Source organism: Vulpes lagopus, chromosome 6 (genome assembly GCF_018345385.1).
Source record: "Vulpes lagopus strain Blue_001 chromosome 6, ASM1834538v1, whole genome shotgun sequence".
Classification (NCBI taxonomy): Eukaryota; Metazoa; Chordata; class Mammalia; order Carnivora; family Canidae; genus Vulpes; species Vulpes lagopus.
Genome location: NC_054829.1, coordinates 48,864,134 through 49,008,312, shown reverse-complemented (window position 1 = coordinate 49,008,312; position 144,179 = coordinate 48,864,134). Strand labels below are relative to the sequence as shown.

Below are 144,179 nucleotides of genomic sequence, written 5' to 3'. Positions count from 1 at the left end.
AAAAGAAAATTAATACCTTTTATCTAAGTACCTGGTTTTTCAGGGTTTCTCTAACATACATGTCTCTTTGTCCTCACCCCATGAATGGTTGGTTCATGTTTTGTCCTTATATTGGAGAGACGTATCTTCTTTTATCTACCATTGGTAGTATTCCATTTGATCTTTGGGTGTCTGCCACTTGCCCTACTGCATCCGATGCTCATTTCTTCACTGAATGGCATTCAGTGATAAGAACATAGTGCCTGCCTCATTCTGACCTCAGACTTCTCCCAGCCTTCTTGTCATTGAAGAACTTTCTTGTTCTTTTCTGAGGCCATAAAGAAAGTCTGAATCTCCTCTACACCATTCACACTGGGAAACCATACGGTATTATTCTTCATTCTCTCTTTACCTGAATATACCATGTTGATCTTTATATTCCCTTGTAGATTCCCTGATATGCACTCTGAGGCATTTTCATCCAATAGTAGTTAAGGCAAGATTAAAAAAATAAGCTTTTTATACCATGGAATTCCTAAAGTATATGAAGGTTATTTTTCCCTTTCAGTCATGAGAGAGGACAGGGAAGTTTCCCTCATGAACATACATATCCCTATCTTCCAACTCTACCATCTTTTTCCTTCCTCTCTGTAGGACCCTTTCTATTCTCCCTGGGCCTAAGCCTCCCACCAGGCCAGAGGGAAGTTGACTATCCTTCCAAAGGAAAAAATGAAAGTCATTTGAATCTTGCATTCTCCTTTACTCTTTGCTTTATAGAAAAACTGCTGTGGTCTGAATTCTCCAAGCTAGAGCTTAATAATTTAAAGCCTAGGTCTTCCCAAAAAAATCTTTTTTCTTTCAAATGCCTGACACTTCTTTTTCCCTGGCTTCTGCCCTTTCCCTGAAGGTATGCTCAGCTTCGATAAGTGTAGAACCTTAGAGTAGCAAGAATTACAGGAAATCAGAAACAAGTTGAATATAAGATAATACTTCAAAATATGACTTACAGCTTAGTATAGCCCAACCCTCTATAAATAGGTCAGCAAGGAGGTAGGACCAGGTCCTGCCTGTTACAGGGGGCTCAAGGAAGCAAAATGTTATTAGCCAAGTTCAAAGTTCGAGAGCAGATCCAAAGAAGTGAGGGTTAGGGGCTTCAGGGGGAATTCATGAAAGGTGCCTTGAAGGAAGGGAAGAAAAAAAAAAAAAAAACCACAGAAAAGTGGTAACTAGGAGATTGAACAAGCAAGTATCCCAGCGTGCAACCAAAGTGGCAAAGAAAATAAGACCAGCCAAACATGTGGCTAAGTAGTCGGAGGGCTAACCAGGAAGAATACAATAAGATAGAGGAAGGAATAATAATATTATTAGTGAGAGCTAAATGGAATAGTTCTTAGTAAAACGTGGGTGATTATGTCCTTTCTCAGGAAACCAGAGAGAACTAGGAAAACTAGATTTGAAGTCTTCCTTTTCCAAGTTCAATCTGATGCAACTACTCCCAGATATTTGTGGGAAGCCTGGGATCTCCTGGAAAAGAATAGAAGCAGGGATAGCTCTGTCCTCTGTTCTCCATGTATCTAATAACATTATCGCTCTACTTAGCAAAAGCCCGGGATAGAGGAAACCTTTCATATTCCCTTTCACACTCTTTTCCTTACTCTCCCATAACCAGAAGAGAAGAATTTCCCTCTTTTTCCCATCTAACCCTCCTTAAGTGAAACTCACAGCAGCAGCTTTCAAACTTCCTTTTCTTGCCATTTATTTACCTCAACCCACAATAATAAATATATTTTATATCCTGACTCAGTACACACACACACACATGCAGAACACCTTTTTTCCTCATAGTACAATTCCCCTTTGCAGCAACACATTTTGATATGTTCTATTCTATTTAATTCCTTTCTTTTCTGTATTATTTTATTTTTAAAAAGTATGATCCAATCATACTAAATTTATTCTATAACTCTTTAATGTGCAACGCGGCATATTTAGTGCAAATTGCCTGTCTTTTTGACATGCTGAAATGTTGCTTAAAAATGTTGTTAAAGGGGATCCCTGGGTGGCGCTGTGGTTTAGCGCCTGTCTTTGGCCCAGAGCGCGATCCTGGAGACCCGAGATCGAATCCCACATCGGGCTCCCGGTGCATGGAGCCTGCTTCTCCCTCTGCCTGTGTCTCTGCCTCTCTCTCTCTCTCTCTCTCTCAGTGTGACTATCATAAATAAATAAAAAAAATTTTTAAAAAATGTTGTTAAAGATGATAATAAAAAGTTTCTCTTTCTAATGAAAAATTCTGAAAAGAGCATATATCCTATCTCTCATGTCCTGAAACAAAAAATTTATTGGTTAGCCTTTGGAAAAGGGATCATTGTTAAAGATACATATTTTGAATGATATACTTCTTTACCTGTTTTGTATTCTTTCTTTTTCATTTCTTTTATTGGTAATAAGTAATCATCCTTAGCAGGAATTTTTAAAGATTTTATTTAGGGATGCCTGTGTGGCTCAGTGGTTGAGTGTCTGCCTTTGGCTCAGGGTGTCTGGGGATTGAATCTTGCATCAGGCTCCCTGTGAGGAGCCCGTTTCTCCCTCTGTCCATGCCTCTGCCTATCTCTCTGTGTCTCTCATGAATAAATAAATAAAACCATTTTTAAATAAATAATAAATAAAATATTTATTTATTTATTTATCTATCTATTTATTTATTTATTTGAGAGAGAGAGAGAGAGTGAGCAGCAGACTGAATGAGGGGAGGGGCAGAGGGAGAAGGAGAAAGTATTTCATGTGGACTCTGGGCTGAGTTCAGAGCCTGACTTGAGGCTCAATCCCAGGACCCTAAGATCATGACCTGAGCTGAAATCAAGAGTCAGACACTTAACCTTCTAAGCAACGCAGATGCCCCTTTAGCAACATTTTTAATGACTGAACAATAATCCCAAAGTGTAAATGCAATGGAATCATCTAACCAAGCTCCCTTGGTTGAGCATTTGGTTTGTTTCAAAAGCTTACATTCTAATAGAGTGAGACAGATAATAACCAATAATCAGACAAACAAACCAACCACATGGAAATTGCAGATTGCAAGAAGTACTTTTTGAAAAGGTGATGTAAAACTATTAATACTCTATTAAGAGTATGAAAAGATTGGGGATTATATTATATATATCATCAGAAAATGGATTTTGAGAGTGACCTGATACAAGTAGAGATCTACAGACACAGGGAAAAACAAGGATTCGAGGAGTCTAATGCATTGAGGGAATAGGAAGATAGCTTTCTGAGAAGTAGTTAGAGACCAACTATGGAGAACTCATGAAGAAGGTTTTATTCTCCATGCAGGGGAAAGTCTCTAGACGACACAGAGAAACAAAGAGAAGATGGAGAGAAAGAGATTGAGAAAGAGAGAAGAGAAAGAGAACTATCCCAAGACAGAAAAAAGCCTGTAGTCAACAAGTATACTGGGTATGATTATGGATGAATGAATCAGTTTGGGTACTGGCCATATAAAACTTATTGTCAACTTCAGAGTTTATGTTTTTAGTTTCTTTTGTTTGTTTGTTTCAAGTTTTTATTTAAATTCTAGTTACTGGGGATCCCTAGGTGGCTCAGCAGTTTAGCGCCTACCATTGGCTCAGGGCATCTGGAGTCCCGGATCAAGTCCAGCATCAGGCTCCCTGCATGGAGCCTGCTTCTCCCTCTGCATGTGTCTCTGCCTCTCTCTCTCTCTCTCTCTCTGTGTGTGTGTGTGTGTGTGTTTCTCATGGATAAATAAATAAATAAAATCTTTTGAAAATAAATAAATTCTAGTTACTTAACTATAGTGTTATATTAATTTCAGTAGTAGAATTTTGATAGTTTGTTTTCTTCAATTTTCTTGAGTTTATTAGTTAGTGAAACAATCTGCCAATAGTGATAATTTTTATTGATTTTTCTTCAGTAGTCATGAGTCCTCATTCCTTTTTTGTGTGATTTCATTAACAGGAACTTGTGTCATAAAACTGAAAAAAAATAGTGATAATATATTTCAGATTTTAACTGGAATGCTTCCAGTGTTTCATAGTTCAGAATGCTATTGACTTGGTTTCAAATGGATATACAATTCCTAGTTTAATAAAAAGGTTTGTGCTATTGTTTCTAGCTCTAGGTTTGATTTTTCCAGGCTGTCTCCCCACTAACTCACCCAATGTACATGACTAATGAATTTAAGCAAATGCCTTTTTGGTATAAGTTATAATTATTTTTTTAATAATTTTAAACTTAGGCTTCTTGTAATGATCTATTAATTAGGGTTCTCCTGAGAAGCAGAACATACACACACACACACACACACACAAAATATCTAAGCCATTTAAACTTAATACATTCAGTCTTTGAAATCACAATAAAGGTAGAAACCTATCATTATTCAGTTCATAGATGAGGAAACTGAGGCACAGAGGGCTTATTATATTGAAATATCTTTGTGTATCAGGAAGGAACCCACACTTGTGATACTGTATTAAGACTTTAATAAGGTACTAGAGTTACTAATAATTTTATTTAGAATTTTCTCATATTTATATTCTCATTTGAAACTTGTTTGAAATTTCCTTTTTAGGTTCACTGGGAATTTATAATTTTTATGAGCTTCAGAATATCATAGAAATTATTACACAAAGATTCAAAAAGCTCACCTGCTAGTCCTCTGGACCTGCGTATTTTTGAAGGGAACTCCCTGTTAGTCTGTTCAATTTGTGGCATCATAGTAAGTCATTTCTTTTTGAATTTTTACTAAAATATAATTTTATGAGTAGCACAGTTTTAAAGTTTAGTAAATAGCTCTTCTAAATCTATGCTTATATGACTTTTTTATTCTTAAAACTTGTACTTTTCTTTGTGTGTATGTGTATCCTTGTATATGTTTTGTGAGTTCTCGAGTTTTCACCTTTTTTTTTGGTCCCTTCAGTCTACTAGCTTTCAGATTTGTCAATCATATCATTGTATGCTTTATAATTAAGTAAGTCTTGTGTTAGTTTTCATCTGTCCTTATTCCTATGTCTCAAATTAGTTAGGATGACTTTGGCATATCAGTTTTAGCTTCTTAGACTGAAGAATTGGTTTATCTATGTTTATTCTTACCTATTTACTGATGAGAGTATTTAGATTTATACCTTTTGTCCTGAGTATAGAATTTGCTGTTTCATTCTGTTTTTGACATACCATGTTGTCTCTTTCGTTAGTTTCAATGTAGATTGCAATAATTATAGTCTTGAAATATTGGTTGACTAAAGAGCTGCCAAGGAAAAATTTTTAAATATTTGCCTGAGATTAATTATCTGCCATGTTAATTATTGCATAATAAGACAATGTGAACTATACAATTTCTACTTTGTTATGTTTGTTGAAATTTTCCTTGTGGCCATTTAGAAGATCTTTCCTAAGTAAATATTTTATGGACTCTGAAAATAACTGTGTAATCTTAAATGTAAGACACAAAGTTTTTACATTTAAATATATAGAACCAAACTTCTCAATTAGATTATTTACATGTTCTATATTTTAATAATATTTTGATGCCTGTTGCACCAATGTATTTTGTCATTCATTACTGTAGAGGAGAGGTCTGTGGTGAACTTGATTTTTTATTAGCTATAGACATTTGCTTTCCCTCCTTAGGTGGTTTCAGTGTTTTTACTTTATGTTCGTGATTCATTTATTTTATCAGAATGTATCTGGATAAGGATTTTTTTCCCAGAAATTATACCTTGTATGTAGTAAGTCCTTTCTCACCTCTGAACTATTTTCTCTTATTTATGTCTTCTCTGTTTAGACTGGTTATATTGTTTGGGGAGCAACTTCTCTTGGCTTTATCTTTATTTTCTTTTTTCTCTCCATATACATTCATTTTGATATATGTATATTACATGAGTATTCACTTTCTTTCATCAAATCTGTCATTTTTCTCTGTGTCCTGGGAAGACTTCCCATGCTTCTGGTCCACATCACTGCTTTGATTTTCCACAGCAGTGGATATCCAGACCAGGGTCAAATGGAAATTTTACCTTTATCACTAATTTATAATTGTCCTTAAAGCCCTCTGATAACTCATTTGTAGCTTTCTTTTCTTCATCCTACGTTCTCATGTCTTTACCTGACACTGAGACTCTAAGCCTTTTCGTATAAGTAATTGTAATTTTCTTTTAGATCTTGCAATGAATTGTCAGAGATGTCCTCATCTTTGCACTATTCCCTTTCTCTTTTGCTGCAGTAATTTTTTATTAGCCCAATGATGATTATTTTTCTTAAATGAGTTTAGATCCATCAGGATGTAATTTTCTTAACAGAAGATAGGGATTGTCTTAGGTCCTTTCTACTTGAGTAATGGTGGAATTCTCATCTGAGAGTGATAGCAAAGGACATACTACTGGAGTAGGCCATGCAATTCCCCACTACTTTAAGGATTTTTCTCCTACCTGCGTAATCTGCTGCTGTGATTCTAAACCAAAAAAATAGGTAAAGATTATAAGTCCCAACAAGATTTTTTAATATTTGTCCTCTCTTCAGTGCTTGCTTGCAGTAGCTATACTTTCCAAATGCATGTATTGTGGTGCTTTGTCTCCAAATAGCTCCTGAAATGTGCCATTTAGTTAGGGAACAGATAAAGCATCTTTCTTAGTTCTTTTTTTTTCTTTCTTTCAGTCAGTCTCTTAACTTACATGAAGAATTAAATCCACAGTAAGTTTCTTACTTTCTTTCATTTCCCCCCCTCAACTACTTCTATTTATATTTTAAGTATGCCAGTTTCTCCCAGATTCTAGCCTGAGGTTAAGTGTCTGCTTTACTTACTTATTAATTTTTGTCTTTTTCTGCATGTTTTCCCATAGGAAGGAAGCTGTATTAGTGCCTATTAGCCAAATGTTATTTAAATGGGGATTATCACATTTAATTTTCTAAACTTATTTCACTTAAAGTTATTTTCTGTACTTCCATTTTGTAGGCAACCTAGAATGAGTTGGTATCATTCTTCATAATGTTACTTGGTAGTCATAAAGAGTTTTCCTTGGTTTTTACTCCTCAGGTGATTTTGAATTCTGTTAATTAAACTATTCTTATTGCTTACAAGAGACCTATAAAGAGAATGATGGAATCACAAGTGAAATCCTTTAGAATACAAATCTGACTCTTGAGCAACAGAAATGAAATGGAGGTAGAGTCAGTCCATGTCATCAGCTTTGAAAGTGGGAGAATTCTTGTTTCAAATTCTTGAAGAAAATACTCAGAACCATAAAGACATGCAAAATCCCTGTACTTAATATGCTCTGAATTTCTATTTTATTTTTTATCAGCTTTGTATTAAAGAAAAGGAATCAAAACCACAAAGCATGAATTAAAAGTTATTGGATGGGTAGTGATATTCATTCATTCCAAATGTTTGTTAAACCTATATATAGGAAAGTGTAATATTTGTGTAAGGCTCTGGCCTTAGGCTCTTGGTCCACTCTGGAGGTCACCTGCTGTTATAAGGAAGAATTCATTGAAGGAATGAATGGCTTCCCGCTTCAAACACCTCAGGCTGAAGACTTTCTATTGCTGTAGAAACACATTAGTTCTGCCAAGGAGCAGGTCAGAGATGTGGGGGAGTTAATGACCATAGAAGCAGCCTCCCAACAATAAAGGATGTTTGGTGGTAGAGAAATACCTCGGCTTCTTCGCTCTTTGGTGGGAAAATTCTCTCAGTGAATAGTTAGTGAGTCTGAGTTCTAATTGTCCACATCAGGGCCCATTCATGAATGCATTTCTTATTGACTTTCTTTCCTTTCTAATCTCAGTTTCCTAAAAGTGCTTCCTAGTACTGCTTTTAGGGGAACCCCACCCAAAAAAGGGAGGAAAGTCCAAAAAGCATATGTGATAGCAAATAAATACTAGGGGGAGGCATCAATCAAAGCATAAAGCATTTTACCAAATGTTTATTCCAAGTCATTGTTTTTAAAAATGTTTTATTTTTCTCTTTCCAAGCCATTGTTTTACACAATTACAGTAGTATTAATCTTCCATGTAAAAGCTTCTTACCAGGAAGTCAACAACAGTTGCTGAATCAGCTACCTGCCTTTTGTCATTTAAAAGTTTTTATTTTGGGACACCTAGAGCCTCAGTCAGTTAGGTGTCCAACTCTTAACCTCAGCTCAGGGCTTGATCTCAGGGTCAGGAGTTCCAGAACTGCATTGGACCCTCTGCTGAGCATGGAGCCTATTTAAAATTTAAAAGTAAATAAATAAATAAATAAATAAATAAATAAATAAACAAACAATCTTTTTATTTTGAAAATTACACTACTTTAAAATTCTAAATGTAGAGTAGAAATACATATTCCATCATCCAATTTTTTTAGTCTTTATCTTAATAACAATTAAATATATTTAAGATGTACAACATGATGATTTCATATACATGTATATAATGAAATGATTACTGCGCTCAAACTAATAAAATATCATCTCCTCATAGTTATCATTATTTTTGGTAATGAGAGCACCTATAACTACTCCCTAAGCATATTTATAGTATTCAGTAGAGTTTTATTAAACTATAATCATCATACACTACATTAGATCTCTAGACTTCTTCACCTTACATAATCACTGAAACCTTGTATCCTTTAACAAACATCTCTTCATTTCTCCTCCACTCCTAGCCCCTACTAACCACTGTTCTTCCTATTCTCTGCTTTCACAGATTCAACTTGTATAGATTCCACATTTAAGTGAAGCAAATATAAATTCCACATATCCAGTTCTTTTTTTTCTTTCAGTGTCTGGCTTTTTCCACTTCACATAGTGTCCTCCAGATTCACCCATGTTGTTTCAAAAGGTAGCATCTCCTTTTTGGTAAGCCTGAATAATATTTTTATCCATTCATCTGTTGATAAACATTTAGGTTGTGATATTTGTTGGGTATTGGGAATAATGCTGCAACTGTCACCCAATTTCAATACCAATATTTACCAGGCTTGATTTACATATCTTATCCTATTTGTTTTTTAAAATGTTCATGAAGTTGCAGTATACATACAGAAAACTGCACATATTGTAAGCATATAGCAGAATGAATTTTCTCAAATTGAACACACTTGTGGAACCAGTGCCCAGATAAAATAGATAGAACTAGCACTCCCCAATTCCCCCTCCCAACTTACACCTTCCTTTTCAGTTACTACTCAGACTAACAAAGATACACACCCCTCTGCCTTGCGTGAGTCTTTTAAACAAGTAACACACATCCTGTCATTTTAACTTCATATCATTCCTGCTTTATTGTATATTATTAAATCTAATCTAAAGATGTACCTGCTTCCCACCCCACCAAGTTTTACATATAAACATAATAAAATTTTTCCAAAAATGTTGTCCGAGTATGCGTTCCTCAATTAGAAATGAACTAAAACCTGGATTTAGTGAATTGAAGGGAGATATATAAGTGAGTAAAAAAAATATGTTTTCACTCTATGAGTTTGAACTAAGTGGGGAAGTAGTGTCTTATATTCAAAGGTCATACAATAAATTCAGAGACTTTTTAAGAGTCCCTACCTCTTCCCACCTTGAACTGGATTATTTTGCTATTTTCATTAATAATTTCTAATATTGAAGTATTACATTCTAGCTTTAACCTAGGTTTGCAAGTAATTGTTTTATTTGGATTTAAGTCATAATCTATGTTGACAGTTTTATTTTAGGATGACTAGAGGCATTTCAGAATGATAATTTCTTTTTTATTAGGATACATCTGTTGATTAAAAAACTAGTTTTGAATTTATGAAGAGCTCAAAGTAATTAATTTTAACAGTAACATAATGCACTACATTTCTGTAGCAGTCATTCTCTTCAAGAAAGTATTTCCATATTCACCCGGTACTCTCTTATGGAAAAATGTCAAAAAGAAATAAGTATTACAGCATCTGACTCAGTGTACTATCTTTTCTGATCAAATATAGACTTCTTTCCTGTTAATACAGATATGAAAAACTGATAGGAAACTGTATCAAGCTACTTATTGGCATTTCAGAATAATGCCCAACTTTTATGTTCCTTTTACATCTTGAATTAGTAATTTTTTAAAAGAAAAATTAAATTATAAATAAGAAATTGATAAAACATATCTGACTAATCATTACCCTTTTGGAAATTCTAGGCCCATAATAAAATTTTCATATTTTTCTTCCTTTAATTGTATGGAACAAATATATTTCCTCATTATTAAATTAATACCATTATCATTTTAGTTAATAAAATATTCAAGTAAACACAAAACATTGATTTCTTACACATTGTTAAAAATTAATAAGTACAAAGTACACAAGATTTATTAATTATTGAAAATAATTTATAGTAACTATTATTTTCATCTTAATGTTCAAACTATCTAAGGACTTCATTCTCAGAAACAGACTTCCAGCATACAGGATTGAAAATTCTTTCATTTACCTTGTTTATTCTGCAGATAACATATACTTGCCATTTATTTTTTAAACTTATCAAATATCTAAAGTATACACGTTTCTACCAAATTTACTTACTCACAGACATCCAATCTGTCCATCTAAATCAACCAAAGAAGAAAATATTTAAGAATATACATCTCCAGGGATGTTATACACAAAAAAGAGTGATATGGTAAAAGTCTCTAGCATTAATCTTCTAGCTCTCAAATAATGATTTTAACACTGGAATTATATATAAATGAAAAATAAAATTAATGTTTAAATGTTTTTGCTCTTTCTAAGAATCATTTTGTATGTCTACTTTGAGCCTGTTAAGTGATATTGCTGGAAAAAAAATAAGATAATTTTTTTTTTTTTAAAGTGATATTGCTGGGGTAGAAATTTGTTCCTGGCAATGGCAGTCTAGGTAATTTCAATCAGTACTTCCACTGACAGTGGAAGTGAAGTTGAAATGTGACTTTCTGCATATTGATATCTTTATCTATATCTATCTGTCTGTCTATGTAGACAACAGAGAACTAGCAGTACAGTGAGAATTCAAGGCCAAGAGCTGAGAAAAGATGGTAACCCAGTGTAGCCAAGTCCAACATTAGTATCCACTTTTCCTGAAGAATAACATATTCTTAAAAAGAAACTGAAAAGCTAAGCAAAATTTTCAACAAACTCAAGGACCAAGAAGGAAGGGGCAGAATTTGGGCCACCAAAAAATAGAGTCTGATAAAATACCAGGTTTGAACTGGAACCCCAAAAGACTGCAGGTTAGGAGTAAGGATGAAATCGAAATAGAACAGCCCTCACTAAATCACAGCTTTGACTCAACTCCAACACATATTGGATTAGGTGATCTAGAATTGCTAATGCACAGGCTGCATGCCAGAGACAACTATAAATCCTCTGGAGAAAGGCACTATCATCTTAAGTCTCAAATAAGTCTTATAAAGATATGAAGAATAAGACAAAGAGATAATTATGGGCCGAGCTGTGTCCCTGCAGATTCATATTTTGAAGTCCTAATCTCTAAGTACCTTGGAATATAAAAGTTTATAGATAGGTTCTGGTCTGTAAAGAGGTAATTAAGGTAAAATGCAGTTATTTGGATAGGCCCTAATCCAATATAATTTATCCTTATGAGAAAGAGAGATTAGGATGTAAACACATACAAAGGAAAGAGCATGTGAAGATGCCAGAGGAAGATGGTCATCCACCAGCCAGGAAGAGAGGCTTAGAAAGAAGCAAACCTGCCAACGTCTTAATCTTGGACTTCTAGACTGCATGACTATAAGGTGATATATTTCTGTTCTGTAAACCATCCAGTCTATGACATTTTCTTGTGATAGCCCTCACACACCCTTACAATGATCAAAGTCAATATAAGACAGAAATATCTACAGTATATCTAGAGTCTAGATAGTAGAGTTTCAGCCATTACTTAAAAAACAAGATTAAACTTAATATATTCAAAGAACTAAAATAAAAAAATTATTATGCTGAGCCAATTGAAAAATTCATAAACTGATACTAAGAACTCAGAGATGAATTTAATAACATATTTGATATAGACATGGAAAATCGAACTGGATGTAAGTTCAGAAAAAAAAATCTAGAATGAAGCATGAAAATGTAAGAAAGATGGACAATACAGAAAAAATCATATGAAACAAGTGAATAAGAAGAAAAAATATCTATACAAATATAACTGGATCCAAGGGGAAAGAAAAATAATAAATATTTGAGTATATAATAGCTGAGAACTTAAAAAACTGATGGTAATATAAAGCCTCAGATTAAAAAGAAGTAAAGAAAGTATACCTACACATAACAAGGTAAATGTGCTAAAAAAAAAAACAAAAACAAAAACAAAAACAAAAAGACAAACAAATGATAAAAGCATCCAGGAAAAAAAACAAAAAACAAAAACAAAGTACCCACAAAACAGTCACCATAAGATTGAAGCTAGATATCTGAAACAGAAAAAACAAAATTGAAGCCATACCATGAGGAAATAAGATCTTCAAAGTATCAAAAGTAGTTAACCATTCTATACACAGAGAAAATACTCTTCAAAAATGGAGAAATGAAGAGATCTTGATAATAAAAAAAATATTTACTCTTACAATAACACAAAATGCAAGATAAAACTGCACTAACTTTTCATATTTTACTTATGATAAATAAATAAATAAATAGATAAATAAATAAATAAATGCCAAACATTGATTGAAGTTTGAAAATGTTTTGTAAGCAAGACTTGTGGAATAGGTACTAACATGTACTACAAAATCACATCAAAAATATGGATGGAAATTAAATAATTTGGCAAAACTACTAATGCAGTTTTCCTTTATCAACAAATTCTTCTAGAGATCCATCTGAAATACCTACTGACAAAATATATAAAAAGATGTATGTACAAGAAACTCTACTGCAGTAATATTTGTAATAGTAGAATAGAAAAAAACTTAATATCCATTAACAGGGACTGATTGAATAAACTATTGTATTTGTCTGATATTTAGCTGAGGAGATTTTCAAGCTAAGTGTTGAAAATGTAGCCTCATTTATTTTAGCTGCTTCTAGTAAAATTTGAGGGAACACATAAGTTGAGAAAATGGTTAAACAAATAAAACCCAGAAGTGATAATTTGGAAAATTACGGGTCCTCCAAGGTAACAAAGGAAGTCAAAATTAAGAAATATGCTGTCAGGGAATACTCTAGAGTAAATACTAAGGATGTGACCCTAAAGTCCTCCTTTAAAACATCAGAGACATCAAAAGATCTCAATGACTGTGTATATACATCACACAACATGACTCTGAATGATAAGGGGTTCGACTCAAAGGTCCCCTCAATCACACTATGGCCTCTAGGAAACTTGAAGGCAATGTCCCTCAGCTATATTGGAAGAAGCAAAAATTGCGAAGGGATGCATATTTAAGAAACTGTTGCCTAATCCAAGGTTGTAAGGATTTCACCTATGTTTCCTTCTAAGATTTTTTATTTTGATCTCTTACATTTAAATCTTTATGTTGAGTTACTTTTTGTGGTGTTAGATAGGGATCCATATTAATTCTTTTCCATGTAGATATCCATTGTTTCTTCCTCATTTTCTAAAGAGTGGTGTTAGCATCCTTCTTGAAAATCAATTAACCAAATAAGTAAAGGTTTATTTCTATACTCTCAATTCTATTCTATTACCTATATATCTGTCTTTGTACCAGAATCACCATCTTTTTGTTTTTTAGCTTTGTGAATTTTGAAATTGTGTGACTGTTCTTTTTTTCAAGTATGTTTTAACTGCTTAGTGTCTCTTTAAGATTCACATGTTTTTTAGGATCAGTCTGTGCACTTCTTCAAAAAAAGCAATTGGGATTTTGGTAAGTGTTGCATTGAATCTGGAGATCAATTTGGGGGAATACTGTCAACTTACAATGTTATATTTCAGTCCAGGAATGTGGGGTATCTTTCCACCTGTTTATTTTTTCTTTAATTTCTTCCAATAATGCTTTATAGTTTTTGGTGTATGTCTTGCACTTCCTTGGTCAATTCTTTTCTCAGCATTTTATTCTTTTGATGCTATTGTAAATGGAACTGTTTTCTTAATTTCATTTTCAGATTGTTCAATTAAATTCTGTAGATAAAAAAATAAAAAAATAAAAATAAATAAAAAATAAATTGCGTAGATATACAGCTGACTTCTATATCTTGATCCTGTGTCCTGCCAGTTGTCTGAACTCGTCTGTTAGCTCTAAATTGTGTCTGTGTGCGTGTGTGTGTGTGTGTGTGTGTGTGAATTCTTAAGAATTTTCAATGTATAAGATCATGTTTAATGCAAACCAGGATTTTTCCCTCCCTTTACATCTAGATGTCTTTTATTTCATTTACTTCCCTGTTTTCTCTAGCTAGAACTTTTAGTACAATATGACTGGAAGTGGCAATAGCAGACATCCTTGTCCTCATCTTGGGAGGGAAGATTTCAATTTTTCACTGTTAAGTATGATGTTAGTATATGTTCTTGGGTGCCTTTTGTCCAATGAAAGAAGCATCCTACTACTCCTAGTTTGATGAATGTTTTTTTTTTTTATCATGATAAGATGTCACATTTTGAAAAATACTTTTCCTGCATATATTTAGATGATCATGTGGATTTGTCCTTCATTCTATTAGCATGGTTTTTTACAATGGTTTATTTTCATATATCCTAGTATTCCTAGGTAAATGCTGTTTGATTGTGATGTATACTCCTTTTAATATATTGCTGTAGGGATCCCTGGGTGGCACAGCGGTTTGGCGCCTGCCTTTGGCCCAGGGCACGATCCTGGAGACCCGGGATCGAATCCCACGTCGGGCTTCCGGTGCATGGAGCCTGCTTCTCTGCCTCTCTCTCTCTCTGTGTGTGACTATCATAAATAAACTTAAAAAAATATATTGCTGTATTTGGTTTTTGTATTTTATTGATGATTTTTGGATTATCATCATGAGAGGTATTTGTGGTTTTTTTCTTGTCTTCATCTGGCTTTGGTATCAGAGTGATATGGCCTGATAGAATGATTAGAAAGCGTTCTCTGTTTTGTTTTAAAAAAAAAATTGAAGAGTTTGAGAAATTTTAGTGTAAAGTCTTTAATCTTTATTATTTCCCTCCTTCTTCATGTTTTGAGTTTAGTTTGCCTTTCATTTTTCTAGTTTCTCAAAGTAGAACATTAGGTTATTAATTAGAGATCTTCTTTTTCAATGCATGTATTTAACCTCTAAATTTTCCTATGGGTACTGGCTTTAAAGAATTATATATGTTTTTGTTTGTTGTGTTTTGTTTCCTTTCGTATAAAAGTATTTTCTAATTTTCCTTTTGAGTTTTTTTGACTCATTGGTTTTTAGGAGTATGTTGTTTAATTTCCACAAATTTGTGATTTTTAAAAAACTCCTTTATCACTAATGTTTATTGTAATCCTCAGTTCAATTACTAAAGAAGATAACTAAAAATAGTAAAAAGAATGACAAGGAAATTGAAATGGTATATCAGAGGGCATTTAGCCAAAAGAAAGCAAAATAGGAATTGAAAAAATAAAAATATATAAATCTTATTGAAAACAAATAGCAAAATGACAGAAATAAGATTTTGTTTATCAGTAATTAGCTTAAATGTCTAGCAAACCCTCCAAATTAAAAGCAGATATGGGTTTTTAAAAAACTATCCAACTGTAGGCTGTCCACAAGTGACTGACTTTAGATACAAAGTCACAAAATAGGCTGAAAGTTAAAGGATTGAAAAAGATATTTCATTTGTGTGTGTTACACAAAAAAAACCCTAAAATTTCATAAAATATCATGTTGGCAGGGGAGAGAGATCAAATGATATCCACACAGAAGCTTACTTTCTGTACTTGATAATTACTGCAATGAGAGTCTTTGGGTTACTACTAACCTGGGATATATCTATTCTTCCTTTCTGAATCTATTATGAGAGATCTACTCACACAATTTACATTCAATTAACCTTGCCACCTGTGCCAGTCATTTAGTTTTTACTTCTCAGTTTCACATTCACCTTTCTTTGCTTTGCTTTGTGATCCTGGAGCTGGACCTTCTGGACATTTCTACTTTGCCAGTTGGCTTGATGTTAGACTTTTCCAATAGAGGGCACTGGAAGGCCATTGCAAGATCAGAGCAGGAGGAAGGGACTTCTTTTCCTTTAGTAGTGTGCTACATTCAACATGGCAGCCACTGAGTTGGTATGCAGGATCCTGGGATGATTCACCACAGCACCAGCTCTCATGGATTAGAAGTCCATGCCTTCTGGGAAGTTTTTCCATCCTATAGCAGCAACTTTCATTGCTTTTCTGAAACCCCCGTTCTGTAGGAAATTTCTCCTCCATCCTAAATACCACTGTGGTTCACCAGTCAAATCAGAAGCTAATGGTAGTTAGGGGAAATCTCAACTCTTAGCCCAAGTTTAACTCACCATAGACACATAGATGGTTAGCATATGAATCCTAAAGGAATTTTTCCGGTTCGTGAATATATAATTAGAATTATTTACAACTTTGCAACTGGCAGAATCTCTACATTAGCTTTGTGACCCATGGGTATATAGGCCACGATGAGAGTAAATCCTTGTGCCTTTCCCTTCCTACTCAGATATTAAACCAGAAACAGTACTACATCATTGAAAGAATTGCAAAGATCTGTACTGTCATCAAAGATTGTAAAGATGTAAAATGGTTATACTTATCACATTCTTACTTAATTTGACTATTTTACCTGTGCAAAAGTTGGATAGATCTTGGAGAATGAATTTGGTGGCTCTGTTTGTAGCCAATAATACAGCTATAGCATTTTGACTGGCCGAAATTGACACAGCTTTTGGGACTTGGTTTGCAAATATTGACCTGGCCAATCCATTTTTTTGTCATACAGAAAGTTATAAGGACCACTAGAAAGTTTCTTTTCTTTCTTTCTTTCTTTTTTTTTTTTAGGACCAACAATACATTCTCAGGGTCATACTTTATAGTGATGTCTACTCCTTTGCTTTTCGCCATAACATAGTCTGCAAAGATCTTAATCATGTTGGCATTCTATAAAATATCACATTGTTTCTATAAATTGGTATTATTCTGGTTGGCTTGGATAAGCTGGAAGTAGTAAATAATTTAGATGCCTTAATAAGACAAATATGAGTCAAAGCATCATAGACAAATGCCACAAAATTTCAGGAGCTTATCACCTCAGTGAAGTTTTTGGAAGACCAATGGCCTGGAACACAAGATTTATCCTTTAAGGTGAAACAAGGTTTACTTTATTTCATACAACCTACCACGGACACACACACACACACACACACAAAAGAGGCATGATGTTTGAATTAAAAAAACATATATTTGTGTGTTGTGCTTTAACCTATATACAAATTACCTGAAAATTTGCTCTTTCAGGCCCAAAGAAGGCTCTGAAACAAGTCCAGGTTTCAATTTTTTTTTTTAATTTTTATTTATTTATGATAGTCACAGAGAGAGAGAGAGAGGCAGAGACACAGGCGGAGGGAGAAGCAGGCTCCATGCACCGGGAGCCTCACGTGGGATTCGATCCCGGGTCTCCAGGATCGCGCCCTGGGCCAAAGGCAGGCGCCAAACCACTGCGCCACCCAGGGATCCCAAGTCCAGGTTTCAATGCAATCTGCTTTTCCCCTTGGGCCTTATAATCCTGGAGATCCAAAGATACTCAAATTATTTGTGGCAACTAACAATGCTGTATGGAGAATCTGGCAAAAATTCAGAGTATAATTGCAATATAAGCCTTAAGTATTTTGGACATTAACTCATGCATTTAGCAGATAACTATTCTCCTTATGAGAAACAACTTCTGACTTGCTACTTGGCTTTGGTAGAGATTTAATACTAACCGTGGGATAGCAGGTGACCATGGAGTCTGGGTTTTCAGTCATGAACTGTTGTTTTCTCATCTATAAAACTAAAGGCTGGGCATGAACAAAAACAATATATTATCAAGTGGAAATAGTATATAAGAGACTGGGCTTAAGTGGATCCCGAAGATACAAATGAGTTGTATGAGTAGGTGATTCAGACTTACTTGAAACAACTCCTACTGCAATCTACTCTTTCAATCCACTTTTTTGTCCCAATGAGGAGTTCTTTATGATTCATAGACTGAGAGGGGAAAAAAAGCTCTTTGTACTGTTTTGTAGATGATTCTGGACAATATGCTCATGTCACCTGGAAATGAACACTTAGGATTTACTGTCACCACAACAATGGCCCTGGAAGACTGTAGTGAAGTGTAACATCCCGCTAGACAGAATTCTAAACAATGTATTTTACTTTGCATAGACTGAGAGATAAGAAGAGGTATGTATTATATCATTGATACAATAGTTGTTAATGGTTGTTCATGGGTTGGCTGGATGAATACAAACTTTTAAGAAAAAAGAAGGAATGGTTGTTAAGAAGGAGCTTTTGGGTCAAGAAGTATGTGTGGAACTCTCTGAAATGGCATAGACTGTGAAGATATTTTATTTTACTTGTGGATGCCTATACAGGCAGACTCTTTGGAGGACACTCAAAATAATAAGGTAGACAAATGACTCACTCTATGAATGTCAGTAAACTCTTCCCCAGCTAACCCAGTGCTTACTCAATGGGCCCATGAACAAAGAGATCATGACAGTAGGGATGAAATATAAACTTTAACAACATGGGCTTCCTTTTACCAAGGTTAATATTGATAGTGCTACTTCTGAGTGCCCAATCTGCCCATTATACAGGATAACATTGAGTTTTCTATATGGCACCATTCACATAGGGAATCTACCACTTGGAAGTAGATTAATTACATTGTACCCTCACCATGAGAAAGCAGGAAAGATTTAACTTTACTGGTATAGAAATATATTCTGAATATGAATTTTCCTTCAACACCCATGATACTTCTAGTAGTACCATCTGCAGACTCACAGAGTACCTTAATCACTGTCATGAGATTTTACACAGCATTGATTCTGATCAAGAAACTAATTTCTCAGCATGAGCTACAATTGTCTTGTGGAATTAATTGGTCTTATTACTTACCCTCTCACCTAGACACAGTTGACCTAATACAAAGATGAAATGGCTTACTGAGGAGTCATTTATGGTGGCAGTTGTAAGATACCAGTTTAAAGTGACATAGTTTCATAGGATGTAGAATATACTTTGAGTTAAACACAATATTATATGGTTGTGTCTCCCCCATAGCCAGAGTACATGGCTCCAACAATCAAAGGTATGAAGGGGCTCTAATTATTTTACCTAGTAATCCAGTCACAGAATGTTTGCTTCCTATCCTGAAAACCTTGAAATCTTCTGGACTAGAGATCTTAGCTCCCAGAGAGAGTATATTTTCACCAGGGAACACAATAATGCTTCCATTCACTTTGAGGAGAAGACCGCACATTTTAAGGTTTTTCATATCACTGAGTGGAGTGATTGGATTGATCCTAATTATTAAAGAGAAACTAGTTGGCTGCCACACAACAGGGGACTTTCTCTGAGGGGACTTTCAATGCTTCTATGACCACGGGTAAATAAATGCTAATGGAAAATGACAGCACTGACTACAAACAACAAAAAGTCAAAACCATTAAGTACTCAGATCCTTCGGAGATGATGATTTGATGTACTTTACTAGGTAAAGCACCAAAACTCCCTGAGGTTGGAAAGGAAATTTAAAACATAGTTTTGGGAGAAGGAATTCATAGGTATTTCGTCATGGTCAATTATAGAAATAATATATATTTTGAAGACTTAAAAAGTTAACCTTCGATGAACTTTATAGAATGATAAAGAAGGAGAAAGTATATAGATAGGTAGATAAATAAATATGTAGATAGACAGATACTTAGGTATCTATCTTTATAAATCCTTAAGGTAAGTCCAACAGACCTATAAATGAATTTGAGAATTAATTAATATAACCAGGTCAAGACTCATAGAGAAGTCTCCAAAATTAGGAAGAGGACTCAGATACTAAGCAGCTTCCCAGATCCTGAAATACCTGCTATGTTTATTATATGTTTATTTTGGAAATTTTTTTTTACAGAAATATTGAACAAATTTTATTCAAATCTCTAAGGTATGGGCTCATTAGTCAAATAACAAAGTATGAAAAAATCGTTAGCCACACTTGTTATTAACATGAGTGTATATTAATTACTGCATAATATGGTTCCAGGATATCTGCTCTGATTACCAAAGAGAGTAATTAGATAATCAGTCAATTGAATAATATAATCCTGAATGATTTGAGGTAATGCATTTTGATACATTTTGGCTTTAGTGATACAGAATCAATATATTTTTGTAGTCAGCATAAAATGGTGACTTGTACACTTCTTACTTTTGACATATGTGACTATTTACCTGGTGTTGCCAGTATGAAATGTATTAGTATTGGAAATAATCAGAAAAGATAATACGGCATCAGAAAAAATATCACAATAGTAATAAGAGATTCTGTTACTCACTTATTGCAATGAGAATGTTTCCTATGAAGCATGCTTTCTAACTTACATTCTACTTTTTCCAACTTAATTTAAAATTTAGGAATTAAGGGGAAAAAAGTCCTTGGAGAAAACAGATACTTCGTGAAACCTGAAGAAAATAATGACTTGCTGGAGGAAGGTTAAAAAGCACTAACTGAAATACACCCACTGTGCACAGATTTAATGGGGCCTGGAGGGGGGAAAAGTCGTCTCTACTGACCACAAGACAACAGGTTCATACACATATATATGTCTACAAATAATAACTGCTACTATATGATGTGTACAGAAACAGGGTTTCCAATAGATAAGACACTAAAATAGCAATTAGTTATTAGAGACTCAGGTAAAAATCAGGAATCAAATATTCTTTGAATAGTAATAGGGAATTTATAATATTCTTATAACCTCCATCCACTCCCCCACTGTATTGTTTCATTCATTAATCATTTATTGAGCATGTCCTATTCGACAGTGAAAAAAAATGAGGGAGCAAAATATTACTTTTCTCACATATATTATAGTTAAGCAGAGAAGAAAACAAATTGAATAGACAACCATAGAAATAAAAATCAGACACAAAAAAGTAACCAAGGATTATTCAAGGATTACTCAAAGGTTACTGTGAGGTTCTAACAGTCTGCTTGTTTATTTTGGTGCTGGTTATAAGATGTGATCATTTGGTGAAAATTCAGTGACCTAAATACTTATGACTGGTGTACTTTTCGACAAATACTTGAAGATAAATGATAAGTAATAATGATAATAAAAATAATAATATTTTGGCTTTTGAAGGGAAAGGATACATAGCTTTCCAGAAAATTCTACTAATTTAATAATTAATTTACTGAATGTCTAAATAAACAAAGGTCTTTCATTATTGTTTTTGAGTTTATAGGACTTGCCAAAGGTTAGCTTCTTTTTAAGATCTTACTGCTGATCACTAGTTCATAATAGCTGTTGAGGTCTTTTCATCAAAGGACACTTGAAAATAAATAAAACCGTTGAGATTTGTAAAAAAAAAAATCTTCACCACAGTTTAGCAATAGCTCTGCTGGTACAATAAAGTACCTGTTAGAGAATATACTAATAATATTTGGAGAACAATGTGTAGCTATTAAAGGAAACATCTTGGATATACTCTGGTTTTGTATTAATACATAAAATTGGGTTAAACTGTGATTAAGCATGTGTATTAGTTAGGCTTCTTGGTTGCAGGCTAAGAAAACTTATCTTTAGTAACTCAAGCAGAAAATAAGTTGGAAGATTATTGGGTTGTTCAGCAAAACTGAAAAAGAAGGTAGGAAGTTCAGAAATTAGGTCAATACTAGTGGAAACTGGTAGCATAGGTCACGCTTAAGGTCTTGTCATGGAAATCATTGGTTAGGACATTACTACTGCCATATACCATTAAACTCTTCATACTAGCCCTTGAATTGAATTGTCACCAAAATGACTTCCACTTGAGACTTTATCTTTACCATCTTGAGATTTTGATTTACAATTTCTTTCTTTTTTCTTTTCTTTTCTTTTCCTTTCTCTTTTCTTTTTTTTTCTTTCTTTCTTTCTTTCTTTCTTTCTTTCTTTCTTTCTTTCTTTCTTTTTCTTTCTTCTTTCTTTCTCTTCCTTTCTTTTCTTTCTTTCTTTTTTGTTCACAATTTCAAGATTCAAACTCCCAGGTGGAAACATTTGATTGATCATAGTCCCTGCTTCTCATGAACACTAACATAAAATAGAAATACTGTCTAGCTGTTGCTTAATTAAAAAAAATCAACAAACTCACATTACAGGTAAAAAGAAAAACAACTGCTTACATGTATTTATTATTATTATTTTTTTAGTAGACTCTACCCCCAATGTGGGTCTTGAACTCACAACCCCTAGATCAAGAGTTGCAGATTCTAAGGAGCCAGCCAGGTGCCCCTCAGGTTTATTTTCAATACATATGAACTGTGTTCTCCAAGACTCTAGTTAAATAAAAGATACTAGTGGGCAGCAATTAAAATGATTGTCATAAGCAGTTATGTAAAATAGAGAGAATGATGACAAATAGGACTTTCTCTAAAACTTGTTGGATTGAATTTTGGGGTTAGTTTTCCTTAAAATTTTGTTGATCCACTACATATATTTCTCTTAAATAAAGTCTAAGCGAATTAGAAGCTAGAAAATGAAAGAGTCATATATACTACTTCCCTTCCCTTTGAATCTAAGCTGGCCTTTGACTTGTTTGAGGAATCAAATGAGATGGAAGTGACATTGTGTCAGTTCTGGACCTAGCTTTTAAAAATACCAGCTGCTTCAATTTCCATAATCTTATTTTAAAAAGAGAGAGAGAGAGAGAGAGAGAGAGAGAGGTAGAGACACAGGCAGAGGGAGAAGCAGACTCCCTGCAGGGAACCTGAAGAGGAACTTGATCCTGGGTCTCCAGGATCATGCCCTGGGCTGAAGGCAGCCACCAGGGCTGCCCCAATTTCCATAATCTTAGACCATATGAGAAGTCTGTTATCACTATACTGTTAGAAAGCCTAAGCTAGATATTTGAATAGTCCAAACAGGGAAAGAAAAATGAGTGGTCAACTGCAAACCATACAATCCTTTCCAGTTGAGGCACGAGACTTGAGAATGAAGAAACCATCTTTTGTGATCCAGCTCCATGAGATACCATATGGAACAGACTTACTGCACAGCTGAGCTTAGGTCAGATTGAAGAATCATAAGAAATAATAAATTGAGCTTTTTAAAATGAACTAAGTTTTGGGTTTGTTTATTCAGTATTAGATAACTGGGATAGAATGGTACCTAAAAGTAGGATACTGTCATGACAAAACCCTAAAACATATAGAATTAGTTTTGGCCTGAAAGGCAGCAAAGAAACTGGAGATTTGAAGGGAAGACATAACTGGAATGCAGGGAAACCTATGTTAGGTATTATTGAAACACCTGCTGAGACTGTCATCTCCAGTGATATGGAAAATAAAAATTGAGGCTGGTGAAGTTGTGGATCTGGATGCATATATTTCCAGGCAGAATTTTGCAAGTAAACCTGGCCACATTTAACTGCCTATGATAGCATATTACAGAAGAAAAATGACATAAAGAAGGTATACTTCAGTAGTCAAGGAGACTATGCAAGAATTTTCTGAGTTAAATCACCGTCTTCTCCAGACAGCAAAAGATTTTCAAATCAAAAATGAGTTTAGAACAAAGACCCAATCCAAGATGCTGCTAGTAAATCATGGAGTCAGGCAGCATCAGTTCCAAACTGAGAGTTAAGATCTCAGAAAAGTTTAAGGCAGTGCCTAGAATTAAAACCTCTTATCTAGAGAAAGGTATTTCTAACCATCTTAAGGTCACAGATCTTAACAGTATAGTCTCCAGCACCATATCTCACAAAATGAAGTGTAAAAGATCTTGCCTCAAAAAGATCTGAGTATAATTTTGATCTAGTGAAATAAAACCCACTAAGACTTATAGAATATCCACAGTGTTTTCAAGAGAATTTTATTGGTCAAATTGCCAACAAATGTGGACTGAAAGAGATAGAGGCAGAAAAAAAGGAAAATAATCTTTGGGCTTGAAAACTTCTATGGGCAGGAAGCAGATTGAGAAAGTTATTTAGCTGAAAGCACAAACCATTTCATATGCAAAAAGAAAAAAGTATCTCAGAGGGTTGGACCAACAACATGCAGGAAGAACTACAGAGCCACGCAAAACCTTGCAGAGAGCATACAGAGACCCCAGCCAAGGAAATACCTTGTATACTGACTCTGGAGCAGAGAAAACTTGGGAAATATTCCCTGCGGGATTTCAGAATTGCTATGGTCTAGTGAGACTGATATGAGTCATCTCCTTTCCCCTTCTTAAATGGGAGTTATCATAACTATTCAACATATGGCATCTTATGTTCACTTATACAGCAGATGGGACTTAGAAGATGTGATTAAAGATCATAAAGTGTGAATACTATCCTGGATTAATCAGGTCAGCCAAACTCTAAAAAGGATGCAAATAGTCAGAGCCAGAGTAAAGAGAATGTGACTATGGAAGCAGGGGTTTTGAGGGAGATTTGAGAGAGAGAAGAGAGTGGAAGGAGAGAAAGATTTGAATTAATCACATTGCTGGCTTAAAGATGGAGGGAAAGGCCACTAGCCAGTCAGTGCAGGTAGCTCTCAAAGCTGGAAAAAGCAAAGGGACAGATTCTTTCCTACAGCCTCCAGAAGGAAGACAGGCCACCCAACACCTTGATTTTATGAAACTGATGAAACTGTTTTTGGACTTCTGATCTCCAGAATGGTAAGATAATATATTTATGTTGTTTTAAACTGCTAAGTTTCTGGTAATTTGTTACAGAAGACATTGGAAACTAATACACTGTTTTACTACTGTATATTGGGTAAGGAGGAAAGCTAATTTATCTTACTTCATAGGTCTCTGATCCTGAAGAATTGCATTTATGTGTCTGCATTTGACATGGATAATAAGACGCTGGGTTGAGCATATCTGAGCCTGATGCCACAATGGACTGAGGTTTGGGAGGACTTAGAATGTCTTCTGTATGTACATACAAAGAATGCATTATGCATGTGGAGGATTATGAATTGTGTGGTCAGATGGACTACAGTAGATGTCCCCTGAAGACAGTTACCATTGATTCCTTCCCTCTCTGCATGTACATACTGCTCCTCACATCAGGAGATGGAGTTTGTTACCCTTCTCCTTGAATCTGGCCTGGTTTGACTAGTAGAATTCATGAAAAAGGAAGCTATCAGTTTCACATCTAGCCTTAAAGAGGACTGACAGCTTCTGCTTCCTCTTTTTTGGAAGTCAGCCCTAATGTGAAAAATCTTGCATGGAGACCATTATTATGTGAAGAAGTTAGGCATATTAGAGGCTCTATGATGAAAGAGAGAAGCCTTGTCAATACCTAGCTGTTGTGCCCCATCCTAAGTGGTAAAGCCATCTTGGATAAAAGTCAGACCATATGACTATGGACCAAAACAAACAAACAAACAAAATAATAATAATAATAATAATAATAATAATAATAATAATAATAAACAGATATACCCAGCCTTAGTTGCAGAATCATGAGAAATAATATATACATTGTTAGTATTTTAAGCTGTTAAGTTTTTTAAAAAAGATTTTATTTATTTATTCATGAGAGACACAGAGAGAGAGACAGAGAAATAGGCAGAGGAAGAAGCAGCCTCCCTAGTGAAAGCCAATGCAATACTCAATCCGGGGGCTCTGGTATCATGACTTGAGCCAAAGGCAGGTGCTTAACCCCTGAGCCAGCCAGGTACCTCAAGCTGTTAAGTTTTGTGTTGGTTTGCCAGGCTGCAATATACAATTGAGAGCTAATGTTAGCAGTAAAAAATGAATTCAGGGCTTTGTTTTCTGCATTTTTAACACTAATGAATCTAAAATTATCATTTTATGTTATTTAAACAGGAAAAGTTTTTAATAAAATGTGATTTGGTTAAAGGAAACCTTCTATGTTAGCAAAGATCCCATAGTATACCTGCTTCAATAAGACTGATTAGGTGTATTTGCCATATTTTTATTATTACTTAGAATATTTTTGATCTTCAACTGTTTTTTTCATTTTGTTTGCCCAAGATATTATGCTATGATTTTGCCACTTAACACCATAAAGTATCACTATATAATGAATAGCATATTAAGAATTTAAACTCTTAAAGATAGAATCAGTAATGCAAAAAGATTTTTCCCTCTCTAGACCCAATAATCCTGACTAATATTCAGGTAGGGTTCACTTGGTCCAAATATCTAGACAGAAATTTAGATCAGTTGATGGATAGATTAAAAAATAGATGGTAGATAGATACATAGGCAGAAAACCAACTAGATGGAAAAGTAAACATATAATACCTTATTACCTTGGGGCTTTGTTGTGCAAAGACAAAAGGACATGTTGATTCTTATCAAATCTGAAGACTAAAATAAACACTTTTTTACCAATACCCATTCACCATGAACTGTGAATACTATAATGTGATTATCAGTCATCAAGTCCTTTTTAATTTATTCTTAAGTAATATGACCAAGGAAATAGTTCCTGTTTTGTCTGTATAAGTTCTTTATTGCTGTGTAACAAATTCCTTAAAAGTTAGCAGCTTAATATATTTATTATCCCATACAGCTGCAGAAGTTCCAGTATTCTAAAGCAACTGAGCTGAGAGATTCTGGTTCAGGGTCTCTTATGAGGTTATAGTCAAGCTGTCAACTAGATAGGCATTCATCTCAAGACTTTACTAGGGTTGAAGGATCAGCTTTCAATCTCATTCACATGGTTATTGGCAGGCCTCAATTCAAACTGCCAGCTAGTATTGCCATAATTAACATAAAGGAAATTATGTTTGAATATGTAATAGGAAAATATAATCATAATATAAAGGAAAATCTCTCCTGATAAAGAGTTGTCAAACTCAGAGAGTTATCAAAGAATATATCCTAAACGTCTAAAACCTCAGTTGCAGACAGGTGAACACATAACATTTTATTTTGTATTACAGCACATTACCTATCTTCAGGGATATTACAGTATACCATGGATGTAGTTTGGGAAGGGTTTGAGGGGAGAAAGAAAGTCTACCATTTTTGAAAGTGGTAAATTATGAAAATTCTCATGGGTGTCTAATGTATATTAAATGTTTGCATTAAAAAAGCTATTTAGCTTTTGGGTGATATACACTTCAAATCTGTGATGCGTTTCCACTTTTATGTATTTGCGTGTGCCCAGTTCTGCTTGAGAATCTGTGATAGTTTTAAACCTCTTAGGGGAAAAAGAATGTCTTTTTGGCTTCTGAATGTTTTCTCTTCTTTCTATTGCCCTTAGAAGAAATTTCAATGATGGTGCAGAGGCCATGGTGTCGAGTCATTCTGTGATGATAGCTTGAAAACTTCAGAAAGTGTTTCAGAGATAATAAGCGCCACGGAGAATATCAGCAGTATCATTACACACGTTTCATAGGCAACCAAGCCTTCGAATTCTGAACAGTTTGCACTGAGAATATATTGTGTGACAATTTTTGCAGAAAGGTAGAGTGGATTCTTATATTATTGATGATGAGACAGTATATACAAAACTAAATTTCTTGCTAGCAAAACTATCTAAAATATGGGCAAGAGGCATTCTCTGCTTTTTATTTTTTGGCATGGTATTGACCTGAAAATGGAAAATGACAATTGTTTTATGGGCAATATACTCATAATTAGAGCTGCATGGAAAATTTTCACATCATCTACGAAATTATTTTTGCTGAAATTTTTCATTTTTTGCCCAGGGCCTTTCTGTTAATTTAATCATATATAAAAATAGTTTTTGTGTAAGAACAATTTTCCATATTCTCTTTTCTAAAATTATAATCTACTTTTCCCTAGAAAGGAATATAGAAAGCTTGTATGTGAATTAGAGAGAAAAATCAATCAATATACAGAGTTATCACCATTAATTCGCATTTGATTAGTCAATATTTTTGAACAGAGAAGCAAACTTGGGTCATTCAGGGAAGCTTTTAGCTCTCTTTAAGAGAAAACTCAATTAAACCTGGCCTAAAAAAAATAAGGACAATTAATTTAGGAATTAAATTAATACCTGTTGTTTCAGAGTTGTTGAATTCAGCACCTCTGAGAAGCTCTCGGCTTTACCTATCATAGTGACAATTGACAAGCTCATTCATGCCTCTCCGAGCATCTTGTCTTTCCAAATAGTGACCAAGGATGGCAAGAAGAAAGGGTGTGGGTTCTCTTTGACTAGCTATCTCTTTATTAGTGCAAAGGTTCTATTCAAGGTGAATAGCAAAGGCAGTTCCTCTAGGAGGATTGTCCCATGGCCCATTCCAATTCAGTGAAAGATCTTTAGATTAGTTACCTTCTTAAGTATGTGTCCAAAGTGAACTCTTCTCTCTGAGAGATATGTTTTCTTTATAAAATATGACACAAGAGAAAACATTTGACTTTTAAAAAATTTCCAATAGAGAGATAATTTAGATATATTTTAAACTTGGACATTTTAAATAATCTGATTAATATACTTTGTGGTTGGCTTATTATGCTTCAATCTGAATATTAGTGCAGTAACTATGCTGAGCCAAAGTTCGGGGTCTGTAATTATAAAGACTTAAGTTGCAGATAAGTGTATGACATTGGGAAAATAGCTTTCCTTCATTTATAACATGTGGATGATGGTAGTAACTACCTCATAGGGGTGTGTATGTGTGTGTGTGTGTGTGTGGAGAGAGAGAGAGAGAGAGAGAGAGAGAGAAATGGCATTAAATTAGAATATGTAAAAACTTCAAGAATGTTGTGTCACAGAGTAAATCTTCAATACATATAAATCACATACAAAGATTGTTGCTGCTGCTGCTGAAGACAATGATTCAATCTGTTATATCTCTGGCTCTGTACCTGTGCTACAGAGCTACATATGTGTCAAATGAACCACATGTCCATAATCATGTTAGCATGACGTAATGGAAAGAAGTTAAATGGAATGCTAAATATTCCATTCTTTTTCACTGTCATTCATTGAATATTCATAGTTTTCTAGCCACTATGCAAGCTCCTCCCTTAACTTCTTTCCTTAATTTCCAATCATTGTTTATTTTATGGAAGAGAAAATGGTTTCAGAAAGATTAAACAGCTCTCCAAATCACAGCCAGGGTATGGTAGGTCAGGGATTCAGGCACAGGTCTGCTCTCTTCCCAGTGGCTGCTTTTAAGCACTGCAGGATTTTGCTTCTCTTTCCCAATGCTTTCAGGATTTCTTTCTTTTTTTTTTTTTTTTACTAAACCCGTCCACATAATTAAGTTCTGAGCTATAAATGTTGCCCTTGGGTTTAGATGCCCTAGAGTTTTGTTTTCACTTTCCACTTTTGTCTAGTATTCTTCATTCTTCACAATTTCTCTCAGGATTACTTTCTTAATATACTTGTAAAGGGTTCTTATGAAAACTGCTGAAAACCATAAACTGGTTTCTTTGCATGCACATTGGCATTTGGACTAAATTTTCATTATATTTACTGAATTTTTTCTCTGTTGAAATAGTTAAGCTTTCTTGTAGAATATGCCTGCATATTGACCAAACAGTAATGAAATTATATTAATTAGGAAGTTAGTATTTGCTTCTCATATTATAATCGTAACTTTTGAGTGGATGGTATAAATGTTGGTAGTTCATGTTATGGGCTGAATTGTGTCCTAAAACTCATATGTTGCAGTGCTAACTGTTGATATCTCAGAATGTGATTGTAATTGGAGATAGGGCCTGGAAAGGAGTGATTAGGTTAAAATGAGGCTAGTAGGGTAGGCCCTAATCCAATCTGACTAGTGATATAAGAAGAAGAAATTTTGATACCCAAAGGAACACCAGTGATGTTTGCACAGAGAACAGACCACATGAGCACACAGCAAGAAGGCTATCATCTACTAGCCAAGAAGAGAGGGCTCCAGGAGAAACTAAACCTGCCAACATCTTGATCTGGGACTTCTAGCTTCTAGAACTGTGAGAAAATACATTTCTGTTGCTTAGTCTGTAGTATTTTATTATGGTGCACCTGGCTAACTGACAGAGTTTATTCATTTATTTATTCCAAAAATATTTACTGCGAATGTCCACTCTACTCCAGATATGTTCCTAGCTCCAGAAAATGGGATGTTGCAAAGCAGAGCCTCCTAAAATATATGTGAAATGTTTTTACCATGGAGGAAAGAACAGTATATAAGCCTGAAAGCTTGTTTTTCTCATTGATGTTGTTGGAGAAGATAATCAAAATCATGATGATGGCATTGTACCATGAAAATGATTTCCAGGTGAATTTTTGAGAAAGGTAAGTATTTTCTTTTCTAAGAGATTACAAAATTGTATATGCAACAACACAAGCCTTGTTAAGTTGATAACACTCATTTGTAAATATTTTTTTGTACATTGTAGCAGTGAAGTTCTTTTGCACTGGGATAGTTGAATGTTAAGAATGGCTTATAGAAATGAGTAATGACTTGCTCTCACCTATCTTCCTGACACCTAGACTATGTTTACTTCTGATTTACATGGAAGTTGAAATGCCTCATAAGAAAGTGGTATGTGTAGACTTATAAAGTGAATAGGTTGAGACATAGGAATGGAGGTCGGAGGCAAGATTGTGAGTTTTCAGAGAGAATTCTATCTTGGATTGTGTGAGGTACTGCACAATGAGGCAGCTTTAACAACATGGCCTGAGGCAGTCTTCACCTAGACTTTCTGGAAGCTGGTATATGCCATGGGTATAAGCTGCTGTGTGAAATTCTGAAAGAGCCATTTTCTTCAAGTCTGTATTTATTTGAGGCTTTCCTGTACAATAAAAATAAGGGAGACACAATAAAAATAAGGAGGACATTTCACAATAAAAATAAGGAGGACATTTCACTGTCTTTTTCAGGCAACAGAGATTATGCCATTGTCTTGGGCAAATCAGTAACAACCTGATCATTAGCCTGAATGGTGCTCTGAATCGTTACCTAAGTGAGAAACAGGAGACAGAGAAATAGGCTCTGCAGAGTATGAAGAACAACTCATTGGAGCTAGCCTTGGTCTTGATGATTTTATGATTCATTGGGTCTATAATCCAATGCTCTATAGATTCTAGAATGGGAGGGTCTCCTGGAAAGGGGCTGAAGTTGGCTGAACCAATGACAAGACTGATTTACTTTGTTTTCAAAGGAGGATGAGATCTTGGTATCAAAGTTGATGACACTGAGGCATATCCTCCAAAAATAGAGTGAGCTGATCAAATTGACTACTGAGAATCATTATTGGAACTTTTCATAAGCTGTTGGGCTTGAGGCCAAAACATAATTCTCATGTTGGACTATTTTTTTGCTATAATTTAGAGCTTCTCGGGGTGCCTGGGTGGCTCAGTCAGTTAATGGTCAGACTCTTGGTCTTGATTAAGGTGATGATCTCAGCGTTGTGAGACTGAGCCCCCTCATCAGGCTGGCTTGTGGTGGGTGTAGAGCCTGTTTAACTTTCTCTCTTTCTCTCCCTCTGTCCCCACCCCTGACTCACATTCATTGTCTCTCTTTCTCTCTAAAAAAAAATAGAGTTTCTCAAAAATTGTTTAGCACCTGATTTTGTGGGAATCCAAGCATCACAGCTAATCGTTGTCATACCTAATATTTTATAATTTAGGGCAAAAACTTCAATTTTTATAATTAAATTACAATTTTCAAAATTTGACTTCTTTTAGGGATTAGTTTTAAAAAACCCTCTAAAAGTAAAGACTATTCTATTCTTAGTTCCTTTACTGAATATCTAAATGACTTAATTTTGCTCAATCATCTTCCTCAGTCTTGTAAACAGGAAACAGAAACAAGCAAGAAGCAATAGTGAATGTGGTAAGATGACATCTCTTTTATAGTTCAGGTTCACTAACATGAAACGTATATGATCAATCAGCATTATACAAATATAAAATACATTATATAAACATAAAAAGCATTATTTGACTCACCACAATTCATAAACATTATTAATCTGGATTTTTTTAAAGGGTTAACTAATTTGCTTTGAAGCAGACTGTTTCTGTTGTTTTTTTTTTTTTGTATATACTTTAATTGGAGTTTGATTTGCCAACATATAGTGTAACACCCAGTGCTCATCCTATCAAGTGCCTCCCTCAGTGCCCGTCACCCAGTCACCCCATCCCCCCCACCCGCCTCCCCTTCCACTACCCCTTGTTCATTTCCCAGAGTTAGGAGTCTCTCATGTTCTGCCACCCTCTCTGATATTTCCCACTCATTTTCTCTACTTTCCTCCCTAATCCCCTTCACTATTCCTTATATTCCCCGTATGGTTGAAACCATATAATGTTTTTCCTAATCTGATGAACTTACTTCACTCAGCTTAATACCCTCCAGTTCTACACATGTCGAAGCAAATGGTGGTGGGTATTCATCATTTCTAATGGCTAAGTAATATTCCATTGTATACATAAGCCACATCTTCTTTATCTATTCATCTGTCAATGGGCACCGAGGCTGCTTCCACAGTTTGTCTATTGTGGACATTGCTGCTATAAACATTGGGGTGCAGGTGTCTCAGTCTATCACACCATCTGTATCTTTGGCGTAAATCTCCAGTAGTGAAATTGCTGGGTCATATGGTAGCTGTATTTTTAACTCTTTGAAGAATCTCCACACAGTTTTCCAGAGTGGCTGCACCAGTTCACATTCCCACCAACAGTGCAAGAGGGTTCCCCTTGCTCCACATCCTCTCCAACATTTGTTGTTTCTTGTCTTGTTAATTTTCACCATCCTCACTGGTGTGAGGTTGTATCTCATGGTAGTTTTGATTTGTATTTGATGGCAAGTGATGCGGAGCATTTTCTCATGTGCTTGTTGGCCATGTCCATGTCTTCCTCTGTGAGATTTCTGTTCATGTCTTTTGCCCATTTCATGATTGGATTGTTTGTTTCTTGGCTGTTAAGTTTAATAAGTTTTTTATAGATCTTGGATACTAGCCCTTTATCTGATAGGTCATTTGCAAATATATTCTGCCATTCTGTAGGTTGTCTTTTAGTTTTGTTGACTGTTTTGTTTGCTGTGCAGAAGTTTTTTATCTTGATGAAGTCCAAATAGTTCATTTTTGCTTTCGTTTCCCTTGCCTTTATAGATATATCTTGCAAGAAGCTGCTGTGGCCAAGTTCAAAAAGGGTGTTGCCTGTGTTCTCCTCTAGGATTTTGATGGATTCTTGTCTCACATTTAGATCTTTCATTTTGAGTTTATCTTTGTGTATGGTGTAAAAGAATGGTCTAGTTTCATTCTTTGCATGTGGCTGTCCAATTTTCCCAGCGCCATTTATTGAAGATATTGTCCTTTTTCCAGTGGGTAGTCTTTCCTGCTTTGTTGAATATTAGTTGTCCATAGAGTTGAGGGACATTTCTGGATTCTCCATTCTGTTCCATTGATCTATGTGTCTGTTTTTGTGCCAGTACCACACTGTCTTGAAGATCACAGCTTTGTAGTAAAACTTGAAATCTGGCATTGTGATGGCTCCAGATATGGTTTTCTTTTTCAATATTCCCCTGGCTATTTGAGGTCCTTTCTAATTCCATACAAATCTTAAGATTATTTGTTCCAACTTTCTAAAGAGAATCCCTGGTATTTTGATAAGGATTACGTTGAATGTGTAAATTGCCCTGGGTAGCATTGACATTTTCACAATATTAAATCTTCCAATCCATTAGCATGGAGTATTTTCCATCTCTTGTGTCTTCCTCAATTTCCTTCAGAAGTGTTCTAGTTTTTAGGGTATAGATCCTTTACCTCTTTGGTTAGGTTTATTCCTAGGTATCTTATGCTTTGGGGTGCAGTTGTAAATGGGATTGACTCCTTCATTTCTCTTTCTTAAGTCTCAGTATTTAGAAGTGCTAGTGATTCCTGGGCATTGATTTTGCATCCTGCCACACTGCCAAATTGTTGTATGACTTCTAGCAATCTTGGGGTGGAGTCTTTAGGGTTTTCTATGTACAGTATCATGCCATCTGCAAAGAGGGAGAGTTTGACTCCTTTGTTGCCAATTTGAATGTCTTTTATTTCTTTTGGTTGTCTTATTGCTGAGGCTAGGACTTCTAGTACTATGTTGAACAACAGTGGTGAGAGTGGACATCCCTGTCATGTTCCTGATCTTAAGGGAAAGGCTCCCAGTGTTTCCCCATTGAGAATGATATTTGCTGTGGGCTTTTTGTAGATGGCTTTTAAGATGCTGAGGAATGTTCCCTCTATCCCTACACTCTGAAGAGTTTTGATCAGGAATGGATGCTCTATCTTGTCAAATGCTTTCTCTGCATCTATTGAGAGGATCATATGATTCTTGTTTTTCTCTTGTTGATATGATCTATCACATTGATTGCTTTATGAGTGTTGAAACAACCAACATTGCATCCCAGGGGGAAATCCCACTTGGTCATGGTGAATAATCTTCTTAAGGTATTGTTGGATCCTATTGGCTAGTATCTTGTTGAGAATTTTTGCATCATTGTTCATGAGGGATATTGGTCTATAATTCTGCTTTGTGGTGAGGTCTTTGGTTTTGGAATTATGGTAATGCTGGCCTCATAGAATGAGTTTGGAAATATTCCATCCCTTTCTATCCTTCGGAACAGCTTTAGTAGAATAGGTATTGTTTCTTCTTTAAAAGTTTGATAGAATTCCCCTGGGAAGCCTTCAGGCCCTGGACTTTTGTGTCTTGGGAGGTTTTTGATGACTGCTCCCTGGTTATTTGTCCCTTCAGGTTTTTGATGACTGCTCCCTGGTTATTTGCCTGTTCAGGTTTTCTATTTCTTCCTGTTCACGTTTTGGTAGTTTGTGGTTTTCTAAAAATGCGTCCATTTCTTCTAGATTGCCTAATTTATTGGTGTATAGCTGCTCATAATATGTTTTTAAAATCGTTTATAGTTCCTTGGTATTGGTGGTGATCTCTCCTTTTTCATCTGTGATTTTATTGCATCTTTTCTCTTTTGTTTTTAATAAGGCTGGCTAGTGATTTATCTATCTTATTCTTTCAAAGAACCAACTCCTGGTTTTGTTGATCTGTTCTACAGTTCTTCTGCTCTCTATTTCATTGAGTTCTGCTCAAATCTTTATTAACTCTCTTCTGCTTGGTGTAGATTTTATTTGTTGTTCTTTCTCCAGCTCCTTTAGGTGCAAGATTAACTTGTGTGTTTGAGTTTTTTCCAATATTTTGAGGGATGCTTGTATTGTGATGTATTTCCCTGTAGGACTGCTTTTGCTGTATCCCAAAGATTTTGAATGGTTCTTTTTTCATTTTCATTAGTTTCAATGAATCCTTTTAATTCTTCTCTAATTACCTGGCTGATGCATTCATCTTTTAGCAGGATGGTCTTTAACCTCCAGGTGTTTGAATTTCTTCCAAATTTCTTCTTGTGACTGAGTTTTAGTTCCAAAGCACTATGGCCTGAAAATATGCAGGGGACAATCTCAATCTTTTGGTATCAGCTGAGACCTAATTTGTGACCCAGTATGTGGTCTATTCTGGAGAAAGTTCCATGTGCAATTGAGAAGAATGTGTATTTAGTTGCATTTGGATGCAAAGTTCTGTATATATCTGTGAAATCCATCTCGTCCAGTGTGTCATTTAAAGCCCTTGTTTCTTTGAAGAACTGTCATTTACAGAAAGTGCCGTGTTGAAGTCTCCCACTATTAGTGTTTTATTATCTAAGTATGTCTTTACTTTGGTTATTAATTGATTGATATACTTGGCAGCACCCACATTAGAGGCATAAATATTCATGATTGTTAGGTCTTCTTGTTGGATAGACCCTTTAAGTATGCTATAGCGTCCCTCTTGTTCTCTTACTACAGTCTTTGGGATAAAATTTAATTTATCGGATATGAGGATTGCTACCCCAGCTTTTTTGGAGGACCATTTGAATGGTAAATGGTTCTCTAACCTTTGATTTTCAGGCTAGAGGTGTCCTAGGTCTAAAATGAGTCTCTTGTAGACAGCAAACAGATGGGTCTTGCTTTTTTATCCAGTCTGAAACCCTGCATCTTTTGATTGGATCATTTAGCCCATTCATGCTCAGAGTAACTATTGAAAGATATGAATTTAGTGTAATCATAATACCTATTCAGCCCCTGTTTTTGTGGATTATTTCTTTGGGCTTCCTCTTTCTTTTACAGGGTCCCCCTCAATATTTCTTGCAGAGCTGGTTGGTGGTCACATATTCTTTCAGTTTCTGCCTATCTTGGAAGCTCTTTATCTCTCCTTCTATTCTGAATGAGAGCCTTGCTGGATATAGTATTCTTGGCTGCATGTTCTTCTCATTTAGTACCCTGAGTATATCCTTCCAGCCCTTTCTGGCCTGCCAGGGCTCTGTGGAGAGGTCTGCTGTTAATCTAATATTTCTCCCCATATAAGTTAGGGATCTCTTGTCTCTTGCTGCTTTAAGGATTTTCTCTTTATCTTTGGAATTTGCAAGTTTCACTATTAAATTTTGAGGTGTTGAATGGTTTTTATTGATTTTGGGGAGGGATCCTGTCTATCTCTTGGATCTGAATGTCTGTTTCTCTCCCCAAATTTGTGAAGTTCTCAGCTATAATTTGTTCAAATATGCTTTCTGGTCCTCTGTCCCTCTCAGTGCTCTCTGGAACCCCAATTATACATAGGTTTTTTTCCTTTTGAGGCTATCATTTATTTCCCTTAACCTTCCTCATGGTCTTTTCATTTTTTTCTCTCTTTTTTTTCCTCAGCCTCCTTCCTTGCCATCAGCTTGTCTTCTATGTCACTCACTCTTTCTTCTACCTCATTAACCCTCATTGTTAGGACCTCCTAACGATGGAGTATGGATTGAATCTCATTTAATGGATTTTCAATTTTGGCCTGATTAGATCTAAATTCTGCAGTCATGAAGTCTCTTGAATCCTTTATGCTTTTTTCCAGAGCCACCAGTAGCTTTATAAGTGTGCTTCTGAATTGGCTTTCTGACATCAGATTGTAATCCAGATTCTGTAACTCTGTGGCAGAGAGTACTATTTCTGGTTATTTCTTTTGTGGTGAGTTCTTCCTTTTAGTCATTTTGTCCAGTGCAGAGTGGCTGTATGAGCAGACTGAGTCAAGAATATCAACCACAAACTATGTAAATTTCACCCTAGATGATTCTGCAGAAGTCAGAGACCAGAAACTGAAAACAAAGATCAGAACAAAATAAAACAGACCACTAAAGTGAAAAACAAATTTTAAAACAAAGTAGTAAAATATAAAAGGCCAAGAATCCCAAAGAAGAGAAAAATGTAAAAGTAAAGAGGAATAAAGAGAAAAAAAAAGAAAAAAAGGAGAAGAAAAAAGGGGGGTACTGGGAGATGGTGGTCATGACGAAGTTGTAGTGAAGGGAGAATGTAATCTACCTAAGGAGTTCTAGAGGGTGATCCTCTTGGTTCTGAGTATATTAAGTTCTGTATGTTAGAAGATGCTCAGTCCCAAATTTATATAAACCAGAAATACTTGTAGAGGGCCCCAACATTGACCACCATAACATAAATGAGATAAAAGAAAGGATAGAATGGGAATGGGGAATCTCACAGAATGAACCAGCATGATATACCACTTGGTTCTGGGTGCATGCTGGTCATGTTTTAGAAAGTATTAACTTCTGCCATTGTAGAACACAGCGAGGCAGAGAAAACAACACAAAACAAGACAAAACAAAACAAATCTTGTATATCTCCAAAAATTAAGTTGAGTATGTTGAAGGGAATCTGGAAGTGGAAAATTTTTTTTTTAATTTTATTTATTTATGATAGGCACACAGTGAGAGAGAGAGAAGCAGAGACACAGGCAGAGGGAGAAGCAGGCTCCATGCACCGGGAGCCCGACGTGGGATTCGATCCCGGGTCTCCAGGATCGCGCCCCGGGCCAAAGGCAGGCGCCAAACCGCTGCGCCACCCAGGGATCCCTGGAAGTGGAAAATATATCTAGGACCTGTAATTGTAGAAATATGAAAGTCAAAAAGGAAGAACCTTAAAAATGAAGAGGTGGTAAAATATTGTAGTTAAGGTGGTAAAAGAGAAACAAATTAGGAATTTAGAGTCTGATATAAAAATGAGTTGTACTGGAAAAAGGAAGAAAAAAAGAAAAAAAATAGAAGGGGGTACCCTCTGGTTCTATATACTGTAAATCCCTCAACTTCCCCTGGAGCTTTCCAGTGCTGCTTGATCAAGAACTTGCTCTTCCCTTGTTCTTCCAGCTGATCTTCTGGGAGAGGGGTTGCTGTGCTAATTCTCAGGTGTGTCTGTCTTGTTAGAAGTGAAAAAACCCTTCCCTCTATAGGATTCTAGCTGTTCTCTCTTTAAATCTCAGGTGAAATTTGTATGTGTTCAGGATGGTTTGAAAGTTATCTAGGTAAGCTGGTGGATCCAGGTGAGTTGAGGACCCCTACTCCTCCACCATCTTGCCCCGCCTCCACAAGGCAGACTGTTTCTTAATGCAACGTTTTGGTCTCTTTATGTATAATGCATGTTTTTCATTTATTAATCTTTTGTATGTTCTAAATTTAAAAGTTGAAAAGAGTTTGTTTTTACAGTGCCATTTACTTTTCTAATATGAAGGGTTCAAATCATCCTATGTTTATGAGCCTCTTGTGCCTGCCAGTATTAATTCAACTACAACATGTTATCAGTCTATTACAGAAAGGTTAAACAGGTCAGTTACCTTTCACCTCTCCTGTCAATTCACATAAACATAAAAATCACCTTTTTAATTTTTTAATCTATCCCATTTATCTAAATCAAGTCAAATCAAGTGAACTTTAAACCATTTTCCCAATCGCTCTGTGTTTTATTAAACCTTGAATAGCTGTTAGCAGCCATTTTTATACTCACTCAAAACATGTAGTAATAAATAGAATGAACTTCATGATGTTAAAATTTTTAAAAGAACATTTTAAGGTTGCTCATTTAGGAGTACTGCACTGATAGTGGACAACGGATAGGTAAAAGGATGGGATCACATTTAAATGTGCAAAATAAAATGACTACACTTATCAGTTGTTAGATGTTAGTGGATAGGATAGACATAAGCGTTCACATTTCTGATAACTTAAAGAACTATGATTACGTGATTGCATCTTATTATTTTGGGAAAACTTACATAAAGTCAATATATGTAGTATTGTCATTAAGATTATGTAATAAATTTGGTTCTGTTATGGCTTAAATTGTGGTTATTCATTGATTATGTAAATTTTATAATATTCTCAGAGCTTAACTAGGGATGTAAGATAATCCTTTCATTCTGTGTTTGGTGGTAATTTAACCTTTAAGAAGGACACCTAGGTGACTCAGCTGTTGAGTGTCTGCCTTCAGCTCATTGTGTGATCCTGGGTCCGGGGATCGAGTCCTGCATCAGGCTCCCTGCAAGGAGCCTTCTTCTCCCTCTGACTATGTCTCTGCCTCTCTCTCTCTCTCTCTCTCTCATGAATAAATGAATGAAATCTTTAAAAAAATTCTTAAAATACATAGGCAGATAGCCTATTGTCTACTAAAAGCTTGGAGCAGTGGATTTTCAAATTTTTATTTCCTTAATAAAATGTCAAATTCCATCAGCTGAATCCATCAAAATCCTGATTCATGGAACCTGAGGTGGGCCACAAAATAATGGTGTATGTATGTTGGGGTGTGGGTAGTGTGATGGAGGGAGAGGAAAGAAGAATACATATTAAACAATACATCAACAATGGTATTAAATGCTCCCTTTGGTTTAAAAAGAAAGCACCTGTGTATTTCACCAGTATTCCATCTAAACACTCCACCATCTAAACCCAGCATTTGTGGAAGTAGTAGAACTGTATCAGTTGTTTCTTGAGAACTTTGCCAGCATAGATATGTTTGATTGTACTCTGCTGGCTGGGAAGCTGAGAGGTGAAGTAATCCCTAGAATGTGGCTATCCCTCTTATCCACAGTTTTGCTTTCTGCCTTTTAGGTTACTCTGGAGCAACTAAGGGTCCAGAGGCAAATGATCCTTCTCCTGACATATTTTCAGAAGGTAAATAACAGCCTATCCCTACATCGCTATGACTATATACCATTTACTTCATTCCAACCCATTGTGTAGGCATTTTATCATCTCACATCGTAATAATAAGAAGGATGAGTACAGTAGAATATTTGAAGAGAGAGAGACCACATTTACATTACTCTCCTTATGGTATATTGTTACAATCTTTCTATTTTATTTGGTGGGGGAACTCTCCAAGAAAGGAAACACTGTGGTGGTTTGACTCTGCCTCTCTTTCAGGGAAAAGAGTGGAGTTTAGACTTCACAGGGAAGACCCTTGTTCAGTTGTTGCCCTCTGCCCCATTAGATTGCACTCCTAAGAGTTGTAATACTCAATCATAACATTTTTTTGTGGCATAGAAAAGAATTCAGGATACAGGCTTTAGAAACAGTATGAAACTCTTCCCCCCACCTAAACCGTATTATTAATTGATTTTCTTAATGTCTTTTAAATGTAATAATCAATGATATAACAAAAAGTGGGAATAATATCCAATAAAAACCACTTTCTTGCTTAATTATTTTTGGCAAATTTTATTTTTCTTAAAAATAGATAGAAGGTTATTATTCTTTAAATGGAATTAAAAGCTGTATTTTACTATAAAAAGCCAGAAAGTAAATGCAACAACAAAATAGATCATGAGCCCTAATTCAGGTTACTGTTCCTATAGATTTCTGGACAGACAATAAAATATGGAGTGTCTGTAAAGAAGGGTGATATGGCTGACTTACTGCTTCAGTAACTCATTTTCTTGTCTCCATGGAAAACTGCCTTACAATATTTTGTCCCTGACAAAAGACGTTTAGACATTTAGGTCCAATCTTTTCTGTGTTTGCACTGTGTTAGAACTGTGTTAGGATACACTTCGGGTTGTGTTCCTTAGGAAGTGCTTAGCCATCCTGTAAAGATTTCTGTCAATGAACTTGATCTTGACAAGTGAAATCAATGATGTATAAATAATAGCAGTAAATAAAAATAAATTGCCTTTCAGAATTAGAATATTCTAATAAGGTCATAGAACATCAAAAGTGCATAGTCATAATGTTTTCTTGCCCTGATGTCTTCTTTTTAGCTTATGGAAAGCAGATTCTAATTTTATGGATCATATAAGCACAAATTAAAAAATGAGCAAATATCCTTTGTTAATGGAATATTTGTAACAATTAAAAGCTATTAAGATTGTTATCTTCTTTAAGATATTCTCAATTTTATCTTACTTTAGTTTGGTAGGTCAAATTTTACTGTTTTGTTGTTGTTAGTCACTTGCTATATCACTTTTTCTTACTGTTTACTTAAAAGTATCTTTCCTGATTACTTGTTGTTTTTGAATCACACTTAAGGACTTCTGAATTTTTATGAGACAATGAGATTTATAAATACATAGTTCTATGCAGCTTATTTAGGCACCAGCTCTTACAAGATGCTCATATGAAAAACTTAGGATCTGCAATGCAAAAAGAACTTCTTTAAATAAGGAAGGCTTTGAGAGACACATTTATTTTTCTTTCTTCTGATGAATCTGGGAGATACTAAGCAAAGAGAAATGAAGAGAAACCAAGCCTGGTTTAAGACCAAACCAAAGTCTATGTACAAGAATTATGCTTTCAAACCTAAGCTCTACTGCTAACTTGTTATGAAATTCTGGTCATATACCACACTTACATGGTATATACATGGTATCCTAAAGAAGAGATTAAAAGTTATCTATAGTCTTATAACTTTCTCTTCTGCTTATCTAGATATTAAGAATTGATAGTTTCAGGGAACCTGTCACTATTTTTTGTTACAGTGGATACTGAAATGTACATTATATTAATTAAACTATACAACCAGAATATCATCTCTATCGGACATAACAAAACAGTAGATCATTTCATCTGGGACCATTAAGTCAGTCTTCAAAATCTATCTGAATGCTACTCTAAATTAGAGGTATGAGAGAAAGCAACATAGCCAAGTTTCAGATAGAGATTTTCATTAAATAGGTAATAAGTAAATGCAAAAAGAAGTAATTACAAAATGAGATACAGGTACTATGGGGATTCTTTAGGTTGTCATGCTGGAGAATAACATAAGGGGGATGTTATTACTTAAATATGTTTTTGCAGGAGTGATATATAAGCTGAGGTGAATGATAAGATTGACTCAGTCATGGCAGAACCACGTGGGCAAAGAGCATGAAGTGTTGGAGGATCTGCAGGAAGGCCTGGGCAACTCAAGAATAGTGAACAGCTAAAGGGTGCTAAAAATGTGAGAAACTGGTGAACAATGCAGGGCATTAAGAGTCATGATAAGGTGCTTGTACACCATACTCTATAAACAGTTTGATTCCCCAGAAGATGCCATGTTTTCCATTGTCACACTTCTTTACAAACGTGTTGTTCCTTCCTAGCAAACCCCTACCCCTAATGATATTTCTCCCTCCACAGAACCTCCTCTTTTTTTTTTTTTCCTTTAAAGTAATTTTACGCTCCTACTTTTATATCCTGGTCACACTCCTTTTTTCATTTTGCCTCAGTTGTGACGTTTATCATACTATCTTGCAAATCACATACTTGTCTGAATCCATAAGCTATGTTATTTTTGGGCAGGGGTATTTCATTTTAACCTTTCTATCTCCAGCACCTAGAACAATGGATAGCACATAGCAAATGCCTGGCAAATATTTGTAGAACAAATGTGTTCATTTCCTAGTGTCAGCTCTGCCTCAATGCATTTCATTCAATGTTAAGCTTGTTCAGCTCTTGAAATGTCAATCATCCCCAAAGCCAGGCGGCAGTGTTAGACATGGTGATTGCTCTCCTAAGTGCCTTCACTTCCAGCTGGGATCCTGGACCTGGCACTGCACCCAAGCTACAAATGACCTAATTAGTCCTTTGGTTATTTCCAAAAATTTTGAGAATAATCATGAACTGGGATAGCCAAAAAACTGGGACATGCGGAGTCTGATGAAAGCTGAAATGTTTAGGGTGCCAGATGCAAGTCTTTTAGACAGCATCAATAGTTTCCAAAACAAAGTAGTTTGCATTTTAATTGTTTTCTGGAACTTTTATCAACAAAATATGTTCATTGACTAATCAGATCTTTGTACCAGATTAGAAATTAGCAGTGTTGGCCACAGAAATAAGATACAGAATCTTTCTTTCTGGCCCTGCTCTAAAAGAATTTCTGACAGAATTCAGCCAGATGCTGTGTATCTCTTTCCAGAGTGCAATTTTGGGGCTAACTAACAGTGAGCTGCCCTTGGATCCCATGCTTCTAATCAATGTCAGAGAGTGGATGCTAAAAAGGCAGCCTTCCCAGAGGAATCAGTACTTAATGGAATTTTGACAGGCTTTTAATGCTCTTTTCTAAAGGACCATCTCTTCCTTCAGAGTCACAGTTTGTTGGTGAGTTTGATGGCTGATGTCACAAACAAATGTACTAATACCCTGCTGGTATCGTATTTACTCAGGGGAAAAGCCAGGAACAAGACATTCTTTGGACAAGACAACATTCATGGAGTGGCTGATGAATTTAAAGTTTAGCACCACATATTTAAGATAATGAGTGACTGTTTCTTAGAAACTATACTCAAATCTTTCCAACACTCCTACAGGTGACTAAGACATAATATTGTATAAGAATATCTTCTGGGGGCTCACATGTAATTTTAAAGCCCTGAAGAAGCTATTGAAACTCAAAGTATTCATTTACTTGGGCAGAACACAGAAATCTGTGTACAAAAATATAATTGAATAATATCTATTATATATCAACTTTTATAGATTCTGTAATGTACGATTCTGTCAATGAAGAATAAATGCTGCCTAGTTTTTAGGACAGTAACACCAAGATACAGCTCAAGAATCCAAAAGGACAAAATGATTACTGAGCAATACTAGCACTAAAATGGTTAAAGAACATGTGTACTAAATTTTAAAAAGTATTTGACAATAGAAGAAAGCCAGATCTTCTTTTGATTACTTGTATAAAAGAGGAAAGCTAACAGTTATACTCACTGATGAAAATTTTTCATTTTTTAAACATTGGGTAACTAAACCTCTGTGTGGGGCCTATATGTATAGATGCTCACATGGTCCTTATAGAATTGGCTAATACTGGATGAAAAGGATGAAAAGAGAGCCTAGAAAATTAAATGCAAATATCCGAGGTAATCCTACTTTATAGTTATGCATTTTTAACTTCTGCAGTCCTTAAATTAGTTCTTTTCTGTTACAGTTTAAACACTCCAGTAGAGCCCTAATGATTCATTCCACTTAAGTGAAAGCGCCATTCTGAAAAACTATTCTCTAATATAGGTAAATAGTTCTCTACTATGTCTGTAAATTCTCTGTATACATTAACTGATAATTTAAATATTGTGCATTGATCTTCAGGATTAGAATTTACTATACCCATCTCAAGGTCTAGAATCACTTTAGCCAGAAGATGAACACATGTTTTGGATGAACACCCCCATTTTTTTCTTTACTACACTACATGACTATCTATACAAACATTTCCCCTTTTATTATGTTCTTTTATTCATTTTCTAGGAGAAGATTAAGGCCTTGGAGGGCTTGAAGCTCAGATATTTTTAGGGGCCCCACAGAAGAAAAAGAATTCAGCATTACAAAAAATATGTGAGTGTATATTTAGTTCAAAATTTTAAAAATCATAACAAATTACAAATTTTAAAAAGTTAAAAATACTACCAGGATCTCATAATCTAGAAAAATTCCAGTATTTTATTTAATCCTCTGAGACCATTAGCTGCCATGTCTCCTTAGTCTCCATTAATCTGGAACCATTCCTCTGTCTTTGTCTTTTACGACCTTAGCATTTTTAAAGATTCTAGGTCAGTTGTTTTTTGAACCTTCAACATGGTTTGACTGATAATTTATTTTAAATATTAAAAATAAATGATCACTTTCTTATTGGTTACATTCCAACTGTCTCCTAGTTTATAAATGTTTTTGTTTGATTCTACCCCCTTAGTACTACAATATTCTTAGTGACTACAATATTTGAGACATGAGTAAGAAGCACAAGCAGAGTATTGAGCACGAACTTGGTGCAAAGATGTTACTTAGTGAGTAGTACTTCTCTCTACTCCTATCTTCCTTCTCTCTGTTGCTAAATTTCTTTCACAGTTACAATTTTGCCCAATTTGGCTACTTCCTGCATCACTCCAGGGAAATTGTTGTTGCTAAAGTCAGCTTTGCCTCTCTCTGGAAGTCTAGGTTCAAACTGAAAGACTTCACTGTATTCTCAGGCCTTTGATCCTTTGAAAAATACATGCTGTCAGTATCCTACAACGTTACCCGGTTTTGGCATTTCTCCCATGATGTTTTCTGTAAGTGTCCAAGATTCTTGCCTTGATTCATTACCTTTCCCTCATTTTCTTGCAACATGCTCTGTTGTGATGAACTGAAGGATCATGTCCCTAATCATTAGTTTAAACCCTAATCCCCAATGTTATTGCATTAGGAAATGATGATTTGGAAGGTAATTAGAGTTAGATGAGATCCTGTAGGTGGAGCCCCTATCAGGAGATTAGTGTCCTTACAAGAAGAGAAAGAGACACCAGAGCTGCCTCCCTGTGCCATATGAGGATACATGAGAAGGCAGCCTTCTACAAGCCAGGAAGAGGGTCATTACCAAGAACTGAATTTGTTAGCACCTTGATTTTGGACTTTCCAGTCTTTAGAACTGTGAAAAATGAATGTCTGTCATTTAAGTCACTCAGTCTACAGTATTTTGTTAGAGCAGTCTGAGCTAAGACATGTTTTAAATATTTTCAATTATTATTCCATTTTCCTTTCTTTTTTTTTTATTTTATTTTTTTTTCCATTTTCCTTTCTTTAACCCTGTGCTGTATCTGTCACCATTTAATCCAATAAAAAGAAATTGAAATTGTATTCTTCTCTTTCCTTTTTTTGTTTTGTTTTGTTTTGTTCTCTGTACTTTTTCTGATGGTGTGAATCATTCTGACCAGCAATCTGGCAATCTCTTTTTATTATCTCCGTATATGTCCGACATTGATGTTTCTCTTCTTGATGATCTGATATCAACATTTCTTTCACTTTCTCCAGTGACCTAAACTCCTGTCAAATAGTTATTCTCTTGGCTGCAATGCTTGTCAGGTTCCCAATGTGAAGACATTCTTCTCAACTTACTTCATATATTTCAGCCCATGTGAATTTGTCCACATCTGCTTTTTTTTTTTTTTAAAGATTTTACTCATTTATTCATGAGAGACACAGAGAAAGAAGCAGAGACATAGGCAGAGGGAGAAGCAGCTTCCCTGTGGGGAGCCTGACATGGGACTTCATCCCAGGGCCGCAGGATCATGACTTGAGCCAAAGGCAGACAATCACTGAGCTACCCAGGCATCTCTGCATCTGCTTTTAATGCATACTGAGAACTACTTTCTTAAAAGATTTATTTGTTTGAGAGAGAGATAGAGATAGAGAGGGAGATAGAGAGAGAGATAGAGAGAGAGAGAAGCATAAGCAGAGGAAGGGCAGAGGGAGAGAATGTCAAGTAGACTTCTCACTGAGCTCTCAGGCTGATGTGGGGCTCAATCTCATGACTCTGAGATCAGCACCTGAACCAAGATCAAAAGTTGGATGCTTAACCACCTGAGCCACCCAGGTGTCCCATGCATACTGAGAAATTTTGGTTGAGAGTACACTTTATGAAAGGATAAAAAGTACCCTTATGAAAGGATACTGTCCCTCCAGGGACAGTAATTACTTGGGTAAGATATACCAAAGATTTGTTCAATTAGATTTGCTGCTCATCTGCCTCTCCACTCTTAATATACATGTGTATATATTTAACTTTTTCTGGAATAAGCTATTTATGTATCAAAGGCCTAGTTACTTATATACTCTCTTGTTCCAAAAATATATAAAGGAAATCTATAATTTATAATAATACAGAAACTATACAACATAACACACACACATAATATACACAACATAATTTAGAAATATATGAGACAGGAAAAATATGAAAACACAAAAGTAGGAACATAAAATGAAATTAAAATGAAGCTAATATAAAAAAAATAGAGCATGCCACCTCATAATCTAAATGTAATGTTCTTGATGATTACAGTTCTTCCTGTTTATGGTAACATAAATGGTCTTTAAATTTCTCTTTGGAGGAATATTCTTTTAATATATTCGATTTATTCATGCTGTAAGTGTCACACATGTGGCAAATGAAGGCTGGCTACTTTCAGTTTTTAAGTCATTCACATAAGTATTACCCTGTTGACCATGTGAGTGAAGGAGAACAAACTCATTGAGAGGAAATTCCTGAGATTCATGTCCCATTTCCCTGGCATAGTGTGCTTAATGAACATATGTAGTGAGATGATACACTATAATAATTGCAAATACCTTTTCCTTTTCTGTGCAATCAAAGATACTTAAATCATATGTAGGAGAATAAAATTGTTATCGCAAGAATGTGAAGAGAAAGATCCAGTCAATACTTTGTTTTAAAATTCTAAAGTAAGCTCCAGAAGCCACATCAATATAATCATTCTGAAAGTTGAAACTCTTCATTTAAAAAAAAAAAAAAAAGGCAGGTATATAGGGATGCTTGGGTGGCTCAGTCAGTTAAGTGTCTAACTCTTGGTTTCAGTTCAGGTCATGATTTCAGAGCCCTGAGATTAAGCCCCAAGCTGAGCTGAGCTAAGCTGGCCATGGAGCCTGCTTAAGATTCTCTCTCTCCCTCTCCCTTTGCCCCTCCTTCCTCCCTACCGGCACAGAGGCATGCTCCCCCCCCCCCCCGCTAAAACAAAACAAAACTACAAGTATTTGAATATAGGGAAAAAATGCTGTTGAAAATTAAAAAGTCAAATTATCTGATAGATTTGAAATTAGCATAGAATAAGATGAATATCGCATTGACCCCAGGAAGAGTAGGTAAGTATCATCTAGACTGAGAAGTGGCAAGAATGACTATATGGTCATTGGGTCTAGCAATAAAGGGATTGAATCTTTTTTTTTTTTAAGATTTTATTTATTTATTCATGAGAGACAGAGAGAGAGAGAGGGAGAGAGAGAGAGAGAGAGAGAGAGAGAGAGAGACACAGGCAGAGGGAGAAGCTCCATGCAAGGAGACCAATGTGGGACTGGATCCTGGGACTCCAAGATCATGCCCTGGGCTGAAAGTGGCGCTAAACCACTGAGCCCCCTGGGCTACCCCAAAGGATTGGATCTGACTGACCATGTAGGCAGACAAAGTCAGCAATGAGAAGTGTCTCTACATTCATTTGGTACTATTGGGAAGTTAAGCAAAGTTGAGATATCTGTAAGACATCTGCAGATGGCCCAATGCCATGGAAGCTAGTTCTATATTTCACTTGTTTTGAGAAGCCATGATAGCTGTGCTGGTTATGCCTATTGACAGTCATCATCAACAGTTGCCTGAATGTTGCTTATAGATTGTTCATCAGAAGTAGTACCTGCCTGACTTTTAAGAATTGCTGCAAACCATTTGAATCGCCCTCTATGCATATCTCATTTTGAATGGTTCAAGAAATATATAAATCCACAAAACAGAAAACTATGTATTTGGTGCACAGAGAGGAATAAAGGAAAGCCACCAGGTTCTATTGGAATGGATTGTGCTGAATGCTTTACTATGTGTACGGCCCTGTTTCAAAGACAGAAAGAAAGGATCTATTTCATATTACTACACTATTCTAGAAGCTATGAGGACTAATACAAAGTAGTTTCTGTATCTGTCTACAACTTATATAAAGACTTGTTTTCGGCAATGGTGGGTATTTACTGCTCATATAAACACCAGAGGACATCTCTGCCCTTGTAGAACTTACAGTCTCATAGGGAAGGCACACGTTAAACCAATGGTCAGATTGATTAATGTATAATTCACATTTGCACAAATGTTTGAGAGGAAAATTATGTTTTCTTCTGAAAGTATGTATTAAAGTATTTAGCTTAGAATGGAAAGCTCAAGGAATATATATATTTTTTATATGCCATGATCTTATAGAGGAGTTAGAATGAATTGGTAATAGAAGCCTGGAGGGAACAACGGTGGTCTTGGGGGAAGGGAGAATATTCCAAACAGAAGAGGGAATCTGAGAAATGGTCTTGCAGTAGAGAGCAAAGTGTTGAATCTAAGGCTCTGAAAGAACACCAGACTGTCTGGAACAAGCAGATGATTAGCAAGTGTTGGTAAGTCTTGAAAACTTGGCAGGAGCTGACAATGCAAGGCCATGTCATGCCAGGTTAAGGATTTTGGTCTTTATCCAAAAAATTATGTGATGATACTGTTGGGTTTTAAATATCAGGAATATGGTTATTCCCTAAGATCAGGAACAAGACAGGGGTGTCCACTCTCACCACTGCTATTCAACATAGTACTGGAAGTCCTAGCCTCAGCAATCAGACAACAAAAAGACATTAAAGGCACTCAAATTGGCAAAGAAGTCAAACTCTCCCTCTTCGCTGATGACATGATACTCTACATAGAAAACCCAAAAGCCTCCACCCCAAGATTGCTTGAACTCATACAGCAATTTGGTAGCATGGCAGGATACAAAATCAATGCCCAGAAATCAATGGCATTTCTATACACTAACAATGAGACTGAAGAAAGAGAAATTAAGGAGTCAATCCCATTTACAATTGCACCCAAAAGCATAAGATACCTAGGAATAAACCTAACCAAAGAGGTAAAGGATCTATACCCTAAAAACTATAGAACACTTCTGAAAGAAATTGAGGAAGACACAAAGAGATGGAAAAATATTCCATGCTCATGGATTGGCAGAATTAATATTGTGAAAATGCCAATGTTACCCAGGGCAATTTACACGTTTAATGCAATCCCTATCAAAATACCATGGACTTTCTTCAGAGAGTTAGAACAAATTATTTTAAGATTTGTGTGGAATCAGAAAAGACCTCAAATAGCCAGGGGAATTTTAAAAAAGAAAACCATATCTGGAGCCATCACAATGCCAGATTTCAGGTTATACTACAAAGCTGTGGTCATCAAGACAGTGTGGTACTGGCACAAAAACAGACACATAGATCAATGGAACAGAATAGAGAACCCAGAAGTGGACCCTGAACTTTATGGTCAACTAATATTCGATAAAGGAGGAACGACTATCCATTGGAAGAAAGACAGTCTCTTCAAAAAAATGGTGCTGGGAAAATTGGACATCCACATGCAGAAGAATGAAACTAGACCACTCTCCTTCACCATACACAAAGATAAACTCAAAATGGATGAAAGATCTAATGTGAGACAAGATTCCATCAAAATCCTAGAGGAGAACACAGGCAACACCCTTTTTGAACTCGGCCACAGTAACTTCTTGCAAGATACATCCATGAAAGCAAAAGAAACAAAAGCAAAAATGAACTATTGGGACTTCATCAAGATAAGAAGCTTTTGCACAGCAAAGGATACAGTCAACAAAACTAAAAGACAACCTACAGAATGGGAGAAGATATTTGCAAATGACCTATCAGATAAAGGGCTAGTTTCCAAGGTCTCTAAAGAACTTCTTAAACTCAACAGCAAAGAAACAAACAATCCAATCATGAAATGGGCAAAAGACATGAAGAGAAATCTCACAGAGGAAGACACAGACATGGCCAACATGCACATGAGAAAATGCTCTGCATCACTTGCCATCAGGGAAATACAAATCAAAACCACAATGAGATACCACCTCACACCAGTGAGAATGGGGAAAATTAACAAGGCAGGAAACCACAAATGTTGGAGAGGATGCGGAGAAAAGGGAACCCTCTTACACTGTTGGTGGGAATGTGAACTGGTGCAGCCACTCTGGAAAACTTTGTGGAGGTTCCTCAAAGAGTTAAAAATAGATCTGCCCTATGACCCAGCCATTGCACTGTTGGGGATTTACAGATTCAGAGATTCAGATGCAATGAAACGCCTGGACACCTGCACCCCGATATTTCTAGCAGCAATGTCCACAATAGCCAAACTGTGGAAAGAGCCTCGGAATTTTGAAAATATAATTCTATATTTTGCAATTTGTGAAAAACAAATTGGTGGGAGGGGCCAAGATGGATGAGGGCAGATGAATCAGGAGGCCTGAAAAAGATTCATGGTGAGAGATACTTTAGCTTAAACTAAGGGGATACATTTAGCTTAGACTAAGGAGATGGACTTAGAGAAAGGTACTGAGGGAGTCTGCAATGGATAACAATGATAGAGGGGCCAAAAGTGGGTTGTAGGTTTATAGCATAAACCACAGGAAATATGGCGACATCAGCAACTTAAGGAAGGAACATTGGAAGATGTCTATCTTCAAGGTATGGGAGAGATCTTAATTATTCTACATATCATCTTACAATATTTTTTAGGTATCTGAAATATAGATATTTGGCTTTATGGGTCTGGAGCCCACAATGCTCCAGAGGAGAGACAGGAGAGGCCTGCAATAAAGGTATGCATTTTAAAGTCATAGGACAGATGGAAAATGAGGCAGGGCTATGGATGCATTTCCCTATGGAAAGAGTAAAGAGGAAAAACAGAAACACCAGGGACTTAGGAACTATAAAATTAAGCAAAAAACTTGTCTGTTTGGAAAAGGATATCAGATATCCATGAAATGCCACCATTCATTGATGCTTTATCTCTTACAAGTTTTAACAAATTATTTCCAATGCACCGTAAACTAATATTTCTTTTACAATATTATGCAAACACTTCATTTTTAATATTTGTTGTCTATTGTATGATAGTCTTCCCCTAATTTTAGTTTAATTATGTGAAGTAAGGAAATATATTTCTATTTATGTATCGTTAATCTCCATGGAATGGTGCTTAAAACTAAATCTTTCAGATGTGAACTTTTAATTTCTCCCTTTAGCACCTATACCATTTTATCCTTCTCTCATGCCAACATTTTGTAGTGATACTTCTTGTTTCTAGTGATGCAACAAAGAAACTATTCTTGCCAGAGCCCATCAAAGGTGCTGCCATCACTGATCTTGGCCCCCTCCTGCTGCCTGTCTATAACTGAGGCTTATTGTTGGCTATTTTGGACACAGTTCCTTAGAGCAAATTTTACTAGCATTACCACTTCTTGCAGAGAAGCTGCTTGAACCCATTTTTTGTTGTATTCTTTGCTTTCTCAATATCAGAGTAAGAAAGGTTTTACCTGTTTGTTTGTTTGTTTGTCTGCATGAGAGGGTGGAGGTGAGGAGGTGGGGGTGGGGCAGAGGGAGAGAGAGAGAGAGAGAGAGAGAGAGAGAGAGAAAGAGAGAGAATCTCTAGCAGGCTACATGCCCATCCCAGCATATAGCTGGTTGTGGGGCTTGATCCCAGGGCTTGATCCCAGGGGCTTGATCACAACCTGAACCAAAATCAAGAATCAGACCCTTAACCTATTGAGCCACCTAGGTGCCCCTGCCTGTGTTTTTATTGAAGACTTTTTGCCCTAAGACTTAAGCAAGAACATCACAGTACTGGCCAGCTACTTACCTTGTAGGATGTTGTACAAATTGAATTCATGTTCCCATAGAATGACTCCTTTTCAGGAAAGTTTCTCAGACTCTTATATAAATGGGCTCTAGGAAAGCTTTCTTTAAAAGTGTTCTAAAAATGGCTGAATCTGGGGATTATTCAGGTTATGATCCAGCTAAGTCAGCAGTTAACTCACTTGAGATAAAATTTCTTTCTCTTTACTTTTCTACAACTATCCAGTGTTTAAAAATTCAGCAGACTGTGGTTTCTCCTGTAAATTGCCCATTATGAGTAAATGCTAACTTATATATCCTTCAAACTAAAGGCAACCATTTTTTCCCATAGATGTTATATTATAGAATTTATAATTTTTATTATATCTAACTCTATTCCCTCTCTCCCCCGGCCCCAGTATTATGAGGTGAATGTGTGACCTTGTGTACCTTATTAACTTTCCAATGGAAAACTTAATACATGCAGAGGGTAAGCAACTCCAATGTGTCTCTCAAGATCAGAATTTGCATGTAAACAAGTCTCCTATCACTGGAAATCACCCAGTGCTATCCATATTAGCGTGTCCAGTGACCGAATGCTAACTACAAACACAGAGGTGCTACAGTGCAGAACAGAGGTTATTTACTGTGCTTTGAAGAGTGTGAAAATTCTGAAAGATACCACAGGGGCTGCAATAGAACCAGGTAAAGAGTCTGGGGATCTGAATTCCTCCTAGCTTCAATAAGAACCGTGATGCTCTGTACTGTTTTGCATGGGGTTCCATATAAGATAACCTTTCCCCTCTTTCTCTCTTCCTCCCTTTCACGTTGTCTTCTTCCCTTATTGATAGGCCTCTTCCACTCTCCCTCTCTTTAGTTCCTTCTGTCCTCCCTTTCTCACCTCCCTCTTTATCCTCTTTCTTCTTCTCTTATTCATTCCTTCTCTTCCTGAGTTTGGAGAAAAAAACTGTAGGACAAAAGAATATTAAATGTCTATCACTCCTATTCTCATCATTTAGAATAATCAATCTTTAACATCTTTTCAATTTGCTTGTGAAAGGAACATGTCATATGGCTGTTAGAGACTCCTTTGCTCTCATAAACTTGACCCACCTCAACACACTCCTTCCCCCAGAAAAGAAACCGTTGTTTATGAGCTGGCATAAACTTTCAGTGTTTAGTTGTTGCAAAAGAAACATATGCGTAGTCTGTTAAAAATATTTAACAGGCCAAAAGTCATCCAGTGGAAATGAGTCTTCCTTTCATCCTTTTCCCTTAATAACTTCTGTGTCTTTTCAGAAGTACTCTGTGCACTTACATATACCCGGGTATTCATATTTCCAGTTGAATACAGTTGCCATACAGAAATTCTTAAGCACTCTGCTTTCTCACTTATTATGTCTCAGGGATATTTCTTTATCATCATATATAGATGATAAACTACTAGTTTATGCTAGTTTACACATTGCACATACACACACACATATAGATACATACACGTAAGAGCTGTGTTTTCCTCTCCAAAATTATATATGACCAAGGTCTTAAAATAAGATTTCATTTGGGAAAAAAAGGGTTTATTTTAAAACACACTAGAAAACAACTGGTGCAATAAGAAATGTCAATAAATTAGAAACAGCAGACCTAGGACACAGGCCAGACATTGCCATGTTTTAGCAGTATGATGCTGGGCAAATTACTTAATCTATCAGAGTTTCTTTTTTTTTTTAATATATGAAAAGCTTTTTGTTTATTTGTGTGTGTGTGTGTGTGTTATTAACACATAAAAAATGCACAGATCTTAAGTATATATTTTAAGTTTTGACAAGTGTTAGGATCATGCAACTACCATGTTGATCAATATTAGAATAATTTCATTACTCCAGAACTTTCCTGATGACACTTTTTTTGTGAATCCCATCCACCTGCTACCTCTATCTCTCTATCACATAGACTAGTTTGCTTTTTTTTTTTTAATATTCACTTATTTGAGAGAAAAAGAGAAAGAGAGAGCGTGAGCAGGGGGAGAGGCAGAGGGAGAGGGAGAGTGAATCTCAAGAAGATTAAACATTGAGCTAGGTGACCTAATCTGAGATCAAGAGTTAAATGTTCAACTAACTGAGCCACCCAGGCACACTAGTTTGCTTTTTTAAAAAGAAAATTATATAAATGAAATCATACAATATTTACATAGTTTATGTAAATAATCTTTTGCTCCAGGTGCTTGAAATTCATGTATGCTGTGTGATTAGTAGTTTGTTTCTTTTCTTTGTGTTTCATTGTATAAATATATCATAATTTGTTAATTCATTTTCCTGCAATGATGGACATTTTCAGTTTGGGTATATTATGAACCAAATTGCCACAAGCATTCTTTCACAAGCCTTTTTATTTTGGAAGGCAGTTGCACTCATTTCTCTTGGATATATATCTAGAAACAGAATTGCAGGATCACAGGTGAGATGTAGGAAATATCTAAGGAATTGCCAAACACTTTGTAAAAGTGGTTATAGCATTATACTTTCTCATCAAAAACATGAGGATTTAAGGTGCTTACATTCCCAGAAATATTCAGTATTTTCAAACTTAAAAAGTTAGCTAATGTAGTATTTGTAAGATACTCTCTAATGTTTTTTAAATTTACATTTTCTTTACTACTGATGATACTGTCTCTATTCATGTACTTGTTAGTCATTTGTTCACCTTTTATTGTGAAGTTTCTGTCAAAAGCTTTTGCCCACTTTTTTTTAAATTAATTTTTATTGGTGTTCAATTTACCAACATACAGAAAAACACCCAGTGCTCATCCCGTCAAGTGTCCGCCTCAGTGCCCGTCACCCATTCCCCTCCAACACCCGCCCTCCTCCCCTTCCACCACCCCTAGTTCGTTTCCCAGAATTAGGAGTCTTTCATGTTCTGTCTCCCTTTCTGATATTTCCCACTCATTTTTTCTCTTTTCCCCTTCATTCCCTTTCACTATTTTTTATATTCCCCAAATGAATGAGACCATATAATGTTTGTCCTTCTCCAACTGACTTATTTCACTCAGCATAATACCCTCTAGTTCCATCCACGTTGAAGCAAATGGTGGGTATTTGTCGTTTCTAATGGCTGAGTAATATTCCATTGTATACATAGACCACAGCTTCTTTATCCATTTATCTTTTGATGGACACCGAGGCTCCTTCCACAGTTTGGCTATTGTGGACATTGCTGCTATAAACATCGGGGTGCAAGTGTTCCGGTGTTTCACTGCATCTGTATCTTTGGGGTAAATCCCCAGCAGTACAATTGCTGGGTCATAGGGCAGATCTGTTTTAACTCTTTGAGGAACCTCCACACAGTTTTCCAGAGTGGCTGCACCAGTTCACATTCCCATCAACAGTGCAAGAGGGTTCCCCTTTCTCCACATCCTCTCCAACATTTGTGGTTTCCTGCTTTGTTAATTTTCCCCACTCTCATTGGTGTGAGGTGGTTTTGCCCACTTTTAAATGGGGGTTGTTTTTATTTGGGGGATATAAGTTATAGTGGTTATGTTATAGATCTAAATCCTTTGACATTCCTGTGTGTTGTATTTTCCTCTTAGTTTGTGGCTCTATTATTTATTTTCTTAGTGGTATCTCTTGATGAGCACAAGATTTCATGATGAATACATCCAATTTACTTTTTCTTTTGGTGGTGACCTAAGGAATCATTACCTACTATAGTTGTGAAGACATTGTTCACTATTTTTTTTTTCTTAGAAGATTTATTGTTTTGACTTTTATGGTAGTCAATAGTCCATTTCAAATTAATATTTAGGTATGGTATGGTGTGAAATAGGAATTGATAATTGTTTTCTATAATGCTATCTATCTATTCAAGAATTTTGTGTCTGTGGAAAAGACTTTCCTTTACCTATGGACTTCATGTGGTGACTTTGTGAAAAATCAGTTGAACATATACCTGTGGATTCCATTCTGTACTCTTTCTTTCTGATTGATCTATTTATCTTTTCAGCATTACCACATTATCTTGATTACTGTTAACTTAAACTTTGAAATCAGGTAGGGTAGATCCTCCATCTTTCTTTAAACTGGTGTTTTAAAATACTCAGTTATTTCATGGATTGAATGAAATAAGCTAAATAATTTAAATATACAAATGTCAGATGTCAGAGTGAAGTGAATGGTGCTATAGAATAGTGAAGACCACATATTTATGTCTGTCTTTTTTAATGAACAAAGTCAGATTATCCAAGATAATCTGAGTTTGCATCCTTTATCTTCTGCTTGCCAACTGAGAATGCTACTTTGAGGATGTTTCATCTATGTGTCTTTGTCTCAGCATATGTTTGGGATAATAACTGTATCCATCTCACAGGGGAGTTTAAAAGATTAAATTAGTTTAATGATGTAAACATTTAGAAAAATACCTGGCACATTATAAATGTTAAATAAATATTTATTATTGCATTAGTTATCCGTTGAACATAACAACTTGCCTCAAAATTTACTACCTTGAAATTCATTTACTACCTTAAATTTCTGTGGGTCAAGATTCTCAGCAGAGCTTATATTGGTTCTCTGTTTCTCTCACAAATCTGCAATCAAAATGTCAGCTGTGGGTGGAGGGGTCCTTACATATAGGCTTGACTAGGAAAGGAGCTACTTTCAATGTTACTTAGGTGGTTGTTGGCAAGAATCAGCTCCTTAAAGGTTGATGGACTGAAAGCTTCTGTTTATTGCTGCTTGTTGGCCTGGGACTACCCCATGGACCTTTTGAGCATAGCATCTTGCTTCATCAAACTGCACAAGCCAAGAAGGCAATAGAGAGAGAACATATGCTAGCAAGATAGAAGTCGCAATCTCTTATAACTTAATCGAAGGGGTGATATCCCATTGTTTTTGCAATATTCCATTGGTTGGAATCAAGTCACTGGGTCCAGCCTACTCAAGGGGAGAAATTATAGAAGGACTTGAATAAGGAGGCAGGAATCCTTGGGAGCCATCTTAAAAGGTTGCTTACCACACTTATCTACACTAAGAACTTAAGAACTATTTAAACTTGTTGTTTTCACTATTTTATACAATAATCTTAATGCATAAAAGAGAAACTAGGGACGCCTGGCTCAGCGGTTGAGCGTCTTCCTTTGGCTCAGGGCTTGATCCCGGAGTTCCTGGATCGAGTTCCACATCGGGCTTCCTGCATGGAGGCTATTTCTCCCTCTGCCTATGTCTCTGCCTCTCTGTCTCTCATGAATAAATAAATAAAATCTTTTAAGAAAAGAGAGAAACTAAATAATTTTATGTAATGTCCTTAAACAAATATTACCATATATGTTTAAAGGTTCAATATACATGGTGGAGAGATATATACAGCTGTTAAATTCATATTGAGGAATTGAAGCCCAAAGATAGAGACTATGACTGCTATGCTATTCTATTTTTTCCCCCCATTTGGGTTTAGTTGATTGCTTTAGTTTTGTATTGTAGCTCTCACTTAGTATTTAATCAATGACTTTCATTGGTGCAATGGTTAATTATTTTCTCATATTTTCATTAAGAAATGATGAAATTTCTTTCTTTCTTCTTTCTTTCTTTCTTTCTTTCTTTCTTTTTTTTTTTTTTTTTTTTTTTTTTTTTGCTTCAACTGTTGTTTGACACACAGGTAGGCTCTATAGCAACAGGCCTGGAGGGAGCTGCAGGAGTGGGGGAAATGGAAGGTGGAGTGTTTGCCTGCCACAACAGCTGAGCATAGGAACAGAAGGGCAGGTGGGAGTGGGGGAGACAGGGGGGTGGAGAAGCAAGTTAGGGCCTGAGCCAGTGTAACTGGAACCACTGCCCTGGGCTGTGATTCTTGCCGGTGGTCTCTAGACCCGGCCAGGGTTGGGAGTTCTCTGCGTATCCATTTTCTATAGGAACCGAATGGAGTACACAGAGGAGGAGAAGCAGGAGCAGTTGCCCTCCGTGTTAAAACTCTGGGGCTTCCAGTCCTGCACCCTTCCCTCGTTGGTTGCTGGGGTGAGGTCACCTGATGTGCAGCCCAGCTCTGGGCCACCTGCACCGAACAGGGTCCTAAACAAGTCATGTTTTACAGAGGCATTCATCTTCCCTGACATCCCAGCCCACCAGTGCCACGTGACAACCCCCGAGTGAGCACTACAAGCATTGCTGGCCTAATGGATGGGTTGGGAGAAGGGGGTGGGACAGGCGCTGGAGGAAGGGCACAGGCACCACACGCATGGTATCGGTGAAGCCGGAGCCAGGGCGCCACCCGGTCAGCACAATGAGCACATCTCCCTTCTTGAAGAAGCCTGGCGCCTTGCCAACATTCATGGCCAAGTTCACCCGGAGGTCCCGTCCTCAGCCCAGGCCTCCTGCATGGGTCCTTACACACCACAGGGAAGATGCCGCGGTACAGGTGGGCCTGGCGAGCAGTCTGGGGGTTCCAGGTCACAGCAACGATGGGGGCGCGGGGGCGGTGTCTGGCCACCTGGTGAGCAGACCTGCCAGGCTCGGTGAGCACGACTGTGGCCCTGCCGCAACGCGAAGGAGGCCTCCAGGGCGCCCGCGGCGGCGGCTTCTGTGGGGTCGCTGGTAATGGGCACCAGGCAGCGGAGTTTCTCAAATAATTGCCAAGTGGTAGATGGCGGCCTCTGCGTCACGGGCAATCAGGTGCTGCCTGCGAACAGCCTCCAGGGGGTAATCCCCTTCGGGGTCTCTCCAGACAGCATGATGCAGTCAGCTCCATCCAGCACTGCACTGGCCACATCCCTGCCCTCAGCCCGGTGGGACGAGGCTTCCTGACCATGCTCTCCAGCATCCGTGTCGCACAGATGACAGGCTTGCCCGCTCGGTTGCACCGCCCAATCATCATCTGAGCAAGGAAGACCTTCTCTGCAGGGGTCTCAATGCCTAGATCGCCTCGAGCCACCATGATGCCATCGCTGGCTTCCAGGATCTCATCAAACCTCCGAACTCCCTCATGATTCTCAATTTTGCTGATTATCTTGATGTTCTTCCCTCTCTCTCGCAGGACCTTCCTGACCTCATGGACATCAGCCGCCTTGCGGATGAAAGACGCGAACACCCTATCTACGTCCTGCTCCACCCCGAATTTCAGATCCTGCATGTCCTTCCCGACACAGCAGGCAGGTCCACAGCAGCCCCGGGGAGGTTCGCACCCGTCTTGCTCCCCAGGGAGCCGCCGTTCTCCACCTCCGTCACCAGGAGGTCAGCACCTTTCTGCTTCACCTGCAGAGAAATAAGCCCATCGTCCACGTAGATCTGCTGCCCACTTCCACCACCTTCAGATGTTCTTGTAGTCCAGCCACAGGATGTCCTCGTCACATTTTTCCATGTAGGCATTGTCCAGGGTGATCTTGAGAGTGGCTCCTTTCTTCAGCTCTACCTCTGCAGTCCCACTGCCTTTGATGAGGTCGGTTCAGATCTCAGGGCCTTTGGTGTCCAGGGCCACAGCCACTGGCCGGTAGAGGATGGGGTCAGAAGCGAAGCTCTCTGTGGCTGCGCGCACCTTCTTGATGGTCCCTGCGTGGTACTCGTGAGCTCCGTGAGAGAAGTTCAGGCGAGCCACATTCGTTCCAAACTTAATCATCTCCTTCAACGTCTCCACCGATCGGGAAGCTGGTCCAATGGTACAGATGATGCCAGTGTTCCGGGCCGTGATGGGTGGGGAGTCGATTCCAGGCGGCACATGTGTTTGTACTTTAGAATCTTTAAAACTCTCAGATAAATGCCACCCTATGACACAGATTTATTACAGTTTTGTTCTCAACTTGTCATCTAGCACTTCTGTTGTTGATAACTTAGATAGGTTTCATTTCTCTTATCTACAAAAAATAAAGCCAAGGATTTTTTTTTTTTTTTTTTTTTTTTTTTTTTTTTTTACTATGATGAGCAAGTTTTTTTGAACTTTCTCCTAGGAGGGCTTCTTCCAATACATGGGAAAATAGACAACATGTGGCAATCTAACTATTATCTCAAAAATTGTAAGCAGAAGAGTTATTTCTTATACTGGAATAAATGCTTCCCATGGACAGAATGCATTGTAGCCCAGCATTATGTGTTTCAACAAGCATGCAAGTAAGTTCATCAAGTGGGGAGTATGTTCTGGCCCAGATCTGTGGGCCAGATAATTTTACAGATAAAGGATTTGTGATTCATGATAAGACTGAAACGAACAAATTTTGATTGCAAAATAGCTTCACTGAGTTTGTAATTTGGCATAATCCCAGAATAGGGGAATGTGACATTAAATATACATAGAGCATAGCTGTATTTGTTCATTGCAGTAGGGACAGTAATGGCATTTCTTGACAGTAACAGCCAGAATGAATAAGGGTAAAATCATATCTATTTGATAAGTCATTCATTCAACATTAAGATACTTTTTAAAGTAGACCAAGGATACACCATTACACAAAGAGGAAAAAAAAAATACCCGTGACTTTATGACAAATATATTGTAATTGGAAGAGAGACCCAATGAGTAAATAGGTAAAAAGGCAAACAAAAGTGTAAGTTAGAAGCTGACTGGCAATATTAAAAAAAAAAATAGAGCATTGATCGTGGTATACGGACTCTTGAGGATGAAGGATATAGTTACAACTTTATATCAGGTAATCAAAGAAGCATTATTTTGGTGATGAAAAGCCCTTAATAAAGTCAGAGAGCGAGCCTGTGGATAGCTTTTAGCCACAAGGAATAGCCAGTTCAAAGGCCCTGAGCTGGCAGCTTGCCGAGTGGGTTTGAGGAGTAATATAGAACAGAAAAAGCTAAATAGGAAATAGAGTTGAAATCAGAGCCAAAGAGATAGATGGTGGTTAGAATGTGTACAGCTGTGAAAATTAGTATAAGGACTTTGACAAGAATGTATTCACATGGCCACTAACCCTCCTGGGAGAGAGACTGGTAAATGTAGTCTTCCTTTGAAAACTGAGGTAGAGTTTGTTGCTGCCACCAGTGAAAAAGTACATTTTGGGATGGGATCAGGGTGTGAGTATGTGGGGGGGGATGGAGTTGGGGAAAATTATCTGGCGTGGCTAGACCATAGGATAAAGTAATCTAAGTTTATTCTTTAACCATATGTACTTCTGCTGTCATTGTCTGAAAAATATATTTTCTCTACACCTGCATTTTAGTGTCTTAGATTCCTGGAAAATTTATTCATCATTAATTTCCTATGCTTTATAGTGAACCAGTACATCAACTGTATAAACATTTACTTAACCATTTTCCTTTCAATAAACATTTTGGTTGTTTTCAGGTTTTGCTAAGACAAACCAGACCTCCATGAACATCTGTATGACGTCTCTTTATATATATGTGCAAGAGTTTCTCAAGGCTTTATTTCTAGAAGTTGAATATTGGTGTCAGGGGATATGCGGATCTTTGATTTCTACCAAATAATGTCAAATCATTTTCCAAAGTTATTTTGTCAAATTACATTTTACCAACATTCATTCTGCATCCTTACAAACACTTAATATTGTCAGACTTTTAAATATTTTCTGTCTGGTGGGTGTTAGATTGTATTACATTGTGGCTCTAAGAGACATTTTACAAGGACTAATTAGGTTGAGTGTCTTCACATGTGTTTATTAGAACAGATGTATTTTCTCTTTCATGAAATGCTTTTTTAAATTTTCTATTGAATCAATTATTTGTATTTAATATGTAAATATTCTCTGTAGTTTCTGGGTACCAATATTTGTCAGCTGTTGTTAAAATATTTGTTCAACTTGCATTTTGTCTGTAGTGACTTTTGATTAACAGGCATCATTTTTCTCTACCTCATGTTTCGTTTTAAAAGTTTTAATTTTGCTATCTATTTGGTCTTCATGGAAATGATTTTGTATAGTATGTGAGATAGGAATCTCAATTAGTTTTTAAAGTAATGTTAGCTAATTTTGCTAGCATATTTTTAATAGTCTGTAATTTTCCTATTGGTTGGGAGTGATAGTTCTATAATATATCAATTTGGCATATATCTGTAAATTTGGAGTTGCAGTTAGTTGCAGTCTATTACACATATAACTTGGTCTGAATTAATATCTATATACCTATGTCTATCTATATATCTCATGTCAACATATGGCAGAACAATTTCACAATTCTATTCCAGGTGTGACTTGGACCTAGATCTTCCATATGAATTTTATTTTTTTTATTTATTTTTTTTTTTAATTTTTTTTTTTTAAATTTTTATTTATTTATGATAGGCACACAGTGAGAGAGAGAGAGAGGCAGAGACACAGGCAGAGGGAGAAGCAGGCTCCATGCACCGGGAGCCTGATGTGGGATTCGATCCCGGGTCTCCAGGATCGCGCCCTGGGCCAAAGGCAGGCGCTAAACCACTGTGCCACCCAGGGATCCCCCATATGAATTTTAGAGTTGTTATAACAAACAAATAAAAAACCCGGACAAAATAGCTGGTATAGTGATGAGCCTAATCTTGCCATAATTTGAAATTCATTTAGATAGTCCTTAATGTCTTATAATAAAGTTTTATAATTTTAGTTTTAGTCCTATTATTTTAAATGTTTTAGCATCTTCCATAGCTATGCTATTTTTATTAGTATTATAAATACTATTTTAGTGCTTAATTTCTGATGATTTATATGAAAATTTTATTTATTTTCATATGGTGACTTTAATCTAGCCATACTTCCTCATCTTTTTTTTATCAACTCCACCTGTCATTTTCTGCTGGTTCTAGGCCCACACTCACCTTTCTATACTTACTCTACTGCTGGAGCTAGATGCTTGAAAAATGTATTTCCCAGAATGCTGTGAAAACCAGGCTATGATTAGGTGCTGCCAAAGGCAAGGCTGTCAGGAAAGGAGAGAGAAGGAGGCTGGGGTAAAGTAGAAGCCACAGGCTTCCACAGGCAACTGCAAACTTTCGTAATGGCAACAGCCATAGGAACAATGAATGACTTTAATAAGAAACTGTGGATTCTAGCAAAGGTGGTGGTGGTAACTAGAAGCAAATTCTGGTTCTGTGGTGACTAGATAGTATCTTGGGGCAGAGGCACTTGGGCTCAGAAGAATGTAGACTTTGGCAGGGCTGGTAGCAAAGGGCTGGAGTCTCCTACAGGAGTGCCCACCACTGGGGTAGATCATCATATCTCTTTCTGATGTAGTACTTGCTTCCTATAGTTCCTGATTTCCTTCCCTGTCCTGCCTGGTCTCTTCTTGATTCTGTGTAAACTCCCATTGCTTCTATACTCCACCCAACAATTTAGTAACTTAATTGCTGGCATTGAATCCCTCTCTCTCATCTTTGCTCTCCTGACAATACCTTGAATTGGATATTAATTATAATTATCTGTAGATTTTTGGTTTCTGATTGAAAGTATCATAATGTGCCCATTTTGGAATATTTGTTTCTTCTTTTCAAATTCTTGCATACTATTTTTTTTTTTTATTTTCTCCTCTTACTCTGCCAGAACCTTCTGTAAAAGATGGGATTCAGTTGTTGTTCACAGTGGAAGTTCATAGTCTGGATTTATAATATCTGGAATAAATTATTTGAATATATTTTTGTGTAAGTTTAGGGTAAATATTCATTATTATACTTTGAAAGTTTCTTTTTCCCTTATGTTAAGGGATTTGTATTTTACAGTTTTCTCTTTGCATTTATCAAAATGATTAGATTTTTTCCCTTTAGTTTCTTAATGTGGTGAATTACATTAACAAACTCTTTGTGTTAAAGCAACCCTGAAATTCTGGGTTAACCTCAAATTCTTCATCATGCTTTCTATTGTTTGCTGATTTTCCTTTTGGATTTTTATGTCTATATTCAAGAATGAGATTGATCTGAAAATTTTCTCTCTCATGGTGTCCCAATCTGTTTTGGTATTAGTATTATACTAATACCATAAATGAGTTGTGACATATATCTCCTTTTCTTTCTTGTGGAAAAGCTCATCCTCTATTTTTTTTTTAACGATTTTTTTTTAATTTACTCACGAGAGACACAGAGAGAGGGAGAGGCAGAGACACCAGCAGAGGGAGAAGCAGGCTCCATGCAGTGTGATGTGGGACTCAATCCTGGGACTCTAGGATTACACCCTGGGCCAAAGGCAGACACGCAACCACTGAGCCACTCAGGCACCACTCATCATCTTTTTTTTTTTCTTAATATTTAGTAAAACTCACAAATAAAACCATGTAAGTCTGGTGCGTTATTGTGGGAAGACTTTAACTTGCTATATTATTTTGTTAATAGTTATAGGCTATACAAATTATCTATGTGTTTTTGAAGTGGTTTGTTAACTGAACTTTTTCTAGGAGTTTGTTAATCACATATAACTTTTAAAATATCTGGCATAGTGTTTTTCAGCTTTCCTGGATTCTTTGCCATACATGTACCTCACTAGAAGCTGTTAATGGCTGTTACCTGCTACATGTGTTCATTCCTATTTTGTCTAAAGTCTGCTTTGATAACGACAGCTAGTCCAAGTATGTTGTCTATTATGTCTTGAAAAATTTAAAAAGCCTAAGACACTATAAACAATATTCAAATACTGAAAGTTCTCAATCTGCCAAGTACACACGGTATTTTTTTTTTTTTTTTTTTTGCAAACACATGGACAACTCCTTTCTCTCTTTCTCTCACATACATTTTCACCACAATATTGAAGTACCAATCCGTAAGCCTGTGTTTCAGAGTCCCTCCTGGCCAAAGTGATCTCAGATGCAGCATTCAGTTTCTCTCCCCTTAAGGTTCCTGCAGAAGTGAGGACTAGCTGGGAGTAGTCTTCAAAACAAACCCAGTTTTCCTCCAGTCTCTACTCTTTCTTCCCAGGCTTAGATATTACAAACATTCCTTCAACTAGTGGATCTATAAATCAACTTTTAGAGATTTCACCAACCAGTTATGAGATGAGATGTGTCTAGACATATTGATTAATGACTAGCACAGTATATTTTTATTACAAACCTGTTTTGGGTTGGGCACTGTTCTAGTTTTGGGGATGCAGGAGAAGACAAGCCTTCCTTACATGTCTTAAATGTTATTCCTTAATGTATTATGGAAGTACCTTCTATTTTATTTCATTTTTTAAATTTTTATTTATTTATGATAGTCACACACACACACACACACAGAGAGAGAGGCAGAGACACAGGCAGAGGGAGAAGCAGGCTCCATGCACCGGGAGCCCGACGTGCGATTCGATCCCGGGTCTCCAGGATCGCGCCCTGGGCCAATGGCAGGCGCCAAACCGCTGCGCCACCCAGGGATCCCTACCTTCTATTTTAAATCAGTCAAGAGTTTTATGAGGAATAGATGATAAACTTAATCAAACTTAATTTTAATATTTAAAAAATTATTATTCTACTTTCACTATGGATATGATCAATAACACTAGTACATTTGTTTAACTTCAATAATGGATTCTAATTGGTAATATCTTAGTGTTTTAAGTCATTATTGAGATAAATTTGTTAGTATTTAATTTTAATTATTAAGGGCTTTAGTTTTCTAATCATGACTTAAATGTTGTTTAGAGAATATTTAAAACTTCCCATGTAGGGATGCCTGGGTGGCTCAGCAGTTAACCGTCTGCCTTTGGCTCAGGGTGTGATCCTGGAGTCCTGGGATCAAGTCCCACATTGGGCTCCCTGCATGGAGCCTGCTTCTCCCTCTGCTTATGTCTCTGCCTCTCTCTCTCTCTGCATGAATAAATAAATAAAATCTTAAGGAGAAAAAAAAGAAATGGAATTGTTGTAAAAAAAACTTCCTATGTAGCAGAATCTTGTTATTAATTTTCACATATAATTTCTGTTTTTGTTGTTGTAGTTACAGATTTTTATGGGAACACATTTTCTATATTTGAAATTTTGTCAAGGCATTGCAAGTTCTTGAAAAAGTCTATCTTTTGATTACAATATTTGACAAATATATATCTTTCTCCTAATTAATGGATTCTGATGTTTGGTAATTGTACTGATCATTTATTAGTATACCCTATCACAGATTGAGGGATAGATTAAAGGCTACTTATTGCTATCCTTTCAATACATGCATATATTTTTGTCAATTTTTGTATTTTACATAGGATATGTTGTTAGGTACTTAAGGTTCTCTTAAATTTACTATTTATCACTTATAGTTACCCTATTTGCCTCACACCATGCTTTTGCCTTGAACTTTACTCTGGGATACATAGGGGAATATGATCAGGAAAACAATGATCTGGAATTAAAAAGCATAGGTTAGAAAAGAGATTAGAATTGTACATCACATGCAAAAGATGTTAAATGAAGTATTGGGAGTAAATGGAAATGTTTGGGGCAAGAGTATAAAGGGGCAAAGGTACCAAGGGACATAATTTTAGAACCACCAGCATTTACAATACTAAAAGAAGGACTTTGCAAAGAATACTAAGATCAAGTAGGTTGAAAAGAAGAACCATGAATGAGGCTTGGCAATAAAGTAGATCCAAGAGAGACTCTATCAAGAAAGTGGAGTTGTCAACAGCATCAAAATATTTATTGTGTACAAGGAAGGTGACATACACTTCCTGCCCATTTATTCAAACATACACACTAGAATGTAAGATTGAGGACAGGAATGTTTTCAATTGTTTCATTCATGAAATTTCTCCAGATCCCAAAACATTGCCTAAAACAGAGCAGTTAGTGATAAGATTTGTTGAATGAATTTAAAATATTATCTTTTTTTAAGATTTTATTTATTTATTAATGAGAGTCACAGAAAGAGGCAGAAACACAGGCAGAGGGAGAAACAGGCTCCATGCAGGGAGCCCGACGTGGGACTCGATCAAGCCCTGGGTCCCCAGGATCAAGCCCTGGGCCGAAGGCAGCGCTAAACCGCTGAGCCACCCGGGCTGCCCAAAATATAATCTTCTTGATTATTAAAATAAAACAATTAATATAACAATAAATGATTTAAAGACAAGCAAACTCTGCTATTCAAATGTTTTTCTATGTCCCATTATATTATATTGTAACTCAGAGGGTTAAAGAACACAGACGACAAAATAGAGCAGCTTAAACACTTTGGTTATAAAATAGTTTGCTTGTAACTACTGCATAAAAATATCAAATATTCATGTCATAACATTTTTCCTTAATCTACCTTATTTTCATGGAGATATACACATTTAGTAATAACACTCAATTTATCTGCCCTAATGTTAATAGCCCATCAGAATAAAATGGCCAGTTCTTATAAAATGGAATACATAATGAAATGCCACATGAATAATTAGTATGTTGAAACTTTGTCTGTTTTGTGGATTATTAAAAAATAAAATCTTTTCAGTTATAGTTAAAAAATAGATTATTAAAAACAAATTCTACAGAAGTCCATTAAAATAGTAAATTCCATTTCAGAAATTATTTAAATAAAGGAAGATAAACAGTTATTGAAGTCACATAATTTTTAAATGGCATAAACTTTTTCTAATTTCATAATAATATAAGAACAAATAAATTACTGACAATATAAATTAATGCATATAATAATAAAAGAGGAAATCCATATTAATTCAACCATAAAAAATGTCTTTTTATGGTGTTTACTATTTCTAAATTGTAATTAAATAAATTAATATATTTTAGTGAAATAATGCCAATAATTTTTCAAAATAGACTTTCCAGAAGCTTATATCATTAAAAACTGTTTATCAAGGTATCAGGCACTTTGAGAGACTATTCATTTCTTCAAAAAATGCTGCTCCTGCATTTAAAGATTTTTGGAAAAGGAAACAAGAATAAATTAAATATATGTATTTATACATATACATTTAAAAATGATGTTGATCTAACTATTTTAAATGTTTTCTTTATATTCAGATAAACTACATTCAGAACCTGTGACATATTCTTTTTAAAAACAGACTCAAAGATGACAAAATTTTATCATTCTCAATTTTAGAAATAATAGTTTCTACATACTAAACTTGATTGACATTTTGATCTTTTGAAATGAATTATGCATAAAGATCATCATTAATGCAGAGGAAATAAACTCCATTGGCTTCACTTGTGATTTTAAAGCATATATCCTTTTGGGCATCAGACATCTTCAATTTTTCTTCTTGGATTTTGACATACATTTTTGCATAAGCCCAGACACCTATATTTCCATCCTGACAACTATTTTCTTTAAAAATGCTTTGCTTTACTTCCCCTAGAAGAAGAAAATGAATGTTTATCATTCAAAAGGTGAAGCATGATGTTCTGTAGAAATATTCTACATGTTTGTGATGTTTTCAGAACTAGTCTATTTATCTAAATTCAAATGATTGACCATTGGTCTCACAGCCTATTTTCTTACTCAGGAATAGAGATGCAATATTTCCAGTATTTTCCTAAGTACTAGAGTTAACTTGAAGGTTTTTTTGTATACCTATTGACCATCCTCTATAAATTTTAATTCTGTAGCAATGGTAAAAACTTTTATTATTGAAAATATTTTATAGACATCTTTTTAACAAGGCAACTGTCTCACATGAAGCTTTTATTATTGATATACATAATGATTAATATAATAATGAATGATTGAGCTCGAATGTTGTGTTAGAATACAAAATATCCATTTTTATCATCCTCCAGTGATCATGTCTCAGATTCTATATATGTCAAAAGTTCAGCATCCTTGCTTTTTACTCACATAATAAATGTTCTAACTCTGTGTTAGTCTAAGATGTGAATATTTAACAAATGGTTAGTAGATTTTACTTGGGCTGACCTTTTGCTTTTGTCATTATCAATAATCATAGTACAAGTAGATGAAGGCACAACAAATTTAATACATGAACATTTTTAAATCAACTTATGGACATGTCTTTTTTTGTTCTTTATGCATAAGATGAAGAAATAAAAGCTGAATGCTCATGTATGCTTTGGATGGCTGAAATAACCATGTGCAATGACATTCAACAACCATTCATTGTCACTCCGGACAGAGGTTGTCACTGTGAGCTTTGCATTTACATCTGTCTTTACACTTTTAATCAATAATTAGAGTTAATAGTTTATCATATTTATTATCCTAGTTACAGATTAAAAAAATAAAGTAGATTTGGGTCAAAAGAATAAAATAACCTGCCTATTCTGGATGAGACAGGTGAATTTTAGCCACACCGTGTATAAAAAAATCTTAGGACTTTTAGTTGACAGAAACTCAAAATTACTCAATAATTGTATATGCTTACTAAAAAGAATACACATTTACATTGTATTTTGAGAATAAGAAAGGATATAGTCTTATTATACTTTGTCCCAGAATGTCCTAGGTGTTAGAGTGACAACAATAAGATAAATAAAACAAAATAAAAGAATGTTGATAGTCTTTAGGGTCATTTACAAATGTGTATGAAGTATGTTCCTTAATACTGAGAAATTTTACCTTTGAAAAATACACTTGGGAGAAAACTAACTTTTGTTTACAAACATTTGAGAATGATTATTGAGCCACCATCATGAAGAGGACGAGCCTGAGAGGCAGATTTTTTTTTTTTTTTACCACATGAAAAAGCGTAATACTGGTTGCTATTCAAATAAGGAAAGGACTAGCTTAAAAAGTAGTGAGTGTTATACTGCTGTGAAAATATATTAATAGTTAATGATTTCAAGCTTAGAGAATATTATGGAACTAAGGAGGCAAATTATTAGGACAAGGGACCTCTATCCCTAACTCAATAAAACAATTCCACATTTATATATTTTATGTATCCAGCCTTTGTAAGAGTAAAGAAAAAAAATCTATGGTTTAAAATTTTACAGCTACCGAATTACATAATCATCTGGCAGTAATGCTGTAAAGAAAATTTAAGTACTTAAAGGAGTATTTGAATTAGGTGGTCCTTAAACACCTTCAAACACTCAATAACAAATATAATGAAGTTATAATGTTGCCTACAAATAATGTATCTGAGAAGTTTACAAACTCTTTCATCCTCACCACAACCCTGAAAGAAAGCATTATTTTTGCACATGAGAGTGTGGAAGATCAGAAAAGCTTAGCAGAATGAGCAAAGAACTATATAGCATGTGGAAAAAGCTTGGTTTGTAATCTTGGTTACACTTTTACCATTCCACATTATATAATCATCAAATTAGAGTTTTCTTAGAAATCATATCCTAAACTATTTTCGCTCTAATATTTTAAGGCTCATATATAGCATTATCATTTAGTAATTGGCTACTCCATATTTTAATTTCTTCAAGTTCGCCCACTTGTTCTTGAACTATCTCATTCCATTTAAAGTATCTCTAGCCATTAAAAAATTCTTTTTATTGATCAGAAATCTGCCTTTCCATATGACCCAATACAAAACATGTTTTTTTTTCATATTCATCTACTATAGTCTCTTTGTTAAAAGTGTTTGTATTTAAATTGGGGAAGTACAATGTAGAGACAAAACATTACAATATAGAAAGGGTTTCTGCAATGGGATAATACTTCCAAAAAATCTCCTTTTCCATGATAAATTATATTTAAAACAAAAGGGCTAACATAAACATTTGCTATTATTATTAACGTAAACATTGTCTATTTTGGTAAACATCTTTGTAAGATAAAAGACTATAATGACAAGCATAATTGTAGTTAAACCAAATTTAGGCTCAGTCAGGAACTAAGAAAAAGATTTAGAAGTCTCTGAAAACTAATCCAGACAGAATTTTTATCACCTCCAGGGCAGCTAATTAGCAAAGGTTATATGAATATTATACAGAAGCCTAGAACTTTTCTCTAGGAGAAAAGCTGTTAGAGTTAGTCAAATTATTCAGTATGCAATAAGCATGTCCCTAAAATGGACAGAGAAAAGCATAGCAGACCTGACGACAGAAAGCCATACGTTAAAGCAAAAGAGATTTGCAGCAGGCATTGGGTACTCATTCATGGAAATTGTACTTTCAAGACAGTGTATAGTTCTGGTGTCAAAGCAAGATCTCACTCTATGGGTACATTAGAAACAAAGCAGACAGATCAGGTAAGAGATAACTAATCAGTGGATTGCATTTCATCTCAATATATTGGTTGATTACTTAAATCTGGGTACAAAGTTAGGAAGTAGTTGTAGAGTAAGAGAATGAATTAGAAACTCGTCTATATATATTCTATCTATCCATCCATCATCTATGTATCTATATCAAACTCATTTATCTACGTTATTAAACTAAAGGGGTGCTTTAATTGTCCTCCTATTTTATAATAGTTAGTTGCTATCATTCAGGAATTTTTTTTTTTTTTTTTTTAGATAGAAACCTATCTCCATCCTGTGGTCTAAAATGACATTAATCCAGTTATCCAAAATGTTTACATTTATGAGTTGCAAAAAGGTGTGGAAGAAGGTGTACTACAATCCGAAATGTAATAATAATCACTGAGCTATACTTCACATCCAAATGTACCCAAGATTTTTTATACTAACATTGGGGCATCAGTAAACCCAGAGATATGCTTTCCATTTTGCTATAGAATATCACTGAAGACAATAAGAGTTGAATACAAGTAAAGTAAAATTTTGGGTCAAATTATAGTATTTATTTACTCAAAAGAACATAATGAATCTTTAGCAAACACAACTATGATTGCCAAAGCTGAGATACAGTACACATATAGGACTTCAAAAGATTGAAATGAGAACTGCTGTTTCATCACTGGTATTATGTGATGCTGTTATAGGCAATAAAGAGAAGCTAAATGTGGTTCTCCTCATTTCTTTTTCAGTTCTTCTAGTCTCTAATTTTATGAGTTCCTAGCAAACTATAGAGTCTTCTGGGGAAATACCGCTTCATTTTAATGGAAATATGGAAATGAAAAGAAAGCAAAACTATCAACAATTTTATACATCACACACACAGACACAGAGAGAAGACAAAGAGAGGGAAAGAGAAGTATAAATATCTCATAATTTACTATTATCTGGCAATAAAGTTTAGAATGCTTTTTTTTTTGTCCTATGATTTCAGGTCCAGATTCACAAAGAAAATGTTTTTCAACTTTTAATATATTATTTGCTTCACAACAATGATAAGACAGCTTTATATTGCATTTTTATATATTAGTGAAAAGTGAAGAATGGTATGTGTTTAACCTTCTGTCCCATAAAAACACTAAGTAACAATAACTGGAAGGAACCTGCTGGGAGTGTTGGAGAGCTCACATGAAGTTTATAATGGAAGCCATGGAAAACACTAGAAACCTGTCGTTGTTCACCAATATATTCGACAATGACTGCTTAAAAGCAAGTAAGTTTTTTCTCCTTAAATCACATTTCCATGTCATCCCTGATATATCATTTTAGCTACCCTCTGTGGTTGTGCTTATTTTATAATGATTGAATCATATTTGCTTTCATTTTACAGAAGTATGACAGCACTGGGAAAAATACCGAGAATTCTAACAGAGTACCAATAATGCAACAAGAAGAAAAAAATTAGTATTTCAACTCCATTTTGTCATGACTCTCATATTTTGGAAATAGTTTCCTGCTACTTGCAAGCAGTCATGCTGCAGGGCGGAATCAACTCTTTTCCTAAACTATATTTAGTTATTAGCCTTTCTTCTTATTTTGGGAGGGTGATGCATGATGTTGGCATTAACTCTCTTTTTGAACTTAAATTTTCCAGAGAGAAAAAAAAAAGCATATAATCTACTTTCCCATCCTCTGTGATTAATTTCTGGAATATGATATGTGAGTGAACCTGAGTGATATTGTGCCTACGAAGCTGTGGTGGACATCTGCTTCAAAAAAGCTGGTGACATTGCAACCAGCTCTCTGTAGGTGTCACTTGTTTGCAATGGTGCAGAGGGAAAATATGGAGAAGATGAAAAGAAAACGATTAATGCAGTTTGTGTTTCAGATTCCATGCCAATTTAGTAATGTGTATTAATGATGCATTTTGGCAATAAAGCTATGTAATAATCATTAAACAGAATTGCCATTCCCCATTAACAGCAGACTATGTTATAACACATTGGCTAATTCCTCATTGAATTCAACATAAATTAAATAACAGATTTTATGTGTATAGCCAAGAAGAAAGACCCTTTAATTTTATTTTCCTAAGAAAATAAACATTCTTGGGGAAAAAATGGCCAAAATTTCAGGTTATGATTAGATAACAACACAGAAAGTTTCTTTTTTTTTCCTGATATTTGAAATTATCATACAAAGATAGTTAAAGAAAATAAAGATTAAAAAAAAAAAGAAAATAAAGATTGTTTCACTGTGGTGTCTTTTGGGAAAATGCTTGTTAACTGTAAGACCCAAATTTGCAACCGACAAATGTATTTGCTCTAAAAATCATTAAAGATGCTCCAAGAGACTGAAATTTAGAGATTGGGGAGTAGAGGGAGACAGGCAGTGGAGAAGAGGACACTGATTCTATTGCTTGCTCCTCCCCACCATTTTGAGGGCATAGTTTAGACATGTTTTCTATAGGTGGAGTTTGGTGGCTTTGGTCTTGCCATGCAAAGTATGGAGGTGCTCCTCTTCTGTCTTTGCATCTGTGAAGTTTAAAATACTTCTGGACTACAAATGAACACTCTTCTGCATCCCAGTAGAGGTTCAAATATACTAAATTATATTTGATAAGTAGAATCGTAATGACCTATGAAGGAAAACTCAAAGAGGCCTATAAGAAGAAAATTACTCTAAAGAAGACATAACATTTTTAGCTATACTTAGTACTAAGATCACGTTATTTGAAAATAGTTTGGCTCTGGACAGAGTTTATATATGTATAGAAAAATCATTAAAAACTTTGCAATTTTGAAATTTTGGGTAGTTTTAGCATTATTCTTTATATTTATGTATTTCACATTCTTCCTTATATTTTTCAATATTGTTTGGATTTCCATATGGCTTTTTAAAGATTTATTCATTTATTTGAGAGGAATAGAGGCAAAAGGAGAAGGAGAGAAAGAATCTTCAGCAGAATCTCTGCTGAGCACAGAGCCCTACACAGGGCTTAATCTCACAACACGAGTTTGTTTGATTTGTTCATGAGACACACACACACACACACACACACACACAGATGGAGAGAGAGAGAGAGAGAGAGAGAGAGAGAGAGAGAGACGCAGGCTCCATGCAGAGAGCCCAACATGGGACTCGATCCCGTGTCTCCCCAATCAAGCCCTGGGTGGAAGGCAGCGCTAAACCACTGAGCCACCCGGGGTTGCCTACAACCCGAGTTTATAACCTGAGCTGAAACCAAGAGTTGAACACTTAACAGATTGAGCCACATAGAAGCCCCTCCATGTGGCTATTTGTTAATGAGAAAAACATGTTGGGAAAAATAAATAGAGATGAAATGATTACATGGAATATAAAGAAAAACGAAAGACAATAAATTTAATGGCATGAAATATATTGAATATTTGTTATATGAAAAGTTTAGTTAGAATGGATCAATCACATTTTAGAGCCTTCTTAACATTTAAAGGGCATAATTGCAGTGATTATCAAATAATTAAGCAGATGAAGGGATTTTTCCCTACTAACCAATCAGCTCAGTTTGTTTGAATGAAATAAAATATTATTTCTAAAATGTCTAAGTGAAAAAAAAATTTCTAAGTGAGATTGAAACATGATATCGATTATCTGAACCTATAATTACTGCCAGATTTGTAAATTTGAATATTCCTAGCTCAAAACAATCTTATGATGCTAACATGAACTAAGGAAATGTGACAATACTTTGTAAATTACTAATGGAATTGAACTAGTCTGCAATTTTGTAAATAACATAGTTTAGGGGATCCCTGGGTGGCGCAGCGGTTTGGCGCCTGCCTTTGGCCCAGGGCGCGATCCTGGAGACCCGGGATCGAGTCCCACGTCGGGCTCCCGGTGCATGGAGCCTGCTTCTCCTCCCTCTGCCTGTGTCTCTGCCTCTCTCTCTCTCTCTCTGTGACTATCATAAATAAAATAAAATAAAATTCTTTAAAAAAAAAATAACATAGTTTAGATAACCAAACTGTGAGGAGTTTCTTTTTTTTTCCCCTTAGCCCTTTATTAGGAAAGGAGAAAATCTTACTGACCATTTTCAAATTTTGTGTTCTTCTAAATCTTCTAAAATCCATTTCTGTCAGCCTTTCCACATTTCCCTGCTTGCTTTCTCCCAAATTTTCTCATAGCAACCCGATATAGATGGATGTTCCTAATTTCTATAGTTATTAATTAATACTGTTGAGGCATTAACAGTGCTAATATATTGGCCTTTTCTCTACTGTCGCCCTTCCAAACTTATTAGGCACATATTTAAGTGAGATTTCCTGGTTTATAGTGGTCTAATCCAGATTTACTAGAGCTTCCATTAGGGAATCATATTTCACTACAAATGTATCAGATCAGTATGTTTTATAACTTAAACTTACATAATGTATGCCAAATATATCTCAGTTTTTAAGGAGTTCAAATTTTACTAGAAAACCCTAAAGACTCCAGCAAAGAACTACTAGAATCAGTGTACAGAAATCCTATGTTGCATTCCAATGCAACAGATTTCACTAATAATTTCACCAATAATGAAGCAGTAGAAAGTGAAATTAAGAGAGCAATGTCATTTATAATTGCACAAAAAAAACAATAAGATATCTAGGCATAAACTTAACTAAAGAGCTGAAAGATATGAGGTGTAGAACTCTAAAAACTGTAAAACATTGATGAAAGAAATTGAAGACAACACAAAGAAATGGGAAGATACTTGTGGATTAGAAGAACAAATATTGTTAAAATGTCTATCCTACCCTCAGCAATCTACACATTTAATGCAATCTCTATCAAAATACCAACAGCATTTTTCATAGAATTAGAACAAACAATCCTAAAATTTGTATGGAACCACAAAAGACCCCGAATAGCCAAAGCAATCTTGAAAAAGAAACAAAACTGGAGGGAACCACAATTCTAGATTTCAAGTTATATTACAAAGCTTTAGTAAACAAAACAGTCTGGTATTGGCATAAAAATAGACATATAGAACAATGCTACAAATAGAAAACCCAGAAATAAACCCACTATTATATGGCCAATAAATCTTTAACATGGAAAGATTATATGATGGCAGAAAGACAGTCTCCTTATCAAATGGTGTTGGGAAATCTAAATAGCTACATGCAAAAGAGTGAAACTGGGGCAACCAGGGCAGCTCAGTGGTTTAGCGCAGCCTTCAGCTCAGGGTGTGATCCTGGAGACCCAGGATCGAGTCCCATGTCAGGCTCCCTGCATGGAGCCTGCTTCTCCCTCTGCCAGTGTCTCTGCTTCTCTCTCTTTGTCTCTCCCAGGAATAAATAAAATCTTAAAAAAAAAAGTGAGACTGAACTTTATTACACCATACACAAAAATAAGCTCAAAATGGATGAAAAGCCTAAATGTGGGACTTGAAACCATAAAAATCCTAGAAGAGAGCACAGAGAATAATTTTTCTGATATTGGCCATAGCAACATTTTTCTAGATATGTCTCCCAAGGCAAGGAAAATAAAAGCAAAAATAAACTATTGGGACTACATCAAAATAAAAAGCCTTTGCACAGTGAAGGAAACAGTCAAAAAAACTAAAAGGCAACCTACTGACTGGGAGAAGATACTTGCAAATGATAGATCCAATAAGGGGTTAGTATCCAATATATATGAGGAGCTTAAACAAATTAACACCATAAAAAAACAAATAAACCAATCAAAGCGTGAGAAGAAAACACGAATAAACATTACTTCAAAGAAGACATACAGATGGCCAACAGACATATGAAAAGATGCTCAGCATCACTCATTGTCAGGGAAATGCAAATCAAAACAACAATGAAATATCACCTAACACCTGTCAGAATGGCTAAAATCAACAACATGAGAAACAATAGGTGTTGGCAAGAATGTGGAGTAAAAGAAACCTTTGTGCACTTTTGGTGGGAATGCAAACTGGTGCAGCCATTGTGGAAAACAGTATGGAGGATCCTCAAAAAGTTAAAAAATAGAACTACCCTATGATTCAATAATCATACTATAGGGCATTTGCCCCCAAAATACAAAAACATGAATTCAAGGGGATATATGCACCCTTATGGTTATTACAGCATTCTTTACAATAGCCAAATTATGGAAGCAGCCCAAGTGTCCATTGAAATATGAATAAAGAAGAGGACACACACACACACACACACACACACACACACACACAGGAATATTATTCAGCCATAAAAGAGAATGAAATCTTGCCGTTTGCAACAACATGGATGGAGCTAGAGAGTATCATGCTAAGCAAAATAAGTCAGTCAGAAAGAGACAAATACCATATGATTTCATTTATATGTGGAATTTAAGAAACAAACCAACAAAGAAAAAAAGATAAACCCCCCAAATAGACTTTTAACCGTAGAGAACAAACTGATGGTTACCAGAGAGGAGGTATGTAGGGGAATAGGTGAAATAGTAGATGGGGATTAAAGAGTACAATATTATGATGAGCACTGAATAGTATTGTTGAATCACTATATTGTACACCTGAAACTAATATAACACTGTATGTTAACTGTACTGGAATTAAAATTAAAAACTTAATTAAAAATAAATTTTAACTATAAATACATGCAGTTGATATATATATCAATTATACCTCAAAATTGAAGGAAAAAAATCAGCCTTTTAATTCTAAAAATGCATATGTTGTGCTCACATATAAATCCAGTTTGATCATATAATAATGACTGAAATTGACCTGAATTTTTTGTTCTGGGGGAATATTTTTTATGTTTTCATATAATTTAATATGATTTAAGTCTCAACACTATAGAGAGAAATAAAGCAGCAAATTAATTACTCTATCTAAAAATGACCATGATTGCTTTCTTCTAAACAATCTTTTTAGTGATTGGACCCTTTTTTGACACTAATAATTCTGACTTTTTCCTCTAAGCCACAGTTCCCTTGTTCATTCAAGAATACATTATACTAGGACATTTTAAGTCTGTATAAAACCTCTGATTTTAGAATACCTACCTGATTTAGTCTATATCCTTGAGGGACAATAGGTTACCTGTTTTAATTCATTGATTCTCACTACTAATCTGAGGATTAGGACCAACAGGAAATTAGAGATATCACCTGGAAAGTTTTGTTAAAATTATCAGTTCTTGATCCACTTCCTTGTAAATTCTAATTCCTATCAGAGGTGGGGAATCCTTCATTTTTAAAAAGATTTCCTGGGCTGATACTTAATGCATGGGCAGTCTTGGGAACCACTGATCATTTTTGAGCTTTAGGACTTCTTTAGAAGCAATAAGTAAGAACTAGAAAAATATTGAAAGGTGGATTTGCATCAATTTATAGAATCAAGGACATGCATTTCTTCAAAGGAGAGCCTCAACTGTGATTAACAATTTAGATAAGATAACCTCTCAGACCTAGTAAAGAGATCTAAGCTTCCTTAGCTACAGAAGGAAGAGGGGAAGATAGACACTTGGCTAAGAACCCTGAGCAAATATAAAATGAAGTGGAGAAAAGTAAGTGTTTTTTTTAACTTATATCCTGATAGAAGGAAATAAAATATAATTATAGAGTATGATTATGTAGACTATAACTACATAACTAAATACTATAACTATATAAAATATGACTATAGAATATAGTTGTAGAAATTTAGAGCGATGAGATAATTTTACCCTGTGCCATGACTTTCTAAAAATAGTATATGTAAAACATATTTATGTATTATTTTGTTATGAATTATTTAGATGATCACTGCGATGTTCTACTTCATTTAGTTTGACATTGTGTATGGTTTCAATCTTAGGCTAAACATTAGAGAAGTAACTTTGCAGCCAAAACTGCTTTTGTCCATTCCCTCTCAACTTCCCCACTAACCAAAATTTTATTTCATGGGTAATATGAGGATTTTTATTTACAGAATGCCTTCCCCATCACTGAAGAGTGATTAGAATTTATTGACAGAGTAGTATCTCTTTCCCCAGACAATTTCAATACTACAATCAATCAAGAAGACCGGGGTTTTCCATTCTACTAATGTGTTGGACTAGATGTATTGAATATCTTCCTATTGCAAAACACTTAAAATACTGGATAAAAATATTGGAAAACAAATCTTGTACCTGTATAGCTGAACTTTCAGTAAAGAACATCTCTGTGGTTCAGATTGATGATGGGATGAGATATTAGAGTGGTAAATTTATAGGCCAATGTTGCAGCTTTACTGTCAGGGAACAAAGGAACTTTATTTAGTAGCTTGGTTCTCAGTGTCCACATCAGAATAGATGAAGTAGGGATGATGGTAGTGGAAATGCAGCTAAGTCTGCCATGTAAAACTGGGATCCATAAAGTACTAAATCTTCAATGAGATAATGGAATTGAAAAACAATCTTCCGACTGGCACAATAAGATAATCCAAAAACTTTTAAAGTTATGATTGGTCTCTGGTGGAGAGTAAAAAAATATCCCCCTTAGAATTTGAAATCATCTATATAGCAGATGCTCTATGTCTTATGCTCTGGGCCTGTCTTCAATTTCAGCTTCAACTGTGTTATTCAGTTTCCATGCATTTAGCAGATTTCCCACCTCAAATTACTGCTCCCTACCCCCAGCTTTTCTCTAAAGTTCATAGCACATGTTTGGCCATCCTCAATCAATAGATGGAGAGCCAGGAAAAACATTTCTCAACTCCTTCCTTTCCAAGGGAAGATTCTGAGGAACATCCCACATTGTTTCTTAGAAGACCCGCCAGGAAGATCGAAGATTTGCCTCCATGGACCACTGTCACTCACTAGCATGCCCATTACTGGTATTACATCCTTCCTTGCCTTATTGTCTTTACTCCCTCAATCTGACTGCCTGGGATCACCTCCCAAATATGACATTGATATACAAGTTATTGTATTAAGCAATGCTTTCAGAGAAATAAAAATTAAAACAATGGATTTTCACCTCATGTAAATTTGGGGTTCAAATATATGCAACTCATGTGAATTCTCAAGCTAAAAGTGTCAATGTCAAATTCTATCAGATCAGTGAATCCCTTCATTCACCTGACAGAAAAAGATGCAAAACATTCTAGTGGTAAACACTCTCAAACCAAGCCATCTAAGGTCATTTCAGATAAAGCCCCTCAAAATACAAAATTATAAAGCATGAAAAGATATGATTTATTCAAAGCAGTATAGAGACCTAAGGATTTTATTATTTAATTGTTGCTTATTATTTCACAATTTCTATAGGTTACAAACACAGTGAAGAGGAGACACTTGGTCTCTGCTTCCAAATCATTTGTGGTATCAGCTGGAAGCCTTGGGGGCTCAACACCTGGAACCACCTGAAGACTTGCTTAGTCTGGGCCACTACAAGAAAATATCATAGACCTAGTAGTGTATAAACAACAGAAATTTCTTTTTCACAGTTCTGGAGGCTGGAAGTCAGTAGTCCCAGCAGATTCAGTGTTTGGTGAGGGCCCACTTATAGTGAACTTTATCCCTCTGCTCATATTAGGTAGAAAGGACAAAGGAACTCTGTGAGGCCTTGTTTATAAAAGCACTAATCCCTTCGTGAGTGTTCCACAGGCATTACCCAATCACCTCCCAAGGCACCACCTTAGAATTTCATCACTTTGGGCTTTAAGTTTTTGACATATGAATTTTGGGAGGACACAAACACTAACACACCATAGCAACTTAACTGGGGCTAGAGGAGAGGCTTCCAAGATGGTTCACTTACAAAGCTAGGAAACTGATGTTCTTGTTGGCAAGAGACTTGGGCTCTTCTCCATATGGTCTTCTCTATAGTGCTGCTTGAGTGTCCTCATGATGTGGTAGCTAGCTGTCCCCCAGAAGGATCAGTTTAAGAGATGAAACCAAGAGGAAATTTATAATGTATTTAATGACCTAAGCTAGTAAATCACACGCTCTGACTTTGGTCAGTCCTATTAAATGTGCAAGGGGACTTCACAAGGGTGTGAATACTCAGAGGCAATGACTATTGGGGAAACCCAGAAACTGTGGTAGTTTTGTATTATGCCAAATTATATTCAATTTTTCCCCAGAATTCCTCTCTCAGCATAGTTCTGCATTGGTGAGGGCCATGAGAGATATTTTGTTTGAGATTTGGAAGGATGAAATGAAGCAGGAGCTATATTCCCTTTATTCTCAGAAATCAGTGAGGCACTACTGCCATTGAAGCAGGTTGTTTTTTATGTGCTGCCTTACCTTGTTGAAGTGGAATAAGCTGGGCTCACAGTAATAACGCACCTACCAGATACCCCCTTGAAACTTCTCCACCTTCAGAATGACATGTGTTTTAACTGGCATCAGTGCCTCCTGTAATTTACCCCAACTTTGAGGCTGGAGACTTAGAAGCAGTAAAAGACTAACCTGGCTCCAGTCTGTTCTGATGGATTCTGGCTTATTCCTGCAGGTAGTAGGTTGTCCCTGCTGCCTCATTTCATACCCATCTTTTCTTCCTCACTGCATGTCCCAATGACTTCAGGCTTAGCACAAGACACAGAAGTGACAGCTACAAAGATTGTTTAACCAACTCCCACGCATATGTAAAGGCAAATACTTATAATAAATCCCTTATTATACCCAAATCTTGTGGTTTTGCTTTTCAGATCAAACTCTGACTGACACAGAGACTATGAAATAAGTATCTTTAAATTGAATGAAGCAGGAAAGAAGAAATCAATTACTATAAGAGATAAGATGGCATAAAAGAGGCCAAATAGAAGTTATAAAAATGAAAGATATATTAAATAAACATGAATCTTCCAATACATGGGTGTAATAGTAAGATATACACTTTGAACAGGGTATAGGAAACTATAATAAACAGTAATTCAAATAAGATCGATATTTATTTCTCTCTCATAAATGCAAGAAATTCAGGGCTCCTGTGGCTGATAAGGCATTTCTACATTATCAAACAAACCAGTGTGTGTGTGTGTGTGTGTGTGTAATATTCCCATTAAGCTTTTACATCTGTGTCCAGCAAAGTTGCTTCACATCCTGCCATTGCATCTGCACCCCACTGTACCTGAGTGGTAGAGAAAAACAGGAGGATTGTTGTTTTGCACATCATTTTTACTTATTTCCCATTGTTATGGCCATAAAGTAGTTGCAATTGAGGCTGGGAAATGTCTCAAGGCAGGTGTTCAATTATGTAGAAATTGCATTACTACAAAGGGGAATGTGACTATTGTGTCTCTGACACAATGGTTAGAAACCACATAAGACACTTCACAAGAGATCATTAGCAAAAAAGAGCCAAGAAGTTTTACAAAGACTAAATCAAGTTTGAGAGAGAAAAAAGACACAAAAAAGTAACAGATTAAAATAGAACAGATGCAACAAGTGAAAGATTATGATCTTTTCAAAATTGTTAAGTCACATGAATCTTAAGCTTTGAGAAGCATAGATAAAATAAATAAAATCACACACATATATATTGTAGAAAACCCAGAACACTGGAGACATAAAGGAGATATTTAGAATCAACATAAATCACCCATGAGGACAACTGTTAGATTTTTCATAAAATTTACATTTCAGTGTATTGCTGTGCTTAGACAGAAACAAATAGATCTCTAAAATTAGATAACCTAATCAACATACAAAATAGATAACCAAATAAACATACAGAAAATGACCTTAATCCTGGGAAAGAATCAATAGTGAACTGCCTTCAGGACATTAAAGGGGAAGAAGGAGCCAGCCCGACACTAAAGTTGATACCAACATTGTGTTCTAGAGACTAAACCTGAAGAAGCTGTCTAGGAACCTGGCATTATGTTAGTAAGCTGGGACCAGGTCTCCAGAATAAATCATTTCCAACAATTCCTGGAGAAAAAGTTGATCCTAGAATATCCAGAGATTGAAATTAAATAAATCAAGCCAAAGTGAGTGCAACAGCAGAAACAACAAACACCTCATTTAGATTCCTAAGGGTTTCAGATATTGGAATGATCACAAATAGAACACAAAAAGACCATGTATAAGCTGTTGAAACAAACAAAGGGTGAAATCACAAAAATCAGTGAACTATAAAATGTTATAGAGAATGAGAAGATATAGAATTCTGCTCTGGTTGTGATGCATAACAATTTTCCTAAAATTATAAATATGGAAACATGGAAAAAGTATGAGTCAAGTCCTTTCAGAAACAAGACAATAGGCAACATAGAATTGTAGTCCAAGGGAAAAGGAAACAAACAAGGTGAGCCCTATGACCTACTTGGAAGCATTTTCCAAACAGTGGTGCAGAAGGATAATCCCTAGCATGATCACACTGAGTTACAGAGTAAGGAAATGCTGAGATATCTGCAATGAGGAGTGTGTAAGGCAGATAACCAAAGAGAAAAAGAATATCTGAAGGAGGAGCTCCAGGACCACACACAGGGGTCCCCTTGAACATGTTGCTAAATACTACATTGCATTTCCATGGAAGAAACTCAGTAAACTGGGAGCTTTCAGGTGAACAATCCTAGAGCTCAAACGGTGTAGAAGTTCTGATTGACAAAGATAAAATGTATTGACCCCAGGACCCTACAAGAATGCTAATGAACTTAAGCTATGGCCTCTTCTCAGGCAATTTTTTTCAAGGAGCCAGATGAGAATTCCCATACTAATAAGGCTAATTGATCTGAATGTCAGGAAAAAGTAGAGCTCCTGTATAAGAGAAGAGTAAATGTAATAATACATCAGCCATGGCCTGAGAAGATACAGTGACCTGGAACAACAGAACCCTCATGGATAACGTTCTGAGTCATTCCAAGCTAGGCCATCTGGACCAAAGGAGGTGCTATTTAAGACTGAAGGGAATGCAAATGGAGAGTTGAGGAGTGCCTGTCAGTTCTGGCTGCTATTAAAAAAAAAAAAAAAAGGCCTAGACTGGCTAGCTTAAACAACAGATATTTATTTCTCACAATTCTAGAAGCCAGAAGTTCAAGGTCAATGTGCTGGCAGATTTGGTTCCTGGTGAGGGTCCTCTTCCTAGTTTGTAGACAGAGGCCTTCTTGCTATGTTCTCATATGATGGTGGAAGAAAGAGAATATGAGTGAAAGAGAAAAAGAGAGAGAGAAAGAATGTCAGTGAGTTCTGGCATTCCCCCTATTATAAGGACACTAACCCCATCACAGGGTCCTACCCTCATTACCTCATCTAAAACTAATTATCTCCCAATGGCCCCACCACCAAATGCCATCACATGGTGTTAGGGCTTCAACATGAATTTTGGGAGACACAAATGCTCAGTCCATAACAAGGGAGGTGATGTTGAATATCAATTGTAGCCTCTGACTCTGCTGTGAAGTTGATGGCTGTGGTGCCTTTCTCTTATGAATCTGCAACAGAAAAGAACATAACCTGGGGGGCCTGGGTGGCTCAGTTGGTTAAGGGTCTGACTGCATTCTTGATGTTAGTGCAGGTCAAGATCTCAGGGTCTTGAGGTCAAGCCCCCATATGCCTCCCACTCAGCAAGGGGTTTCCTGGATATTCTTTCCCTCCCCCTCCTCTCTCCCCTTCCTATGCATGTACTTGCATGATCTCTCTCTCTCAAATAAGTAAATATTAAAAAAAAAACAAACCCAAACAAACAAAAACAAAAGCACACCAGAACCACGGAGAAGCTACTGCTTCCAACATACATACATGTGGAGGTAGATTAGAGAAGAATAAATTCTAAACGTGGACATTCTAAAGTCTAAAGTGGACATTGTACTTCATCACCCGTCTACCAAAAGATTCTTACTCTGTGAGCTGTTGGAGCCCTGCTGCCTGGTAAAGCTGCCTTGCTGCAAGTCTTTACTCCTTCCCCAAAGCATACCATATCCAACATTTGTGGAAAGCAGGATATAAATCCTGGCCCAGTTTTATCAACTCAGAACTCTAAAAGCCATCCACAGAACTCTCTGTGGTATTGACTGAAGTCTTTGTTGTGGAAGAAGCAGCATGCAACTTCTTTGTTTTTAAATCCTTTCCCTTCTGCAGCTGGTAATTCTATAAGCACTACCCAGTCAACCTCTAGTGCTTTCACCTGTATATAGACTGCTTTCCAGGGAGCATGATCCCCAACTTCGAAACTTGGCAACAAACACAACAAAACTTGACACAACACAACATTCTTGTTGAGAATCAACAAGGGAACAAGTCCTTTCTTTGAAATGATTAATCAAAGTGATAGACCTCTAACAAGACTGACCAACAAATACAGAAACACAAATTTAAAGTATCAGGAATTGACTAGGAGACATCACTATAGAGCCTGAAAATGTTAAAGGTATAATAAGAGGGTATTATGAACAGTTGTATCCTAATAAAATTTTTAATTTGATAAGAACATACTTCTTGAAGAGCATAATTTACCAAAACAGATGTTAAAAGAAATAGAAGCATAATGAACTTTACTAAAAAATTTGAAAACAGAAAAAATAATACATAGACAGACATAACTTTAAGTAATAGAATCAGAATGTTAAAAAATATGTTCATAAAGAAAATAAGAGACTCAATGGTTTTATAGTAAATTCTACCAAAATTTTAAGGAATCAATCATTTAAATTGCATACAAAATTCTAGAGGACAGAAAATGAAAGAATGCTTTCTGTAGGGAGGGAAAACTTTTCCCTCTTCCCTTTATTTATTTACTTATTTTTAAAGTCTCAAAGGGGTTGGAATGAATGAAAGCCTTCTTCCCTTTAGACACCCACCACAGGGCAAGCAAATGAGGCTTATATGGCACCCTGAGCTAAGGGGAAGGGAGTGGAGGTCTGGGACTTTAAAAGGGAGGGGAACAACTCACAGGACGATGGGGGCAACAAATAATGGAGAGAAGTCTTTTTGATGTTAAAAAAAATAATTTATCTTTAGTAATAGCCCTCTTCCTGGTAAAGGCCCTCTATCTAAATTCTTTTAAGCAATTAAAGGAGAAGGAAAAGGCTCTTCTTGACTCCCTTGTGATTTGATTGTCTTCAGCTGGAAATAATCTGCATGCCAAAGTGGAACATTCTGGGGCAGCCTGCCCTAAACCCCATCATTACCAACTCCTTTGAGTACAGTGTAACATTGATATAAATATCAGCTGAGAGTATGAGAAAATAAAATAACAAGCTGATTAGAAGGATAAATCCTAAATAAAATACAGGGAAATTTAATCAGCATGATTCAAAACAGTGACAGGGTTGTTTAATATTACAGGATCAATTATTGTAATTTATATTATAAAATAAATTAAAGAGAAATATCACTTAGTAGCCAAATAAAAAGCAAAATGATAAAATTTGGCACTTATGTCTGATGAAAACTGTTAGCTAAATAAGAGTAGACTTCCTTAACCTGACAAACAGTAACAATATCCTACAGTAATAATGATTTCTAATGGTGAGTGGTATTAGAAACATTTCTTTAGGGATGCCTGGATGACTCAGCAGTTGAGAGTCCCTTAGGCCCAGAGTGTGATCCTGGAGTCCAAGAATCGAGTCCGCATTAGGCTCCTTGCAGGGAGCCTGCCTCTCTCTCTCTGCCTATGTCTCTGCCTCTCTCTGTGTCTCTCATGAATAAATAAATAAAATCTTTAAAAGAAAAAAAAGAAACATTTTTTAATACTGTGAATATGACAAAGATGCAGTAAGTCAGCCTCAAATCAATATGGTAATAGGAGTCCTAATCACTACAGAAATACAATAAACAAGAATAAAAAAAACCAAAAGTATTGATGGGAAAGAAAACATGAATCATGTTATAAAGATATAGATATATCTTTGTTGTATAATAGTCACAAATTATGTAACTGTTTTGTCCTAATCTCTTACCCTTACCTCTATTAGTCTGGAAACTTGTATGTGAGCAGCAGGGCCATGATTAGGGTGAGTCAGGTGAAGCACTCAACTTGACCTAAAATGTAAGAGTGAACCAAAAAATTGGCAGAGAAATAATATTTTAATACAACATTTTATTAATAAAAGTTAATGAAAAAAACTATGGTGACTACATTATAAAGACAGGCTATCGTTTGCTTCAACACCCTGTGTTATGCAAGAGGAAAAGTTGTTTCTAATGAGCCCTAATTCCAACCAGAGCTTCAGATCTCTCACATCACATGAATTGGGCTAATAAGGGTTGACAATATCATAGGACCACATTGGGCAATGTAGGGCTTTGTATCTAATTATAATTTTTTATTGTAGAGCCTTCATTAACTTTTTTTACTGGTTTAACAAGTGGAATTTGTTAATATTTTGGATGAGTGCATATCAGGGAGCACATCTTGCTTTTTGCCTGTCAAGCACAGGCATGGCTCAGCATGACACTGATGATGAGTTATATTCTCCTTGTCCCTGGTATTTCCCAGTCCTGGTCTACCTCCACAGTCTTTTCTTTATACCACAATGACCTAAATTTATGAGATTTGATTCCCTCCCAGCACTATCCCTCTGCAGTAGCCAGTGGGGTCTCCTTCCCCTGACCTTCAAAGTACAGAAGGGCAGACCTGGGGAATTATGAACTAGGCTGAGATGTTTTATAGTATTTCAGATTCCTATCATGTTCCTTTATATCACTTTACTTCCTAATTATGCTCCTTTCCCACTCACTGATGCACATTTTTTTTCATAGTACTTTACTCTCTTATCATCTTTAAACATTGAAGAAATTTGTGGAATAAACTCATTCACTCTGAAGTATAAACAGTCTATGTCAGCTGAGTGGGCTTTATGTACTCTGTACAGAAAGAGTTTCTGTTTTACAAATATCAAAGTTTTGCTAGCAAAAATAAAACCCTAAATATTAAATCTGAAGTATAAGCCAGCTGATAGGTGAACATATAAAGCCTTTAATAAATTCCTGTAACCCTTTAAAATTTTGTAACAGCTACCTTTTCTTGAACTCTGCACAAAGTCAATTTGGGAATATAACAAACTATAAACACATAATGACTTTTCCTAAAAGGCTGCAGAGGAGGAAAGCATTCTTCTCCCTTTTCCCCAATTAGATCTCTGGTGAGGGTTCTGTAATGGAACCAACCAAAGACAGATTAGCAAGGGAAAGACAAACACAAGTTTATTAGCATGTGCATCATGCATACATCTGAGAATAGCCAGAGTTGAGTAACTCTAAGGGATGGCTAGAACTTGGGCTTGGTAGCGTTTTAACAAAAGAATAACATATTTTTAGAGAACTGAGAAAAGAAAGGGAAAGGACTTTGAATTTCTGGGGAGTCAAATTGTGGGAAGGCAAATGTATAAAAAAAGAAAACTAATGGTAGATTAGGGCTCATTGTAGCAAGGTCAATTTGTGATGGAGATTCCTCTGGTGCAAACTTCAGGTAGATAAGGGTAGAGAGTTGTCTCTAACAGGGGTGTGGGGCTGGCTCAGTCAGTAGACCATGCAACTCTTGATCTTGTGAGTTCAAGCCCCACTTTGGGCCTAGAGATTACTAGAACGAAAGAAAAAAAAAAGAGAAAGAAAGAAGAAAGAAAGAAAGAAAGAAAGAAAGAAAGAAAGAAAGAAAGAAAGAAAGAAAGAAAGAAAGAAAGAAAGAAATTGTTCCAGTAACTGGTTTCCTCAGAAATTAGATAGAGTTATCTCTGATAATTAACTTCTGTCTTTCCTGATGGAGAGGGAAAGGGGAGCACTTTTGCAAGCGTATGGCCTGCTTTGGGTCATATAGTGGGAGGGCAGAGAGCTTTTCTTATATGTGCTTCTCAATTGTCTTGTGTTCAAAATAATCCTTATGCCAGTGTGGCATATTTTAGGGTGGCATAGTCTGCTACCCTACAAAGCCAAGAGTTTTACTTATAAAAATAATGTATCTGGAAGTGGACATTCAGAAGACCACTTCTAAGAAAATTACATTTTTGAAGTTTTAATTAAATCCGAAATAGGCAATGTGTGCCAATACTACAAAAGAACTTCAAAAATCTCTTCATATGTCAAATGTTTACCAATTTAAACACAAAATTTATTCTCTCACGATGGATATGTTATACTCCCTGAAAACTGAATGATTGTCATTAAAAACTAGAAAGAACATAGAATGCTAGGTATTATATACAAATTTTATGAACAGCATAATAAAAAAGACTTCAGTGAACAAAATGAACATTTTCCTGTTACTAAATCCCAATAATTAGAATGACTGGATTGATAATTTAGCTAAATCAGTTTCTTGGTGACCTGGGGAAGGGAATTTGGACAGAGATAATAGCTAGCATTTTTTAAGCACTCCCCATGTCTCCGGTATGATTGTAGGCTGTTAACGTGGGTTATCTCATTTACTCCTCATGAAAATCTTGTTTAATCTCTTTTTGCATATTTTTCATATGAGGAAACTGTGAGATAACATAAAGATTATGGAACTTGCCCAAGTTCACAGAGCTAGTGCATGGAGGGAAGCCAGTGAGATATGAACACTTGTCTAGGGAAAAGCTTGACATACCAGTCCTAACATACTAAAACATTCTTTACTCACTATCACCAGCTTATAGTTAACAATTACTCTTTCTCATTTTGTTAATTTTTCATGACCTAGAAAGCATAATTTTACATCACAAATAGCAATCTGTATCCCTTTAAAAAGTATTCAATATATTTCTGTGTCACAGACATCAGTAAAATGAGTACCTAAAATAATTACAGAGACCCACTGTTCAGTCTCAAGGCATTCTATATTCTCTCCCTGATCCAGCTGGGATGTTTTATCAGGCTACTTATGTGTGAAGGAAAAAAAACCACCTGCTCCTCTCTTCATCAAACAGAGCAAATAATAGGCAAAAAGCAAAGACAAAAATCAAAACAGTTCATTAAAGCAACAATAATAACTGAACAAATAATAATATGCAATTTAAAACCAAAATTATTTTTCAATTCTTCCTTTTACTTTTACAAAAAATGTTCACCCAAACATCACATTTTGTCACACAGGGCAAATGTGTAAAATGCAATGCAGTAAATAATGTGAGAGTTGTCCATCATAATGAAATGAAACAAGCCTCAAAGACACAATATTCATAAAACACTTGGAATCTATAACCCATTGAAATTCAGGCTACCAGCCAAGCACCACAGCGGCTTCAAACATCAGGCAACTTAAGGTGTATGATTTGAAACTGATAATGCATAATTTCTAAAGAGCTCTAGGTAGGTAAACAGTGATGATGCAATGAGTTATTTGTGCCGAGTATTTATTTCTTTGCTGTCTGATTGCTCCAGCTCCCCAGAGGTTAAGAGTCTATCACCTGCTGTTCCTCAGCTGCAAAGATCAGAGTCTATAACACAGATGGAGCGCCTATATTCTCAGGGCTGCTGCTTCACAGAGATAAGGCTGCATTGGAGAAGTGCTCAGATTTGCCTCCCTCTGAAAGAGCCTGAATGACGATCAATAATAAACAGTTACTTCTCAACTGTTACCTTAGACAACATTGCCTTGCATACACAGGTGAAATTTGATAAAAGGGAGTTATTTAAAATCACTTAAGATGCCTATAGCTTCATTATTTCTGGTCTTTGTGTCATTGCTCTTTTTTTCCACTTCCTTCTTTCCCTCTCTCCCCGGTCTCCTGCCAAAATGCAATGATTTAAGAGCCCAGTGGAAATATTGGATCACATTTCTTCACTAGCTGATTGCCTTGAAGGTTTTTGGTGAGCTATTCCTTAGCAATCCTTGTCATTTTGCTGTCATTCATGGCCTTATATCTCTAAGTATGAGAACATTGCAAAAATCTACTATGCCCATTCAGAAACATGTATTATGCCTGGTTATGACCTTGCAATTAAAATGACAACTTCCAGAAGTCCAAGAAAGATAGCCGCAACCCCTAGCATCATAGGAAGTTATACAGTTCTTAATTTTATCAAAAGACAAAGATCACTTTCCCTGAAAGCTCTCAAAATGGCAAATGCAAATTTCTTATCCCCCTTCTTGCCACTGGAGAGTGGGAAAATCAGATTGTGCCACTAAATAGTACTCCATATAATTTACCAGTTCGATCAAATGTCATTATTAATAGTGTGTGTGTGTGTGTGTGTGTGTGTGAAGCCCATGAAATGCACTTATAATCAGAGATCAATTATTACTGAATATTACCAATGTATTTTCAGTTCTTCCTCTCCTAATGGTTCTTTGAATACCACGTTCAGTGGCTAATTTTTTCCCCTCAGCCTCGGTACTGGGGATTCTTGGGTAATAAGTTGATAGATGACATTCATCTATAGGCTTCCACACTTTTGTAGTTTGTTAGGAATACTGAATTATACCTTACTATATGGAAACAATACTCAGACATACACTGTCATAGGATTTTTAAACATTGCCTGGTTAAATATGCATTGCCTGAGTCAATATCACATATTTAAAAATTCACATACTTTAATAAATGTTTCTCTCATTATTTCCTTAACTTCCCTTACAGTAGTAAAGCCCTATCTTTTATTGTTGACACAGCATTTTGATTTCCCTGTTAAGCCCAAAGTAAATTTCTTTTTAGTAAAAACCCATCATTGCAGAAACAATTAAACAGGATCCACCAAAGACTATGCTACATGTTTACCTTCTATCACACAAGTCAGGTAATTCAAAGGGAACTTAGTTCAGTTTTGTTTTTAGTTGAGCTTATATTGATTTATCTAGACTTTTAAGCCACTCTGCCAAATGTAAATTACAGCTCATATTGTTACTTAAATATTATTACTAATTTATTAGAATTATTTTTAAACATTTGTATATTCATATATGCATATATGTAAATTTTAAATTTTAACTTAATTATAAGGTGTTAAGTACATTGTAATTCTTAGGAGGAAATTATTTTCCAGATGAATGCATTTCTAATTTTATATGAAATCCAATTAGAAAATAGCACTACAGGGTTCTTTTAGTAGACCACATCATCTGTTAAAAACCTAAATATTAGGCTACAACCTCGTTTCTGTGATTTTGCACAATTCTCCCAAGCCCAACCTTACTGAAGGGTCAAGCTTTCCTCTGTGAAGCAATGTTTTTTTAGCCCAGGCATCTTTAGCCTTTCCCCCGGATGTTCATTGTTTTATACCTTGGGATGATGGACGTCACCAGGCTCCTCCAGTCAATAATGTCTCTCTAGCTTGTTGTCTTCCCAGTGGATGCCCCAGTCAGTAAATACCAGCAGCACAGGTTATAGCAGTTGCTAGCAGTATCTTCTGTGATCTAGTGTTTCCTCTTTCCTCTAGTAACTGGTACCTTTGGAACAAGACTCTAAGAAAATCTTTTTACGCCCTATGATCTCTTGGTACCTGGACAGCTCAATATTACTATTATTACTTTTTTTTGGACAGGAAGAGAGACATGGGAGAGGGGCAGAGAGAGAGAGAGAGAACCTTAAGCATGTGACACACCTAGCATGGAACCCAACATAGGGCTCAATCTCATAATCCTAAAGTCATGACCTGAGCTGAAATCAAGAGTTGGACACCTAACCAACTGAGGCACCCAGGCACCTCAAATTTTACTTTCTTAACAACATGCTAAGGATGTATGTTAGGCATGAATTTACATGCATTAAATATCCTATAGTACAATGTCATCAAAGGGAACACTTGTGAATGGGAATCTGTAAGATATTTTTTGTGAAGCTAGGAAGCACAGTCCACAAGACTGTTCTTATACCTAAAACTAATCACAAGTTTTTTGGGGTTTCCCAAGACCACTCTTAGGTTTACTATACTACTAGAAGGACCCATAGAACTTACTCAAAGCTATACACACAGTATGGTTTATTCCAGGGAAAAAATATAGGTTACAATCAGTTAAGGGAAGAGATAGGGCAGAGTCAGAGAGGGTTCTAAACATGAAGCATTCATTTTCTTTAGGATATATTGCTCTCCTGGCATCACCATGCAATAGTACAACCAGAATATTGCCAAACAGGTAATCTCATATGAGAGATGGTATCCAGAGTTTCTACTGAAGCAAAATTTTAGTCTCAAGCTTTTTGGAAGCAGAGTGAATACCATATGGCCCAAAGTCCTCATCACAATTCACGTTGTTAGATGTCTAGTGCCAAAGATCTCCAAGTAAATAAAGATGCTTTTATCAGGGAGGACATTTTAAGGTTCTGTAGATCACCTTCTAGGCCCAATAGCTGAAGGTAGAGGCCAAACCTCTCTTAGGTTAAAGTTAAACCCTTTATTACACACATTTCAAATGTAGTCTGGCAAGATAGTTTTGAGAATTTACTTAACCGTAAAAATGTATTATTTGACAATCTTCAGGACATCAAACAGAAGTGATGACTTTTAGGCAAACCACAAGAGCCTCTTAGATACAGAGAACAAATTGAAGGTTAATGGAGGGAGGAGGTGGGGGAGGAGCTAAAGAGGCAATGGGTATTTTTTTTATTATTTTTATTTATTTATTCATGAGAGACGCAGAGAAATAGGCAGAGGGGGAAGTAGGCTCCCATTAGGGAGCCCGATACAGGACCTCATCCCAGGACCCCAGGATCACGCCCTGAGATGAAGGCAAATGTTCAACCACTGACCCACCCAGGCATACCTGGCAATGGGTATTAAGGAGGTCACTTGTCGTGATGAGCACTGAATGTTGTGTTATATGTAAGTGATTAATCACTAAATTCTACTCCTGAAACTACTATTGCACTATATGTTAATTAACTAGAATTTCAATAAAAACTTGATCCAAAAAAATAACTACTTTTCATGATTTAATTAATACACCCCAAACCCAAAGGTCTTACTGTCTGCTTCTATCATAAATATACCTTTTAAGAGTGAAGTATATGAAGCATACAAAACATGCTTATTGCAAGAGGACATTTGACCTCTGATACAATGTAATGAATCTGATATCTGGTAGAATGGGGTGGTCTGTATGATGACAAATTTCCTTTAATAACGTCACCTCTTCTGACCACTGGCTACTAGTAAGGAATTCATCATACTTAAGGGAGAATTCTGTGAGCACAGAAAAAAGCATAAATAAATTACTGAATGCTACCAACAGCTTTGATCCTCTCTGGCCCTAGTTATTTAAAATAAGCAATTTTTATAAGCTATTCTCAATACTCTTCCTTATAATGAAAGCACTATCAAACTGCAAAATCAATGTAAATGAAACTGGGATGTTGTACAACAAATTTCTCAAGGTAAAAGTTCTTAAAGTAAACGTGTGTGTGTGTGTGGTATGTGTGTGGTATGTGTGTGGTATGTGTGTGTGAGAGAGATTTCTGATTTGTAGTTTCAGCTTATTTAATAAGGAAATTAAAATCTGTTTTATTAAACCATATAAAAAGCCCTATCTCCAATCACAACCAACTTTTATCTTATTATTACTTATAAAATATTTAATTTTTTACCTCTAATTTTCAAAAATTAAATTATATTATGGCTATCAGATCTATTAGCTTTAGCAATAGATCTTGTTTCTTTCACTGAATACATAAGAAATTTTGGTCCTGATTATAACAAACTTAATGGGTTTATTTCTTATTTTGTATTATTAATTCTTAGTCATTCTAAAAGCCAAAAATATATGTACTCATATATGTGTATCAGAGGACTATGATATATTCTATCATGTTCTTTGTTTCATAAATGATTCATTTTGGCTACATATATTACATAGCCTTATTTCAAGTTAAATGATATTTGTTGTATATATATGATAGTATGTTGATATATGATCTAATTTTTTATTATTTATTTATTTATTTTTAATTTTTTTTATTGGAGTTCAATTTGCCAACATTTAGCATAACACCCAGTGCTCATCCCACAAAGTGTCCCCCTTAGTGCCTATCACCCAGTCACCCCAACCCCCCGCCCACCTCCCTTTCCACTACCCTTGTTTGTTTCCCAGAGTTAGGTGTCTCATGTTTTGTCACCCTCACTGATATTTTCACTCATTTTCTCTCCTTTCCTTTTATTCCTTTGCACTAATTTTTATATTCCCCAAATGAATGAGACCATATAATGTTGGTCCTTTTGGACTGACTTGTTTCACTCAGCATAATATCCTCCAGTTCCATCTATGTTGAAGCAAATGGTGGGTATTTGTCATTTCTAATGGCTGAGTAATAGTCCATTGTAAGTAATAGCTTCTTTATCCATTCATTTTTTTGATGGACACCGAGGCTCCTTCCACAGTTTGGCTATTGTGGCCACTGCTGCTATAAACATTGGGGTGCAGGTGTTCCGGCATTTCACTGCATCTGTATCTTTGGGTAAATCCCCAGCAGTGCAATTGCTGGGTTGTAGGGCTGATCTATTTTTAACTCTTTGAGGAACCTCCACACAGTTTTCCAGAGTGGCTGAACCAGTTCACATTCCCACCAACAGTGCATGAGGGTTCCCCTTTCTCCACATCCTCTCCAACATTTGTTGTGTTCTGTCTTGTTAACTTTCACCATTCTCATTGGTATGAGGTGGTATCTTATTGTGGTTTTGATTTATATTTTCCTGATGGCCAGTGATGCGGAGCATTTTCTCACGTGCTTGTTGGTCATGTCTATGTCTTCCTCTGTGAAATTTCTGTTCATGTTTCTTGCCCATTTCATGATTGGATTGTTTGTTTCTTGGCTGTTGAGTTAATAACTTCTTTATAGATCTTGGATACTAGCCCTTTATCTGATAGGTCATTTGCAAATATCTTCTCCCATTCTGTAGGTTGTCTTTTAGTTTTGTTGACTGTTTTGTTTGCTGTGCAGAAGTTTTTTATCTTGATGAAGTCCAAATAGTTCATTTTTGCTTTTGTTTCCCTTGCCTTTATAGATATATCTTGCAAGAAGCTGCTGTGACCAAGTTCAAAAAGGGTGTTGTCTGTGTTCTCCTCTAGGATTTTGATGGAATCTTGTCTCCCATGTAGATATTTCATCCATTTTGAGTTTATCTTTGTGTATGGTGAAAGAGAGTGGTCTAGTTTCATTCTTCTGCATGTGGCTGTCCAATGTTCCCAGCACCATTTATTGAAGAGACTGTCTTTTTTCAAGTGGAGAGTCTTCCTTGCTTTGTCAGATATTAGTTGACCATGGAGTTGAGGGCCCATTTCTGGATTCTCTATTATGTTCCATTGATCTATGTGTCTGTTTTTGTGCCAGTACTGCACTGTCTTGATGACCACAGATTTGTAGTACAACCTGAAATCTGGCATTGTGATGCCCCCAGCTCTTGTTTTCTTTTTTAATATTCCCCTGGCTATTCGGGGTCTTTTCTGATTCCACACAAATCTTAAGATGATTTGTCCCAGATCTCTGAAGAAAGTCCATGGTATTTTGATAGGGATTGCATGATGTTTGTTGTATATATATGATAGTATGTTGATATATTATCTAATTTTTATAATTTTTAATGAATGAATAAACTAATTTTTATCATATATGTAACATTTCAATCTTGAGTGTGCAGCATTTGCCAACTTATCTTTCAAGATGTGTGCCACTATTAGTTTCTTAGTATTGTTAATAATATATCTTGAAACATATAACATTTATGCAAATTGATAAGTGAAATCAGACTTTATGTGACAAAGACTTGGATATTTGGCTTAGAAATGAGAATTGGCTTTGCTAATTCTGTTGTATTATGGATATTTTTAATAGATTAAATGAGCTTAATCTGCAGCTCCAATATATCTTGACAAAATATCTTTCAAGTTCAAGAATATTTTAAAATGCTACTTTTATAAAATTGTAGTATAGTTAAAATATCTTCAGTATTCCAATTCTGTATCATTCAAGATGTCAACAGATGACACAGAATTTAGTTTTTTGAGGAGAGTTTATTTACAAAGGGACTAATTAAAGGGGGGGAAAAGTGGGGTTATAGAGGAAACATGGGAGTAAAATGGGAACTAGAGCCAGGGAGCAGGGAAGCTGTTGCCATCGCTTAGCACAGGGGACAAAAGAAGAGAGAGCTTATTGGAACCTGGAAAGAGAGTTAATCTTGTAGACAAGGCCTTTTGGAAGTTAGCACTGATCTTTGGTTAGGGACATAGTCCGGGGCAGCCTTGAAGGGGAAAAATCCTGGAGAATAAACACCCTGACTTCACTCACTTTTCTCTTTTAGATCATTTGTGAGGGCTTCCTATTAGCCAAAGCAGAAAGAAATTAAGAGGTGTGAAAGTCCACTGACTACTTGGTACAACTGAACAGAGAGCAGAGCAAAGAGGAGAGAATAAATTTTGAAGGTACACAGAAGTTACCTAATGGAAGGCCTTTCTTAATATATCAAGTTCAACAAGATGCATCTAAGGGAAAGAATAACAGGTACAATAAATTGCTTTGCAAAATCGGGATAAAGCATTTTTGGGTATCCTTCCTGTATTAGTGAGGGTTCTTCAGAGAAACAACCAATAGGTTATCTGTTTATTTCTAAATATAGAGAAAGAGTTTTATCATGAGGAGTTGGCTCACATGACTGTGGAGTCTCAGAAGTCTCAGATTCTATTGTTGGCAAGATGGCCCAGAATAGCTGGTGGGTAGTTCCAGGCTAAACTTTAAAGTCTGAGAACCTTGGGCAGCCCGGATGGCTCAGCGGTTTAGTGCCACCCTTCGGTCTAGGGCATGATCCTGGAGACCCGGGATCGAGTCCCATGTCAGGCTCCCTGCATGGAGCCTGCTTCTCCTTCTGCCTCTCTCTCCGTGCCCCCGGCCCCCGTGTGTGTCTCTCATGAATAAATAAAATTTTTTTTTTTTTTTTTTTTTTAAAGTCTGAGAACCAGGGGAGCCAGTTAAGTGTCAGGCCAATATTGAGGACTGAGACCTAGGAACACTCAGTATGAGGGCAGGAGAAGTTGGAAGTCCCTGCTGGAGCAGAGAGAAAATTTATGCTTTCTCTGACCTTTTGGTTCTATTCATGTCCTCAATAGATTGGATGATGAGTAATCTTCTGCATTGGTGAGAGTAATCTTCATTACTCAGTCTGATGCAAATCACTTTATTGGGTAATCAGCTGAAATCGGTTACTAGGTCTATTTTTCTTTTTCTTTTTCTTTTTTTTTCTTTTCTTTTCTTTTCTTTTCTTTCTTCTTCTTTCTTTCTTTCTTTCTTTCTTTTCTTTCTTCTTTCTTTCTTTTTTCTTTCCTTTCTCTCTTTTCTTTTCTTTCTTTTCTTTCTTTCCTGTCTTAAGTTTACCAGCAAGGGAGGAATCATATAGCTTGCAAGAATAATATCAATTGCTTCTTTCTAGTAATGCATCCCTACTTTTCTCTTTTTGTGAGATTCTACTGACAGGAACTTCTGTTATAAAACTAAGAAATGTTGGTGATACCATGTTTCAGATTCTAACTGGAATGCTCCTAGTGTTTCATAGTTCAAAATGCCATTGAGTGTTGGTTTCAAATTACAATTCCTAACTTAATAAAAGGTTTGAGTTACTGTTTCTGTTGGCGGGTGTTGTTTTCCTGATCGTTCTCCCACTTAACTCACCCAATGTGCATGACTAACTAATTTAACCAAGTGCATAAACCGTAAGCATTTTATGATGATTTTTTAAAAAGAATTTATTTATTAGAGAGAGAGACTTGTGGGGTCAGGGTGCAGAAGGAGAGGGAGAGAGAATCTTAAGCAGACCCCATGCTGAGCACGGAGCCCAATATAGGGCTCAGTCTCATGATCCTGAGATTACCACCTGAGCCAAACCAAGAGTTGGATGTTCAACCAACTGAGCTACCCAGGCACTCCTCATTTCATGATGATTTTAAACCTACGGTTTTATTGTATTGATGTATTAGGGTTCTCCAGAGAAGCATTGTCACTAATTTATACATAGACACATGTAAAAAGAGTTTAATCATAGACATTAGCACCCATGATTATGGAGGCTGAGAAGTCCCCCATTCTGCCATCTGCAAGCTGGTGAATGCTTGTGGTATAATTCAGAGTGTAAAGGCCTAAGAACCAGGGGAACTGATAGTGTAAGTCCCAATCCAATTCTTATGGCCCCAGAACCTAAAGAGTTTCTTTTTTTAAAAAAAAAAAAGATTGGGGATCCCTGGGTGGCGCAGCGGTTTGGCGCCTGCCTTTGGCCCAGGGCGCGATCCTGGAGACCCGGGATCGAATCCCACATCAGGCTCCCGGTGCATGGAGCCTGCTTCTCCCTCCGCCTGTGTCTCTGCCTCTCTCTCTCTCTCTCTGTGACTATCATAAATAAAAATAAATAAATAAATAAATAAATAAAAATAAAAAAAAATTAAAAAAAGATTGTATTTATTTATAAGAGACACAGAGACATAGGCAAAGGGAGAAGCAGGCTCCTTGCAGGGAGCCCTACAAAGGACTCGATCCCAGGACCCGGGAATCACGACCTGAGCCAAAGGCAGATGCCCAACCACTGAGCCACCCAGGTGTCCCAACCTGAGAAGTTTTATCTGAGGGCAGGAGATGTTATGTTTCAGCTCAAGCAAAGGGAATAAACTTGCCTCTTCCTCTGCCTTTTTGCTCTATTCATGAAGGTCCTCAGTGAATTGGGCGATGCCCACCTGCAATGTTGAGGGCTATCTTTACCAATTCAAATGCTAATCTCTTCTAAAAACACCTCAAAGACACCCAGAAATAATGTTTTATCAGCTATCTGGACATCCCTTAACTCAGTCAAGCTGATACCTAAAATTAAGCATCATACCTCCCTCAGCTCAAGATAAGAATGATACTAATAGTTGGGTTAGAAGCACTTGGGTAGCTCAGTAGTTGAATGTCTGCCTTTGGTGTAGGTCGTGTGTGACCCTGGGATCCTGGGATGAGTCCCGCCTCAGAGTCTCCATAAGGAGCCTGCTTCTCTCTCTGTCTGTGTCTCTGCCTCTCTGTGTCTCTCATGAATAAGTAAATAAAATATTTTAAAAAATATCTGGGTTAAAAATGTAATTAAGGTTGTTTCATGTTCTTTGCTTTCCACAAATCAGAAGCATTACCTAATCCATTTGCCAATTGACTTATAATTAAAACAATTTTGATCATAGAGTATTATTTTATTTTGACATGTAATTCTGAAGAGTTCAGAGAATTGGGTGACATTATTAAAAACTTTTTCATTTTTATCAATATACATATAAACGTTTCTTTACTACTTCAAGTAATAAAATTAAAAATATCAGTAGGATTAATTATAAAAACTCATATTCTAGCAATAATTCATACATATCCATGGATAAGTTCAGTAATTAAAAAATCACTTTATTAATCTCATATGCATTCTAAAATATTTAATTACATGTTAAAATTACTTTTAAATCTGTAATAGGGATGCCTGGGTGGCTCAGCAGTTAAGCATCTGCCTTCAACTAAGGGCGTGATCCCGGGGTTCTGGGATCGAGTCCTACATCGGCTCCCTGCATGGAGCATGCTTCTCATGCTGCCTGTGTCTCTGACTCTCTCTTTCTGTATCTCTCATGAATAAATAAATAAAATCTTAAAAAAAATAAATCTGTAATATTTTTACTAAGATCAATTATTTACTACAAATAATTGTAATGCAACTTAATCCAGAAGAAATACAGTTTAGCAAAGATTTCTGTAATAAAATGTAAAATTTTAGGACATATACATATTTTGTGATAGAATTAAGAAAGGGTGAAATAAAAAAATCTTTAATCATAAAATGATATTAGCTTGCAATTTAGTTGTGAAATAAAATGGAAATAGAGTTCATGATGAAAAAAGAAAAATGATTTCTAAATGTTAAAGAAGAGCTTACTGATTCTTTTCTTTTTCTTTCTTTCTTTCTTTCTTTCTTTCTTTCTTTCTTTCTTTCTTTCTTTCTTTCTTTCTTTCTTTCCTTCTTCTTTCTTTCTGTTACTATTCTTCTGCTATGGGAAACCATTATCCTGACTTCTAACACCAAATATTTGTTTCATCAGATAATTTGATATGTATTTTAAAGGGCTGATGAAAATGTCAAATTATCATGCTCTAGGAAAGAAAAAAAGTTGGGATATCTCCTGTAAGGATTTATCTTGAGCTTTCTTACAGAGTGTTAAGGGTCTGGAAATTTATATTCTTTTGCTGTCTTCCCTTTGCTGTCTCTGATTATCTATGCTTAGAAAAAACTTCCATCAGAATATTTGGCATAACTTTTTCTAAAAATTTGCCTGTGTTTTGTTTGTTTCTTAACTGTTTATTACTTTACTATATTTTTGGTTATGATATGAAGAACAGATATAAATGATTTTATTCCCCAAATTTGTAGTTGTCTGTTCCAACACTATTTTATGAACAAATATCGTTAACTTCAATGCTTCATCAAATCCTAGATTTCCTTATGAATTTGTTTCTGTGCTTTCTGTTTTGTCCCACTGTCTGGTATTGTGACTGAACCTTTTATTTACAGTATCTTCATAGAATTTAACGGGTAGGGCAAATGGCCCATTGTGAGTTTTCTTTAAAATGTATATATTTACTCTTTCCAGAGTAACTTTAGAATCATTTTTTCAACTTAAAAAATTATCTTGAGATTGCCATTGGTGTTATGTTAAACTTACTATTTACTGAGTTGGCGTGGCTCAGTGGAACTATCACCCACTATTGAAAATAAGTCCTATGGCTTCTCAATATGGAGCCAGCTACTGTGAACAGCAGCTATATCTCAAATTATTACAATATATGAATATTGGACTTGTGGTTTTCAGTGTTTTGTGCATGCAAGGGTGGTAGTGGAGAGGGGTGGTGGTGATAATAGAAATCATGGCTTATTTTGCATAACTATGATGTTTTAATGCATTTTTTTTGAAATTGGCAGTCTTGCAAAGTTTTTTGTTGCTTCTCAGATCAGCTATTTATTGAGGGCTCCCCAGGATCTGCAAATTAAATTTTAGGAACTCTGTAAAGCTTATATTTTAGGGTGATAAGCTTTCCTATTGGGTGATAAGACTTAATTGTACTTTAATTATATAGATTTGAAGATAAGTGAAATCTTTTCCACGCTGATTCTTTTTTTTTTTTCTAGAAATGTGATATCTCTCTATTCAAGGTCATGTTGTATGTTTTAAAGTAAAGATTTATTATTTCTTCATAAAAGTGTTGTATCTTAACACTGAGTTTGTTTTACTCTTACTTATTTGTATTGTGAGTAAAATACTTCTACATTACCTTTATAAAAAAATGATTATTTCTCATAAATTAGAGATCTATGGTACAGAGCAAAGATACAATATAGAGTATGGTGTATTTTTGCCTTGCATCTTTCTGAGTTCTCTTGTAAATTTGACTATTTTATGCTAATCAAACTCTTCTGTTGTTTCAGTGTTTAGAATTTTATTTCAAGTTTGAGAATGGTGTATAAAATAAAGAGACCTAGAGATATTCAGTTTAAATCTATGATTTATAACCAGGCACTGGCTGACAGTTCAGGTTCTTAAGGTGGAACTTGATTTGATACCAGATAGCTGAATGTTCTCGGCTGCTTCTTGGGCTCCCAAGAATCTCTGGAAGCATGAGTATGTGGTACACAAGTTTATACCTTTAGAAATTGTAAGAATGAAAAAAAAAAAAAAGGAAATTGTAAGAATGACACCCAGAAAAACAAGCATTATCCCAAATATGATACTATATCCTATAATGTACCTCTATTTTCTATTATTAATGGTAATAACAATTATCATTTTTATTAACTTTCCATTATCTAGATGACTAAATTCTCTTATTTTTATACTATATTTATAGAACAATAATGTGAATAATAATTGATAATTTGAGGCATTATTTGTTCACCCTTAAGGTTTTTCCTATTGATTCATAATACTCTTAAACATATTTTTCTCTTCTTAGTTTGTCAAAGGATTGTTTTTTTTTCAAAGAATTGTTTTTAAAAAATCAAGAATGCATATTGATGGTTTTAAATTCTCTTGTAGCAAGAGACATCTTCAATATTTTTATCTTTTGACCTAATAATATATTAAATTAGGCTAATAAATGTTTAGTTCTAAAACGTTCTTGGATTTTATCCCCTAAGTAACTAATTTTCACTTTCATCTTTGGGTATCTTTCAAAAATTTGATTCAATACATTGTTTTTATTACTTCCAAAATGAAATGTTTAGTTTATTTTTCATTCTTTCTTAATTTCCAATAATATTTAAGATTTTTACTTTCCTTATGAAAAATGTAGTAATTTTATATGCTGTATTCCCAGTTTTGTTCAATTCTAATAGTTTACAATACAGTTTGATTCCCTATTTAATCCAAGCAAATTTGAAGAACTTTAAAAAATTGATTTTCTTTCTTTATGTTTTTCCTTTCCATTTTCTAATACCACTTTCCAAAACCGAAAATGTGTGCTGAATATTTTTATTCTTGGCTTTATTATGTCATTGAATTTTTAACAGTAGCTGAGAACAATAACCTTAACTGGTATTGAGTTTTACTTTAATTTTTAACAGCACACACAAAACACCAGGTTATAATGGTGAACGCTATGGTTTACTTAGCCAATGCCATTCTCCAGTCTTGCTTACTAACAAAACTCTAACTTTGTTCTGACTCCAGAGTCTAAAGGGATTATTACTGCTTTTGCTCAAAAAAGCCCCTCTCATTCTCCTAGACAGACCCTTGCTCTGCCAGAAGTCCTTGAATGTACAGGTGAACATGTGACCTCATTTCGTCCAAATGAGTTGCAATTGGCTGTGTGCTGAGGGAGCACTGGGAAAGGATAATAGATACCACCTCACCCTTTAGAGAATAGAGGGATAAGTATGTGCAGATAGCTCTTGCCTCTCCAGACTTCTGCCATTGAGTAAAGTCTTGTTCATATGTGGTTGCTGGAATAATCATTTAACATTTCAGGGAAAAACATGAAAAAATGCAGGAATATTGTAGTCAAAACAGCTATTCCAACCTTTTCTTTATAATAGACTTTCTGAATTTTAGCTGTGCTCATGACTGCTTGGAATAAAGGCTGTATCTACCAACTTTTCTTGATGCTGGTCACTGTCGCACCATTAAACTCTGACTAAAGATTGGCAACTTTTGATTGTTTTCTTTCTCCCTTTTTTCTCCTATTGTTGTCTGGAATGCAGATTATATGGCTCCAGCCAAAACAATCCTCTATAAGGTGAACTGGGAAGGAAAGCCATATAAAAAATGGTACAAGACAGGAAGAGTTTAGATTTCCAATTCCATAAGAGCTTTCCTGGCCAAGGACCATGTACCTGAGTTTTTATGTCATAAAGATGTACTGTATTTTTACCCCCCATTTTATTTTGGGTTTTCTGTCCTTAAATCCAAACTAATCTTAGCTTATACTGATGCTGACTCAGATTTCTGATCCTTTTGTCACATCATGGAAAGAGTAACTGCTTAATTGCAATGCAAATTTTCACTAAGTGAAATAAGTATGGTTTTGCATATTGGTTGTTTTTTCTGTTATTTGCAGGGAAATCATTTACCATGGTTAGAAATAAAAAATCTTCACAGATATGTCCGCAGACTTTGATAATTAGTACTATTTGTATTAACAAACTGTCTCTGTGAGAAAAAGAACTGTGACAAAAACAGTAGGTTTGATTCTCCTGTGATACATTTTGAAATTAGACCATACTTGAAAACAAACTTATTGACTTATTTTGCCTATTTTTACAGGCAAAGCTTTTAAGGAGAATAAGCCTGCTTACAAGATAGTATTTAAACTTCCATATTTTATAGCATGTTGGTGAACATGACCAAAGAAATCATGACCATTGATTGACCTATGAGCTAGACCTGGGCACTCAGAGGCTTCTCACCTGCTCTTCTATCCCTGGAATGTGGGTTCCACTTGCCTTTCCGATCCCAGAGCCTGCTCCAAGGAACTTGAGATGGTGATGTGGTGTTGGAAACACCTGTGCCATACACATGACTGAGCCCAGTTAGGGCCTCTTTCTAAGCTTTTAAGATTTAGAGGACAGGTATGGAAATCTAATCATCTTATTGTAGCCCAGGACAAGCCTTGTGGGTAAGTATCTTTTGCTGTTATTGAAACTGCCACCTACTAACATGGAGTGGCTTGCTTCTTTTCTTTAGGCTCTCCTTGCCCTCAGCATGTGGGGGCTATTTTCAGATTACACCAGGAAAGCTCCAGAGAGAGTTATAAACCTAGATATATTATGCATTTTTCTGGCATCATGGGAAAGCTTCCTTTTAATTTGGTCCTTGACTTTACATATGTATGTGTGTATTTATCTATGTGCTTGAATTCTGATATTCAAAATTCTATTTCTAGTCACTTATGCTTTTTGTTCTATGATATGGGCCAGATAAAAAGCTCTTAATTTTTCCCAAACATCTACATTTTAATGGCATCAATAAAATCTGTGATCCAAATGTAGAGCATTCTTTTGAGCCTTTGTATATCACAAAGATTATGGCTTGTGAACCGAGTTGATAAAATCAATATGCATAAAGTTAACTTTTAATTAATTTCATAAAGAATGTTCAGGGGGCAATAAGTGGCAGGAGGAAGACAAGTATTCAGAAAAGTAAAAGGTCATTTTCTTTTCCGGCTGATTTGTATTTCAGGGTCATTCTGTCTTTAAATTGCTAGCTTTACTGCTACTACTCTGACATCTTGAAGCTTGAATATGAACATAGTCAACTCTTTAATTGCTTTGAGTGTTGCTGGAGGATATTCAAGCTATTTGCTCATTTCTAGCTGTGTTTTAACCAAACGTTATTTTATCAAAAGTCCCTAGACCCAACGAGGAGGCCTCTTTATGCCGCCTTTGGACTGATGCTTCTGGTCGTAACCCTCAGTGATTTGGTGACACTTGAAGTCCTGCACAAGCTGTTTCACTCTCAGATGACGTGTATAGAGCTGCCAGGATATTGTACGGCTTTCTCTGTGGCTGAAACTTGATTTATGCTACCTGAGAGAATAGTACTGTACGACGTGGCTCTACTCATTCTGATGTATGCCCTCTGTGGTTTCATAGGAACTTCCTACTTTTAAAGTTAGGTCTTATCTACTTTTCCTTCTGATACTATCACCTCCAAATTTCTTTCTCTCAGGACATGAAATTAAAAGTCAATACCCACCTGATTTTGAAACTAAGCCCTATTTGTGTTTAACTTAAGCCAGGACACTGACCTCTGAGCCACAAGTTCCATAAAATGCACTTTAGGTAAGTACATTTTACTTCCCTTTTACTCCTATTGTATTTGTAATTAGTCTTTTTTTTTTTTAGATTTTATTTATATATTCATGAGAGACACAGGAGAGGGACAGAGACACAGGCAGAGAGAGAAGCAGGCTCCACACAGGGAGCCTGATGTGGGACTCGATCCTGGCACCCCAGGATCATGCCCAGGGCCAAAGGCAGATGCTCAACTGCTGAGCCACCCAGGCAGTCCCTGTAATTAGTCCTTTTGTATTGAAGGTCTTATTCATCGGGGTTTTTAAGGACAAATGTAATTGGGGCACCTGAGTGGCTCAGTGGTGGAAGGTCTGCCTTTCACTCAGGGTGTGATCCTGGGGTCCTGGGATCGAGTCCTGCCTCGCACTCCCAGCAGGGAGCCTGCTTCTCCCTCTGCCTATGTCTCTGCCTTTCTCTGTGTATCTCTCATGAATAAATAAATAAAATCTTAAAAAAACAAATGTGATTTTCAGTCAACATTTGTTGTATATTTGTACTCATATTTAATCAAGTATTTGTCTTTGCTTTGTTTCTGAATTAACTTGTTAATTTGTAACTCAGAACTTTCCTGATTTGATTGAACAGTTAGATATCTTTACAACTAGTAACAATGTTGAAATACAGCAGTATCAATTTGTTATTATATTGGGGTGATTTCATGCATTTTGGAATTCATTTAATATGTATTTTGATGATCAAACCATTTATTAATTTTTTAGCAACTTTAAGTTTTCAAGCTTATATTCAAGGTGACTGTATCTCAAAATGCAGACAATATTTTATATTCAGGTTATGTCAAGCATATTGTTTTGCTTCCCTTAAGCTTTATACATCACTTTATATGAGGTCTAAGAAATGAGCCCTTTATTATTTCAATAAATTGCACTGGTTTTCTATTATCCCAGGATTAGACTTAGAAATAAATCTTTGTATTCAACAAGACTTTTAACGTCTCCACAATTACCTTAATCTCACCTGAACCTTTGTACTTACACTTCAGAATTCATAATCTTCTCTTAGTTCCATAACAATATTTTTCTAGTTTTACATATAGGGGAATATCCCTCATAAGGATTCTCTCAGCATTTAGCTATGTATGCTACTCAGCTAGTGTATATTGGATTTATGATTTGAGGCTTCATAAACCTAGGATCTAGAAATTCTATATTTCTCTGAGAAATCCCAATGGTGGACATCTTAATAATGCTATTGGAGAAATTAAAAGTAATAAACTTCTAGGAGTAAGATATTTTAATTACAAATATTTTAATATTTAAAAAATCTTTTTTTAAATCATTGTTCAAGATATTATTCAAGAAACTAGTCCATTAAAAATAACAAATGAGGGGGGCACCTGGGTCTCTCAGTGGTTAAGCATTGGCCTTTAGCTCAGGTCATGATTTTGGGGTCCTGGTATCAAGCCGTCTACTGAGCTTCCTGCTTTCACAGCTTCCTGCTCAGTGGGGAGTCTGCTTCTCCCTCTCCCTCTGCTCCTCACTCTGTTTGTGCTCTCACTCTCTCTCTCAAATAAATAAATATAATCTTAAAAACAAACAAACAAACAAATGAGGATTTCTGCTTCCAGATAGGATACATAGAATTGCAAGAGAATTTCCCTCCACCTTGGCAATAAGAATCTTAAAATCATAGTTTCTAAAGCACATCAGAGATATGAATTATAACCCATTAAGTGGTTAACCATTCCTAGAAGAGAAGTGATCCATGGCTGTTTTCATGTCTTGTGAAACAAAAGGAGGAGGAAGAAGCCATCATAGCTGTGACTAAAGGGAAAACAGTTATACTTATAATAAGTTGTTAAAGACTGATAATGGGCTGGTATGACAGTTTAGAATCCCAGGGAGGCAGAGACAAAGAAAATCTGCAACTACCTGCCAACTCTTTTGCACAAGCTTCACAGAGCCCTCATGGGAAACACTGTGAATAACACAGGAGCTCTGAAACAGATTTCACAGGAAATTCAGGTGTATAGAGGCTGCTGAAGTCAGAGGGGGAGGGTGATTGAACTGTGAGAAACCCTTAGGTATTTCAGGTATTCCTGCAGTGATAAGAAGGTCCTGCTAACATGTGAAGGCAGGGAAGAGCCTCCAGCCCCTCCATGCCTTATACTGAGTCAGGAGCCATATCTGTCTCTGCCTGGGGGAGAGCTGGAGTAACTTTTAAGGTGCGGGTGCACAGAGATTTCTACAGTTTGAGGACCATGCAGAAGAATGGAGGGAATCTCTATAGACCATCTAGGTCTTACAGTGAGCATGAGGCAAAAGTCAAGTGTGGCTGGGTATGGGAAAGAGCGAGGAGATGAAACTCTCTAGAGTACGTAAGCATTGCATGATCATGGGGCCTGCTGAAGTCTCAGGACAGGAAAACAGAGAAATAGGGCAGATACTTTGATCCCAACTCCATTAAAGGAAAGGTTCTGAACTTACCCTCAAATGATTTGAGACCTCGGTGAACTAAATCTAACTAAAGCAACAAGACCAAGTTTAATAACAGATAAGATTGACTCAGGAGGATGGAAGTGCTCTTCTGTAGACGTAAATATTATGTCTATATTTTTTCAAAAATTGGCATTTAAGAAACATTTTTTAGACATGGGGGGCCTGGGTGGCTTAATCAGTTAAGTGTCTGACTCTTGATCTCAGCTCTGGTCTTGATCTCAGGGTCCTGAGTTCAAATCCCGCATTGGGCTCCATGCTGAGTATGGAGCTTTCTAAGGGGAAAAACAAAGCAAGACAAAATCTCTCCCCGTTTAGGCAGCTCTTTCTGTCCACATGTCCTGTCCTTGTGCTATAATAAAAACACCTTTAAAAATATAAATATTGGGATCCCTGGGTGGCGCAGCGGTTTGGCGCCTGCCTTTGGCCCAGGGCGCGATCCTGGAGACCCGGGATCGAATCCCACATCAGGCTCCCGGTGCATGGAGCCTGCTTCTCCCTCCGCCTGTATCTCTGCCTCTCTCTCTCTCTCTGTGACTATCATAAATAAATAAAAAAATAAAAAAAAAATAAAAAAAAATAAAAATATAAATATTTATTAGACAAATGAAGAAAAAAGAAAATGAAACTCACAACCAACAAAGAAGCAGTCAAGAGCTGTTGGGATTATCAATCAGCAATTTACAAGTAACTTAATAAAAATGTTAAAGGGTCTTATGGAAAAGGCCAGCTATACTAAAGTAACTATGATAAATATATGAAAGGATTTAGAGCAAAATGCAGATGACACTCATGAACAAACTGGTTATATCATCAGAGGGATAGATACTAAAAAATAGAGTCAAAATAGAAATGAAAAATATGGTAACAGAAACAATCCATCTGATGAGCTTATCAGCAGACTGAGCACAGCAGAGAAAACAATCAGTGAATCAGAGTCCTTAAATATAGGTCAGTAGAAAGTATCCAAATTGAAATCCCAAAAGTAAAATGAGTTAATAAGAGAGAAGAGAGCTTGCAAGTTTTATAGGAATATAAAATGGTCAAACACCTCTATTTGGAGCCCAACCAGGAGAAAGGAATGTAGTAAAAAAAAAATTTAAAGAGATAATAGTAAAAATTTTTGCAAGATTGACATGGCCTCACTTCAAAAGTTAAGCATAATATATATGATAGATACGATGAAACTATACATGGACATATGATAGTCAAACTTCTGAAAACCAAAGGAAAAGAAAAAAAAGTAAAAATACCTATAGAGAAAAATAAATTACAATGAAACAACATTAAGAGCATTGCTGATTTCTTACCAGACATGATTAAAGGCAGATGTTGGATGGCATCCTTTCAGTGTCAGAAGAGTAAATATTATGCACAAAGATTTCTACTTTCAAATATAATATCCTTTTGAAATAAAGGTAAAATAAATAATTGTTCAGATGAGCAAAAGCTCATGGAGTTTATCACCTACAAATCTGCACTACAAGAAATGCTAAAAGAAGTTCTTCAACCTACAGAAAATGAAGCAATAAAGAACACCAGAAAAAGAAAATATATAAGTAAATATAAAAAACATATATTTAAAATATTTCTAAATATCTACACATATGCCCATGTCTTTGTGTTAATGCCTATATATATCTCTTTAAATATCTGTAAGATACCACTTTTTAAAGTAAAAAAGATTGTGAGATGTATAGCATATGTAGAATTAAATGCATAATGAAAGCACACAGAACAGGAGGGTGGTGATTTGAAGGATACATTTGTAAGATTCTTGCTTTGTTTGTAAAGTAGTAGATTATATTTGAAGGTGGACTTGATAAATTAAAAATGCATTAAGAGAAACTGCAAAATAAATAACACAAAAAGACATGACTAAAAAGTCAACAGAGGAGGTAAATTGGAATACTAAAAATATCAATTTGCTCCAGAGATGGCAGGAAAAGAGGAACAGAGTAAGAAAGAGCAGACAGGCAAATAGAAAACAAATACCATTTGGTAGACTTAAATACAAACATATCAATTATTACATTAGAAGTAAATGTCATTTGGTTCCTACAGGAAATTTACTCAAGACAGAGTTAGAGGCTCAAAATATTTACTCATGGCAATACCTGTGAATAATAAAAGGGAGAGTCATTAGGAGTAAGTAAGAAAGGTCTTCATGTTGCCAATATATGTTTAATACCAGTAAAACTAGAAATAAAAGGAAGTGGAATTAAGTAAAAAGTGCTTCAGATTGTGAAGTATCATTTACTTCACATCATAACAAGGGCACATGCAACATGACTTACTTTTCTTTTTAAAGATTTTATTTATTTATTCATAAGAGACACACAGAGAAAGGCAGAGACATAGGCAGAGGGAGAAGCAGGCTCCCTGTGGGGAGCACAAAATGGAACTCAATCCCAGCATCCTGGGATCATGACCTGAGCCAAAGGCAGACGCTCAACCACTGAGCCACCCAGGTGCCTGTAACATGACTTATTCTTGATGGTATTGACCTTCATTAAGGTAGTGTTTGGCAAGTTTTTCCACTATAAAAGTACTCTCTCTTCTTCCATACTTTGCTTTATTAAAAGCAAGTTACTGTTTGGTACAACCCACATTCAAGAGGTGTGGGGAAGTTAAGCTGCACCTCCTTGAGGGAGGAATATCAATATAAATTATTTGGAGTTCTTAGTTTGAATAGATTCATGTCTTATCCTCCATTCATTCATTAAATTACTTATTTATATCAATATGGACTCATGGATATTTATATTATACTTTGTATTATCATCCCCAATCTAATTAAAGTACTATGCCATTATTTTGTTGCTCAAATTATTCCAGCTTTGGCCACTGGGAGCCCTTTCATGTTGGCAGCTGTGTCCCTTTTGTAGGTACCAGTCCTTTTGGTTTTCTGATCATTTCTTCACTTTCTAGCACTATGAGATGCTCCAGGTTCATTTTGTATATTTCCTGCTCCATCCCTAGATTGAGCCATTTCTCTGAGGAATCCTGATACCTTTTATTGGAGAATGTTTTAGAAAGCAAGACCTGGGAATCAGGCTCAATCTTCCGGGGCATTGTTGCTTCTAGGCCCTCTCACCTGACAGGACCAGAAAAAATATGTATGTACACTGACTCATGTATACACAAATATATACAATTATTACTCTGTACTTCTGTATCTATATTAAGCTAAGCAGGGGTTCATATTAGTCTCTCACTAAATCCATTACCACAAGGTTCATTCTAGTCACACTTCCCTCTGCTTATGTGTAACTTGCCTGTCCAATAGATGGCATCCACCATCTATTTCCTTATTTGTTCAAACCTACTATACAAATACAGCTTTTTCAGAATAGTTAACCCAAGTCCCTGAGAGAAACAACTGGAGTACAGCATTTACATACAGTTTCTTTTTTCTTAAGTCCTATAGTTTCCAATCAAACACCATTTTCCAAAGTTACTTAGATTGGCTCCTTTTCTGCCTATCCATTTTAGTGAGCATATGCATAAATTTGTAGTACAGTTAGAATTTTTTGTCAAGGTATTTGTTGTGTTAGATATAGTCTTCTGACTAATTTTTTAAAATTTGCATATATTAAAGTTTACTTTTGTGCTGTAATGTTCTATGGGTTTTGACAAATGGATACCATTGTGTACTTTGAAATGAAAAAGAAATACCATTTGCAAAAGTACAAATAATGAGGCACTCAGATGTAAATCTAACAAAATATGTTAACATAAGTTATAAAGAGCAGAAATAAACACAATATGTTCTCTCTGACCACATGGGAATTAAAATAGAAGTCTGTAATTGAAAGATATTTTGAAAAACTACAATTGTTGGGAATTAGATAAAACCCTCTAAATGACCCTTGTGTTATATAAAAGAAAAATCACAAGGAAATTTAGAAAATATTTATATATGAATAGTGGTAAAAACATAAATATCAAAATTTGTGGAATGCAGCAAAAAATTCATCACAGGGTAATTTAAAGCTTTAAATAATTATGTTTAAAAATTAAAAACATGTAAAATTTATGAACTGTGTTTATGAGCTGGCAGTTTATGAGCTGGAAAAAATAAAGATAAGAGTAGATATCATTGAAACTAAAATTGAATAAACAGAATATTCAAGTGAAGAGCTGATTCTAAAAAATTAATAAAATTTGGAATCCTCTAAATAGCAAGAAGCCATAAATTACTAAGATAATGAATGAAACTATGGATTCCAACACAGATACTACATATACTAATAGGATAATAAAAAATGTAATAAACAATTTTGCGTGAATAAATTAAACAATTTGAATGATGTGGAATAATTCTTGAAAGACATAATTGCCAAAATAAAATATTGAAAATCTCAAAGGCATTAAATATATTAAAGAAATAAAAATTTTAATTATGAAAGTTCTCCACTAAGATAACTCTAGGCCATTAGGCTTAATTAGTAAATTTCAAAGATTTAAGGAAACATTAATAGTAACATTATATAAATAATTTTAGAAAATAGAGGAGGAAAAGTATTTTGAATTTATCAGGCAAGTATATCTTTGCTTTTCAAAAACCAGAAAAGGATGTTCAACAGAGAAAAATTACTGACAAATATCCCTCCTGAATACAGAGCAACCTTTTTTTTTTGGAGAATCAAACATTATTTTAAAAAAATTAGCAAATTGAATGCAATAAGATACATTATACATGAGAAGATATTTTACTAGGAAATGTGGTTCAGCCCAAGGATGTAAGATTCATCTAATGAACAAAAGTATTCAAACATATTTTAATGTAACCATCACATTAATTTAAAAAAGAAAAAGTATCATGTAGTTACTTCAGCTGATTAAAAATGTGGCAAAATTCAATATCTCCTCATGGGAAAATGTCTCACCAAACTATAAATATGGGGTAATATCCTTAAATGAAATGATTAAAAAATTCTGTGGCTAATATCATACTTGATGAGAAATAGTAAATGCTTTCCTCCTGCAATTGGAAACATAGCAAATAATTTTTCTGTCAATTTAAAATTCAACACTGTAAGGAGATACTCGCTAGTATAAGGCAAGAAAAAGAAACGAGACATAGAAATTAAAAAGAAAGGATAAATTGACTTTCTTGCATGACCTATTGCTATATATGTAGGAAATCCTGTAAAATCTAACAATAACAAAAATACTTAGAAGAATTAAAAGTGAATTTACCAGTGCTTAAGGGCATAGTGTGAATACATAAAAGTTAATTATCTTTTAATGTAATCAGTTAATTAGAAAAAAATGAAATCTGCAAAATACCCAATAGAAGTAGTAAGTGAATTCAAGCAGCAATTCAAGTCACTAAGTCAATATCCATAAATCAATTGGATTTCTATTAGTAATAATCTATTAAAAACAAATTTTATAAATATTTCTAGTAACATTCAAAACAGAAAATATTTCATTGTACATTTAATGAAAGATATGTAAACTTATTCCCTGAAAACTCATTGTTTAGAGCATAAAGTAAGCATTTTAGAGATGAAAGAGAAATGAACGACCTAATAAAATGGAAAGATATACCATGTACATGGATGAAAGGATTTATATTTTAATATTTTGATTTCCACAGATTGCTATACAGATTTAATATCATTACCATCAATATCTAATAAGGGCATTTTAGGGATGGAAGACAAATGAAAAAAGACCTAATAAAATGGAAAGGTATACCATGTACATGGATGAAAGGGTTTATATCTTAACGCTTCAATTTTCCCCAGATTGCTATATAGATTTAATATCATTACAATCAATATCTTAGCAAGCACAGTTGAAGACATTGACTTGCTGTTTCTAAAATTTATATAGAAAAGAGGCAAAATAATTTTGACATGAAAAATGAAGATTTAAGGACTTACTTTAATTGATTTCAGGATTAACTATAGCACTATACTAATCATGATTGTGTGATGCTGGTGAAAGAATAAATGAATAAAATAGAAGAAAATTAAAAAAAATACCTTCCTAAAAGCCCTTCAAATAAAAAAGTAGCCAAAGCAAGTGAGTGTAGAAACAAAAACTCTTTTCAACAAATTGTGCCTGAACAACTGTGTATCCATACATATTTTTAGAAAAGAACCTTGACTTCTATCTTATTGCACATTCACAAGTTAATAGAATTTGAATAACAAATCTAACACAAGAGCTAAAAGTAAAAGCCTGTTGAGGAATAAAAAGAAGATCTTTATAACATTATTTGTGGAAGCTCAAAAGTATCACTGGATATTTTGCTGCCCTAAATCAATTATCTCATTGTTTTATAAAATAGAATCAGAAGCAGGATGACAGGCCCTTCTAGGGCAATAGATCTCAAAAGATATAAATTGTTCAAAGCTATGCCTAAGATACAATTATAGGAAATGGTTTATAAATAAACATGGAGTAATTTAGTGAAAGAAAATATGAATACTGATTTGAAAATATATAGGTATGCTATATAAATTATGCACTAAAATATAATTTTAAAGGTTAATAGTAACTTGTTTAATTAAAATCAAATCTCGGAAGATATGTATAAAATTTTGGTAAATTAACGGTACTCATTTCTTATAGTTACATGAATAAAGTCCTAGTGAAGCAAAGGATAATAAATTATAGTTTTACTACCAAATTAACAAAATTGGAAATAAAGAAATATTGAAATTAGTTCAGATGGAGAGAATTATCATGGAAAAATTAGGCAATATGATTTAAACAATTTTATCTGGATATACATGATAAAATAACAATTTTTCCAAACTGTTGATAAATTTTAAATGTTAAATAAGTTAAGTCAAATCCAAAAATCAAATAATCAAAAATTAAATCAGGAAATATTTAAAAATCTGTGAAAAGTCTTTGTTTAGGTATACTATGAATGGCAAAAGTCATGAAATACTGCTGTGATATCAAAAAGCTTATATGCTGAAAAGATGAAAGGCATATCAAAAGAAAGTTTTTATAAGTGGCACATGACCAGTACTCCATGATTTGTGTGCATAAATGCTACTGGAGGTAAGATAGATATTTTTGAACCACGGTGTCTCAGAGATTATTAGTTAGAAATAAACAGAATAATAAGGATACGAATTCACAGACTTCTTATTTCTTTCTTCTCCCTAAGCTTACAAACAAAGCTTACCATAATGGCATTCTTAATTTGTTACCATTCCCAGCTAGGCCTCAGGCTGCCAAATTGTGGCCCTGAAACAAATCCAGGGAGCAGCATATGTGTCCAGATATTTACTCTAAACTATGGCAATAAACTGAGTTCTTAAAATCCATTCCAACAAAGTAATCCAGGAAGCCAGCAAGCCAAAATTTGTCTCATTACACAAAGATATTTTTCTTAGAGATTTTAATGGAAATATAGGTTTTGTTTATTATAGACATAGTTGATGCATTCTTATTTTAGATTGATTTTACTTCCTTCAATTTGCAATAGGCTCATAGAAAATGTGCTAGAAAAGCACAAAGAACTGATGATAATGTTCGCTCTTTCATTGACTACTTGTATAAATTTCTGAAAGTTACTTAACCTCGGTGAAAGTTTATTTTTCTTAAAAACAAAGTATTTCTGTGTGTTTTAACTGAAATTTAAATAAGATAAATACATAAAAACAAGCATATGTTCATAATGCCTGGTTTATCTCAAAAATGTTTGCAAATTAATTGAGGCAACTTTGAGGTAACCTCCAGTTTGTGCTATCACCTTGTTTATTGTATCTGTAATACAAGCAAAATTTATGTGTTGTGCTGGGCAGTTTCTATAACCTTATAAATATATATGCAATGCTGTTTTACTGAAATAATCCTTAATATATTTTTATATCAATAATATCTTTTTGTAAAAGCTATTGATATCAGTAATACAGTTGCCATTTAAAAATAAAACTATAATGCTCCTGTATTTAGCATCAAGTTATTAGAGATGGATAATATTTCAATTTATTCTAATATTTACTGTATCTAGGTAAAAATTTGATTTTATGGAGATAATGTCTTTAATCAAAAACAATATTTCTATTTGTGATAACCTTAGACCAACATTGGGAGCTGATATTTCCTGGAAAGAAATGCATTTCTATAAATCATATGAAGAATATATGTAGGTTGGAGAATCAACATTATGGTGATGTTAGCTATATCATTAGCAGCATTACCTTCAAATATACAGAATTAAAACATATATATATATATATCTTTCATTCCATATAAAATCTCACACAAAAATTTTGAACCAAACTTCACACAAAATAGAAAACAATAAAATGGGTAATGGATTTCATTTTGCTGTGCAGGCCAGTGCTATCCATGCATGTAAAACCAGAGTTGAATTTTCCTGGTTTGAAACACCCCATCACCGATTTTCATACATTACACTAAGCCACCATAAGTCAAAACCTGCATTTGCAAGTCCAATGACTCCATGATCCTGCCAGCAGTGAACAATGCTGATTAAGGAGCCATATGTCATTTAGTGATTATTTCATGACACAATGATCGTTTCAAAGTTGTTAATGCAACAAAAGCAGGATTTTAGAAGAAGAATACACTTTTGAATGCTGTGATATTCTTCAGACGAATACCCATTTAGTGCCCCCCTTCACCTCCCGAATCCCATGGAATTAGTCAGTATGTAAATAAGTCATTAGCCAAAGGGAAAAGGAAATAAAAAATCCCCATACTCAGCACTAATAAGATTTCAGATGAGCTCCTGGTAATAAGCATATGAAACTGATAGATATGTTTTTTACTTTCTCCAGGGAGTTTCCATCTGACCTACTTGCTACATTGTTGACTATGTTTCCTACATAACAATCTTAAAAAAAAATGTTAAGGGAGATTTGGGAAGCTTTGTGATTCCTAAATGAATTAAAAGAGAAGTGGAATAACTCAAGTTGAAGAGAATTCAGTCAAAATAAGATTGTTTTTATGAGATTGGAAAAAAAACAAAAAGTAAAACTTTTTTTTTTTGGTGATCATGTAAACATGATAATTTAACTTCCTAACAGCATATCATGTATATTCGTTTTTTCCCAGGAATCCAAAGTATACAGAAAAACTAGAATATAGAAAACATATACCAGAAACAGAAAAATATATATCTCCAGAGCTATCCTGCCGCGAAGGCCACTTGTAATCAAGGCCCTTCTTGAAACGACAATCAGCAGGTAAGAGATGAGCTAGAGAAACAAGAAGGGTAGATTCCTCAGGCCAGACAATACAGAAGTGATTGCTTTCCCGGAATGTTTCAGAGCTGTATTTCACTACAAACATGTAACACAGCCCAGGGCGGTGCCAGATTCTGTTGACAAAATCATTTGACATTAAACTCCTCCAAAACATGGCAGATTTTCAAGAGACAACACACTGCCATCTAGAACCTGCACACATTTTATAGTAAAAAAAAAAAAAAAAAAAAAAGGAAAGGAAAAAAAAATGTGACCGTGTGTTTTTGCATTTCAGTGATCCCATTTGAAATATGAGTTGTGTTTTGTGGAAGTGAAATAAGACTCTAGAATAATGTGAGACTTTAAATAGCTTTGTAGGTGAGAGGTGCTAGTTTGTCACATATAGAGAATGTGACATGGATGGATCATTGAAAATTGTCATAAATGGGACAGTAGAGGAAAGACACAGGTGACCTAGACACTTTCAGTTTGTTGTAAAGCAGGTCTCAGAAGAGGAGTGGGGCTCACAGCTCAATGGCAGGCAGTGAGAGAAGTTTGTTGGACAAAACAGGAAAATGATTCAAGATTACAGATGTGCTAATAGGAATTTTTTTCACTTACCTCATTTCTCAAAAAGAACTCCTGCTTGGTTCAACCCTCCCCCCACCTCTCCACTTGAAGTCCAGAGGGTTATTGTTTTGTTTGACTGAGATCTTGAGGTTATGCTGAATAATGAATGCCAGAGGATATCATGTCCATTTATTTATTCAGTTAATGTGTTAAAATTGCATGCCAAGTAAAATATTCATTGACTTGTTTATAAAGCTACCCTTTTTGAATCCTACCATGGGCCAGAAACTGTGTTAAACTCATAGCCAAAATCATAGCTAAGATTTGTGAAATCTTTGACCACGTTAAATATTTAATTACCAACATGTAATAATCTTATTATACAAGTCTGAAATCTGTAAAAGTATTAATTAGAATGACATAAAAAATTAATATTCTTTCAGACTTTTAAGGAGAAGAGAAAAGGCAGAATAAAACAGTAATTCTTTACAACACATATTATGAGTTATAGAACAATATCTGTGGAAGAATCAAGGTATGTTGATAATACTTCCTATTTATTGAGCACTTAGAAAGCATATGATGACTGCTTGTTCTTATTACACACTAGAGCCTGTGCCAAGCACTTTCCTATTTTACTTTACTCAACCTAAATAACAGCTGCATGGGAACAGATTTGTTATCACTATTTTCCAGGTAAGCAGAGTGAGATTGCAGATATTTTATAATAGGTTGATGTTCACACGGCCAAGGCTCATACATGGTGAGATAAATAGTTAAATCCATATTTCCTTGACTCCAAAACTTACCCTTCTAACTACTCAGGTATATTTTTCTTCAATATCCTAATGTCATCTTCAGTCTCAGGAAGTATGTACCTCTGAGGTTGTTGTTCCCTGAGGGCCTATTAAGTAGTGAGAATCTTAAACTAAGACTTAATTTAAACCCTAAATTTATGACTAATCCTAACTTTAACTCTTTGGAAATAGCAATGATCTCAGTAAGGTCGTGCTCTTTCATTTTGAGAGGAAAGGACAGGATCTTCTGGTTGGAGAGCTCCAGGAAGTAGTGCATATCCACATATGCATTCAAACTCTCATTTCAGGAGTCTGAGTCATAATAGGAAATAACCCCACAATTTCAGTGTGTGGAAGCTACATTGAATTTTCTCTGAGGATACATGTTCCTAATGGATAATCAGGGGGCTGTGCTCCACAGCCACTCAGAAACCATCCACAGCACATGGTCTCCTTGGTTACTCATTTCTTTTTATTGGCATCAATTTTGGAGGTTCACACATTTTTTTTTACTCTGATACTATAGACAATTTTAATATCTATGTTTAAGGCAATATTGTGCTATAATATTTTACAAACATTATTTAGAATTATATATAAAATAAATTTTAAATCTAAATAAATTGTATTTTAAATTTCATTAATTTTATAGGGTATGATGTTATCTCATTGTTTTAATGTGCATGTATTTGTTTATTTGTGATTTAGATCTTTGCTATTTTAGTGATATTTAATCTTTTTCTTTTTTTTTAAATGAAGTTAAACATTTTGAATGTATTGCATAAGTTTGGTTGTGCAAGCACATTTCTTTCCAGAAGTCATTGCAATGAATTATACCTTAACAGGCAGATGTATGTTTTCTCTGTTCCACAGAAATCAATGAAAACTGCAGAGAACGTGAATATAAGTAAGAAGTGGAAATGGTTTAGTAAACAGTGTATTTGTGGAGGATCTGTTCTGGAATGTTTGTTTTCCTACTGTCCTCTTGTTATGAACAGCCCTTTGTTTGCAGCATAAAATGTTTTAAAATTGCTTTCAGTTCTTGCTTTTAATTATACAAAAGCAAGTCTCCCAATGTATGTGTTTGCTAACATAAAGCGAATTGACATTTCAGGTCTTTTTTTTTCTTTTTCTTTTTTACTCTTGTACAATATATATATATATATATATACATATATATATATTGTATATATAACTATATATATATAGTTATTTTCTTGATTCTTGCTTTTAGTTACCTTACATTATATTTTAATTATAAATGTGAGTTTAATTTTAGGAATTCTATACCTACTTTCTGCTACACCGGGAGCCTGATGTGGGAGTTGATCCCGGGTCTCCAGGATCGCGCCCTGGGCCAAAGGCAGGCGCCAAACCGCTGCGCCACCCAGGGATCCCTCTGCTATATATCTTAAATGAGACTTTTTGTTCCTATAAAGAATTTGATATTATACCTAACTTATAAGGTCAGTAATATGATTTTCTTTTTCTTCTTTTCTCCTTTTTAACCACACTAGTTGCTTTGTGTTATGGACAAAATAGGCTGTATTAATTCCCTTCCTTATTAGTTTCTCCTTTTATCCTTAAAAATCACAGGAATTACCTTTCCCCCTCCAATTTCTACTTGTCACATCCCTTCTTTCATCAGTCAATGTCATATAAACCAAAATATACACACAGAAGCCAATTTATAAGTATTTTAAGGTGGAAAATGATAGAAGCTGTTTTGTAATTTTACTTGTATTTGTTCTAATTAATTTTTTAATAAAAATCAAACACATATGGACTATGCACTGAATAAAGGAGCTTTATAGATATAAAGAATTTAAAAAAGCAATTATCAAGGCTCATGATGCTCGCATGCACAAAGAGAATCTTAAGCGTATCAATACTAGGCTGAGGAAAAGAGGCTGAGGAAAAAGAGGACATTCCCCCCCCCCGCCCCCCCGCCCCCCCCCCTCCCCGCAATGGATTTGAGAGACTGGTAAATTGTTAACTTTTTGGAGGAGAGGAAAATGAGAAACCAGAAAGCATGATAATGAAGATAATCAGTTATCTTGAAGACAACCTTTTTAATTTTTTTAAGACTTTAATCTTTCTTAAGTAGTCTCTCCACCCAACATGGGGCTCTATCTCACAACCTCAAGATCAAGAGTCACATGCTCCACTGACAGCTAGCCAGTCAGCCCTTGAAGACAATCTTTTTTTTTTAAGACAGTCTTAAACTCTGACCAAACATAGATATTTACTCCAGGATGCCCAGGCCAGGAATAGTTTATCTTTTTATTTCCCTCAGAAATGGATCTAAGTCTACTTTTTAATTTTTATTTATTTTTTTTTAATTTTTAATTGGAGTTAAATTTGCCAACATTTAGCATAACACCCAGTGCTCATCCCACCAAGTGTCCCCCTCAGTGCCCATCACCCAGTCACCCAACTCCCCCCCACCCACTTCTCTTTCTACTACCCCTTGTTCGTTTCCCAGAGTTAGGTGTCTCTCATGTTTTGTCACCCTCACTGATATTTTCACTCATTTTCTCTCCTTTCCCTTTATTCCCTTTCACTAATTTTTATATTCCCCAAATGAATGAGACCATATAATGTTGGTCCTTTTCAATTGACTTATTTCACTCAGCATAATACCCTCCAGTTCCATTCACTTTGAAGCAAATGGTGGATATTTGTAGTTCCAATGTATACATAGACCACATCTTCTTTATCCATTCATCTTTTGATAGACACCGAGGCTCCTTCCACAGTTTGGCTATTGTGGACATTGCTGCGAGAAATATCGGGGTCCCGGCGTTTCACTGCATCTGTATCCTTGGGGTAAATCCCCAGCAGTGCAATTGCTGGGTCATAGGGCAGATCTATTTTTAACTCTTTGAGGAACCTCCACACAGTTTTCCAGAGTGGCTGCACCAGTTCACATTCCCACCAACAGTGCATGAGGGTTCCCCTTTCTCCACATCCTCTCCAACATTTGTTGTGTCCTGTCTTGTTAACTTTCACCATTCTCACTGGTGTGAGGTGGTATCTCATTGTGGTTTTGATTTGTATTTCCCTGATGGCCAGTGATGCGGAGCATTTTCTCACGTGCTTGTTGGTTATGTCTATGTCTTCCTCTGTGAAGTTTCTGTTCATGTTTCTTGCCCATTTCATGATTGGATTGTTTGTTTCTTGGCTGTTGAGTTTAATAAGTTCTTTATAGATCTTGGATACTAGCCCTTTATCTGATAAGTCATTTGCAAATATCTTCTCCCATTCTGTAGGTTGTCTTTTAGTTTTGTTGACTGGTTCTTTTTTAAAGGATAAGAATTTTGCCTAGGAATAAAATGTGAAGTATTTTAGGTATTAAGGAACTGACAGCAGAATCAGAATCAGAGGGAGGACTTGCTTATTATTCTGTAACATTGGAAAATTACTCGGTGGTGAGAAATTTAAGGGAAGATGATTGGGAAAGAGGCTGTGGGAAAGAACATTGACTGGACCAATTAGCAGAATAAAACTGCAAGAGAAATTGGATAAATCTTCACAGAGGCAAGTACTTAAAAACCCAAATTTATACAGGGACTAATGAATAGCCTGGTTAGGCTGAAACTTTCCCTATAAAGGTGAGATGAAATGTGGCTACAAGAAAGGGATAAAAGCCTGAGTGAGCACAGGAAGTTGAGAAATAGCCTTCCAAATTATCCCATCATATATGTGCTTGTCAATGAGACTGATGCAAATAGAATAGATGATTTATGGGTATTCCAAAGTAATTGTGGCTGTAGATGGGATCTAGGGGAGAATATAATACTGAGAAGCAGGAGTCTAAAAAGATGTAAAGAGATTTACTGTTGAAGAGGTGTGATGAGCCTTCACAAATGGAATTTCCCCACAGTTCTAATGATGAAATCATCAAATTCTTTAAAATTCTTACATTGTAGTACAATTTTTAAATTTACCTGTTAAAGAAAAATCACTGGGATCCCTGGGTGGCGCAGCGGTTTGGCGCCTGCCTTTGGCCCAGGGCGCGATCCTGGAGACCCGGGATCGAATCCCACGTCAGGCTCCCGGTGCATGGAGCCTGCTTCTCCCTCTGTCTGTGTCTCTGCCTCTCTCTCTCACTGTGTGCCTATCATAAATAAATAAAAAAAAAAAAAAAAAAAAAGAAAAATCACTATTTACATGTAAATAGAAAACACAGTAACCTTAGCTCTATCTTCAAAATCCATATTGTTAATCCATAGACTATACTAAACATATTTTAGGGCGCATATGCATATATCATTTATCCCATAACCTCAGTGCTCATTATATTGAAGAGGACATAATTAAGAATAGCAGGATACTTCAACAGGGGACACTTTAAATAGAAGGACAATGAGTAAAGGGGGTAAAACATGGAAATCATCATCCGTGGTCCCCAAGCCCTGGAGGCGCCTCCACAGCAAGCGGCCCCTCGAGGTCCTCACCGGCTGGGATGCGTCTCGCAAGAGGTGGGCCAGGCCCTGGCTTTGGAAAGCCCAGAGCCTCCTGAGCATCTGGAACATGGTGACCGTCAACGTCCCCTCTCCCGAGAGCAGAGGCAGCGTCTCCAGGGCTCCAGCCGACCAGGAGGAGCGCCCGCACCCCTGTGCCGAGGACAGCCCGCCGACGGCTCCCAGCCGACGCAGGAGAGGAAAGAAGAGGACCCACAGACCGCTCTGGTTTGAAGCCCCCAGCGGCAAGAGACGGAGGCTGAATGCAGAGCCCAGGGCCTCTGCCTTCAGGCCCGTATGGAGAGACGGAGTGGTCCCGATCTTCGTGCCCAGGCCCGGGCCTCTGACAAGGGGCTTCTGCTCCTGGCCTCCGCCTGTCTAACCGAACGCCCACCTGGGGCCGGCCTGACCCGCTGCCGCGACACCAGCAGCCCGGGGCCCTCCCCGTATCCTGAGCCAGAGTCCCGCCGCCACCACCCCCTGAGACTCAGACCCGCCGTTCTTGGCCCTGCTGCCCCCCCCCCGCCCCCTCCGTGAGGCACTGACACCACCAGCCAGCCCTCACCAGCCCACCTGCCCCTCTGCCAAGGCCCCCAGCCCCGCCTCTGCTGATCCCGCAGGGCCCACGCTGAAGAAACACCGTCGCGATCAAAACCTCTGCCTTCCTCCTGCCCTGCCCTGGAACCCCACCTACCAGGAAGGCCTGCTTCTCCCCTACTTCCCCAGTTTCTGCCGTGAAAGCACTGCGCTTGTTCTATTTTAATAAGAAGAATAAGCAACTTTACTAAAAAAAAAAAAAAAAAAAAAAAAAAAAAAAAAAAAAATGATGATCACCATGATCATCATCACCGAATGCACTAAAATACTACTTCCCAAATCATTTTGATATTCTGGGAAAAAGAATTCTGGTATTTTTACAAGTATAAGGGGATCTTTTAAAAGGAAAAGTTTAGAGTGCTTTATAAGGATTTAAGATGATAGACAAGGTGGTAGAGTAAAAAGGCTGAACTAAACTTGATTTTCACTATGCCTTCATCACAGTAATTTAATTCCCAGAGACTTATTTTTTCATTTTAAAAAATATAGCAACCTGAGACTATTGTAAGAATTAAATAAGTATTTTAATATTTTGTCAATATGAGGTACACATTAAATGTTAGTTTTCCTTCCTCTGTTTGGATCAAAGATGTAAATATTGCCTGCAGAAGCAAGCCTATGATTCTTTTTTATATATGTGTCATAGGAGGAAGGCATGTTGATTTTTCTCATGTTAAAACACACAGTGATCATTGTAACATTTGCTAAAAATTATTGTCTTTGTCTGAAAGATATATAAAGATGAACCTATAAATTATGTATAACAGTATAAAAAGATAAATCTGGCACTGCAGATTTCATGTAAGATATCTAAGAAAAACAATTCATTTTCATGAACTTGTTAAAAGTTCCCCCAATATCATTTTTCAGTGACAAACCCCTAAGTTTCTTTCAAAGGTTAAATTTTTAATGACTCCTGCTTTTATGAAACAGATTGAGATTTACCAAATATTATTCATTAAATATAAAAGGACACTAAATAGCGGATGAAAGACATGGTTTGCAATAGTTTGCATACAGGTAGCAGATTTCACTGTTTTATTTCTTAGTGCTCTCTTGGCAGAAGTACACCCCTTGTGGTCATTTTGGAAATTTATTGGAGGCATTTCCTCAATTATTTAATTATTAGGAGGTACCAATGTGTTAGTAGGTAGAGACCAAGAACGCTATACTATAAAGCTTGGAGAAGTCCTGCATAATTAAAAATAATTCAGTTTGAAGACAAATTTTGAATGTCTCACATTGCCTAAAATCTAACTCCATTGAATATACAAAATATTTTCCATGGTTTTATATATACCAATTTTTTTCTGGAACTCATTTATAAATTAAAGGGGCATTATTCACTGTCCTGTTCAAATTTTGCCAGAAGTCACTCTCCATTTTGGGAAATTAGGTTACAAGATAATATTGCTTGTGATATTTTTAGTCACCAACGTGAAATACTTGTGTCAATTTATATTTAGAATTATTATTCTTATAGAAATTCTTTATATAAAGATAAATGAACTATTTAAAATCCTTATTTTAAAATGCCAATATAAAGAAAATATACCAATGGTATTCAGTTGATCATTTAACATTGGGTTTTATAGTCTATCAGGTAACAACAATTTCTCATATTACTAATCTAACAACACATTTTTAAAATTTTAGTTATTTATTTTTAAAATATCTTATTTATTTATTTGAGAGAGAGAGAGAGAGAGAGAGAGAGAGAGAGCATGAGCAGGAGAAAAGGGCAGAAGGAGAAGCCCACCCTCCACTGAGCAGGGAGCCTGATTCTCGCCTTGATCCCAGGACTCTGGGATCATGACCTGTGCAGGTCTCAGACGCTTAACTGACTGAGTCACCCAGGTACCCCAATAATCTTAATATTAACAACACATTTTAAAAGGAAGCCTTTAAACTACTGAAATTTAATACAAATTTCATGAACATGTTGATTAAATTAGCAAGGATATATCATACCGATGAAATTTATAGGAAAAGTTCGAAAACTGGATTACTATAGCCAGACTGTTTTAAATATATCCTAATCAGAAAATAAAGATCTCATTAATTCTTACAGAATAGCACAAACTATTACAAGATATGTAAAATTTAAAATATTAAAGAAAATTAATCTTTACAGCTGTTTGAGAGTTTATTTTTTTTATAGAAAGAAGTTCAAATGAGAAGTTTTACTGAGCAATGACATTTTATCAAGAAGGCTTGATGAGACTGAAAATGTTGAAAATCAGCTGTGTAATGAACAGCAGTCAAGCAAATTTTCATACAATATGTAAAAGTATCCTATGTGAAAATGAATCATTATAGCTCATATATATGTAGGGCTTGTAAAAAGTCAAAACATGAAGGGAATGTAGCTTTCAAAATTACTGAGAATGGACACACAGTGATTGTCAACTAACAATGTCCTTAAAAATATCTCATGCGAAAACATCAGCTTTCTGAATATCACTGCTTCAATAGCAGCTACGATGAGTCTAAAATGGGAGTTTAAAGTTGACATTAATGGCTATAGGTGCTTTAGTAATTCATTTTTTTTTTTAACTGACATCAGGGATGCTAAAGAAATAGTCCAAAGTCAATAAATGTATTCAGTGTTAGTAATAAAATTAAGAATAAATTGAAATTGGTAATATAGAGAGTTTGTACTAGAAACTAAAGTGACTTTTCAGTGTACAGTATTAATTTTTATTTAAAATAATCAAAGAATTTTTGATTATTCAACAAAAATTAAGCATCATAATTCAAATATTTTTAATTGATACGACTTATCTTACGGATATAAATTTGCAAAGTTAAATGGGATCTTTTGTAGGATGCTAGAAATTAAGATCAATCTCAGAGGGAACAGAATAATCACAGGATTTTTCAACAAACATGTATTATTTAAGATTTTTTTGCATCAAACATTTTTACAGCTTTTATCTTTGCAGAAGTTAGATGAATGCAAATAAGTTGCTTTCATTTGAATGGCTACTAAAAGAGGATGATTTTTTTTTAAGAATTTGGTTTAATTTACAAAACTGGGTAGAGTAATTAATCCATTTGAAGCAGATGAAGAACATGTTAGCCAAAATTTTTCAGAAAATTTTAATTGAACTGAAATCCAATGTTGGGGCCAAGGCACACTTTAATCAATCTAATTATGAAGATTTTGGATGCTGCTAAAATTTATACACAATCTTTGGAAGCAAATTACTCAAGATTTCCAATAACATATTGGATCAAAATGGCTGTCAGGCTGTAGTGTAATTCTGGCAAAAGTGTTATCACCAATATGTATATAGAACAAAGGAAATATGAGATTCCTTTTAACATACCTTGAACAACTTCAATAGTATATATAAAATTCAGGGTTCTCACTGAATTTCCTTAATAATTGTTTTAAAATTATATATATGTAATTTAGTTTTTGTAACGCAGAAATAAATTTAGGTTGTAGAAAATAATTATTGAAATGATGTGTCTTGGTTATAGAAATTATATTTCGAAGTAAATTAGAAAGCTTTCTAATTGTTCATTGTACTACCCTCAAAGGTTTACCATTCCATTTGTATAGCAACACTGTGCCACGGAAACATAATGCAAGCCATAAATGTGAACAATATATATATTTACAAAATTTTAGTAGCTATATTATAAGAAGTAAAAAGAACCTGGGGAATCTAATTTTAATTATATATTGTGCTTAATGTACTACATCTCTTAATTATTGTTTCAACCTATAATCAATGTAAACATTATGGAAATACTTTCACTGATTTAGTTTTTAATATAAGCCTAATTTAAATTAATAATGTTTCACCTTGATACAAAATTCAGTTCTTCAGTGACACTGGACCATATTTCAAGGGCTCCATAGCCGCTCAAGGCTATTGGTTACCAAATTGGACATCACTGGTCTATAGTTTTAGTTTATTACTATTATCCATTTTCTTACCAACAATGAAAAGCTATTTTTTAAAGATTTTACTTATTCATTGGAGAGAGAGAGAGAGAGAAAGAGAGAGGCAAAGACAGGCCGAGGGAGAAGCAGGCTTTCTGCAGGGAACCAGATATGGGACTCAGTCCCAGAACCCCGAGATCATGCCCTGGGCTGAAGGCACTCAACCACTTAGCCACCCAGGCATCCCAACAATGAACAACTATTGGTCAGCCTAACATAGTCCTTATTTTACTATCCACATACATCCCTGATCTTCTATTTCCCTGAACTTACTATATTAAACTCTTTCTTTAAAGTCCAAACTTGCTGTAAAGAGGCACAAGAATGTAAGTACTTCATTAGGTGCTTATATTGCAGCCAATTATTTTACTACACATCATGTTTTCTTTCCTTTACAGTTAGGAAATTCGGGAGAATCAATATAATGTATGATTTTGCATCAATAATGTGAGACTTTGAATTATTCTAATGAGCGGTTTTAGGTTATGTTTTCTGATAATGTCTTTGGGCGATAAAGGAACTTAAGAAAATACTTGTTATATGGTTTGGAACCACTGATCTGTGTGAATACAATAATGGTGGTTTTCTTCTGTATGTGGCAGGAAGAACAAGGCATGTTTTACTGTGTTTTAATGAGAGAATCACTGATTGATTTCCAGATTTGTTAAACTACTACATCAGTGCCAATCTGAACATAGCAAAAACCTTACAGCTATTACACTGACATTCTTTATTTGATTCTTCTCTCTCTCTCTCCTCTTGAGACATCATTTCTGTCCATTTCACATTTTTTTTTCTGAGCACATCAGAATGTCTTCTAATTAAGTGGTCTAAAACATGAAGTGAGAAAGACTTCAAATACTGAGAAAAGCATAAAAAGAAGATTAATTATAGTATGAGAATGAAAAGATAAGAAAAAACTACATTCACGTACTTACTATGTTTAAGTTACTATGTTAAGGATTTAACATATTAGTTGACATATCTCAAAACACTCTTTGAAGAAACTATAATTGTTTCTCTCCTTTTATGATTGAAGAAGTTGGTATTTGTCTTAGGTCAGATCAGTAGTAAATAGCTAAGTTGAGAATCACACTCCGATCTTTAGTTTCTCAAATCTTTGATCCTAAGCATTGATACACTACCTCACAAAAAGAAATAGAAAATGGGCTTTTAACAGACAGATGATGCTCTACACTAACACATCTGTGTAGGATGGAAGGGAAGATTATTACAGTCACATGCTGTGTAGTTTCTACTCTGGCCCTTTAATCTAATAAACCATTGCTGGCAGAACTCAAATGAACAACATAGATGCTTTTATGTAACAATGCCCTATGACCAAAAGATTATGTGTTGTTTCACTATCTGGTTGTAGAATATTAGGTTTGTGTTAGTCATACAGCTGTTGCTAAATAGAGACTCCCCAGAACTGTCCAAGTTAATATTGGCTCCAATCATTCTACTGCCTTGTGGAGTATTAGAGCATGACAAGGCTGTAGTTACATTTCAAAGGCAAAGAACCTCACTATTTTCAGATACACACACCAATTACATTGGTCCTCCAAAACTTGTCGTTCTTACATCCCTTTACTTTCACTTTGCTCTTAGCACATGAAGCCATTTGCCTGTTAGGCTTTATGACTTGCTCACAGATTTCTAAGTTAAATATATTTTCTCTTTAGATCACGTGGGTCAGTTTCATGGACAGAGGTAAAGATGATAGCAGGATTAGTTTCCTTAAAATGTTTGCCTTACAGAGGAGAACACTCATGTTCTTGAAGGAACTAATTGTTCTAGGTTATTTTTTGTTGTTTTTATTTTAAAAGATAGGCATTATATTCTTACTTTGAAGAATTTTTCTAAGAACTTCTTTGATAGAAATTTTAGAGTATATTTTATCCATCATCACCTTGATACATCTGGAGTATTGAAGTTTAGGAAGTGGCTGAAATAGATTTTAAAATGGTGAAAATAATATTAACAATTTAAAAAACTTCACATGTTTTCAATTATATCTATTAAACATATTAAGAGCATATTTTATTCAAGTAGCAAACAGATAAATTTTGTTTACTAACATTTTTATTTTATGGGTTGGTGTGATTTTATTTTATTTAATTAATTAATTTATTTTTAATTATTTTTTATTGGAGGCTAATTTACCAACATATACCGTATCACCCAGTGATCATCCCGTCAAGTGTCCCCCCCTCAGTGCCCATCACCCAGTCATCCCAACCCCCCGCCCACCTCTGCTTCAAATACCCCTTGTTCGTTTCCCAGACATAGGAATCTCTCAAGTTCTGTCACCCTCTGTCACCCACTCATTTTCTCTCCTTTCCTCTTTATTCCCTTTCACTATTTTTTATATTCCTCAAATGAATGAGACCATATAATGTTTGTCCTTCTCCGATTGACTTATTTCACTCAGCATAATACCCTCCAGTCCCATCTACGTTGAAGCAAATGGTGGGTATTTGTCGTTTCTAATGGCTGAGTAATATTCCATTGTATACATAAACCACATCTTCTTTATCCATTCATCTTTCGATGGACACCGAGGCTCCTTCCACAGTTTGACTACTGTGGATATTGCTGCTATAAACATTGGGGTGCAGGTGTCCTGCTGATTCACTGCATCTGTATCTTTGGGTAAATCCCCAGCAGTGCAATTGCTGGGTCGTAGGGCAGATCTATTTTTAACTCTTTGAGGAACCTCCACACAGTTTTCCAGAGTGGCTGCACCAGTTCACATTCCCACCAACAGTGCATGAGGGTTCCCCTTTCTCCACATCCTCTCCAACATTTGTTGTGTCCTGTCTTGTTAACTTTCACTATTCTCACTGGTGTGAGGTGGTATCTCATTGTGGTTTTGATTTGTATTTCCCTGATGGCAAGTGATGCAGAGCATTTTCTCACGTGCTTGTTGGTCATGTCTCTGTCTTCCTCTGTGAAGTTTCTGTTCATGTTTCTTGCCCATTTCATGATTGGATTGTTTCTTTCATGGCTGTTGAGTTTAATAAGTTCTTTATAGATCTTGGATACTAGCCCTTTATCTGATAGGTCATTTGCAAATATCTTCTCCCATTCTGTAGGTTGTCTTTTAGTTTTGTTGACTGGTTCTTTTGCTGTGAAGAAGCTTTTTACCTTGATGAAGTCCCAATAACTCATTTTTGCTTTTGTTTTCCTTGCCTTCATAGATGTATCTTGCAAGAAGTTGCTGTGGCCCAAGTTCAAAAAGGGTGTTGCCTGTGTTCTTCTCTAGGATTTTGATGGATTCTTGTCTCACATTTGGATCTTTCATCCATTTTGAGTTTATCTTTGTGTATGGTATAAGAGGATGATCTAGTTTCATTCTTCTGCATGTGGATGTCCAATGTTCCCAGCACCATTTATTGAAGAGACTGTCCTTTTTCAAGTGGATAGTCTTTCCTGCTTTGTAGAATATTAGTTGACCATAGAGTTGAAGGCCCATTTCTGGATTCTCTATTCTGTTCCATTGATCCATGTGTCTGTTTCTGTGCAGTACCACACTGTCCTGATGATCACAGCTTTGTAGTACAACCTCCGTAGTCAATCTGTACATCCAAATGCATTTGAGAATCTACACCTACGTTACATAATTTAATGTTATATACATTTATTGCCCACCCCCCTTGTTTTTAATAATTTCTTATGTAAAACCTCATTCAAACCCAAAAAAGATGTAAGACTAACCTGGGGGAAGGAAAAAGATAATCACTTTAGACATTCAGTTAAAGTGTAGTTAAAAAAAAAAATGTAGTTTATCTAAATCTCAAAATGTTTAATAAAAAGTCTGGCATTGTGATGCCCCCAGCTATGGTTTTCTTTTTTTTTTTTTTTTTTTTAATTAACTTTTATTGGTGTTTAATTTACCAACATACAGAAAAACACCCAGTGCTCATCCCGTCAAGTGTCCACCTCAGTGCCCGTCACCCATTCCCCTCCAACACCCGCCCTCCTCCCCTTCCACCACCCCTAGTTCGTTTCCCCGAGTTAGGAGTCTTTATGTTCTGTCTCCCTTCCTGATATTTCCCAACATTTCTTTTCCCTTCCTTTATATTCCCTTTCACTATTATTCATATTCCCCAAATGAATGAGAACATACATGGTTTTCTTTTTTTTAAAATTCCCCTGCCTCTTCGGGGTCTTTTCTGATTCCACACAAATCTTAAAATAATTTGTTCCAACTCTCTGAAGAAAGTTCATGGCATTTTGATAGGGATTGCATTGAATGTGTAAATTGCCCTGGGTAGCATTGACATTTTCACAATATTAATTCTTCCAGTTCCTGAGCATGGAATATTTTTTCATCTCTTTGTGTCTTCCTCAGTTTCTTTCAGAAATGTTCTGCAGTTTTCAGGGTATAGATCCTTTACCTCTTTGATTAGGTTTATTCCTAGGTATCTTATGCTTTGGGGTGCAATTGTAAATAGGATTGACTCCTTCATTTCTCTTTCTTCAGTCTCAGTGTTTAGAAATGCTAGTGATTTCTGGGCATTGATTTTGTATCCTGCCACACTGCCAAATTGCTGTATGGGTTCTAGCAATCTTGGGGTGAAGTCTTTTGGGTTTTCTATGTACAGTGTCACGTCATCTGCTTGGAGGGAGAGTTTGACTCCTTCGTTGCCAATTTGAATGCCTTTTATTTCTTTTGGTTGTCTGATTGCTGAGGCTAGGACTTCTAGTACTAGGTTGAATAGCAGTGGTGAGAGTGGACATCCCAGTCTTGTTCCTGATCTTAGGGGAAAGGCTCCCAGTGTTTCCCCATTGAGAATGATATTTGCTGTGGGCTTTTTGTAGATGGCTTTTAAGATGCTGAGGAATGTTCCCTCTATCCCTACACTCTGAAGAGTTTTGATCAGGAATGGATGCTCTATCTTATCAAATGCTTTCTCTGCATCTATTGAGAGGATCATATGATTCTTGTTTTTCTCTTGTTGATATGATCTATCACATTGATTGCTTTATGAGTGTTGAAACAACCAACATTGCATCCCAGGGGGAAATCCCACTTGGTCATGGTGAATAATCTTCTTAAGGTATTGTTGGATCCTATTGGCTAGTATCTTGTTGAGAATTTTTGCATCAGTGTTCATGAGGGATATTGGTCTATAATTCTTTTTGGTGGGGTCTTCATCTGGTTTTGGAATTAAGGTGATGCTGGCCTCATAGAATGAGTTTGGATGTATTCCATCTCTTTCTATCTTTCAGAACAACTTTAGTAGAATGGGTATTGTTTCTTCTTTAAACGTTTGATAGAATTCCCCTGGGAAGCCATCTGGTCCTGGACTTTTGTGTCTTGGGAGGTTTTTGATGACTGCTTCAATTCTCTCCCTGGTTATTTGTCTGTTCAGGTTTTCTATTTCTTCCTGTTCAAGTTTTGGTAGTTTGTGGTTTTCTAAAAATGCACCCATTTCTTCTAGATTGCCTAATTTATTGGTGTATAGCTGCTCATAATATGTTTTTAAAATTGTTTGTATTTCCTTGTTATTGGTGATGATCCCTCCTTTTTCATTCATGATTTTATTAATTTGAGTCTTTTCTCTTTTGTTTTTTAATAAGGCTGGCAAATGGTTTATCTATCTTATTAATTCTTTCAAAGAACCAACCCCTGGTTTTGTTGATCTGTTCCACAGTTCTTCTGGTCACTATTTCATTGAGTTCTGCTCGAATTTTTATTAGCTCTCTTCTTCTGCTGTGTGTAGGTTTTATTTGCTCTTCTTTCTTCAGTTCCTTTAGGTGCAAGGTTATCTTTGTATTTGAGTTTTTTTCCAGTTTTTTGAGGGTTGCTTGTATTGCAGTGTATTTCCCTCTAGGATTGCTTTTGCTGTATCCCAAAGATTTTGAATGGTTCTATCTTCATTTTCATTAGTTTCCATGAATCTTTTTAATTCTTCTCTAATTTCCTGGTTGACACTTTCATCTTTTAGCAGGATGGTCTTTAACCTCCACATGTTTGAATTTCTTCCAAATTTCTTCTTGTGATTTAGTTCTGGTTTCAAAGCATAATGGTCTGAAAATATTCAGGTGACAATCCCAATCTTTTGCTATCATTTGAGACCTGATTTGTGACCCAGTATGTGGTCTATCTGGAGAAAGTTCCATGTGCACTTGAGAAGAATGTGTATTCAGTTGAGTTTGGACGTAAAGTTCTGTAAATATCTGTGAAATCCATCTGGCCCAGCGTATCATTTAAAGCTCTTGTGTCTTTGGAGATGTTGTGCTTAGAATATCTGTCATTTACAGAAAGCGCCGTGTTGAAGTCTCCCAGTATAAGTGTATTATTATCTAAATATGTCTTAACTTTGATTATTAATTGATTGATATACTTGGCAGCTCCCACATTAGGGGCATAAATATTCATGATTGTCAGGTCCTCTTGTTGGATAGATCCTTTAAGTATGACATAGTGTCCCTCTTCATGTCTTACTACAGTCTTTGGGATAAATTTTAATTTATCTGATATGAGGATTGCTACCCCAACATTCTTTTGAGGACCATTTGAATGGTAAATTGTTCTCCAACCTTTTATTTTCAGGCTGTAGGTGTCCTTAGGTCTAAAATGAGTCTCTTGTCGACAAAATAGATGGGTCTTGCTTTTTTATCCAGTCTGAAACCCTGTGTCCTTTGATGGGATCATTAAGACCATTCAGAGTTACTATTGAAAGATATGAATTTAGTGTCATCAAAATACCCATTCAGTCCCTGTTTTGTGGATTGTTTCTTTGGACTTCCCCTTTCTTTTACAGAGTCCCCCTTTATATTTTTTGCAGAGCTGGTTTGGTGGTCACATATTCTTTCAGTTTCTGCCTATCTTGGAAGCTCTTTATCTCTCCTTCTATTCTGAATGAGAGCCTTGCTGGATAACGTAGTCTTTTTTTAAATTTTTTTTTTTAATTTATTTATGATAGTCACAGAGAGAGAGAGAGGCAGAGACACAGGCAGAGGGAGAAGCGGGCTCCACGCACCGGGAGCCCAATGTGGGATTCGATCCCGGGTCTCCAGGATCGCGCCCTGGGCCAAAGGCAGGCGCCAAACCGCTGCGCCACCCAGGGATCCCTAGATAACGTAGTCTTGATTGCATGTTCTTCTCATTTAGGACCCTGAATATATCCTGCCAGCCCTTTCTGGCCTGTCAGGTCTCTGTGGAGAGGTCTGCTATTAATCTAATACTTCTCCTCATAAAGGTTCGGGATCTCTTGTCTCTTGCTGCTTTAAGGATCTTCTCTTTAACTTTGGAATTTGCAAGTTTCAATATTAAAGGTGGGGTGTTGAACATTTTTTATTGATTTTAGGGATGGATCTCTCTATCTCCTGGATCTGAATGCCTGTTTCCCTCCCCAATTAGGGAAGTTCTCAACTATGATTTGTTCAAATACACTTTCAGGTCCTCTGTCCCTTTCAGTGCCCTCTGGAACCCCAATGAAGTGTAGATTTTTTCCTTCTGAGGCTGCCATTTATTTCCCTTAACCTTTCCTCATGATCTTTTAATTGTTTCTTTTTTCCTCAGCTTCCTTTTTTGCCATCAGCTTGTCTTCTCTGTTGCTCACTCTTTTTTTCTACCTCATTAACCCTCATCGTTAGGACTTCCAGTTTGGATTGCATCTCATTTAATGGATTTTCAATTTTGGCCTGATTAGATCTAAATTCTGCAGTCATGAAGACTCTTGAATCCTTTATGCTTTTTTTCCAGAGCCACCAGTAGCTTTATAAGTGTGCTTCTGAATTGGCTTTCTAACATCAGATTGTAATCCAGATTCTGTAACTCTGTGGCAGAGAGTACTGTTTCTGGTTATTTCTTTTGTGGTGAGTTCTTCCTTTCAGTCATTTTGTCCAGTGAAGAGTGGCTGTATGAACAGGCTGAGTCAAGAATATCAACCATCACCTAAGTAAACTTCACCCTAGATGATTCTGCTGAAGTCAGAGACCAGAAACTGAAAACAAAGATCAGAACAAAATAAAACAGACCACTAAAGTGAAAAACAAATTTTAAAACAAAGTAGTAAAATATAAAAGGCCAAGAATCACAAAGAAGAAGAGAAAACAAAAAAGAAGAGAAAAAAGTAAAAGTAAAGAGGAATAAAGAGAAAAAAAGAAAAAAGGAGAAGAAAAAAGGGAGGGGGGCTGGGAGATGGTGGTCATGACGAAGTTGAAGTAGAGGGAGAACGTAGTCTACCTGAGGAGTTCTAGAGGGTGATCCTCTTGGTTCTGAGTATATTAAGTTTTGTATGTCAGAAGATGTTCAGTCCCAAATTTATATAAACCAGAAATACTTGTAGAAAGCCCCAACATTGACCACCAAAACATAAATGAGATAAAAGAAGGGGTAGAATGGGAATGAGGAATCTCACAGAATGAACCAGCACACGGTATACCACTTGGTTCTGGGTGCATGCTGGTCATGTTTTAGAAATTAACTTCCGCCATTGTAGAACACAGTGAGGCATAGAAAACAACAGAAAACAAAACAAAACAACAACAACAAAAAAACGTACAAAAAAACGTATCTTGTATATCTCCAAAAATTATGTTGAGTATGTTGAAGGTAATCTAGAAGTGGAAAATATATCTAGGACCTGTAATTGTAGAAATATGAAAGTCAAAAAGGAAGAATCTTAAAAATGAAGAGGTGGTAAACTATTATAGTTAAGGTGGGAAAAGAGAAAAAAATTGGGAATTTAGAGTCTGATATAAATACGAGTTGTACTGGAAAAGGGAAGAAAAAAGAAAAAAATTAGAAGGCGGTACCCTCTGGTTCCAGATATTGTAAATACCTCAACTTCCCCTGGAGCTTTCCAGTGCTGCTTGGTCAAGGACTTGCTCTTCCCCTGTCCTTCCAGCTGGTCTTCTGCAGGAGGGGCCTGCTGTGCTGATTCTCAGGTGTGTGCACCTGGGGAGCTGCCCCGCCCCTGTCAGGTGCAAGGCTCAGTGGGAGTTGTTTATCCCGTGAGGCATCTCTTCCTGGTGGTCCAGCTCCATCCTAGGCACAGGGTGACACCTGGAAGAACAACAAAAGTGGCAGTGGCCAGCTCTCCAGCTCTGGAGTCCGCTCCTGCAGTAACAACCGCAGCTCCCAGTCCGCACTGGCCTGGATGCTCCCAGGTGCTGTGGGGGGTGCTGACCTGCACAGCTCAGGGCCACCTGGCTGCAGGAGCATCCTCGCTGTCTTGTGCCCTCCCCATCTTCGCCTGTCCTGAGGGGAGCACAAAATCTTGGACTATGTTTCATGGCGTCCTGGGATCTGGGGCCTGCACTACTGGAATTGCACTCCTGGGGCCATGCACCCCCCTTTGCGCGGAGCTGCCACCTGAGCTCTTCTGGGGCTGCGCCAGGAGTAGGCTTCTGCCCTTTACTGCTCTTGGCCTGCGGTGTGTGGTGCGCTCTCCCCTGGGGCTTGCTTCCTCTGTTAGTGCCCCTGGGAACCTGGGGACTCCACTGCGCCTCCTGGAATCCTGCCCGAGCCCTGTGAGTGCCTTTCCATCTGGGAAGATTTTTAAAGTTTCTGCATTCCGGGAGTGGGCTTTCCTCTTCCGGAGGCTCTGGCTGCCTGGCCTTAGCCCTGCTCCTTGTGGGGGCCCCTCCGCCACTTGATTCTTTTTTATTTATTTATTTTTTCCATCTTCCTACCTTGTTAGAACACAAACTCTTCTCTCTGTAGCATTCCAGCTGTTCTTTCTTTAAATATCAGGCCAAATCAACCTTTCAGGATGATTTGAAAGGTATCTAGGTAAGTTGGTGGGAATAGGTGACTTGGGGACCCTACTCTTCCACCATCTTGCCCTGCCCCCACCTGTTTACTAACATTCTTAGCAAAAATATTTAACCTCAGTCTTCCTGTCTGTGAAAAAGGAATAATTATTAAAAGAGGAATTTCTCAGCACTGTAATAAAATATGAAAAGAAAAAATATATGAAATTTAATGTATACATAAAATTTGCATATATTTTATTTCATAAGTAAATGAATGATTGGCATTCATTTGATGACATTTGATGTTTGGCATAATTAATATAAGTTCTATGTAAAGACAGTTTTTGATAAAATTCACCCCATAAACAACAAATCCCCCCTATTCACTTATTACTATTAGTTCAGATTTTTTTTCTGTGAAGACATTTTCACCTGATCTTCGAACTAACAAAAAAGAGATACTCTGCAGAAGCAAGAAATATTTGTGCAAGGTTAGAAAATGTATTGTCAGGTTTTTTTTGTATTTTTTTTTTTTTTTTAGAGAGGTCATGGCCCTGCTGCCCACTCAGCCAGGGACAGGACGGTCTGTCTGGGAGCCGCGCAAGTCCCCCTGAGGGCAGCAGTGCCCTAGGCATCCATCGCAAACACTCAGTGTGGGGTGGTCTTACTCTCATTTTTACTTATGAAAAGTTATTATTTTCTACTTATTTCTCTCACAGTGGTTTTAACATACCTCCTTACACAAATATATTATGTTAATTTTATAAACTAAGATGAGTCATCACAATGTATTTTGGTAAGGAATAAAATTATTTAATTGAAATACTGATGTGTATCAGTCAGCTATTACTGCAATAATGCTTTATAACACATCACTCCATGGTTTAAAGGTAAAAAAAAAAGAAAAGAAAAAATATTTTCATACTCATGAGTCATTGTGTGACAACACATGGCTGGTTTAGGCTGTATTCCAGAAGCTAGGCTTCAGGATTCCAACTCAGACTACAGACTGGGTTCAGGTCTGTTCCCCATGATGCTCAATGTTCTGGCTCCAGCAATTACTCAGTGCATGTGGATATCTCTATGTATTCTGTTCTGTGATCCAGCTTGAAAGAAAATGGCTTGCTAAAGTCATTTTACTTCATGATTCATCACCCGAGTTAAGGAAGGCAAGCCAAGCTCCACAATCATATTTCAAGTCTCTACTTCTATACCTTCCACTAACATCCCATTTGCCAAAGGAATTCCGTGTCCAAATCCAATGTCAAGATAAAGGCAAGTATACTTTACCCATAAGGAAGCTATATCATGGCCATAGTTGCATGATTATAGCATAGAAATGTAAAGAATTGAAAACACTCTGTCATCTAAGATAAATATCATCTAAAGTAACATAAGAGATTTGTTGAGTGAGATGTACATAGTAGGGTCCAAGCAAAAGATGATGTTTTCCCCTCCAAGTTTTGTGATTTCCATATGCAGAAACTTTTCTTGGCTTTGGGTGAAATATTAGATATATCCCATGCTTCTTTTGGTCAACATGAGATCTAAAATAGTAACATTACCGTTTATATAATTCAAATCTTTCTCCCTCCTTAGTAGGGAAACCCTGTCTAGAAATAGAAGTCTGGAATATAAGGAGGAGTTGATGTTTGACATCTCTTTCTTGCCCACATTATCTTACTTGCTAGGTTTTTTTTTTTTTTTGGTGGAGTTGAAGGCTTTCAGGATTGATGGAAGTCATGGAGAAGTAGGGGACAGAGAACATCTCAAAATAACCAATATGGTAGTGATATGACATCAGATTCTTTTGTGAGACAAATGCAGATTTTCCTGTTTTTTGTTTTTTTTTTTTTTATTGTGAAGATTTTAGTTAGTTTTTTTTTGAGAGTTCTTTCCTTGTGGTTTTCTATATTTCTTTGGTTCCAGCTGGCAACAGCCCCCTGTTTGATAGATATTTTAGGTTGGTTGCTTCAACAACCATTCCCCTGCTTTCTCATATGCAAAAACAAAACAAAACAAAACAAAACAAACAAACAAAAGGGCTAAAATGACTGTAGCTCAGCTGTCTCATTTCTGGTGCTCTGTATATGATTCAGGTTCTAGCAATCCAAAGTGTCATGCAAAAAATGAATAGAATGATAGGTGTAATGGCATTCACTTTAATAATGTGTCTTCTAACAGAGGCTATTGAATAGGATTTTCTGATATAAAATGGCTATGTGTTCCTCAAACCTTTTGTGTTATGCTACGTTATTGAAGTAAGGGCAACATACACAGAGACAGGAGAAAATCCCACACTAGGGCCTTCCAAGAATACCTAGCAAACTGAGCCCAAGAAGAAGAAGATGGGGTGAATAGTATGTTCAGGGAGAGAGTGCCACCTATTGGTGTTTGCTGCACTGGACTTGTTAAGTGTACTTGGCCTTCAGGTGTTTGGTATGAAAGATTAATAAACTGGGAAAAATTCTTGTAAACCAATGCAATTTTTATACTATACTTTTTGTATTACCTAATTTAACTCTATTATATAAGCAGATTCACGCAATGGAAACACAGAGTATAGCAGAGGGTACATTGTGGCAGCTTCCCATTTTGACAGGCAGCCACCTGATCCTGGCTAAAGGAGCGGTTGGAGGTCTAATTCTTTGAGATGGCTTTTGGCTCACTCCTACCAGCTCAAACTTGGTTCTTAAAATCCCTTCCAAAATTTTTCTAAGCCACTTAATACCTTGTAATAAATCTCTTTTTATATAAATAACTTAGAATGGATTCTTCTTTCTTGTACTAAATACAGACTGAGAGAGTAAATATTACCTGGAGATGTTGGAGGTCAGATTCTTAAGAAAATAGAAGGCTGAGATAGCTGAACTGATCTGGTAGAGTTTTAAAATAGTAAATATGCTTCTAGATTCCAGAATTTAAAATCAGAGAGTAATGCAATCGTAGTTTATGGCACATGATTGTGAATGACTTACTTATGTCATGGGCTGGAATCATCTAGAATGAAGTGCTTGTTAAGTAATATAAAGACTGTGTGTTGGATGGGCTGGATATTTTTAGCTCCTTTAGAGGACTTAGAAAAAATAAGATAAGCTTAAAGCTTTAAAATCTCTGCTCACTGAATTATCAGAAGATGAGCGATCTTCTATCCTCCTGATAGAATCTTATCCTTGAAGACTTATGGTAATATAAAAAGCCAGAAACAGACTCTAATCCTCTGGGTTGCTGAGTTCCAAAGTAAGTTGAATTCATAGCTTCCTTTAAGGTCTTATTTAAAATTGGGGTGTTCGTGGAAAATGAGTAGGACTGTAAGAATTGAAATGGGGAACTTTGGTAGATTCAGATATTTCTTAGTACTCAGAAGTCCAGTGAGTGTTTCTTGCCAGCAGAGGCAACCATTCCCCCTCTCGTGAAGCTGTTTCTGCCTCATCTGGAATTGTCACTTGAGGCAGTTGACACCCAGTGATATTACACCGTTTGTTCTTTAGTGTATCTGTCTTGTTATTCAGTGTAATCTTTTTGAGAATCATCAAAAAATAAGAAAGAACGCTAAAAAAAAAAAAAACCCACTAAAATCTTCACAATAAAAACAGCAGGAAAATCTTCATTGGCATGTATTAGTAATTTGTTCCCTTTATTGCTGAAGAATGTTCTAGTAAATGAATATACTATAATTTGCTCATCCATTGTCCTGTTGACAATTGTTTGGGCTCTTTTCAGATTACAGAAATATGAATAAAGCTGTTGTGAAACTCCTTTTGATGTGTTCTGGTTCATGCTTTCTTTTCTCTTGTGTAAATATCTAGGAGTGAACCTGCTTGGTCAAATAATAGATGTTTAACAGCCACAGTTTTACAGAGCAGTTGTATGGTTTATACTTGCTTATAAGTCTGGTTGCTCCAAATCCTTGCCAACAGTTGGTGCTGTCAATCTTTTTAATTTTAGCCATTTTACTAGATGTTTACAAAGAGATCTTTGTGGTTTTAACTGATTTCCCTGATTTCTAATGAGGTCGAGCATATTTCAAATGCTTATTGGCCATTTTTATACATTCTTTTTTGAAATGTCATTCAAGGTTTTTTCCCATGTGTTTTAATTGAATTTGTCTTTTTATTAGTGAATTGCAAGAATTGTTTATATAGTCTGGATTTTACTTTAATGATTCATGATTTTTGTGGCCTGTAAGAAAATGGTTACAGTTTACAAAAGTGAAGGTCCCAAAAATTCCTCCTTTGCTTATTTACAGAAGCTTTATATTAAGGATTACTTATACTATTAGGTTTTTTTTTAAAAATGAGGGTTTATTATTAAAATTTCTACTCTTGCCTTCCATTGGTTCCTTTCTCCTTGCATGTCTTCCTCTAGTCTTTTACTATTAAGCTTTTTTAAAGATTTATTTATTTGTTTTAGTGAGAGAGAGAGAGTGGCGAGAAGAGCAGAAGGACCCTGAGGAGCAGGGACCTGCCCCCCCACAACATGGAGCTCAATTCCAGTATCCATTAGATCATGACCTGAGCCTGAATCAAGAGTTGGAGGCCTAAACGAATGAGCCACCTAGGTGCCCCTACTATAAGCTTTTTAAATCCATCACTCTCCCCTCATTTTGTAAAAGTTAATAGATATAATTTTCTTTTGCAGGTACGCAGAATTTATAAATTCCTCTTTTTTTGTTTTTGTGCTTCATCTGGTGTCTAATTAATCAAGATCATTTAAAAACATGCTCTCTATCAATTTCTTGACATTATAATATTTTCTTTCCTCTCTATATACCTGGCATGAATTTATTTTCTGATTGCTCATTCTCTATCCCAACATCCAAAACCATAATTTTGGTACTATTTTGAGTTTGAGTATGTGTTCTTTTGAATGTTTTTTGTTTACTGCACATAGATAGTAGTCAGTTCAGTAACTTAATTACTCACCCTTACCACTTATGCATTAGCATCCTCCTGGATTTATTTCTGCCCTTTATGACTATTTTTCCCATGTAGAATTTCAAGTAGGTTATTTTATATTGAAAACTTTGAAACTTTGTGTATTAGAAAACATTTTATTTTTTGTGTTTCTTTAAATGAGCATCTGCTATTATAAAATTATGGCATTAATTTATTTGTCTCCAGTAATTTAAGAAAAATGTAATACTGTTTCCTCTCCTACTGTGTCAATAATTTGCTATGGCAATCTGATGCTTGCTTTAAGGCACATCTACTTTCTTTAGAAACCTGGAGAATTGTCATGTTATTTTAGATATTTTTGAATTTCGCTATAATTTCTCTTGATTTGTGTTTGTGTATGAGAGTCTTTTTAAAGTTTTAGTCTTTATTTCTTAGAAATTATCAGGTTTTATTATTTAAAAATTTTCTCTCATTTTTTTTCTTATACTTCTACCATTTATATCCTTAACTTTTTCCTTTTTACATTATTTATCTTTACCCACTTCTGGTATTTTCTAGAATTTCTTGACCTGATCTTTTAACTTCGTAACTATTATTCTGCTATTAAATTCATATTTGATATTTTCACTTCAGCTATTATGTGTTTTATATATAACATTTGTCAATTTTGATAAAGATCTGACCTTGATTCATGTTACTATAACTTTTCTGATCTCTTTGAGGATATTCATTTAGCTTATTTTAACTTTTTATTCTTACAGGTTCATTGATTTTCTTCACCTTTTATTTTTGCTCAGCTTATGGTCTTCTGTAGAGGTTTTATTCTTCAGAGGTCTCATTAGTTTTCCTGGTTAGACTATATTTCTTTGAGGAAAAGAGCAAAGATGAATTAAAGTTTGATCTGTGGTTGGTACATTTCTGCATAAGTTTGG

The 144,179-nt window shown here is 35.8% G+C and overlaps 1 long non-coding RNA gene and 1 pseudogene across 1 annotated transcript; one reads left to right on the top strand and one right to left on the bottom strand.

Annotated features, from left to right (window-relative positions):
- The first annotated feature begins 27,412 nt into the window (after positions 1 to 27,412).
- Positions 27,413 to 40,063, top strand: LOC121493527. Its single transcript, XR_005988502.1, has 3 exons — positions 27,413 to 27,542; positions 30,130 to 30,330; positions 39,980 to 40,063. It is a non-coding gene; the product is annotated as an uncharacterized LOC121493527 (long non-coding RNA).
- An 18,210-nt stretch (positions 40,064 to 58,273) lies between these two features.
- LOC121492547 lies at positions 58,274 to 112,128 on the bottom strand (annotated as a pseudogene).
- Positions 112,129 to 144,179: the final 32,051 nt, after the last annotated feature.